The following is a 123,874-nucleotide window of genomic DNA, read 5'->3' on the forward strand; positions in this document are numbered from 1 at the left end:
TTTACATTGTGAACATCTGAAAGTCAGCCTGCAGGCATCCTTTTAGTTTCCCTACTGCAGTTGTTTTTTAAATCATGCTTCCCAAGTTCAGATAAGTCCTTTCTATTACAGAGTAAACTCTTTTGTCAGTTCGCTCTGCTTAGCTATGTGTGAGAGAAGAGTAGAAGTGCTCCTACCAGTGTTTTGCTGCAGGAGTTGTGGAACACGTGCCACCTTGCCTTGCTGTCCAAAGTTCTGTTGTGTTTTCACACCAGAGGGAGGATTAGTGGATGTTGGCCAGGTTTTCTCACCCACAGCTTCTGAATATCCACGTTTCCCACCTCAGTCACATGGGAGACTGCTGGTGGTTGGAGCATCTGAGGAGGAAGGCCTGAAGTGTCTGTCAGTACGTGTTCAGAATAAGTCATGTTTCAGAATAAATAAATTTCTCTGAAATGAGGTCCTACAAGACAAAATGAAGACAGAAGGTTAGTGGATATAAATATACACGTGGTATTGCTGTATCATGCACTGAAACGTCTGCTGTAGTTTAACACACTTTAATGTGTTGGATAGATGTTAATGATAGATGTATTTACAGATTTCCTTTTAAGATCAAGTTCTGATCATGGGTGTTTCTTTCTTGTCATAATAGTTTGCTGCTTGGTAATGTTTAAGATCGTGTTTTCAGCATGCCTCCAAAAATGGGTCAGTGATAATCACAGATGTATTGAAAACCCCCAGGCAGAGCCACCTGCAAAATCCAGTGCAACAAAGTGTTAACGTTAAAAATCTTCTCTTTTGTTTATTCAGTTAATATCCTTGTAAGAGGGAGCCTGAAATTAAGCTCTGTAATGTTATCGTATAAAAATGTACTTTGCAACTTTGTAAATACCAAGTATGATGGGGAAGTAGTTCTGGTCTGGAGTAAAGCATAGAGCTGAGAAGGTTTTGCACTGTACAAATGAAACCTGGATTAACAAGAAGATGTAAGTTCTAGCTTATTTGTTTTTTTTCTTTTTTTACATTAAGGGGCTTTTTTATTCATGCCTTTAAAATCTGTGATTGTGCCTCCTTGAACATTAAACATGGCAACTCAGGCAGCTGAACTATTTATTTAATTACCTGGGATGCCATGGGAATTTCAGCCTACTGCTGTGGACCTCCTGCCCCTACAGAGAGCCGTGTGTGAGAAAACGTGAGTGAGTGGTGGAGCTGCTTCAGAACTGCCAAACTGTTTCTGCATCAGGATGATTTGGACAGACAGGAATTGTCAGCCTGAGTCTCAAGCATAAAAGATTACCAAAAGAAGAAAAGATTTCAAATTAAAAACAATTCCCTTGTTTGATACCATACGCATCTTTGAGAGCAATGCAGTTTTCATTACTGTTGCATGGTTAAGTCAGATGAATAATGAAAGCAAGGTTTGTGTGTACAGATGCTGCTGCAGGCCCTTAATGAGAGAGAGATGCCAACAAATGCAGAGGAACTTGGAGACTGGAAGCAGCTGTACTGTGAAGGAATCCTAAATGAATTTCAGAGCTGATTAAGAGAACTGGAGATCAGAGAAAGAGTGAGTAGAAAGTATTTTTTTTAACTCAAGGGGAGATTCAAGGGAGAAGATTTTGTGAAGTTGTGGCTTATTAGAACTAACATCAGCCTCATTAAATAGAGAAAGTGATTAGAAGATATTGAAAAGTCCAATTAATCTGTTAGGTTTTCATGATATGATATCCAACAGTTGTACAATACAGGGAAAACTGAGCCTTCAGGTAACTAGTCTTTGTAACCCTGCTGATCAGCTGTTTTGTTCCCAGCAAGTGGGGTGACATTGGTTAAGACAATGCAGTGCACTGCATCTTCTGTTTATTTTATGAAGATTCATGTGTTCCCAGGGAACATGAAGGCCAGGCTGGACCAGACGGAGCAGCCTGATCTAGCTGTAGATGTCCCTGTTCATTGCAGGGAAGTAAGACTAGATGATTGTTAAATGTCACTTCCAAATGGAACAATTCTGTGATTCTATGAACAGTGTTCTACTAAATCTTTTTCAGAGCTAGGAGGTCAGAGGTTTCTGGAGCATCCATCGTGTCCTTTGACAGTAAAAGTGACTGTGAAATGACAAGATGTGACCTTGCTTGAAAGCAGAACTTGCAGTAAGCTTATTGGTGGCAAAAGAAGGTGAGTCAGAAGCTGATCTAAAGTCAGTTGTTTTAAGAAAGCAAAATTCTTGAAGGGTAGAAGGAGCCATACAGCATCTGTGTCTGCAAAAAATTAATGCAATATGTTACACTGATGCCTTATAAAATTACATTATGCTGTTGTACAGTCGGCCAGCTAAATTAAAATTTAACTAGAATAGGAAAGCCAGACAGTACTTTGTTGTGAAATTGTGTTTTGTCCATGATGCTAACAGGAAGAAAACTGATAATATAGCAAAGATACAGATGATGGCTTAATCGTACACTGCCATAAGATGCTCTTGGAAATTTCCCTCACACTCGTGTACTGTGCTAATTAATGGTAATCCAACTGGAGGATCCCAGAGCGATGCTTCTGCATATTTTTTCAGCTTATGCTGGTGCTCCTGTGTTCTTTTCTTAAATAATTAATTATCATTACTGCCTGCTGTGCTGTGGGTATGTGCTAGTGATCTCAGATCCCAGCGTATTTGCACCATTTCTGTTCCTGTCAGCAGCTTGGGTTTGCTCTTTGCATAGGCTTTCATGTTAAGACCTTCATTAACTGGCAGTGGGGTATGGATTTCAGTGGCATCGAGCTTTGATGTCATTAAGTAGCAAGCTGCTAAAGGAAGTGCCACCTATTTCATTGCTGTGACTGTTTTTATGCAATTAAGTTAAATACCAAGCATAAAACAGATGCCTTTTAGTAAATAACACTTAGATAAAAAGGCTTTGTGTGCTTGCGGAGGAATTAGAGGGACGCAGCATTGCTGTTTGGCTCAGCAGGGAATGGAGATGCAGCTGGGTGACAGAACAGAGCCACACTTGTGGTTTGTCTTCAGTTACTCCTATTTCCTCCCTGGTCACTGTGCTGTTATTCTGCTTTGATCTGCGTGAGGGAAGGGTTACTTTGCCAAGACTTAAGATAGGGCCTCCGGTAGTGCTGGAACAAGCAGCAGGTGGGTGTTTGTCCTAGCTGGAGGGTCTTGGAAGATAGCAGGTTCTGTGTTTGCTTGAGTTTGAATTTTGCAGTGTCTTTACAGTCTTAGTGGAGCGCTCTAGGAAAGCAGCCACTCACCTGGCCTAACATGAACGCGATTTGTCTGATTCAGCACAACCGGAGCGGTGCTCCTCAGCCCTGCCGCGCTGCCCGGGACAGCTAGAGGGAAGGATGGAGCTCGCGGGGACATCCGGCACTGCAGGGACGGCTGCACACAGGTAAGCGCCCGGCCGCAGCCGGCGTCTACAGTTGCGGGAGGCCCCGCCCCTTTCCACCAGGTCCCGCCCCCTTCCCTTCTGACCACGCCCCCGCTGCGGTCCCGCCCCTTCCAGCCTGGCCCCGCCCCTTCCTCCCGGCCGGCTCTCGGGTGGTGCCTGCGGCGCCGCCGCTGCCCAGGGCGCGGGGACGCGGCGGGTCCCTCCCCCGGAGCCGCCCAGGCGCCTCCCTCCGTCCCTCCCTGCCTCGTCGGGCCGCCGCGGTGAGTCACGACGGAGGAGGCGGCCGCTCCTCTCCGCTCCGCACGGCTCCGCTCGCCCGCGCTCACCGCCGCCCGCACCGCAGCACGCCGGGGCCGGCCCGGCCCCGCACGCAGGTGAGCGCGGCCGCCCTTTGTGCGCGGCGCCCGGCCGGGAACAAAGGCTCTCGCCCGGGCCGCCCGCCGCCCCAGGCCTCCGCGCCGGCTCCCGAGCCCCCTCCTGTCCCCGGCCCGGTGCGGAGCCGCAGCCCCGGGACTCCCCGTACCCCGGGGCCCGGCCACGGCCACCTGCGGAGCGGGCGGACGCTGCGAGGCCGTGGCCCCGGCGCACAGGTACGGGAGGTGCCCTACTCGTTTTCTGGCATCATCCCTTACGTCATGTGGCACCCTGGCTCAGGGCGGCTGGGTCCCAGCCCAGAAATGGCTGCGTAAAGCAATTCCCTCGTCAGTGTGTGTTGGGGGTGGTGGGACCGCTGGTGTCACCTCCGTGGGGCTCCTGCAGCCCTCCGTGCCTGACCGTCACCTCGGGGCCAGCACCCGCCGCGGTCTGTGTTGGATGGTGAACTTCTGTGGGTAATCTGCCATGACTCCAAGCTGTGTGTCTGCTCAGGGTCTTCTAGAGCATCTGAAGCAGCACTCTAACTTTCTACTGGGTGTAAAGATGGGCAGTAGCTGCAGGCTGGCTGTAGCTCTATCTTGGAAAGATGCATGAGCAGCGTCAATTTCCAAATCAGAATGGAATTGCATGCTAGAAAGCAGACAACGGATGAGAGTTTCTGCATAACATCCAGATGCCCTTCATCAGGGTATGTTTGACTTGTAGACTGATGTTTGTTTTCTCTCCCCTCAAGAGGAGGATGTTTTGTTCTGCTGTATATCATCTTTTATTTGACCATTCCTCATCTTGGTACATTTAACAAAGTAAGCTTTGATGCTCTGTGGGATGAGAGGAAGACATTCTGCAGATGCGATGCTTAATAAAAGCCACCAGGCCAGACGCAGGGGGGATGTTAGGTGTGCTTACTTAGATTTCTCCTCCAGCTTGACTGCTATGGTGATTAACACATCTTTGGAGTATTTGGAGAACATCACCTTTATAAATATATATATATATATATATATATATATATATATATATATATATATATTACAAAATCCAGATTTCCTGTTTAATTGTTGTTGGTCTATGAACTTGCAAGCTCAACTCCTTTTGCCCTTGATATTTTCAGAGCTTGTGTGTGATACAAGGTATCCTGTTGAAGGAGAAACATGTAAAATGATGGTAATGAGGCTGTGTGCTTCAAAGAACTGTATTTTGGAAGTAGGAGACTTTTAAGTTGACAAAGCTCAGGTTAGTATCTTTTGTAAACCCAGGCTTCTCTCTCTTATTTCAAAGATTGTAAATAGAATCAGCTGGAAGATATGACCAGTGTACTTCAGGTACACTGGAGGTGCTTTGTTTTGGCATTAGCTGAGAAAGCATCGTCCATTATACTGTAGTTCTGGTGTCTTGGTTGAAATTGGAATCTTCTTCTATACAACTTAGAATTGTTGGTGAGGTGGTTTGAATGCTCTTTTAGTTGATGTGGTGCAGTGTATGAGTGAAAAAGCTACAAGGAAGCCAGCAGGCCTGGGTGAGTGATGGAGTAAAGGCCACTTCCAAAAAGTTAACTGGTAGCGATTGGATGAAGTTTTATGACTTACCCACAACTGCTTCAGTTAGCATAGCGTTGGTGTAGTTCATTTGAAGCATTGCCAGAGGAGTTATGAGAAGTTAACACAAGTGCTTTCAGTGTTCCATGGCATCCAACTGGGAGGGCACTGTAATCCTCAGGAAATGGTCCTGCAGCCTGATAGGAGTCTGGGCAGTGTGTGCACATCAGGTGGAGCGCTGCTGTCCCTCACCTAAGTGCCTGTTTGCAGTTGTGTGTAGGAGCTCCATGTGCTGCACAGACAGTAGAGATCGGTGAGCAGAGGGGTTATTTCTTTGCTTACAATACTAATTGGAGCTTTTATCATCTGAACAAGTATCAGTTAGTACTGGTAGGTTCCAAAACCAAACAATGGTGTGTATTGGATGAGGTGAGACCACTGCTAAGGGCTGATGACTTGCTTTGAGAACTGCTAATTTGGAGATATCTATTTGTAATAGCTTAATAGGAGTGATATTTTTTTTTCTCTACAGCACATTTATCACCTGTGTCTGATATATACCTTCAGGTTTTTTAGTAGATATTTTGATTCTTGAGCTTGTTGCTGGCTATGAAGCTTCCCTCCTGAGTGTCTGGCCTCGTTTCAGGTGTCAAAGATGCTCCAAAGTGGGGTGCACACAGAGGCTTTGGTAAGCTTCTCTTGAGTATGAATGGAGAAACTTCCCATGGAGGCTTTGTAAGAAAGGAGGGATTCCTTCTTTTGTTGACCCAAGAGAATAGCTACAAGGTGCTTATGCTTGGCTTTTCAGATAGTGAGAGTAAACGACTTTGTAGTAGGCTTCCAAATATCTTAACAGTGATGATAAAACTAGTCAGCCGTGTTCTGTGTTTCGCCTGTTACTGCTCAGAACAGTGCTTCTCAAATGGTATGGTAGGATATTCAGCCCAAAATAAACTTTCAGTTTGTAAAAACAAAGATATAAAGAACAAGAAAGAAATCATAGCACTTAATAGTTTTCACTGAGCCCTCTTTAAAACCAGTTAGTCCTGTATATTTTTCTAGTAGATGAACCAAAGTCCATCCTGTCTTGTAAGATTCTTTCTGAAAGTATCAGTCTACAAGTTGTTTCCAGTTTGAGTGATGGGATTTGCTGGAAAAGTATTAATTTCATTTGCAAGTATGCCAGTATGTGATTAGCCCTGGAATATGGTCATGTTTTGATGCTGATATGCAGTGAAGATGTGAATTAGTGTAACAGCAATGTTTTGTTACCTACCACACCCTCAGAAATGGTGATGGTCTGATAGCCTTGGTTGTACATATGTGAGAGAAACATTATTCTCATAAGCTTTACATTTAATAAAAATCTTGGTGCTGACAAACTTAAATTCATGTGGGAAAACAAAAACCAAACAATGTTTTGTTACTGTTCTCGGTGCTATTCTGTCTCTTAAGAATGGATGAAGCTTACAGCTCTTTCTCCCATGTCTTCAATTGGCCAAAACCAGAAAGCAGCGAGACAGCACTGTTGGTTTTGCTCATTTTGCTCTGGTGGGTGAAAAAAAATCAAAGATTGGACAAATGAGGAACTTCAGCTGGTAATTGAATGAGTGGAATACTCCTCTGAGGTCTGTTTGGAGACACAGCACTGGGAGAAAGGTAGGTAACAAATGTTCCTAAAAAGGGGGAAAGGGAATTAATGGTTTCTGCTCACTAGTGTTGATCTGATGGAATGTAACAGTGTTTATATATAGCTGAAATGCCAGTTTGAATTTAAGAAGAGTAATCATCCTTCTGCTTCTCAGTGACCCAACATCACATCTGAACCTGTGTTTCAGAAGCAAACCCAAATGCCCAAAAACCTCATCTGGAGTTGAATTGATATAGAAAGAGCTCTAAAAACTTTGGTTTGGACTGGCAGAATTCCATTGACTGGGGAGCAGAACTGTAGCCAGTGGATTCTGTTGCACTGTAATCATTCTGTTTCCTGTATTTAGACCTAGAGCATATTTGATTTTTAGAAACTTTCTCAATATGTGATGAGCATAAGTAACAAAAATAGAAGCAACTTAGGCAATCAGCTCTGTGTGACCATGGGCAAACTCTGAGACTTTGACTCAATTTATCCTTCTATAAAAATGAGTTGACTAATTCACAAGGATGTTGTGATGTTTAATTAAGTGTAATTGTTTTGTGTTTGAACTCACCTAGGTCTTGATTCAGTCCACACAGAAGTCAGTGAGGAGCTTTTAATTAATTTCTTGGAGTTTTAACAAAGTGTACACACACCCATGCACACTTGAAGGAAATGTGACCTAAATCTTTGCAGCATAGTTTCTGTAGGGTGTAAAGGCTGAAGCAACTTGAAGTAAATTACCAATGGAGGCCTTTTGTACAACTGGGAGGGGATTGGTGCAGTTCCATTGCTCTCTGACATCTGCTGCTGTAATGATTGAATTGAGATTGTTTGTGCTGTGTCTTACATGGGATGTCGATGATTTCATTGTGTCTTGGTGGCTTGCTCAGTTGGCCCAGGAGGGTAATATCAGGCTTGAAGATAAATGTGGAAAGTGGATGTTGATGCAGAAATGATCAGCAATAATGCACTTAAAATATAATTAACTATAGGAATTGATGCCAAGTGGAGAAAAGTAGGAGCATTCACATCAGCTTAGCTGCTTTTTTGGCAGGAATGCATGTAGATGCCAAATAATACTCACTGGTTTATGTGGAATTTGGGAAAGTGTTTGCTTAACTCCACAGGTCAGAAGTGCCTTTTTTTTTAAGAGAACTTTTTTCACTGCATGTTGGTCAGCAGCTACAGATGGCTGCAGAATGAATCTTTCACAAATCACATACAGCTTTTTGCAGAACTTTTCTCACGTTCTACTGCCGTGATTCTTACTTCACTGGCTTCTACAAAAGATACTTTAATCCTTAAATAAAAGCCTTTGTGTAATAATGCATATGTGTAAAGAAATGGTTTTGGCACTTTGCTTTTAATACATCCACTTCGTTTTCTAAGCAGCTGCAATTTTTGACATGACTGCCACAAGCTCCTTGCTTCTGTTGATGCTAATAAGGATGTACTGTAGAAAGGGCAGAAATCTGTCTTGACCTGCAGTGGTTCCTTTTGCCCCATTCTGTCATCTTCTGCCTGTTGCATACGGTGTGCTCCTCAGGAAGCTCTGGCAAGTGTGAAATCTCACAGTTTTTAACTTGGAGAAGAATCTATGTGGTCTGTAGTGTTATTTTTAATGGTCCCTGAGCTAACACCTTCTGTTAGTATTCATATAATCGGAGTTGGATTAGTCACAATAAGTTTTATTGCGTGTGTGATGCCCGTATTCTTGCTAGAATGGAACTTCTGTGTCTCCTTACATATATGATACTGTGAAACCATCAGTTTTAGGTGCTGAATTTGGTAATCTCTGAATAAGTGGCACTTGCCAGGCAGTTGTACCTTCAGCTTTCCATGATGCTCAGGTTGGGTGCCTTTAGCAAGAGTGCTTTCAGCCTGTGGTTCATGGTTACTGTGGTTCTGCTCCAGTCCTGAGTGGAGCTTCGCAATCACAACCCTTAGAGAACCTGCAGTCGGTGCGTGCTTCTCTGTGTGCATGTTAGTGGGGGAGTGCTGTCAGACAGTGACCTCATACAGGATTATTTCACAGTTCAGGGCTAATATAATTAACTGTAGGTACAAAATTGTGACTAGGGAGGAAGGAAATTGCATCCCTGTTCCTGAGAAATAGGAAGTCCCTCGGAGGCATGAGTTCCTTCCTTGTAATCTCGCTTTACCAAAAACTAGAGGTAGGAAAATGTCAGCGGTAAAATTGCTTTGTAACTAAGAATTCATGTTAAGTTTACAAACATTATGTCCACTCTTAAAATGGACAACTGTTTTTCTTCCTTTGTGCTCTCTTCATCTTTGGTGGCCTAAAGGAGGCAACCAAATCCCTTTTTATGTTGTCAGTCAGTCCCTCAGAGAAGAGGTGAGCTGGCATGCTTCTGCACAAGGGGTTAGAAGAGCTCTATAGACCAAGCTAGTAAACGTGACCAAGGAAAGCTCTCACTGGCATTCTTTTGTGAAGGTCCTAGGAGTGGAGATCTCATGCCCATATTGTCCAATAATATTAGTGATGTTACCATATGATTGAGGAGACAAAAGGTTCAGTGCTCTGGATATTGAAAAACAGGTGATCGGGGAACGTATTTGTGTTAGGCAAATGGTCATTAATTCTTGACTTTAAACAGGATGTATTAATGAAATAGGTCTTCAAATGGCTTAAAAACCTAAGCTGTATAGGTTCAAAACTGAAAGCACTTTGGTTGTGGGTTTTTTTATTATTATTATTATGCAGAAAGTAGCACAGGATTGTGATATTCTTTTTTCTTTGCCTTTGAAGGGCAAGGTGAGTAGGTGTTGGAAGGGATGTATTCATCAGTGTTTTACAGCCAGTATTGATGTATGAAGCCAGAATGGTTAGACAGTGCTGGTAGTCAGCAGCTATTAATCTCAAAGTGTCCTTGGTTCTGACACTGTATTTTGCTGCAGTATTGCAAAACATTAAAATGCTAGTCACCAGCCTAATAACAGCTCACGTTTTAATTGCTTTACCAAAAGAAATCCAGTTAGCCATAATCTCTGCTATAAAAGAGTTGTAGTTCTTGTCAGTGTGAAATGCACGTGATCCGTCATTAATGGTGTTCAGATGTCCATACAAATTACAGGGCAACACAAGTCATGTTTTGGATTGAAAGCTATCTCAAATATGCTGGGCGTCTGTAGAAAGTTACTATGCTGATGAGTACCAAAGAACTGCCTGTAAATATGATGGTGCTTCAGCAGGTGGAATAGTGCAGAGAAACACGTGCAGTAGGCACTGCTCACCATCTCTGCCATTTCTGGTTAAACAGAACAATGCAGCGTGCTGAAAACTTGGTCACTGACCACAGAAGCTTGGCTCCAAATATGGCATTCTGGATTTAGGGGGCTGTTACTGCAGGCTCATAAATTGAAGTTGCATATGATTGTTATTTTAACTGCTTACAGATACTTAGTGGAGTTCTGTATGTTCTGGTTTCAGACCACTCCATATGGGTTTGTGATTGTTAGTAATGTCACTTGCCTTTTTGTTAGGTTGAAACATGAATTTTTTGCGCTATCCAGAGGTTAACAGCGGTTTAATTTCCTAAATCTGAATGCAGTTACAGTATGGAAATGCTGGAAACAGATACTGAAGTGTTTCTCCATTAGTGCTGCCTGGTAATTCTGAATGTACAATTGTTCATGCGTGTTTGTGCTCTGTGTTCCATTTCAAGCCACTTGAGAGTTACTGAGGAATGCAGAAAAACCATCGTACACCTTGGGCATCCACAGATGCTTGTATCCATTTTGACACTGTACTCTATTGGGTAGGAGGATTATGGAGGCTTATTTTAGGTTTATTAGGAAGACTGAATAGATTTATTGCTTCTATGGTCACCTAATCCTTTCAGTTTATGGTGTAGGATGTTTGCGTCCCATGAGTTAAGTTGCATTATAGCCTATTGAGTTTGGTTTCTGTAACATTAATGGCAGTCTTCAGGAAAACCCACTTATAATGCCAATGGTCTGTAAGTCTTCAGAAGATGGCAAGTTTGATGTTGGGACTTCTTGCAGAGCTTTGAAAACACGACTTCAGTCCTAATGCTGAGTTCACAAGAAGGTGATATGACTGCAGTTGTTGGTCTGGATGCTCCTTGTACTCCGTGTGTGTGATTGTGCATTCCCTTGGGGCTGTTCCTGAAATGAACACAGGGCAGACATGTGCTGCAGGAGTCTGACCTTGGTGTCTGTAACCCAAAAGTACAATGCTTTATTGATGGAGTTGTTAGATGGGGATATATATTTCTCTTACTTGATGCAGTTTTTAAATGGAAAATATTTTGATTCTAGTAAGATATTGATAAAATTGTTACTTATTTCTGGTGCTTGTTGTTTTCACTAGTTTGATTCAAATTAAGTTCAAACTATGGAAATGAAACCAGTGTCTTCAGGCATCTCAAGTTGTCTGGCACATTGTAAACTCAGTTTTCTCTTTCTGAAAAGCTAGAATATTTATAAAGAGTTCAGTGGGAAGCATTGTTTTGTCTTGATGATGGGTGCGTAACGCTTTTTTACAGCCGTGATTCTGTTGTTTGGGATACCCAGTAGTTATAGTCATTAGCTATCTATCATCATGGCCTAGTTTCCTGTTTAGAAGGTTTGTAGCTTTGTTATAAATGAGGGAAGAGATGCAGTGAGCCTCTGAGAGAGGTGCTGGTGATCAGGACAAGAGCAACACTTCATTTCAGCTGTCGAAGATCATCTTGGCTGAAGTAAAGTATTGCAGTGCTTCTTAAAAGTTGTTTCTTTGGCTTGGGATAAAATTTGAGGATTAACTGCTGTTGCTACGTTTTGTAACTTTTTGAAGCATTTTTGGCAAATTCCTTTTTTGAAGCATGAATCCCTTGGAGATGGAAATCTTCAAAGGTTTTGTTGCTGTTAATGCATTTAATTTCAGAGGCTTCAAGTTGACTGCCAAAAAACCTGTACCACCTCTTTTAACTGCACGAGGTGTGAGAGATGTCTTCAAGTTTGCTGCTCTGCTAAGGCAGACGGCATGAATCTGGTTTGTGTGTGCCTGAAGGTCAGGACACGAGCTGTAATTCCATGAACATGGTGACTGTAAAAGTAGGATGGCAGCTTGAGCATTGATGTAAGAGTAACTTTATTGAACTGTGGCAGTGGTTTGGGCTGTTACCTTCTTGAAGATGGAGGACTGCAGGTTTGTTTGTTTTTTTTTTTAATCAAATTCTTACATTGAAGAGATGTGAATCTATCATTGGAGTTCCAGCTGGAAATGGACTGAAATCTGACTCCGGGGTTCAGGCTCTGTGATAAAGTAGAAGATAATGCTGGATTTAAAACAATAAGACAAAAATAGACAAATACTTCAGCTCTTATTGTTCACCTATAAATAGGGAGCTGTTATGAATTCTTCCTTGCCATATCCCTCTGGAGATGGAAATTAATCCAGCCTCCAGCTGCCTGCAACTGAAGGTCATGAGTCAGATAGAATTAGAGGAAAATTGGTAGCAGGATTTTGCAGACTCTGCTTCCTGACTTGAGGTTTTGGGCTCCAGCTTGGAGAGCTCTCAGTGCTCAGGCTGCTGTCTCTAAAACAGCATTTGAGAACTGACAAGGCTTCAAGGTGCTGCATCCCTTCACACTTGGAATCTGCTAGCATGACTGTGTTTCAAGCACTGAGCGCTCAGTGGTGTGGTGGTGGGAGCTGGCAGCTTCACCTCGGTAACGATATCAGAGTGAAGGGGACCTCTTCATCTCAGCTGTTTTAACTCCATTTGTGCAGCGCAAATGAAACCTCTGGTGGTTGGGTTGTTCACCATAACTCCTTATCTGAGCCTTTATAATCCTATCCCAATAACTGAGGTTTTTTGCTGCCTCCAACAGAACAGGTTGGAGAAAAAGCTGTTTCTGGTTTTTTTGGGTTGTTTTGTTTTCTTTTGTTTTTTTCTGTTAGGATATGAAATGTCCTTTGGTTCATTTGGGGGGATGGGGGGGGAAGAGGCAGGGGTGTCAGGAGTTGAGAAATTGTTTATAATAAACTTTTCTGTGGCGGTGCCCAGAAAAAAAAAAGCCCTTCCAGGTTTTGAGTTGGTAGGAGAGGAGGTGGAAGCGAAGGAAATGGTTATAAATCTGTCCTTGTTGGTTGCTGTGTGCTGGAATCCTCCTTAACTGAAAGAGCTCAGTCAGAGCAGCTCTGGCCGGCGAGCCCAAGTTTCCTTAGGAGCTGTTTCCATCTGCTCGTCAAACAGAGCTGCTCAGCTGGGTTTGTGTCCAAAGTTCTCCCATCTCTATTTTTTTTAAATGTGTGAACAGTGCCACTGATGTTGTAAATCTGGTTAGGAAAAGGATGGGAGGTGGCGAGCTGGAAAGGTAATATTTTAATCTGTGTATTACTGTACGGTGTGTGCACAGTTAGTGGTTGAAGGGAGCCCTGTGTGGTTCTTCTGTTTGCTTTTGAGAGGGATTTTTTCTTTTCATGATGAAGTTTTCATGGCCATGAGCAATGCAGACATGCGAGGGAGCATCCTTTCCACTAGCAGAAAAGTTAATACTTAGTCCTCTTGTCAACATAACCACAAACTTCTCAGATGCACATACATCTGTTGGTTCCAAAATAAGCCCATTTTTACCCTTATCCCAATTTATTGTCTTGCTAGGAAGTACAACTTCAGTCCTTCAGTAGAAGAGGTGGTGTTTGAAGTCTTCCTTTTGTAAAGGGACAGGCTTGTGTCTGCTGCTTCTGCTGCAGGACGGATGGGCTGGGTAGGCAGAGGGCTGGGAGCAGGGATGTCAGGCATGCAGGGCTCTGCCCCATCCACATGTTGGGCCTGGCCAAGCAGAGAACATTCCTGCAATGCTCACCCAGCCCTTCTGCAGGCAGAGTGATGGATGGGGCAGCTTTTTCAAAGGTTTGCTGCTTGGGAAAGGGAGACCATGGGTTTCAAACCCGAATTTGTCACTTTGGCAAAGCTGGGCTGGCAGCTTTGGATGTAATATGTGGGGCTTCCTCATTCATTATTCTGTCTTGTGAATCATATTAAATATAAATGAGAACCAAGATTCATTCCCTGTGTGTGCCAAGCAGGGAAAAATGAGGTGACCCAGTTATGTCCATTTCACAGCATGTTGGATGCAGAGGACCAACATAAAGAGTTTAGTCATTTAACACAGTTTAGTGAGAGGTAAAATTGTTGCAGCCTAAAGGACAGCTTTTGAGATGCACAGCCTGGTCTTTTTCAGAAGAGAGGAAGTTGTTCTTATCTGCCAAGTGGATGAGATGCTGAGCTTCACAGTTCACCTTGCTGAACAGTCAGTCATACCCGGAGAGACCAGTTCCAGGCCGGCAGAACAGCGCGTACTGATGGCTTCATCACCTTGTGGCATCTCTTCCTTTAGCAGTAGTAATTCAGGGTATGACTGCCAAGAATTGAGCTGAAACCCCTGTATTTCTTGGCTTAGGCCAATAAGTACCAATGGAAGTGCAGTGGGCTTCTGGATGGTTTTGTGTTCTGCTTACTGAGCGTGAAAGGCACTGCTCCAGAAAATGTAGGTTGAAATTGTTGTTCATCCAGCTGAATCTTTTTTTTTAACTGAAAAGGAGGTGTGGCTGACAACCTACATTTGTTTCTAGATTCCCTTTTTCCTAGGCCCGTACCTTGTTCATTCTCTTGAATGGGCAGCATTCATACTCAATTAACGCTGTGGAAATTCTTTCAGTCTGGTGTGACAGTTTATGTTATTCCATCTCCCTGTTTGGAATCACACAGATCAATATCTCGTCTTTCAGAGATTTTCTCATTCTTTCTCTTCACCACTTGTGGAGAACAGAGGGACAGCAAGTCAGAGCTGGGCACTGGCTGAATGAGCAGCAGCTGGGCAGGAGCAAAATGTGGGTTTGAGTGAGCACAGAGGGTAATTGTAACTGAAAGGAAGAACTAACCAGAGCTGAGGAGTGCTCTGGGTGGATTGCTGTGCAGCAGACAGGTCTGTTGGGGTTCGAGATATTGTGAGTGTAACTCATTCTGGTGATGATTCAGCTGCTCCTCAGCTGTCTTGCTGAACTTTCTCATATTTTGCACTTCTTCCCTCCCACCCCTAAAACACACAATTACAAAATATTTTTAGATCTTATTTTTTAGGATTTGTTAGAGATGAACAGGGAAGTGTTGGTGCATAATTGAAAATGTTGGATGTGTGAGCTGATGTACCCTAACCCTAATTCCTAGCTATCAGAAACAGCGAGGTCACCAGGTCTTGCAGTTATGTTTTGCCCTTGTGCATTTAAGGAAAAGTAATGATGTGATTTATTTGGCTTTCTTCAGTCATCTTGGACCTTTAGCAGTGAAGGTGCATGCAGAACACTCACACAGGGTTAGCAGGAGCTCTCAAGATACAGCATGCAGGCGTGGTGGTCTGCCCATTGATTTGCTGAATTCCTCTGAATTTACAGGGCTGGGAAAACATTTCATCTTCCAGTTCTAATTTGTGTTTGGTGTTAAATACAACAAATGCATAACATTAGTGATTTAGGGGAGGATTGGGGGTTTTAATGGTAGCCATAAATACTGTGTTACTGTGAGTAGGATGTAACACATCTCAGAAGTGGTTTGCTCCCGTGTGCTCGGCTTTTCCTTTAGGAAGGAGCTCTCACAGGTGTGCAGAAATATCTGCACGCTGCGTGGGGTTACTTTGAGGTGTGTAGGAATGAGAACGGCAATTAGTTACTGCAAATGGTCCTGTTGTCAGTGCTGCAGATGATATTCCTTGGGACTGCATATTTAGAGGGCAAGAACAGTGAGAGCTAATTAACAGGGTATGGTTTAGATAGCTCAGGCGATTTCTCTCCTCTGGAGAGGTGAAATGATTCTTTTAAATGATAAAAATGCTAAAGCTCAGCTGCCTCCAGCACTTGTCAGTTAGAGCTGCTGCAGAGAACATCTGGGTGAAGCCAGCAGTGTTTTGAATGCAGCCTTTTTCTCTGATGAATCTGGTGTACAGAATATTGAGTGGTAGGAGCTACCCCTTCCTTGTTTCTCTGCTCACCTCATGACACCTGCATGGGGGGTGAACAGCCCTAAAGGACATTTAATTAGTCTAGCTCTGCTTTTACATAATGACATTTAAAGAGGGGGGAAAAAAAGATAAAAAAGGAGAATATGTTTAATAATTGTAAACTGGAGTTTGTTAACAAATGATGTGGATATGTGCATCTTCTCTAATCAGATACTTAAGTACAGCAGCTTACGGTAATTAAAACACAGCTCTTGCTGTGACGCTGTCCTGAGCAGCAGGCTCTTGCTATTTCATAGCACATAACCCTGCCTGTGGCTGAGGGGTCAGAGTGTGATTCCCTGAGGTCCCTTCCAACCCAAGCCATTCTGTGGTTACTGAAGACTTGAACCACCGCTCCATTGGTGAGCTTGAATCATTTGTCTTACATGCTAACGTGATGGACAGGAAGAGTTGTAAACTCTTTTTGAGCCCTGGTACCCAGAGTCAGATGTGAAATGTGCCACAGATACCTGTCACAAGTCCAAAAGAAAGAAATAAGAACACGTAACTGTTAGCTGTTGTTGGCTGAACACTGAGGTTGGTCTGAAAAATTTTGTGCAGGAGACTTTCTGGCCCAACATTCAAATGCCAGTCTTGCAATTACTATTTTCACATAACATATGCATAGTTGAAAGCAGTAATTTTGGTCTAAGTCACTATGCTCTCCATTTCTCCATAGTTTTCCTCAAACCTTTGGTAAGCTACGCCTGTTTTTTTTTTTTTAATCTAGAAGAAGTTACATGTCACTACTTCTGTTGGCTTTTGTGCTTAAAGCTTCTCAAGGGCTGCAAAGCTTGAATGCCTCCCATTCTCTAGTGATGGGGAGTGTCACTGGTATGTACAGAGTATGAATCTTGGAGATGTAGAATGAGTTTACCTTTGAAAAAAACGTACTCTTTAAATATAAGAAAGGATCTACAAACTCCAGGCAAAGCTTTGCTGTTATGAATTTTGGCTACACCTTGATATAAACCAAACTGTGCTGCCGAAGGTATTGGGGAAATTTTCTGCTTTTTTTTCTTATTCTAGGTCTCAGCTTTTTATGTTCCTGTAATGTTTTGCTTCTTTGTTTTCGCAGGGCTGTTTTCTCATACTTCTTTCTCCAAATCTGGCAGTTGGGAGTGAGCACGTGGATTATCTGATCTTCTGTGGTTTTTAGAAGCAGGTATGTTGGCAGGGAAAGTTCTTAACGTTGGACTCACTTGGGAGGGGGCAGGGTGGGGATGAGGGAGCTTTCCTGATCTGTGTACCAGAAGAAGGATTGCAGGGTGAGGGAAATTCTGCTGGGTTGCACTGCATGATGTATGGCAAATAAATTTAACTTTCTTGGGAAAGCCAAGTGGGTAAGGGCTTCAATAAGGCTTTCCAATCCTTCTTTTCTAAAGATGGATCATATTGTTTTAGAGCATAGACCGGTTTTGCAAGTGGTTGTGGAAATATCCTGATGTAATTGCACAACATATATGGCGGGCAGCCTTTGTCATCCTAAAGGGCATCTGCACGTAGCAGCAATGGAGAGGTGTTTTTCAGTCTCAATATTGTTTTAAGACTGTTATCCTACTTTTTTAACTGTCAAATAGGAAAAGCTGTGGTTGCTGAGACTTTGACCAAATCTGTGCAGTAAATGAAGAGCAAAGCACTGTTGTTCTGTAATCTTACTGTATACATGTGTTGCAGTAGCTTTTGACTTGTCTGAGCACATTTTTCCCCCATGTTGCTACTGCCTTTGTAAGGTATTCCCTGAATGGGAAGGTTTAATACTTTTTTTTATTCTTCCTGTTAAACACGTAGGTCATGATGAATCCATCACAGTTAAAACTCGCTTTGGAAGAACCAGATTTAAATAGGGACATTACATCACCTCTTTTAAAGTATTTGATAAATTGATAAACGACTTGAAGGCTGTCATGCAGGAAAAACATGAATAACTAAATGTATTTAGTGCAGATCTTTGTAGTGCCCAGTGTGTTGTGGGATACTGAGTGTGGATCTCCTGAGCTGGCATGCAGTGGCATTTTCTTGATGCTTGTATGTAGTGCCACCTATTGGTAGATATTCCATATAACATTCTTAAACCGTAGGTGTGTTGTGGTTGTTGGCTTTGTTAATTAAAAACAGAAGACTTCAGGCTTAAGAGTTAACATTTCATCTACTTTTATTTATCCAGTGTGCTTCGTGGCTGTGCGTTCTGCATCCTGTTTTCATGTTGGCTGTTGTTATTTATGGAGAGGAGAAACAAAAACACCAGCTCCTCTGTCAGTAATTCTTTCATCTAGGATTCACGTTGCTCTTTCTCTACTCCTGCAGTAATGTAACAACAGATAATGAGCCAGTAATGTCTGAACATCAGCCTCTTTCAGTCTCTGAGTTGAGCAAGGCCCAATTCAATTATTCAGGTTTTTTTCAAGGGTTTCTCTGATGAAGCTTATGATTCCTCACACTTGTAGTCAGTAAGTGTTCTGCCTGCTGCTGAAAAATAGTTCAGGAATTAAACTTGCCTTTGTTCCTATTATATCCCATTATCTGTTTTGATTTGTCTTTTTCTGATCTTATCACATCTCCAGGAAATCCAGGAGCTGGCAGGAGGGGAATGAACCGTGAGGGCGTCCCCGGAAAGAGTCCGGAGGAGATGTACATTCAGCAGAAAGTGAGAGTCCTGCTCATGCTGAGGAAGATGGGATCAAACGTAAGACACTCTGTCACAGCCTGTGCTTTGTGGCTTTCCAGATGTAATTTTGTAATAACTGGGGTAGTGCTCACTGAGGTGGGTAGATGATGGTCTGGCTTTATTACTGAGTTGTTTCAGCTATCACTGATTTAGCCATTATCCTGTGATTAAATACAATTGAGGGTTGGTTTTTTTTTTGTTTTTTTTTTGTTTTTTTTGCATAAATATGAGGGTTGTGGTGCTTGAATCTAAATCTGAACATCTGATTATGTCTCTATTTCCAGTAAAATTTTTCATTATTGTGAAAGCAGGAAAATAAGGTGACTGTTTTAAAGTGACTTTGAGTCTTTCAATGAACGTGGGATGTACCAGTTTGCAGCTGCAGCCTTGCTGGTATTACAATTTATCTGAGTAATAGCTCAAATGGTTGAAGATTAAAGTAGAGGTAACTGATGTTTCCTATTGGAAAGTCATAGGTGATGTCTTGAGTTTTTCTTCGTTTTCCTTTCTGCTGACCAACTCTTTGTACGATTTCAGCTGACTGCCAGTGAAGAGGAGTTCTTGCGCACGTATGCAGGTGTAGTGAATAGCCAGCTTAGCCAGCTGCCTCAACACTCAATTGATCAGGGTGAGTGCTGGATTTGTTTGCCTTGTGTTCATTTCATTTCTGAGAAGAGTTTCAGAAAATACTGAATTGAGGTTCCTATCTTTGTGTAATAATATACTTCTATTTAAACTCATCCTGCAATTTGAGGTGTGTAATTCATTTTTTGCTCTAGTCTTTGGAGAAGAATTGGAGTGTAATGTTCAACAGAACTCAAACTTTTGAGATATGGTGCAGACAGAGATAATTGCTGCTGTGAAACTTCCATACTTGTTCTGGTAAACTGTGATCTGTTTAATATAAACTATTTTTGTTAGTTGCCATACGGTGTTATTTTAATTGGATTTGTTTGGGTTCCTATTAAGGAGATGAAGTAGGTGTTGCTTTTGTGAGTTCTTTACAAAAGTCTTGGTAAATAATTCCGTGGTGTGATTCTGAAGCTGCAGATCTGTTCTGAACTGAATGCAGCTTTCTGCATGGCTTTTTTTTTCCTCTTCATGTAGGCCCTATGCCAGATCACATTCATAATGTGGGATTTGCTTTGAGAGGAAATTTTTTCTTGTGCTGGAAATAACTGAGTTGAGGAGAAATTTAATATAGATCTGAGACATTTAGAAAACCATTAGAAAACCTGTATAGACTTGCACTTCTAAGTGTGTATTCATTCCTCACATAGCTGGGGGATTGATGCAGGTAGATATGCTTGTGTAGTTTGGCTCAGAATTCCTAAAGTTTTCTGCCAGTTTCAAATGAAAATTTGCCACTTTCTTCTCAAAAACTGAGGAACGCATTGAGATAAGAACAACTGCATTTGTTACCAGAGAGCTGTGATGCTGCCTCCAGCAGTTGGCTTTTGTCAACTTCGTTCCTAAAACAGTTACGTTTCACACAGTTAAAACAAAAAAAAAAAGTATGCTGAATGGTCTCAACTTTGGCAATGAAGAGATGCTAAGAACAGGAGTCCAGCCAGAGGACAGAGATGCTTGTACAGCTGTGTTCCAATACATCTTCATCTAACTCCCTTGTCTAAGCTGTCTGGTTTTATTATCTGTAAAATTAGCCAACTATTGTCTTTTCAGAGGGCTTTGGAGACTTCATACTAATTTTGTTGGAGTGCTTTAGAATTGCTGATGCGGTGTTGTAGAGAAAGCTCAAAGTATTGTGCTTCTGGTTGCTTTCAATCTCTTAAGATAACATTAAGAAGAACCCCCAAAGGATGCTCTTTCTGATACAGGCCATAAACTGGCAGCTGAAAAAATGAGTATTGGCATAAATTTTAAATTGAATCAAAAGAGAGATCAACAGATCAACAGTTAGTTGTTTTTCTAGACTCCCTAATCAAGCAATGCAGGAAATGTAAGATCTTTATACTTTGTTCAAAAAGTTGTCTTTGTTCCAGACTTGTACAGACGCCAAATGATTTCTCTGTCATCATTTTCTATAAGTCCTTGAGAATTCTTCAGACTTCTTCCCTAGGGAAGTGAAATCCTCCATGTTAATGCTCACTTTGATCTGATCTGTGATGCTGCTGTCTTTCTTGTGTGATTTGACCCTGCGATCCACCTTCAATCCTCCCAAGTTATAATTAAATTGTTGGCCTCACCATAAAGGTTTTTCTTGGTGTAAGAAAACAGAACAAAGAATATATTTAACTCTTCAGAGAGCTGGAAAATCAGTCCTTTCCGTAACCAGATATGCCATCTTTCCAAATTAATTGGAACTTAGCACGAGGAAAAATTGTAATGAGGAAACCAGCCAGATAGCATTTCCTTTAGAGGAAGGTGAAGCTGCAGCATGCTGTAAAGGCGTAAGCAACTGTAATTTACTGCTCAGGACTTTGATCCCCAGAAAATTTCTGCAGGTTTATAATAGTCAACTATGCTAACACTGCTCTTTGCTCTTTTTCCTTCCATGATTTTTCTTTATTGAGAATCAGCACCAGTGTCCAGGACCCTTTGGCTGTAACTTCCTGTATGTGAACCATTGCTTAGATTCATCATGAAGTTATCAAAAATAGACTGGAAAAAGTCTGTAGGTGTCCAATTTGCTATCTAAAGGGAGATTTCATCTCCACTAGATGGCATTATCTTGCACTGAAAAATGCTATCCCAGGTCCCAGTACTTTAATGCTTTATTTTCTTCAAGGTTGCTTAAAGGAGTTTTCTTCCCTACTTTTCTAATGTTTGTTTCCTCTGAAGGATTTTTTAGTCTTTATGCAGTTTGCCACATGCACACTACGAGCTGTTGTTGTTAAGGAGTTACTTACAAAGACTTTCTAGGTTAGTGGATTTCACAGTCTTCCTTCCAATAAAAGGACCAGTTGCTTCCAGCTCCACCAATCTTTAGAGGCCTTTTTCTCCAGCAGGCACACATGGGGCAGAAAGCTACTTCCTACTCTTTTCTTTCCCCAAAAAGGAAGGACCTTCTTGACCCCAAAAGCTTTGGTACAGATCTGCACATTTTAGTGCATCAAACGTGCCATAGTCTGGACCTACATATTCAGAAAGTTCTGTTTTGTTTTTGTTAAGAATGTAGGTGGATGGTCTTGAGTTTTGTAAGTGCATCATAGTCTCATTAATTTTTTCCTTGTTGTGTATCCATGAAATACTGTCTTAGAGAAGCTGTCTTCCTGTGGTCCCTCACAGAAGTTACTCAAGGTGAGACTGCTGAGCTGCTCTCTGTGTGGTGCTCCCTGCTGGCTTTTGATAAAGATCTGTCAGCTCCTTAAGTTGAGTCTGGTTGCGGAATGACTTCCTGTGGTCAGTGTGTCCATGCATAGTTGCAGCTATGTGACAGTGAGTGGGGGAGTGGACTTTCCACTCTGAGTTGAGCTGATTGCATTGCTGGATGTGTTTGTGTAGATCACAGGGCAATCACTGGTGGCTGGGGCTTTCCACAGTATTCCAGCAGATAGAACTGCACCTATTTCCTTTTGCTATCTAGTATGTGTTCCCAACTTCACTTTTGCAGAGCAACATATACTAGGGCAGCATATTGTAGTCATTCAAGATTCACAGGTGAATATTTCAGTCTTAAAATAATTCTTTCTATTCCAGCTCCCCTGAAGCATTTCATATGTGAATTTAACATTAATCAAGAGCCTAAACCTTCGTATCATGTTGTTGATTTAACATCCTAACCATTTTGGTTTTGGATCATTCCTGTAATATTGTTAACACGTATATGGAAGTGCAAAATATATGGCATTTTTCTTTGCTGAAAGACTTTTTAGCTGACACCTGTGGCTTTTGTTGTTGTTTTGTTTTCATGGCTCCAGGAATAACTGAGGAACCTGAAGCCATCCCTCTGCAAACAGTCTGTGCTGGAGGGGAGGATCTGATCAGGAGCTGTTTCAAGATACAGCTTGTTAGTCTTCTTCCCTGCACTGCAGCATCAACTAGAGCAGCTCAGCCTCATTAAGTTTCTTGAGCTTGAAATGATGAAACTAAAGCTTTCTTGCATGTTTTTAACACAAGCAAAACACTTCTCAGGAAGTGAAGTACACAGAAGCACCTGGAAGGGGGAAAAAAATCCTGCTTCTCAGTTGCTTAAATTGCTAAATGGTAGGCTAGCATTTGGCTGCCTTAAGTCACTGCTCTGTGGTGTATCTGAAAATGGAAGCTATGCAGCTAGTAAGCCCAATATGTGAATTATACGAAGACCTTGGTGATTACAGCTCTGTTGTTCCTATAGCAACAGGAGTGTCATGCTGGTTCTTGAAGAAAGGCAGTCCCTTAGGGAGGGCAGTGCTGAGATGCAGGCACATGCCTTGGCTGGGTTAGACACGTTCTCTGGATGGTGGGGTATTAAAAATGGATCTAGGCTGCTCACAGAGTTAACAGGAGGACTGCAGAAATACCGGATAGCGGTGGAGAAATCGAGATATTAGAGCTGCTCTTAGCACAGAGCGTTTCTTTCCCTCTGAACACCATGCATGTCTGACTGCGTTCCTCCTCTCAGCAGCACATGTTGTATTTTTAGAATGCCAGACTAGCAGGATATTAATACTGAGAGGTTCACAGAAGAGTTAATGCTTAGCACGCAATCGCTGGATGGTGATTAAAGGAATGTATATTTAAAGATCTTGGGGAAAGCAAAGAGATAGAGATATAGATAGATTTATTTTCCATTTGGCATCCTTCTGACATTCATAGCACATTTACCTTTCTGATCTCTGAAAGCTGTTCAGGTTTATTAATTTTGCAGGTGGCTGCAAACAAAACAGTTCTATGTATTTGTACATCGTTTCAAGAACACTTGGACCTAGCAGCAGAAGGTAACATCTTGCCTGGGGTCAAGGCAGTGTGTTTTTAATCCAACTTGTACCCTACTGGCTTGATGCTGGTGCCAGTGTGTCCTTGCTCTGGAAAGGTACAAGTTAAATGTTAACTGTAGGAGGGATAGGGGTGTGAAAGTGTAAGGCAGAAGTGGGAAAAGCATTTTCATGTTCAAAATTTTGAGGCAATGAATGTTTTGCTCATTAAGGAGGATGACAGGTATTCTGTTGGGTATCTGCAAGTCCCTTTTTCAGTGTGGAAATGCGTGCCCAGAAAAGGAGAGGTTTGTGCAGAGAGGAGTTGTGTGTATAGAGTGCAGGGTACACGTCAGGTATACATGCACCTTCATTGTTCTATACATTAATTAGTGGAAGTGCAAAGCTCAGTGGAGGATGTGCAAAAAGTAAACATGGCCCACAGTCCTATTGTTTTAGTTGCAGATTTCTGGCAATGTGCAGCTTAACTTTATAACCTGTGCTCTGGTTTTTCAATTTTTCACTTGATTAGAAAGAAAACATCCGCTGTGGGAGCTGAGTGAGACTGTTGCAGAGGCCTTATTAATTAGTACTTTAATCCCTGCTTTCCTTTCACTGCATAGAAACCCCTACTCCATTCTCTGGATGTGTTTGTATTTGTACGTGAGCACAAGTGGCTATAGAAGTGCTTAATGAGCAGCCTTACTCCATGGGTTTCATTTAGCTCTGTCTAGCTTGGGTTTCAGGACTGGATGTGAACAAAACCTGCTTTTGTGCTGAGATACATGGACGGAGTGTTTCTAGAGAAATGTCTCTAGGTTTTGTTTTTTGGCTACAAGGTATCTTCAGAAATACTGTCTTACCAAGTGGCTCCTGGAACAGTATCCCTTTCAATAGCAGAGTGCACTTTTGCCCTTACTCAAGCAAGATGGATATTATTCAGCAGAGAAGCTTTTCATTCTGCTTTCAGATCACTGAAATACCACTAGATATGCTTCTCAATCACACAGTGCCTTCTCTTTGAGGAACTCAAAATGCTTGACAAACTCATTTGCTGGAACCTTTCTGTTTGTATTGGAGATGACATGGGGTGAAGCGAGCTGGCAGATTGGCACTGCTCTGAGGCACATGAGGTGGGTGCTGTTCTGCTGGGTGCTGTGCCTTGGGATTACCTAGCTGCTCATTGGTCTGCCTTGAAGGTATTAGCTTTTATTTGATGCATCAAATGGTCCTTTATAATGCGATTGCCTGAGGCTCCTGCAAATGGTACTTTGCATGTATTTCCTGCAGATGAAACCATTGGTTCTTCTGCTACAATAGAGAAAGGATCTGAGGAGGGAGCTGGAAGTAATACTGCTCAGAGTTATGCATAAAGTTCATTCTTTACAGATCTTGTATGGGGCAAAAAACCCTCCAAGGTGTTTTCTTCATGAGTTCATGCAACTTTAAAACTACAGTTATTGTAATTACATCAGTGACAAGGCAGGAATGCTGTAGCAGCTTCTGTGCTGTTAGCTTTGGTTATGAAAGACTGCAGCCTTGAATTCCAGACTAATTCTCCATCCCACTGACCTCCATTGTCATCTAGGATGCATACATACATAGTAGTAATGCAGTAACGCTACGGGTATGTAAGCATTTTCCACATTTTTATGCTGTATTCTTTAGTCTTGCTTTATTCTTCCAAATAGAACACCATTTTATAATTTGACTTTTTCTGCTTTCTGATTGTATTGGCAAGCTGTGCTGCTTCTGTTCTCTTCTCCTGTTGAGTCCAGGCAAATGGCACATTGCCATCTCATGCTGACAGTGTCACTGGCATTGAGGCTGTGCCACATGGGCCCAGAATATGAGAACAGGAACCGGTGAAGTGAGAACCTGCACTTTGGTGAGAGCTATTTTGATTGTAAAGCCAGAATGAACTGCACAATTCCCAGCGTCCTTTGCCGAAAGCTATTTCTGCTCATCATGTGTTTCCAACTGCTGTTTGGTCACCACAGCAAGCTGTGCAGAGAGCAGCACCAAGAGCTGGGCTTGCTCAGGGCAGGCAGGAGTGCTGCCCAGTGGGTTTGTGGGGCTGTGCAGCTGGTAGGGAATGATATTTCTATGTGAAATTCACGAGAGTGCCTGTAAGAATGATTTTGTTCATATTTAGCCTGTAGAGAGGGGAGATGTCAGGAAAACAATCAACATCTGTTAGATAATCCAGCTCATCTCTGTGCCCGTGCGACGTCACCACTGATGTTGCTGTTGCTAGGCTGCTCCAGCTGCTCTGGGCTCACATAGCAAAGCCTCTGCGGCTTGAAAGGGGATGCATACAAAATGCAGAGGCATAGGCTGTGCTTCATGTGAACTTGCTTTGCTAATGATTTCAATATCGTTACTGCCTGTCTGTTTTTGGCACAGGTTTGTTTTTTCAGAATCTTTAGAAGTAAAATCCTTTTCCTGTAGAGGCCAATGGCTGCTGTATTTATGGTCTTGGGAAAAAAATATCATGGCAACTTGTGAATTCAGAGCTGGATTCTGGTGATGTGTGCCATTAGTGTTTTGATCAAGGGAAAAACAGTTTGTGGAAGAGATGAAAAGGGAGAAGGCCATAGGGCTTTTATGTGTTGGCAAGAGGGAGCGCAGCAGCAGTTTTTGATGTAGTTGTAGAAAATGTGGGTCCTGTATATGAAAAACAAATTACTGCTCAGTATTTAATATTTCTTCCTTTGAATACATGAAGCAAATAAACTGTGAAGTGAGTAAAAATAAATGTAGTCACATTTCATAAGCATTTATTTTTATAATAAAAAATTTTTATTATATTATATATAATATTATATTATATATAATATTATATATTTTTATTATAAAAAATTTTTTTAATTTATTTCATAAGCATTTGATTTAGTTTTTAAGGGTATTAGCAGGGGGGAATTAATCACCTTCACTTTCTCTCTTTTTAAGTCCTTTCTTCCTTCTGTGTCACAACTGAAGAGCAAACTAGAGAACTGGGAAGTGACATTTTGGCTGGCATTCATACAGCTCTAACAGATGAGGACTTCTTGTTAGCCCTCTGTCACCTTGTGTGCAGGTGTACAGGGCAAGTTGCTTGGGGCACAGAGCTGAAATCTGCTGCTGGATGTGCTGCAGGTGGAAGGCTCTGGAGAGCTTCATGTGCTGATGCTCCATCCATGCTGAATCTGAGCTTTCCAAACCCTGGTAAAAGCTGATCAGTGATCTGAATGGCACAGGCAGGCAGCGTTGCTCATAGCATTTCCTACTTGGTTGTCTAATCCTTTAATAGAGGCTTTGAGGAAAACCTTATTAAGCAAAATTATCCCAGGCAGACCAAATTAATTAATGAAGGCTAAAATGGTCATTTTGAGTCATCTGTTGCGCTTAAGTGTCTCAGATCATTTGATTTTTAGAAATTATACAGACAGTGACTGGTGGTTTCATCATATTTTCTAATTGATTAAATAAATGCTGTTAGAGAATCTACAGATGAAAGAGAGCATTTACTTTTATCTGACTTTGTTGAGGATCAAATTTTTACCAGAAATGAAAAACGTTGCATTCAGCCCTGCAGGGTTCTTTCCCAGTTCTTGTCTAGACAAGAGATATTGATTTAAATTGCTGATTTGACACTACCACGTGATGTGCTTTTATTTCCCCATTGTCCTGAGGAAGTTTCTCCTTAAGTGCCTGTTAGACCATGCTATATTCAGGATGTCTAGAAAGCTGCTTTTTTTTCCTAAGTATCTTGTGTTATCTTTTTTGAAGAATGAGAGCTTAGCATGGAATGCTCTTTACAGGCCTTTATCAGACGTGATTCTCCAGCTGTTTAGGGCTTCCTGCTATAAGTGCCCACTTGAAAGATGATGGAAGACTTGGAGATGGTTCACAGGAAGGTAATAGCACGTTAGAGGACATGAGTTTTGATGGCAGTAACCTAGCTGATGGCCTCAATTGAGGAAAAGAATTGAGGAACTGAGTCCACGCGTTGAACTCTTCTGGAAAAGATTTCTTTAGGTTAGGGGAAAAAAAACTGCTTAGCAAAGGTAAGTCCCAGTTCAAAAATAAGAAAACACAGCCTTCTGTTCATTTTGTGCTCTTTCCTTTCCTGTTGATTTTATCGATGTACAGGATTACAGTTTATCTGCATTTTTCTACTGTTCTTTAACAGAAGTAATCATGGCACACATTCTTTGTCTCTGTTACAGGTGCTGAGGATGTTGTGATGGCATTTTCCAGGTCAGAGACAGAAGATAGAAGACAGTAATTACAGGACACCTGAATGACACAGAGCTGGAGAGAACAGTGTGATTCCTGAAGATAGAGGAGGATGGCTGAGCATTAATAAGTTCCTTTGCCCACCCTAAGTTTTCCATGGTTGTTCTCCTCCTTTGTAATTTTGCTTCCCTTTGCCCAACCCTCAGAATACATCTCACAGCCACCTGTTCCTATAAGTTTTTGCTACTCAACTGGGCTGTGTTAAGTAAGGACAAACCTAAAGGTGTATTTTTGATTGGCTCAAAGGGACAGACTGTGATTGGCTAAAGGAAGACAATTTTTAAACTTGACCAATGAAAACCTTTTCTCTTACTTTATTTTCTATTCTAAAGTCTCTTGACATCCTACTTCTAAAGAAGCTTTTCATGCTGTGGTGCTTATGTAGGTCAAGGTTGTGAATTTGAAGAGGTTTTGATTTGGCGGCGTAGAACTGGAAGCAAGTTGTGGTTGGTGACAATGCAAATGCTTTATCTTCAGTTGGCTTGCAGGTGTTTTGCTGACATCAACATTTTCATTGCAGAAGGCTGATGTTTTGGTGCGTTGGCTGTTACTTTATCCTTACTGACTTGGGGAAAAAGACAAATGTGCTTTGCAATATTTATTACATCTAGACATGTATACATGCTTGCTTGTTTGTTTTTGTTTGTTTTTGATCGGCTTTGAAATCATGTTTTTCCTTCCCTCTTGTCTGCAGTGTTTCTGATGCCATCAGTTTTTCCATACTCATCTGCTCTGTGGCCTCGAGCTCTTTTGGGAGCATGTGTTGAAAGTGTGTTTAGTTCAGTAAGCCTACCTGTTTCAGCTGGAACATGGAGATCACCAGCCATTCTGTGCTTCTGTGTGGGCTGTGCTGTGAACTCCTGGTTAATCTGGTTGTTCAGGTGGCTTCACTCTTTGCTTCTGACAGAGGAGCTGTGGGTATTTTGCAGGAATTGCAAGAATGAGATCTATGGCTGTGACGTGAATTTGCCAAATTTGTATAGAGAATATGTGAACTTGTTTAAAATACAGCAGATAGTTCCACTTTAACTTTTTAATTGCTGCACGAGACTAGCTCTCATACAAGGGAAAATTAATGATCGTTAACTTATAGCCAACTTTCACTGGGCTTTAATAAACTAAGTTCCTAGTCACTTGAAAAATTATATGTGGTTTGGCTCCCTGAGACAGTTTGGTGAGATGGAAATTATCTGGATCCTGGATAATAGCATTTTTCTCTAGGCACTGGTGCAAGAGGCAGCAGCACTGCATTAAGCTGTCCAATGGTGAGTGACAAGTGACACTCAGGTTTACTATTTAGTAGTTGCAGGGCCTTCAGACACACACAGATGCATTTACAAACTTAAAAACCTGCAGTGAAATTAGTGCATTGACTGTTCAGGAATCTGCACATAGACTATCAGAAGCCTAAAATTCCAAGCACTGCTGCCTAAAACCTAGCACTTCATTTCCTCTGGTGTGTGCAGGTCATTTGTACAATACTTCCAGATTTTCCCATGGGTTGCACTGATTTTAAGATGTTTGAAAACCTATTAAAGCAGAAATCCATTCATTCACCTGTTGCTGGCTCTTTTCATGTGGTGGTTAATTATTTGGAGTAACAGCTCTGGAATCTGTGACAACGTGACTCTTTTTCATGGCAAGAAATTCTGACAACAGGATGCTGTTGTGGTCTCACAGTGGGGGGAAGAGCTTGAAAGAAACCATAGAATGCGTGCAAAAGGAAGAATGGACTTGTGAGCATGAGGAGGGAATTCATTTGAGCAAATAAATATGTAATGAGAACAAGTGTACATCTATTTATGAAAGAAGATCCTTCTGATTCTGTTACAGCTTCATAAGGTTCAATGTGGAAGTTTCTCTTTACCCCTTGTTTGCTGGGGCTGAATAAGAAATGATTTCATTAAAGTAAACCAGGAACAAGTCCAAATGATTCTTTACATCTTGACTTGATTGCCTAAGAGGTACTTTAATCTCAATTTTATTGTAACCTGGGCAGGCCATAAAGGGTTAATGTAAGGGGCTGTGATTAGTTCTGATCTGGGTGGTAGGAGTGGGCTGGGTTGTGGTGGCCTGTCACTGTCAAGCTAACTGCTTCCTCCCTGTGTATCTGTGTCACTTCTGAGCTGTTGAATCTTTTCAAGGAGAAAGGTGAAGTGTTTCTGTGGTTTAATCTTTTCACTGAAGGTGTATCTGCTGGGGGGAAAAAATACAGATTTTAATAGCTTCTCTTGTTTCTTACCCATTTCTTATACTGCTGACCAATTAAATGGTGAATGTTTGCTTCACCTCTGTGGAGGACTTCTGTGTAGACTCCAGTCTTGGATTATGAGTAACGTGTTGAGAAATGTCAGCATGTTGTGTAACAGTGTGCTTTGGCATCCAGAACCTGGAAGAAATCTGGTCTCTTGAGAATATTTGTGCTGCCTTTGTTACCTGTGTGCTCTTTGGCTCCTGACAAATGATTTCTTACCTTGAAATCAGTTCCAGAATGTTTATAATAAAGGATTGCTACATAAATCAGGGAGAAAGTAGTGGAAAAAAAACGGCTTCCTGATATTCCCCTTGAAATATATGTCTAATTATTTATCTTCCTGCTATGAAAGCTATACGCCTATTAACGCTGCAGAGCCTGGATTAATTGGAAGGGAGAGGAACCTGCACAGAGTACAGCAGCTCAGCTGACTTGTTTATTGCACATACAAATTTCTCCATCTTTACCTTTTGCTTCTGCCTTCCTAGGCCAACTGTTATTGATAGAGGGCAGAAATGCAGCGCTGTACAGGTCAGAGGTTAGCACAGACCTACAGAGAAAGGTATCTATAAATACAAAAGTCTGTGCAGTTCAGCTTCCAACCAAATTGTGCTTAAAGCATTCAGCTCAAAAAGCACACGTCCTTTTGGATGTCTTCTTGGGATGACTTGTTCCTTCAGATGTTCCAAATGTGCTGTTCGACTTATCTTAACAGGCTTATAATCTGCCTTTCCACACACTGTGTTTTCCAAAACTTGAGGGAAAGATTTAGAGCTGAATCGGATTCCCCTCTCATCGCTCTCCAGATGGGCAGCAATTGCTGTAATTGTCAGTAAAGGTCACCGTGTCTGTGAGCACTGCTCATTGTAAAGGAAAATGAGGCTCCTTGCCATTCACACAAGCCTTTAGATTGATTCTCCCAGGTCCTGCAATAAACCCGGGAGTAGCAGGACATGAGCTGGTGGCGTAGCAACACTTGGGAAGGAGCTGTTGTCTGAAAGAGTCTGGACCATGAATTAATTAAGATTTAGATGTTTCCATCAGGTAAGTAGTCAATGTAAGTTGTTACCTTCTCTTGCCTGTGTGAAAGTTTTGAATGCTTAACCCTTAAATCTGTTTCAGTTTCATAAGGTCAGTATTTCTAATTCACCAGCAGCCTAAATAGTTCTGGTGAAGGCTAAAGATTAAATGGCCCATGAAATTCAAAGACCCCCGTCACACATAGCCAAGATCATCCTCAATAAGGCTTCAGGGTCATATGTAGGATAAATTTCTGTAGCTCTTGAGAATTCTGTTATAAGAACAGAGCAGTGTTATGTTTGGAGTTATCAGTGTTCTTGTAATATACTGGGAAAATGGGGGGAAGGGAAAGGGCAAAAGTTGAAAGCTTTGATTCCAATGAATTTGTATTAGAAATTATTTTATAGAAGATGTACTGAATGCCTGAGCAAGGAGGGCAATCTGTGGTGTAGGTTATTTTAAGATCAGTCCTTGGGCTTTTTTGGTCTCTTGCCCCTGAAGGACTGTGTGGCAGAGCTGGCAGCAGCAGAAACCAGCAGTGCACTAAGAGCAATCTCTGAAAGTTTAATAAATCTTCAATTATATTCAGTTTCTACAGAAGGAAACACCTTTATCTCACTGTTCTTGATCAGTAACAAAGTATTCCAAAGCTCAGTTGTTAATACAAATCTTTTAAGAAGCTTTTTAAAAACTGCAGTTATTTTAGCTAGGAGAGTACCAGGACCACTGCAGAATTGCATAGTTGCTGCCTTGGTGGAACTTTTGCTTCATGTTGTTGATTTTCAGATCAACTGACAGCAATGTGATCTGCACCTTGCCCGAGCATCAGCCTGTTCAACATCACAATTCAATTGGACACATTTGTTGTTCAGTGCTGTAGCCAGAGGTGTGTGTTGTGTGCAGGGGAAGTTCTTCCCTGTTCAAAGTATAAACAGGAAATACAAAATTATTGTAAAACGTATTTTTCAAGTCAGTGTTTTAAGTTCACCTTCCTTCTGCTGCAGAGAAGTATTAAGGATCCTGTCAGCATGCCAGGCTCCATTATTTGGTAAACTCTTACAGTGTAAATGGTCTCATGTGAAACCAGCTTTTAAATCATAGACTCACAGAATGGCCAGGGTTGAAAAGGACCTCAGCGATCTTCTCGTTTCAACCCCCCTGCCATGTGCATGGTCACCAACCACCAGACCAGGCTGCCCAGAGCCACATCCAGCATAAATACATCATAATGAGTCAAATTTTGGTAACCATGAGTCACACAGACACAGTGCTGGCAAGTATTTGCTGGACAGTTTTTTTTTTCCTTGCAATCTGTGGTGCAACAAAATCAGTTTAGTGCTGCATCCTGCAAATCTTTATCCTACGTATCTGTAACTTTCAAGCTGTAGTGAATAGGTCACTGCATTGTTGAGGTTCTTCCAGGCCTGCTTTAGACTTGCTGTATAAGTATGGTGTGTCCAAGCAGACATCTTGCAGCTCAATTTTCCTTCACCTTCCTTTTGTTGCTGATGCTTTTCACATTTACAAATGTGGATGTGCTGCATACAGCGAGCGCTGTTATTGCTCACCGTGGTAAGAGAGGAGCTTGGATCTGTTTGCTGTCAGACTATAGCAGGTGCATACAAAGACAGAAAAGATATCACCTACTCTGTCTTCTGAGCTCTGCTTTCATTTAGTTAGCAGCTGACTTGCCCTAAGCAGAATTCCTGCAGAATGTTATAAACAACCTGGCTAGCTTCCTTTGTAGCCTGAAGCACTTCAATTCGGGGATTTGTTTACTTTGGAAGAAAGTTGGTTTTGTTGGCTTTTTTTTGTTGGTTTTTTGAATCTTTTTAGCTTGGCTTGCTCACAAATTGCCTCGTGTATCAGCATGAGATAGTTACGTGCACCGAGCTTTTTGCTGTCTTATTCCAGGTTGATTCTCCTTGCTACTAAATGCTCACCTGTAAAATGCAGAAAGCCAACTCTGAGGCTGTGTTTTACAACTTCACTACCAACTCCAACCCTGAACTAATGCATCTCCACTTCTGTAATTTTTTTACCTTGGTTACTCTGGTGGAGTTAAAAATGCAGCAGGCCCAACAGGGTCAGAAAAAGACAATTCAGTCCTCAGTACTGTAGAGATGCCCCAGAATTAAAATGCGACTCTACAGCTGTGCTCACCAGTTGCTTTTGTTTGCATGTTATTGTATGCTTACATTTATCCCATAAGACAGGAGAATGCATGAAGTTATTTGATCATGCAGTGACATAGAAGCTTGTCTGGCTATGAACTATGCACTGTAATCCATTTTCAGCTTCATGTGTGACCTCCTAATTGAGGGCACAATGGAAATCGCATCGGACGTGATTGGAATGGACAGTGGTGGCCAAGCATCGTCCTGCAGTCTTTTGTCGTGTACCTCAAGTGGCTGGAGCAGGCTGACATAACTACATTTTTCCTAATCCATGTCCGGAGTTCATGCTGGAAGCGGGTGCCTGATCACAGCTAGTCAAGTAAAACAGTTCACAAAATCATCTGTGCTCTGTTTGATGTCTTTTCTATTGGCAAGATTCTACTAAATCTCTGATGTGTGCGAGGAGGAAGATAGAGGCAGGTCAGGAATGGATGAATTTCTGTAGGTGGAAGCATAAAAGGAGGATTCTCTGTCACTGTTGTCTTCTCATAAGCTGCTTTGAGCCTGGAGAAAGATGGTAATTAAAGTGGACAGAATCTTAAGCTTTTGACTTGCCTCCCCAGCAGCTCCAGGTTTCCCAGTCCTCTAAAATATCCGTGCTGCATGCTGGTTCTGCAGCACGCTCAGCTGCTGGTACCGGATGGGTACAGAGCCTTTTGTTCTGTTCTGGCCCCGACCTTGAAGTCACGATCATTTGAAGCTGAAGGGGGCATTTGGACATTATCATCCTGGCTGGTACAGCTACCTGATCATTGTCAGAAGAGGGCAAGATTTAACTAGCTGAGAAGTGTTTGGATGGGGACTGCATGCTGGTAACAAGCAGGAAAGGCTGTCTGAACGTTTACAGACACCAACGTGAGCAGAGCTCACACACCTGCTCTAGTAAATAATCCAGTTAGCAGGGTAGCACTGCTATGTATGTGGAGATTCATAGTGTGTGTCCTTCCACGTCCTTTCTTGTGTCCTTAGAGATTTAAATAGAGAATTTGTCAGCAAAAGCGCCTCAGCTTAAGTAGCGGTGAAATGGATCACAGAGAAGGAGGTCTTTGACATAGCATGGTCCTCGACCTGGTAGAGCTTACAGCTTAAAGTCAACACCTTGAATTCAGCTTGGGCAGATGGAGCATTAAATTCAACTGTGTCTGGTTGCTGTAGAGCAAAGCCACGAAGCTATCTCAAATGCAAGTATGATTAGATAGATATCACTTAGGGATGTTCTAAAATGAAATGACACGTTCTGACATTCTTGCAGGAGATGCTATGCTGCCTTTGTGATCTGATGAATAATGTTTTCTGCCACCTGGGTAGAAAAAAGAGATCATGTGTTTTCTTTCTTTAGTCTCCTATCTCAACAGAGTGCAGACTTGGTTCCTGTCTGGACCTGAATTAATCTTTATGAAGATTGTTAATACCATTCTTTCTCCAAGCTACTGAAAAGAGAAGGGGAGCAGCAAGGGGAAAAAGAGAGAGATTAAAGGGAAAAAAACAGTAGGTTATACATGCATTTTCCTCTGTGCTGCAGGTTAAATAATACCCTATGCATGTGAAAGAGATACTGTGATTAAGGAGCTGTCAGGCAGAACGAGAGTTGGGCAGCAAAGGGAGCAGAGATGCTTGAGGGAAAAGGGTATGAAAATGTTCTAATGCTGAGCTCTTTTGTGCATATCTAGCGTATGATGTGTGGCTTTGTGTGCCTTTCATTGAAAAAATAGCTATTCTACAGATATTCCGTTTTTCTTTTCCCTTCATTGCTCAAGTATCTTTTCCCTCTGGGATGTCTCACTGGTTACTAGTGACATTATTTTAGAAAATGACCCAAATCTCTAATCTGAGCTGCTCCATCAGGGTTAGGATGCCATCTGATAATCTTGTACATAAATCATGGCTTTGGTGAGTAGAGAAGATGCTACCTCCTTTTTTTTTATTTTTACTGTTTACTCAGGCAGAAAGAGTAGATCCATGCATGCTGCTTCATGAGAGAACTTGTGAGAACTCTTCAGCTGTTGCAGAGCCTCTGGAAGTGTAGCTGCCATCATATACCTCCTACTGAAATTGGTGAACAGCAGGCACTCACTTTTTAGCCAGGTCAGTATATATATTTGACCTATCCTGAGTTGCATTTTCATGCTGCGCAGACTCCAGCCATTCCCAGAGGCTGCTCCTCACACTGCAGGAAGGTGCCTGTGTAAGCTGAGCTTCAGACAGGATGATATGCCTGTCTCCTCTCATAAGCTTTTTACTTGCATTCGGTGGGTAATGTATCACAGAACTGGCAGTAAACGTGGCAGAACTTGTGTTGTTAAAATGCAATGCAAAGCTCTGTATTGCTGTGGCTTCCCACAGCAGGGGGTTTAAAGCTCCCCCCCCCCCCCCCCAGCTTCCTTGGCAGAATACAATGCACTGCTCTGCTTGTTCAGCTTCTGACTGGTACAGAATAGTGGCTAAACCAGAAGAGGAAAAGATAAGAAGGCTCATTGTCCATAATGAAAACAAGGAAAATCCTAAAATGTGGAAAACTACAGGTGGAATGGAAATGAATGACTGCTGAATGGAGGTCTAGGTGATAGGAAGAATGGCCCTTCCGACTGGGTTGGGTCCAGCAGAAATGGGTTCTGCAGAAGTGCACAGGTAACCAGGACAACAGAGCTTTCTAGGAAAGTTTTCTACCACTGATGTGAGGAAAACATGGAGTTAACAGTCTGACAGATACATTAAAGCAGAGCATGTTGGGATGGGGTAATTATTGTAAATCACTCAGATTCGCTTACGTTTATTAGGTTGGATGGGGGCGGGGGGACATCCTTACCTTAGTGCTGAGTACAGACCGCAGTGATGTTGGCTCTGCTGGCTCTTAGCTCTCTATGTTTGTTTTGTGCTTTGCTAAAACAATACAGCTCCTTGCTGGCTCCCTTTTAAGGTGAGGCAGTGCCTTGGTGATTCATGTTCAGCCTGTGGAAAAGCCACTGAGCAGAATTCAGTGAAGTCTTCCTGCTGGTGGAGGGCTGACTCAGTAATAGATACAAACCTGTGCTGATCTTCAGTTGTTCCCAGAACAGTATTCCACTGCTTTCAAAAGCCTTTCCACCCCAGGACAGTTTGCCACTTAGAGAGACAGGGTCAGCGCTTAACCTCCTTTCTGTTGCAGAGCACAGCGAGCATTAAAACCAGCAGACAGACGTGTCCTTGCAGGGAGACTGTCTGCCTGGGAGCTCCCCACGGGGAGGCAATCAGCCCCTGCCATTGGCAAAGAGCTCTCACCCACTCAGCAGCATTAATCAGGGTTGACTGTTCCTCTTAATCCTCTGATCCCTTCCATAAGGACGACAACACAAGCATGGCGTTTATGTGTTATGCTCTTCTTCGCTGACAGTGGGCCTGGCTCTGTGGTTAGTGATTAGAGGGGTGGGTGATCAAAACGTGATTAGCAAATCTGCAATTAGAGTGAAGGCCAGGAGGGCAGGGGCTTACTGCGAGGAAGGGTCACAAGTGGTATGTGTCAGAATCAAAGTAAATATGTGAAAGGACAAAGGATTTAGCTGCACTCTTATCTGATGAGACTGTAAATAGCCAAGGCTGCTGGGAAGATGCTTTGGGCACTGGAATTTTAGAAAAAAAGTAGCAAGCAAGAGGAGGTTTTCCTCCTGGACCAGGTAGTTTTGAAAAGCACTTTTTAAAGCAACAGAGGTCGTTCATGTGGCTTAAAACATGAGCTCAGAAATTGGGATATCAATTCTTAATTGTAGTCCAGTTGCTTTTTCTGACTGATGCACAGGAACTTAATGAATTATTTTCTTCAGCAACTAGACAGTGAAGGTACTCACGGTGCCCTGCAGAGGTTCGTGAGCCTTTAATATATCAGTGTGTGAAATGCTCTGGGACTTTGGAAGACTCAGACCCATAGACTGGTTTTGCCAGATAAGATGAATTTGAACGGGGAGTTCATGTCATGAGCAACAGTTTGCTTGAAACCAACTGCAAGACAAATAATGGCACATTTTGGCTGGGTTTTTTTTTTTTGTTTATAAAAAGCAAATGTGATGTGGAAAAGATGGCAACTAGAACTCTGTCTCAGAAGACCTCCTCAGTAACATCGATCTTGCATAATATTCTTAATTCTGAATACCTGTACAGAGTAGCGTGTTTAAAATATCAGTTCTTGTGCATCCCAAGATTGCTTTGGAAATGGGACTGGTGGTTTGAGATATGTACGGTCATTTAATGGCAGAGAGTTGATAAATGCTGCCTTAATGAAAATAACACACAATTTCTAGAGAGGCTTTTGTCCTAGGATCTTAAAGTACTTTACAAACGTTTGTTAATGAAGTCTTGCTACATCCATGTGGAATAGGCAACTGGCATTAAATTGAGAGGATAAATGAGGCATAGGGAGATTAAAGGACTTGTCTGTGGGTAGAATCAGTCAGTGGTACTGTAAGGAACAGCACAGCAGCCCTGTCTCCCTTCTCAAACCTTCCTTCTGTGCATATATACAGCAAGAGCTGTCTGAATGGGGTTGGTACAGTTGGGTACTGAAATCAGCTTGGGGTGGTTCTGGTGGTGCTGGGTTCTTTTTTGGTCTGTATAGGAGATAATGATGACAGCAGTCCTTCAGAGAGCCCTTGTAGATAATTTTGGTCTACTAGTCAACCTTCAAAATAAAAAGTATTCCAGATGGTGTTTTCAGGAAAGGCAGAGCAAGCTTTTTCGACACTGATGCTTGCCTACTGAGGTTTTATTTCTCTTCTTCCCCAAGGGACTCGAAGGCAATGCAGTACAATCGGGGAGGGAAAAGAAAAGGAAAAAAAAAAAAAAGAAAAAAAAAAAAGATGAAATAAAAACAGTAGTGGAAGCAGGCACGGTTTGAGGCATTTTGCCATTATAAACAATCCTCAGATTTCCTTTTTGGTAAGACTTGCCCCAGATAACAGTAAATAGTGAATGTCCGCTGCTGTCTCTGGGAATGAATGAGTGACATTCATTCTGCTGGGTGACACCTCTGCTTCCTGCACTGGAGATCTGGACCCGGGGGACCTGGGGAGGAGGGATGATGCCAGACAGTATGCTATTAATTTTCTGCCTGTTGCAGGAATACAGAATATTTTGATCGTCCTTTTCCTCCTTCTCCAAACAAGCACATGCAGAAAGGAATTAGTCTTAATGGAAAGAAATCTCTTGTAGGTGTTTGTGGAGTACACCTGTAACTATTTAATTTAGTCAAAGGAAGCTACTCACTCTGTTGTCCTACGGTGGTAAGCGAGCATTTTTTGTTCCTGAATGCTTCCTGGGAACATCCTCCCTGCTGAGTGTTCATTTGTAAATTGTAAACCATCTTGGCTGACTCTTTGTGTTAACTTTTCTCTCTTGTTCTGAAATGTCATTGATTTTAATGGCTGTCAGTGGGAGATGAGAGATCTTGCTAACAGTGGGCCATGATAACACTGCAGATAGAGCAGTGTGTGGAAGTGCTGGTCCCATCCGCACAGCCCTGCTGCTGCAGCAGTGATTATAGTGCTGCTTGTACAACTGGAGGCTTGTAATTTGGTTTCCCTTTAGAAGCCTTTGAGACTGCAGCCCAACAGGAGAGCATCTGCTTTTCTTCTTGCTGAAGAGCACTGCTGAACCTTCTCTGTAAAGCTCTCTTAAAAACCTATTGCTAGATTTCACTAATATGTAGTAATTTGGCTCCTTTTACCTACATAAAATTACTTATCTAAATAAAATGCAAGAATATTGTCTAACCGAAGGGGAAAATAAAGAGCATAAATGTGTTAATTACCAAAATACCAGACATGTAATTAATATGCCAAAGGAACAAAGAGCAAATGTACTAATAGCACATAATTGGACCTAAACTATACCCTTGGTAGAAGTCTCTGCAATGGAACTCTTGTGTTTGTGCTCCTTTTCAAATTAGCAGTGAGGAATAAATTAACATCCATTTTCTTGCTCTCACAAAGACAGAATCATATTGTGGGGCACAGTAATGAATTCAGAGAATGCCTTTACATTCCTGTATGGCTCTCAGGGATGGCAGTGCTAATGCTCGTAGCTCTGCTCTTCCTCACAGCAAAGCAAGCAGAGAGAAGAGGAAACGTCATTGTGTGACCACAAGTCCAATGAGTACCATGATCCTAAATATGAAATTAAATTGCATGCTGAATGTTTTAAACGTTGTCACCCTATTTGGTGCAAACATTGGAAGTATTTCTACAGATGTAAGTTTATCTATCCATTATTTTATGTGCTGTATGTGACTCCATTATGTTTTCAGATAAATATGTAAGGAAAGGATCAGTCCATGACCCAATGGGAGAATTTAGGACAGAACTTGAAAGGCAACCCAAGGCTGCTTTTTCTGTTGTTTTTTTTAACACAACATAAGTCACTTGTTCAGTTCCATGCATAAAAGAGGAAGTTAAAGCAGTTGTTAACATGGCCAAGGCTTGCTGTGCTGCTCTTCAGAACAGGTTTGCACAGTATGGCAGCACAGAGCCACAGGAGTCTTTGTTTTCCATGGACATGCATTCTGGAATGGCTTGTCTGGAGTATACCTGACTTTAATTCTTCTTTTATTGTGTTAGTGGGTGATTAGCACAATCACTTTTCTGCTGCCCGTTTCTCTTGCTGTACTCTCTCCCTCTTTGTCTTCAGCAGTGTCTTACTGAGCTTTATAAATAATTGATTGAATGCTGTTTGGAGGCTGCAGTGATTTCGGGGATTTAGGAGGCCCCAGTGCTCCTTGGAATAAGGAAATCAATCTTATAAGGAATCAGTCCCATTTCATTCAGGCTCCACTCTGATTCATCTCCTCCAGCTTACGATAGCTATTGTGGTACCAGATGGAATGACAAACCTTTTTTTATTACACCTCAATTTTCCTGAGGTCCCTAAGTCTGTTTGTTTTTTTATCTAAAGTCTTGTTTGTGCACATGGTTCAAGGTGTTTCAGGGTGTTACAGCCTTTCTGCTTTCCTAAAAATGCAAATGGAAAAGCTAGAAATGGCCTTACTCTGCTGCAACGCACCTGTCATCACAGACACCTGCCTTTCTGCTCCTCAGAAGCCTCATGAGAGTGCATTAATTAACGCTTATAAAATGCTTGGAGATCCTAGGATGGTAGGTGCTAATGAGTTGCAAAATATTATCATCCTGTTGCAGAATATGCAGCCTATCTCTTACAGCAGAAAGACTTGCATCTTCATTGCTTTCATGCTTCTGGAAGCATATTTTGCAGGAGGAGGTAATTCTGAATGGGAAAAAAGTAATGAACAAGGTGGAAGGATTACTAATGCCGGTGCTTTTGTTGAGGAAGCAGTGCTTCTTTGCTTATTCCATTTTCTTTTTGTCTCTCTGATAAACCCATACTTCAGTGGCTTGTTGAGAATGCTCTGAATGTTCAGAAATGTCAGGGGAGAAGATTTGCTGCTTCAGATTGCCAGGGCCTTCATTTGCATCGCCTAAATCAATTCTCACACATGATCAAAGCACTTCTGGAAACGCTCAAGTGCAGGGAAACCAGTCCCCTAATTCTTTCCCCTCTAATACATACACTCAGGTTCCAAAGCATTAAAAAAGACAAAATTATCATCCACCAAATTTAAAAATGCTTTAATGCCTCTTTATGTTGAGAAGATTGCAACTCTGTGTATTTAGGGATAGCAAGGCTAGAAAAGATGTAGGTGGGAGTGGAGGAACCTGGAGTGGAGCTGAAATACAGCTTCTCAGAAACTGCTCTGTTGTCTTCATGTAATATTTTGCTTGGCTGTGCATGCAACTCTATCATGAGCTTAATTACTTTACAGCATAGTCTCTATGGCAATTGGTCTCCTTTCAGCACTGGTTTCAGGGCAGCTGTGATAAAGCAAATGCTCTGTAGATGAGATGCAGCTGGATTCTGGGTTTGACTTCTCTTTAAAAGCAATCACATTTGGGAGGTAAGCTAATATGCATACATTAATTGATGGACTGAGACAAATATCAAAACCAAGGCCAGTTGTATTCTCTTTAAATAAAGACCAGACCATTTTCTCAACCCACTTCCAGACTATTTGAAGCCTGAACCCTTTCCCCTCAGCTCTCCTTTGGAACAAGGGTCCAGAGTTGCTATCTAGATACAGCGCACATTCTGAGTGCATTCAAAATCAATTATGAGCCTGAGATGTAACAATCAGACACAGATTTGCTGGTTACTTCATTCAATGTGCCTCACATCCCTTTCTATGTATAACATGCACTGTCTTCCTTTGAGCAGCAAGCAGGCTACCACATTCATCTTTACCTATCACCTTATCTTTTCATTTCTGGCTGCTCAGCTCCATTCTGAAAAGTGCAATAAATGTGTCCCCCTGGGTCCTTGCAAGCTGGGCATTAGTCACACTGTGCATTTCAAGGGCATCAGTCTGATAGTTTTTCAGCTGTAACAGAAAGCATGTTCTGCCAGGAGCCATTTGTTCCAGTTTTGTTGCTTACTAATAAAATCAAAATCAATGTGTTTTTTGAGCTCGAGAAACAGGTCGGAGAGTAGGAGGGAGATAAATGGTAAAAATGAAGGTGCTGAAGTTGGTGCTGCGAGTTTCTTTGAAATAATGGCATGTGGCATTTCAGAGCAAGTGAGAATCTCTGGCAGCTTGTGGAAGGCAGCTACCTCTGGCAAGCAGCATAGTGGCTGTTTAACAGCAAATAGGACTGGTGCATAGCTTCACGTTGGGCAATTTAAATCCAGTTCTGTTATATGAAAGGCATTGAGAGCATATTTTATTTGCTGCGCTTCTGGATTAAGTGCCAGTGGAACATCCATGGTGACACGGATCGCTTTTAATTTCTCTTCTCTGCTGCGGATGCAGTGCTCCCATATCACCAGTTCCACAACCACTGACGTGCCAGTTCAAACCAGTTAGTCATCTAGCCAAGCAAAATCATCTAGCTGAGCTTAAAATATGGCCTGTTGGCTTTACTGAATCAGTGCCTTAGTCACAGCTGCTTCGGAGGAGTTTTGCTCAGAGGAAGATGCAATCAATGCCTTCTCCTGCCTTGGAATTTGCCCAGTTTCGTCATGACTGATTCAGCTGATGAATTTCTCTGAGCTGACAGTGTCACCGTGCGATAAATGAAGCTTAACCTGGACACAGCATTTCTTGTCTTAACAATGCCTCTTTTCTTTGGAATCATTCAGATGACTCAGGATGGTAACACCGAAGTCCCTTCTCACTGTGGTCAGAGGTCCCTGGAGGTTTTCAGAAGGGTAACTGCATGGTGCTGAGGGATGGAGGGGATGGAGATGGGCTGGGGTTGTGCTGGATGCTCTTGATAATCTTTCCCAACCTTTGTGATTCTAAATGTGGAGCGTTCTTCCCTATGTTAATGTGTTATACTGAGTGGACTATGGGACAAATTCTGTTCTTTCCCTGCCAAGATGAATGAACTTGGGCTGATCTGCAGTTTAAAGGTAAAAATGTATTATTTTGCAGAAACTGTGTTCAATTATGGGTTTGTATATACTTGCATGCCAGTTGGCCACTGATTTCCAAGCCCTCTTCAGATACCTTTTTATTGGTATTCAAACTCCATTATACTCCTAACTCAAAGTGAATACTTATGCAAAAGATTGTTTAGATCATGCTTACACCAATGGCAATCACCTTAACCTCTCGCTTTGCAGATCCGTACTCATGGGGTGGCTTTCCATGCATTAAGTCAGTGAGAGAGTCGTGCTGAGCTGGACAGCCCTTCTACTCTTCATACAAAAGAAAATTAGATGATGTAGCATGCTGTCAGCTGAAGCTGCGTTGGCAGAATGTAAGGACTCAGCTATCTGGCAACAGATGGGCTACAGGCTTCTTCTGACACGATCTGCCATCCAGCATATGTTAGGCTGAGAAACCAAGGGGGTTTAGACTGAGGCTTTACCTTCAAAAAAAGAAAATGTCTTAGCTGCTGCTGAGCAGGTGGCCTTACAGCATGCAGTCAATGGAACGAACGTGACTGCTTGGTTGCTTGGTGAGGGAATGGTTCCATAGCACAGGATGGAAACTGGAGCACCATTTGTTGTAGTGGACCATGATGTATTTCTCTTGAAATTCCTCTTCTCTGCACATCATCGTGCTGGCAAATTTACGTAAGGTTGGCTGGTTTATGGATGGAAAAGCCTTGGTGGGAGCAGAGCAGCCTCTGGAATATCCAAAAGTATCATCTTGCCAGTTTGACCTCTTGCTGCAAACAGTGTCTTGATATTGAAGTTACAGTGCTTTAGAATACACACCTCATCTCTGGGATCTTGAATGTTCTGGATTTTATTTTTATTTCCCTGTGGGAGTGGAATGGCTAATAGGTACGAAACACGAGCAGCCCTATCTAAGTATAAAACGCCTTGGGTGCATTTTCTCCCTCAAAACTCTGACTATGGCATTTCTTCTTCTCATTAAGCACCTTCTAATTGCAACCCTTGACCGGAACGCCAAGAGCTTTTCTATTACAGCACGGGTTTGATGTGATTTATTCCTCTTCACTGATATTTTTTGGTTGCACTTGCAGATTTTCCCAGTCAGAACTTTGCAGCCCTTGGCAGAAGTGTGGCATGGAGGGTTTCCCACAGTGCGGAGCGTTCAGGCGGAGCTGCTGCCGGTGGTAGCTGTGCATCCCAGCAGGGTGCGGGACTGGGTCCAGCAGGTGCCTGCAGGTTGCTCCGTGCCCCTCTGCTGCCCTCGCTGGTTTGGGTTAGTGAAACCTCAGCTTTTTTTTTTTTTTTTTTTTTAATTTTTTTTGGTGCAAGAAGAGCACTAACAGCATAGTTAAATGGCTCCATCGGGGCTTTAACTCTTGCCGCAGCGGTGTTCTTCTCGCCAGTCCGTGCTCAGCTCGGCTGCGGACAACCAGCCACCTCCTCAGCTGCGCAAAAAACCCATCGCCTCGCCCCCAGCTGCGCCCGCGTCCCCGTCGCGCCCGGCGGGGCTCCTCCCGCCCCTCCCCCGCCCTCACATGGCTTCTCCCGCGCCCCCCGCCCGCGCCGTTGGTTCGCTCCCTCCGCTTGGTAACGGCGCGCGGCGCGGGGGGGGGGAGCGGCCGCCATTTTAGGTGCCGCTCGCGGGGCGCCGCGCAGCAGCGAGGGCGGGCGGGAGGGGAGGGGAGGAGAGAAAAGCCGAGCGGAGCGGGGTAGCGCAGCGCTTCTCCTCCCTCCCCTTCCTCCTCCTCCTCCTCCTCGGGGCCGAGCGGAGCCCTCCGCCCGGCGCACGCAGAGCGGAGCCCGGACCAGCGGGGGCGCCGCAGCCTCCCCGCAGCCGGGGCTGCGCGCTGCCCCTCACCTCTCCGCGCTGCCATGCCGCTCCCCGCCCGCCGCCTGCTGCTGCTGGCCGCGCTGCTCTGCGGAGGAGCCGCGGCCGCTCGAGGTAAACAGAGCCGCTGGCGGGCGAGGCTGCGCCGCACCGCGGGGAAGGGGAGGGCGAAGGGTGCGGGCTGCGGGGCTGAGGGAGGCGGGGGGAGCGCAGTGTCCTTCGCGCCCTTCGCGTGGGACGAGCCCCGCTGGGGGGGGCCGCACCTGCGGCGCCGTGACGGAGGGGCGGCGGCGGGGTTCACCTGCGCGCCCGCAGCCCGGAGGTCGTTCGGTGCTGGCGGGCCGGGCCCTTACGTAACGCCGCCTCAGCAGCAGCCCGGGCTGAGATCGGCACTTGTTGCGGGGAAGGTGAAGCGGCGCGCCCGTCCCGTGCCGGGGTCGTGCCTTGCTGCGAGCATCGCTCGCTCTCTCTCTCTCTCAGAGCTTTTGGAAGGCGTCGGTTTGAAGCCGTGCCGGGGTTCTGGCTTGAGCCCCCGCGGAGCCCAACCTTGAGGCTTACGTAAAGCACGCTGCGCGGCGGTGGGCAATAGCGGCCGGCCCGAGGTCGTTGGCGGTGGCCTCGCGGCCATCGATCGGCGCGGCGAAGCGGAGCCGCAGATACGCATTGCAGGGCTGCGCGCCGCTCGCGCACCTGAAGGTTATCCCGGGACCGCCCGATCGTGTGGCGGAGCTGAGAGCCGGCGTTTGGTTTGAATGCAGATTAGGAGCGTGGCTGGCTTTAAAATGGCTTGCGAGTGGATGGAGGGGAAGTTCTTGGTGTTAAAGACAAGTCGCTAGGGATGCATCTTGCTGCAGTTTCCCCGCGGAGGATCGAGAAGCTGTTCCTGTAATGAAGGAGGCTGCCAGCTGTGTAAATGTGGCCATAATTAACCCGCACAACATCTCTTTAAGTACAGCCTGTTTATTCGCCGCTCTTCTTAGAGACAGATCGTTATTTATTTATTTATTTATTACCACCCCGTTGTGGAAACATGGCATTGCATTAATGGGCTTTGCCACCATTTGAAAAACCAAGCTCAGAAACTGCTCCGAAGAAATCTCGATGTACCTAAAGGTGAAGGATGAGTTAAGGGAGCAGTGCTGGGCATTGGCCCTTCTGCAGTTCACCCAGGGCTGCTCTGCGTGTCTTGTATTGTTAAACTCCATCACACAAACCTGAGTTACCCAATGAGCCCAGATTTGGCCCGGTGCACACCATTGCCTTCATTCTGTGATGTTTTGGTAGGTCTGTAAGAAGTGTTATGTGAAGCTCTGTCTAATGGCAACAGAACTCTGGAGAATACTTACGTGAGGGAGAGCTGCTAGGGCTTCTTGCTTTCGTTTCCCTGTTGTTAGGAGAAATGTTTGTTTGGAAGCATTTATAGTAAGCTTCCAGTTTTGTGCTGTATTGTCAGTTCCATTTCCTTCAAGCAGAGCTCCCTCTATTTATAATCTTAAAAGTCCTTGGAAATGAGAGAATTCAGATTTATTTTGCATGGTAGAAAGAGAGTTGTGCTTGGCCTGGTAACAAGCAGAAATGGAGTAGAAATACTGGATCAGAGTGGTGGGTTTCATTCTCGAGTCCTGTGTATTCCTGTGGGTAGAGCAAAGCGATGAAAACCATTTCCTTTTGTGATAAAGGAAAGGAACAGAAACAGCTTTTGGTGGATTGTGATCTTGCACAAAAGTTAGGTGTGAGCTTTAAGTGGTGTGAACCAATTTTAAAGCATATTTCTTTCTAGTTGATGTAAAACGTTTAATTCAGCTGAATTCATCTGGTAATTGATCTGGTAGACCCAAATATTTCAGTGTAGTTTGAAGCAGTAGTTAGCAGGACATTGAGGTATTTTCTATCAAAGTGGAGTAATTTATCAACAGAACTGAATAAGAATTGGCGTGGTGTGGCTGTGCAGAGGAGAAGGCAGTGCCTCTGATGTGTCTGCTTCTTCCATAGCTAGAGATCAGTTCGAGTATTATTCCTCTGTGCTGCTTGGACCCCATCTGCCTTACGGTCATTTAGGCAGAGTATTTATTAATCAAAGTAACAGTATCTCAAGGAAGCTTTGCTATGTTATGACTTTTTTTTTTTTTTCAGGAAGTTACTTGGTGCTATGAAAGTCTTAAATCCAAACCACAAACCACATTGTTGCTACCGCTGCTTTACTGCAGATGTTTCTTTGGCACGGTAACAGCCTGTGTAATGTGGGGCTGGTGGGGAGGTTTCCTTCTCCATTTTAGAGGGAGGGAAAGGTAAGAATACACAAAAGCATAATGAAGAGACAGCTGGGGAGGATGTTGGTTTTTTCCCCCCCTAAGCTTTTTTTAAGTCAAAAAAACACTGAGAAGAGGCAGAAGTAACCAATGCTAAACCTTCATATGATGCATGGTTCTTAGAAGGGCATGGCAGATAATCATCTGTTTGGATCAAGTAACGAGCAGGAAAATTCATCTGTTTCTTTGCTCATATTATGTATAAAACATAACTCTGCTATGGAAATTGGAATGGAGGAGATGTGGTGTTCTGAGCTAGCGTAATGTACTGCGTGTTTGGAATGCTGGTGTGCCAGTTGTCTTCTCCCAGATCGTTGGGCTGCAAGCTGTGCTGTCTGCCAAGTTATCAGGAAAATTTATCAATAGAAACCTGGCCAGACTCTTAGTTATGGCTTTGCTTTGAGATCTCCATGTTTTTGTAGACTTTAAACCACCTTTTTCAGATCACTGGAAAGATCCATCTGTCTATTTAGAGAAGGACAGAAGCTAGGCTCCAGGTCTTCTGTTTCTCATGGAAGTTAGCAGGCCTGACGTTAAACCCAGGCCAGGCCTCAGGACAGCATAATGTGATCACCTCATCCCAAAAAGATTGTTAGAATTCTGGTATTTGGGTTAAAACAGCCCTTTGTACTGTGGAGATGTAAATATCTAATAGCTCGGTGGCTTGTAGCTCTGAAGCTGTTTTGCAGGGTAGGAAAAAAGCTTAAGTAGTCATTGACTTTTCTGAACAAAAGCACTTACATAGTTTTTCTGACCCTTATCTCTCATTCTATTAAGTTGTATTCAGAGACGTCTGTATGAAATATTGTTTGTGATATTAAGGAGCATCCATCTTGTTGCATTATCATTATTGTCAAAGACAGAAGTGATATCTTGAAACACGAGTGAGTTCAGTAAGTGGGAAGCCTGGTCTTGCATCTTGTTTTGCACTCCTGGTTCCTTTGACTCATGCTGCTTGACTCCCATTGGCTTCGATAGGAACTAAACCTCCTTAGGAGCCTTAAGAATGGATTATTGGAAGCCTCAGTGCCTTGGAAGATCTGTCCTTCTGTCCTTTGTTTGGAGTATTAGGCCTCATCTCGCTCGCTTTGTATTCAGATTGAAAACAAGTTGCTGCTAAAAGGAGTGGACAAGTAGAGCCAGAAGTGCAGGCTGTACTGAGGTGATGTTTATTATTGGTAAATAAGATTACCTTTCAAGGAGTGAAGTTGGAAAATACGACCACAGAAAGTGCTTTCTGTTCCTGCACTGTAACTGGCAACATTTAAGAGAACATGGCATTAAAGTAACGGTTATGGTTAGAGGCTAATGTTTTCTGTTCTTAGAGCCCTTGGTTATGAATGTAGTGCTTGGAGGATTATTGTTAATTGTGTGGATTTCAGCCATAAGCACTGATAATTTATAAAGGTTAGTTACCTCATGCACCCAATGTGTGACAGTTCAGCCCCCAGAGCATAAATCACAAGGGCTCCTTGTAAGGAGCTGAGACAGAGATCTGGAATTGTGGGATGAATTCCCACCCCTTGCTTTTCCTTCAGCTGAGAATCTTAGAGGTTAATGTCAGTGAGTGCCCATCCCTGCCCTTTCCCAACCACAGTGCATCCCGCAGTTATAGCCTACAGCTTTTATGTCCCAGGAACAGAAATTGTAGTTTGTCTTTCAAACCCATGCTATAGATTTGTGGTTTAGCTGCACTCGTGTTCAGTTTTATCCCATTGTTTATATGTGACTGCGAGATGAGTTTTGGTAAAATTCTAGCTGTGATAAGACCTACTTAAAGAAAGAAATCTTTTCATTATCACTGATGTATTTCAAGTTGTTTATATGCAAGGTTAATCCTCATCCTTTTCTGATAGAAAATGGAGGCACAGCTGTGACTTGCAGGCTGGTGACACTAGGCAGGAACAGAACACACCGCAATCAGACCATGCTACACCCTTTAAACTTTGCTTTCAGGGTGGAGAAAGTATGTTTTCCTTTCTACATCCCTTTCTCCCTGGCAGAGCTGTTTTTTCCTCTGGTTACCTACTATACAACCCTGTTCTCTTACTGATGTTACTTGCAGTTTCATCAGAGCAGTACTGACTGATGCATATTCAAGGTAAGGCCTGTGGAGGTTTCATTGTCTCTGAAAGGCATGCTTGTATTCTCTTGCACCAGGAGGCAGGCAGTTGTGCAGAAGATGCTCAGTAATCAAGATTTTTGTCAGCCCTTCAGGGCAGGAATCAAGGACTGCTTACTCAGTTCACTGAGGGCAATTCATCTGAATTGACAGAATATCTTTCTCTTCTTATGCGCTTCTGGAATTTTCATGAAGTGAGCTGGATTTTAAAAGCAAATGTTTTAAGTTTATCCACTGTCACCAGATGATGAGAGTGGATGTAGATGTCGCTGTCTAACTCTAATAGTTATTACTGAGTTTGTTCAAACGTGTTTTATCAGTTAATTCACACAAATTTGTTTTGACATCATCTTGATCTGATTCTGAAGTTATATAGCATGCCTAAGCAGCACCATATACTTGAAATAATTATCCAGTAGAAAAAACAAGGACTGTCAGCTGCAGTTCTTTTTGGTTGAGGTGCCTCTAAATCTGCAGTTACGTAGATGCCAGATCCCACTTACGTCAAATGAGCTTTTGACCACTTATAAGGAGATAACTGAAGGCCTCTGAAGAGACTTGGAGAAGTACATTGAATATGTTTGCATTCAAATAGTAGAACTGAATTCATTTGGTTAGTTTAAGACAGGAACTTTTGCCTGAAATTTCCAGGCTAGCCCTGAACTCCATTGTCTTATCAACACATAAATTTGCGTTCGTTAATTATAAGCAGCAGGAGAAAATGCTGCTAATTGATCTGATGGATTGAGTTCTGTAGCATCAGCCAGCTGCTGGGGGAGCATCCTTCCTTTAAGAAACATCTCCTTTGTGAGAACAGCCAGGAGTTGTTGATATTAGTTGATAGTTGATATTGGTGGAAGTTGGTCTCTTTGGTATCATGAGAAACCGAGTGCATTCCCTTGGAGTGAATGGTATTTAAAAACACCAGGTTCAAGAATGGTATTCTTTCTCTTTCCTCCTCTAGCTTAACAGCAAATTATCTTCAGGTCTAAGTTGGCCGTGCTGCTCGTGCTCACCTTGCAGATGCAGGTTCTGCCTTTGTCTGGCAGCAATAAAAGCTCTAACGTGAGATGTGCTGCTCAATTTGCTGCTGGGGAAAAGGAGGTAGGCTGTCTGTTCTGAAAGAGATTTGGTCACTGACCGCTAAGTAGAAGGCAGCTTGCCGTGATGTGCCAGGAGGCTTCCTCCACTTGACTGCATTCAGTGCTGGTTGGGATTTACAGCAGATTCCAATGGAGGCACTCACAAATAGTGTGAATATTGTATTTCAAGGGAAGCAGCGTAGTTTATCCCACTTACATGGCAGGAGATTAACAGCTCAGGGCACTAAGTGTCAAGCTTGGAACAGACTGAGTGTTTCAGTTTGAGGTTAACAGTGTGGCTGTGGACAACTTTCTCTGCAGATTTCAGGAGTTTTGTAATGTTTTCAGAGGAAAAAAAAAAAGTGAGAGGGTAGTTGTCAGTCCAGCATTTAACACTGTTGAAGCCAACTGACTTCAGAATCGTTCTTGCTTCAATTCTGCAGTTGTTTCAAGAGAAGCATTAATGAATTACTCATAAGCTTGGCCTCATCTTTCAAATGCTAGCTTGAGAATTTCTTACACTGTGTGGTTGTGCTGGAGTCAGGAGATCACAAGTGCAGATAAGGGGCCTTTCCTGGATATTCAGCAATTAGTTCAGTGTGTGATTTAAAATCCTGTGATGTTTAGCCTTCATAAACACAGAGGGATTTAAGCTTTATGCTTTAAAATCCAGCGACGTTTTAGCCTTCCTAAACACAAAGGGGTTTAAGCTTTATGATTTGATTGTCTGCAGCACAATAAAATGACATGACTTTGCTTTTAACTGGGCCTGTTTGAAGGTTCACTAGGCTTTGCAGATGCTTAGCATACTCATCATAATTGTGTTCATATGTGGTTATGGTACTTTAAGCTTTTGTAGAACTCCCTATCCGACCGTAATGGGATTTATGGTCGCTTGCTAAATTAGGAGAAGTTTTGTCAAGGCTTTAAAAAATGTATATTATCTATCTTTAGAAGCATTAGAATGGAGATGCCTTTTTTTTTTTTTTTTTTTTTTTTTTTTTCCTGACAGAGATCTGTGCTGGTATTTTTGTGCTAGGTCTTGAGAAGGTGAAGATGAGCAGAAGAGAACTCAGTCATATGAGATGTTCAGCTAGGTAATAACAGCCAGAGCTACGCCAACAACAGAAATACACAGCTGCATCCTCGTCGTGTTTCTGACTGCCAGAGCTGTATGAGCAAAGCACTTTTGTTTTAGAGCAGGTTTGGATGAGGAGGTGTGCTTCAGTGAGAGACTTACACTGTAACAGACATGGGTGCCTTCCCACCCAGGGCAGAATGATGTGTTGGACCCTTTGAATGGGAAGAAGTTTGGTTTAAAACACCACGTTCCTTGGAGGGTGCTGCAGTGTGCTTCTGGGTGAGCTGACTTTGAGCTGGATGTGTGCTGTGCTGAATCTTGAAATCGTGCCCGTGTGAGCGCGTAGAGGCAATAAAGATAGTGCTGCCATATTGAGTAAAACCACAAGGCAGTAATTAAACACTCTTTGTGTTAAAGTAGTTCACTGCAAATTCTCTCTTGCTGCATCGTTGTGTATGAAGAGGTTTTACTCTCCATCAGTTTGTAGCTGCTAACCAGAAAAAGATGGCAGATGAAAGTGGATCGAGAGAACGTTATGGTTTCCTGCATGAGTTCCCTGCATCTATGTTTAATCATCTCAGCGTCCTTTTATCTCTCTTTCTTTAAATTTCTCAGGGTAAGTGCATGACAGGCATCTTGAATGCACTGCGGTGTCTAGGTTAGCATTGTGTCTCTGCCACTTTGACAGTCCACTTGTGTAATTCTGCAGGGTGAGGCAGCAGGGCTGAACTGCACAGCAGTGTACTTTCTGTCATGCAGACTTGGTTGTGATTGCACAGGCTCTTATTTTAGAGGTTGTAAGTATTGTATCTCATAAAGACCAAAATCTGGATGATATCAGTAATGACATGTTAGATGTTCTAACATACAAAAAACAAGGCTTTTCTTATCTATTCTCATCTGCTGATGCTGGCATGGTTTTGGCCTCCAAGTGAGTGTTTTCTAGAGCCTTCCAGAATTAGATCTGGGGGGAAATAGTATTAAGTCAGTAAGCAAGAAGAGTGCATGATAGCCTGAGAGGTTTTATGAAGTGACAAATACGCATTGCCCAAAACAGAACTGGTAGAACTGGTGCATGTGGGAACTCAGCATGAAGAGAACCAGACCAAAAAGAATATATTCAGATGTCAGGAGAAGGTAGTTGATAACCACATGCCCTGTTTCTATGCGCTGTATTTAGCAAGTGTTTTGTAAAGATAATTAATAACAAAGGCTTTCTCTCATGGGTTGTTGCATAGGAGCTGCGGACCTGGTAGGTAACGTATGATTTTGTCTCATATCTTTCACGATGTTCTGCAAAAACATTTTACAAGCTGATAAAGAAGGCTAACAGCAGAGGAAGACCTGTTGTCTTAAACACACTCTGGCCATTGCTTTACAGATTGTTGTGTGCAGATCTGAAGAATGCTTCTATAGGCAGCGCTTGGGAGGAGCTTCACTGTCTCCTCAAGCTAAATAGGTGATACAGCAGGTTGGGTGCTGCTCAGATTTCAGGGCATCCTTTAAGATATCAAAATGGGCCTGAGGTTATGGTCCCATGCAGATGTTTGCAATCTGCATTAATTGTATGCTAGATTAAAGAAAACTAAGGTGCAAGTCCTGCAAAAGCAGAGGGGCACGGATCATCTGCTTTGCACCTCTGCAGCACAGATATGGAAGTGCTGTAATTCCGCCTTGCCCTTTTCTGTAGCCTCTCCTGTAGTTTCCTTGCACTGACATAGCTCCACAGCTTCAGCAGAGTTCCTGCAGCTCTCCTTTTGATCTCTGTCTGCTCTCTTAGTAATAATAGTAATAAACACACACTCAAAAAAATGCTGAAACCATGCAAAGTGTTGACTATTAGTTCCTGTTCTCTGAAGAATAATCCACCAACCAGATGCCAAGTTTTCCAGGCTGGAGGGAAGCAGAGTTTCAGCAGCCCCCTGGTGTCTCCTGTTGGCCAGTCTTGTCTTGTCTGCTGCTGAATATGGCTTTTTCTGGTGTGATGTTTGGCACTGCTGAGAGCAGCTCCCCATCGCTGTTAAAAGGGTTTTGAATTGCACTTCAGGGCCATCTTAAATCCCAGCATATTTAAAAGGAACTAATTTAGATCTGAGTTACTTTTGGGAAGCCTACAGGGACTGTGGGCTCTTCTGAAGGTACCTGGCCAGGATTTTGTCTCAGATGTTTGAATTTAGTAAAATACTGCTTCAGATTCAGAAAACAGAAATGAAGGCAGTGTTATAAGGAGTTTGTTTTAGAAGTCCTTGGTTTCAAAAATGCTAACGTGGATTATTTTTTTCCCCCTTTCAGTTAACAAGCATAAGCCATGGATTGAAACGACGTATCATGGGATAATCACAGAAAATGACAACACAGTTCTCTTGGACCCCCCTTTAATAGCCCTGGACAAAGATGCACCTCTGCGTTTTGCAGGTAAATAAATTATCTAGTTTTATTTTTTAAGAAGTGGGAATGCTGTCTTGATGGCAAATACTGCGTATTTTCCCTAACAGCAGTGTCATGTTTGTAGCTTATAGATCCTAGGAAACACCCATGCATGGACCATGGTTTTATTTGATATTTACAGCCATATTCATATACCCAAGTGGAGAATAGTGCATATTGCAGATACTCTTTCAATTGCATGTGTGTTACTTTTTCTGAATTCCTTTGCATAGCATCTAACCTTTTCTTCAGTCCTCCAGATTCCACATTTCGCAGCATTGTTTGGAGTTGTGAAATGCACATTTCCTTCTCATTCCAAACAGTTTTGAGTTCTCCTAGAGCATTCGTCTTAATAGACTGAGAAGACATTAGTAGAATTAAGATTGCATTTCCTTTCTGCAGCATTTGAACTTTTTTGGAAGTTTCTGTTAAAATTCAGGCCTTCTGTGATAAGTTTGTGTAGCATTTTGGAATTTTAGAAAATGTGAAGAAGAGGAAAACCTCTTCTACTCAAAGAATCACTGATATTTCACAGCTTGGTCAGTGTCAGAGAGCAGAGGTGACACAAGAGAACATTATTCTCAGCACTTTTTTTTTTTTAATTTCAGAAATGTGGAGCTTGAGACTTATTTAATGATGTAATGTGTCTTATGGCTGAGGTTCCTTTAGCTATGAGACAGTGCTGGAAATCTGACCTCTGTTTAATTCTGGGAGGAATTGTGGAGGGAAGCTCGGCTCTTTTGAAGTTTTCCTAAATGGAAGCAGGTTCCTGCATCTGGGAAGAGCCTGAATGTTGTGTAAGTGGGTTTGAGCTCGTCTTGCTGCTCTGCGCAGTATCTTCAGTATCTTCTCTGGTAATGGAGTTTTTCACTGGTACTGGCTTAATACTGCCTGAGGAGATGTAGAAGTAAGCTGACTGTTCATAATCTTACAATCTCTTGTTAGATTAGTGGAGTAGAGTTGAAGAGGTCTTTTCTTGTAGGTGCTGTTCAGCTACATGAGCAGAGCATCTCTGGACTGAGATTTGCAGCTTGAATGATGCAGATGAAACATCATTCCTTTTGCTTTGTTTTTTTCTGATTCAGATCAGAGCACTGAAGCACAGATAGTGTTGTTTGCTTGAAAATGATGAATCCAGGTCTTCTATCTCCTGTATACCTCAGTGGTTTAGAGCTGTTTGGAGGCTTTCTTCTCCTCAAACAAAGCATATAGGAGATGATGCAAAAGCCATTTGCCAAACGTATGCTAACTTTTCACTTTTGACATAGGGCTGACAGCCAGCAGTTCTCTTACAAAATTCTGCTGTAGTGTTTGTTGTTTATTGGTGGGGTTTTTTTTTCTGGAATCTACCATGCAAGAATATTCATTAACTGGATTCATTGTTATGGAAAGGTGTTCCCATGGTTTGACAAAATATTAGAAAACCATGTTTGAGAAGCTCTATCCAGCATCTGCAGGTATTTAAGTTAATTGTAGTGGTCAACACAGGCTTAAACTCTATACTTGCAGATTAGTTGGTTAAATAAATGTTTTTTGTGTCTACCATGAAATGGAACAATACTTGAATCTGTCTTTGAGGAGCCAGATGTGGGAGTGGTGTTGAATCAGCATTACCAATTTTAGTTGGTGGTGTGGTAGCCATGTCCTAGGATGGAGAATAGTGTTGTTATTGTCCAGCAGCATCCATGTGGGTGTTTACGTGTGAGAAACCCATTAGGTTAGTGACAGCATGTTCTCACAGCAAAACAAAGCATTTTCAGGATTAAATGCCTATTTCAGCCCTAAGTAGTATATGGGTGTTGCAAATCAGATTTGTTCACGCTTCAGAAGGTTGGATATTTTAATTAACTGTGCCTCCTAATTGAGCTCTCAACCCTTCTGAACTGTCTGTAGCTTTAAAATATTTGAAATAATCTTTTGCTTCACTTTAAATTTGAGCATGTCAAAACATCTTGAAAACAGTTCATCAAATGCTCTGTAGTACATGAACTGTGGGGCAAGAAGGAGGAATATCTTATTGCTTCACTCTGCTGTGGGTAGGATCCTTACACCTAGGTATGCAAAAACACTGTTGTTTAGACATCTACTTCTAGAATAACTTGGTAAGCTCTTGCATCTGAAACAATACACTTGAAGGCAGAATTTGAATTTAGATGTGCTGGATCTGTGCAATTCACAGAGACCCTCTGGCATCAGTCTTTTGTATTTGTTATGGATCTGCTTGGGAAGATGATGACCTTTCTAGCTCTTCACTGAAACTTCTCTGTGTTACAAATTGAGTCATGCTGGAATTTGATCATAAAACAAAGGGCAACAACATTTTTTATTGTATGTTAACATAATTCGTGTCTAAAGTCAGTTGTATGTTAGAAACTCTTAGTATGGATTTTCCATTCACCGCGCAAAATGGAACTGACTTTGTATTGCATTTGAAGCAAGCTGTTGCATCTGAATGTCTTCACGTAGCTGAGTGTGTATTGCTGAGGGGCTTACTTACTAGCCAAAGGTTTGAAGTGTTTCCTTTGGGGAAGGAAAAGTTTCTTGAGTTGTTGGTGCATCTATCATAAGGTTCTGATTCCCCTGCCTTCCAAAACCTGCAGAAAAACACGGTTACAATACACAGTTTGCTCTTACTGTTCTGGGATGCAAGAATTATTTTTGTGGGGGTTAGGAGTTGGTAACTTAGAGCATGAATACGAATAGAGCTTTGAAAATGGTTTTGCAGAATCCGAATTTGCTCTTTTAAAATCAAATGAAATCCACCAAACCTTTTGTCTGCCTTTCCCTGGTGATGTGCAGTGCAGTGGGCTGGTGGGTGAGCACCACATTTCCATGCCGTGCTGCCAGCCCTTGTTTGGTTAGGGCAGGGAGCTGTGCTGACATCCTGTCTGCAGCAGGCCGGCGTGAATGCAGTGCTCAGCTGGATGGTGGCTGTAAGGAAACAATATGTGGAGAAGATAAATGCCACTGTGTAATCTGTGGATTTGATCTTGTCACATCCAAGGAGTAATTCACCAAACGCACATCAAATGCAGTGTGCAGCCATATCTGTGAAGTGAGATAGATAATTTTTCAACTGTAAGTACAGCTGAGTCAGAACACTGTGAAAGTTCTATCCCACTGACATGGCGTTCAGCTGAACAGTTCCCAACGTATCAAATAAAAATCCAATTACAGGACTATCTTTATTCTTTTTACGAATGAGGAGAGAGAGAGAAATTCATTTCAGCAGTGAATCTCAACTTCAGGGTGAAACCAGAACAAGTGACGTGTGTATGTGACATAGCATGGAACCTTAGGGAGCACATTTGCCACCAAATACCTTGCATGGGACTGAGCTTGTTCAATGGAAAAAAAAATCACTGCAAAAAATTCTATGATCATAAAAAATCTTCACCTCTACCACATAAATATATGCATTTCATAACTGAGATGAAAAGAAATATCATCCATGTATGGGAGTATTCATCTGTAAGTTGTCTTATTTGTCTTGAAACAGTTCTAAATCAGTGTGTGACATTTTGGAGAAAAGAGATGGGAGCTGTGCATTTGCTTCTTTAGTGCACTTTTACCATAGGTAACCCTGTAGTTGTTAGGCACTGTAACTTGTACAGTTTGAAGTACTTTGCCCATGTAGTAATAAAAGGGATTTTTGTTAATCTCATTAGCATGAAGTAGAAAATACAATTATGTTGGGTCAATTGTTGTTCTGGGAAATACCTGGAAGGCATTGATCTCTAGTACACCTTGAACAAAAGCTTTGTGCCCTAAAAAGCACCTGGAGACACATGGATATTAACTGAAAAGCTTATTTATGTCTTTGCTTGGAAGCCTGGATGCCTGAATGTCTTAACAGCCAAAACTGGAGTTGGTGCCTGAGCTGAAGGCCGCTACAGGTTGTTATGAAGTGACCAGTAGTTAACCAGCCTCCCTTTGTCCCAGATGGGTAACTGCTACATTAACACGCTTCTCCCTCTTCCTCCCATACCAGGCTTTCTGCTTTCGTGTTCCCTTCATATATTTTTTCAGTAACCTTCATGTTTCACACCCAATGTGAGCTTCTCGAGGTTAGAAGTCCTGGAATGCACAGGAGATTTCTTGCAGGTAGATTGGCAGTTATCATTAACCAGTGGTGCCAGCCACACATTGAAGCAGCGTAAGATGTTCATGAATGACCCTATTGCCATATTAAAATCCAGGGTTGTATTTATATCCTATGTAGAAATAGACAAAACTAAACTGTGAGGATGTCTCAGAGAGGCACTATATGTGTGCATTAAAATAAAGAGCTGATTATAAATCCAGGGGTTACCTGATGTGGACTTCAGGGAGGGCTTAACGAGAGCTGCTTCAGAAACTGGCTCCTTTGGAAAAGAAGGGCTACCAATCAGGATTCATTGTATTTTTTCTTAATGGTATTTTTGCTAGAAAGTTGCCTTTCAAGAAAAAACACTTCTGTGCAGTTCTAGTGCTCCATCTCTTTCTGAGGACGCTCTGGGACAGAGAAGTGGAAAACTGCAAGTTGTTGGAAAGATGTGAGAATTAAAAGGACCTTTGCCCAAGGTGATTTTATGGGTACCAATTTGCTGTGCTATATTGCAATTCAGGTAGTCAGGAAAAAAATAATTAGTATGTTAGATGATCTGTAAAAGGTGGTAGTATGGGGTTTGAACAAAATCATAACTGACGATGGAGTGAAGAACGTGGTTAATTATATCTTCATTAAAATTGTGAAGCCCTTCAAGGGGCCTCGTGCAGTCATCTTACAGCAGTCAAATGGTAGAAAGTGTTGGTTGGTTGTTGAACCTGGAAAAGAAATGCACTGCTAAGAAAATGTACAAACTCCTCCTACTTGCCCAAATGTCTTCAGTGAAAGCTTTTACCGTCATTAGGGTCAAACTTGAGTGTGTCCATGTTTAATTCAGCACTATTGCAGCTCCTTCACGTTGAGTTCATGCAGTACTTAAACTTTGCAAATGCTGCAGCCTGTACTGATAAAATATGGTTTGGAAGCACAAACATCCAATGACTGTTTATTCTTATTTTTTAATTACTGGAGATCAAAACAGGAATACGAAGTGGTTTTACTTTCAGCGACATGGAGGTTTCAGTAGAATAGCTAAAAGTTTGTTTAAAGTATCGACCCTGTCTTTAAATAGAAGAGTAGTGATCAATTTTGATGGAAATTCAACTTTATGGATAATTTCTCAACGTGAAATTTGGAACCTTTCTTGTTAGCAGCTGAGTTCTTTAAAAAACAAGAAGCTTGTAGATAAGCCTGCAATTTAAACCTCTAACTTGAGAATTCTATGAATGATAATCTGGAGATAAAAGGTTAAATCATATTTAACAGAACTAAAACTTTAAAATGGTAACAGTTACAACAAATCACCACTGCAATTGTAAAAGACTTTTTTTTTTTCCAAAGTTTTTCTGTGTAATGTGTGCATCTTTGCCTTTTCCTTATTTGTTCCCTTTTCAGCCTCTCCTGTATTACTGACTTGGGTTTATCTTTTCTCCCTTTAGAGAGTTTTGAGGTGACAGTCACCAAAGAAGGTGATAAAGGGTTCTTTCTATCCCTTTTATGAATATTAACCCACTAACTTTGGTTATGAAATGGGGAATCAGCACTTAAACAGAAGATCCTGTCATGCTCTTTGTCCCATTTATTCTCCCAGTTCTTTTCTATTTTAAAATATATCGATAAAAATTGTTATGTAACCAAACCCTCGGTTAGAAATATCTGTACATCAGACATCCATTTGAACCATTGGGGTACATTATGTGGGCACTGATGATTTGGGAAAATGAACATTTTCTGATGTTTTCACTGATAAGTTTACTTTCTTTGGACATTGTTTTTTCATATGCTTGGTAAAATATATTGCTGCCAAAGCATTATTACCACCTTGTATGCAGTATGCTTCTTCTAGTATGTATTTCAGTAGCTTAAAATCTGAATTGAGTGCATTTTTAAAATGATTGTAGGTGTCTCTATGGTAGGAATGTCTTCTTGGTACTGTGATACCACTGCAGTTATAATAAACTAGTATTTTATGTTGGTATAAGAGAATCCCTTTTGTAACAAGTTATACAGGTAAAAACACAGCACAGCTGATCAAAGGTTGAGTGGATTTGTCAGTGCAGCTGGATCAGCAAGGGCTCAGTCCTCATTACCTGCTGACAGATTGACCCATCTGCGCCAGCAAGGTGACTTGTAACGTAATCTCAAGCTCAGACATGTTTTAGAATGATGGACAAGGAGCTTCACTTCAAGTGCATTAGGATGAAGAGATTGAATGGAAAGGAAAGCCTACCGAATTGTCCCTTGTGAGAGCTTTCTCGATTAAGAAGTTTGGTCTGTTAGTAGATAGCTGTTGAAATGGATGCCTGAGAAGTTGGTATTTCTACCTTTCTCATTCAGTAGTTTATTTTGATTCCCTAATTTTAGTCAGGTACATTGCACAGGAAGACTTTGTTCATTGATCTGTTGACAGAATTTCTGTAATTAAGGTGCTGAACCTGTCCTTGAAGCTTTCTCATCCCTTGACTTGTAACTGTGCATTTTAACCTTTTGCTCTGGTCAAAATAAACAAGCTGCCCAGCTATTCCCAGTAGCTTGGCATAGAAGAGATTACAAGTGGCCTTGGCTGTGTGCTCTCATAAGTTCTACTCTTACCCTAGAGCTATCTCAAGTACTCCTGTGAAATGCCTGTCTACATTTCTCTTTTTCTCTTTTGTACTCCTGCATGAATGGATGCAAGTAAACGAGTTGCTTGGAAGGCAGACATATGCTTCTTTTTACTAAAGTTTCCCAGAAATCACCCATTTTAAAGCACAGTGCTCTTGCTTTGTCCACAGACCCTCACAAACCCTTGGCTGCAAACTATTTGGTCATTCATTTAAAAAAAGAAAAAAAGCGTAGTGGTTTTGACCAGTTCTAACCTCTGTTGCTTTGAATCTGTAGGTGAGATTTGTGGATTTAAAATTCATGGGCAAAATGTCCCCTTTGAAGCAGTGGTAGTGGATAAATCCACTGGTGAGGGAATAATACGCTCCAAAGAAAAACTCGACTGTGAACTGCAGAAGGACTACACGTTCACCATACAGGCGTATGACTGTGGGAAGGGACCAGATGGAGCAAATGCAAAAAAATCCCACAAGTAAGTGAATCTGTGGTTGGCTGAGGGGAAGTTTGGTTTCAACTGGTCTCCTGTTCCCGGTGATTTATGTCCTGTGCGTTCGGAGTAATGCAAACCAAGTGTTCGTAGTGGAAGACTTTCATATTATGGCAATAGAAATAGTAGCAAAATGGAAATGAACTGTTTTGATATCTCTGACTGTATTCTCAATGATACTGCCTTACCCTCCACATCTCTGAAGGCTCTTCAGAGCTCTTGAAATATTTAATATCTGACTTGAGTTGATATAAAGACTCCACATGGGATACCAGCTATGGACATTGTTTCAGAATTCAGTTTTTAAGACAACAAATCTCGTTCAATAAGCCATGACAAAGTGGAAGAGAATACATACTGCTATTGTTTCCAGCTGGCCTCACCCTAAAAAGCAAGATCAATAGCATAAGGTTCTTCTCTGCCTAGATTAAAGGATGGGAACAAAGCAATCTTCATCCAAAGAATAAACCACAATTTAATTGCTCTCTAGAAATTGACTTGCAAGTAACTGTATAACAACACCCTGGTGTCAACATCTGCCAGGCATGTGGAAGATTACTGTCAGTGCAAAGCAAGGAGGACACAAACAGGATGAGGGCTGGTTTACCAGCAGTCATCTTGCTGACAAATACAGTTGTTATTCTATAGCTGTATAGATAAAGCTACTTCAAATACACAGCAGAAAGTTATCTTGTTAAGGGTTATACTGGTGGAAAATAGGTATTCCTGTTGAATTCCTATTTGACTCCATTTTACTTTTGAAGAAAGATCTGAAACAAAAAGATGGCAGTTATCATTTTGTTTAGTTGGCTGGAATTGCTCACTTCAGTGTTGTAGTACAGTTCCTTCTCACTGTACAGCTGGAATGTATTTTTGTGCCTGTGCATAGGTTGGTTGAGATGTAAACTTCCATCTTGATAGATCCAGAACAATGTGTATAAATCTAAAATACGAGTTTTATCAAAATATATAGGCTAGAGAAAAGGTAACAAAAGTAGAATTGGGAAAGTTCCTAATAAAAAGGCAGCCATTCAATCTCTTTGGTATATATTCAGAAATACCTTATCTTAGGCATCTCATGTAAGTGCATGAATGATAAATAAATAGTTGAACTGTCTGGCACACAAGTGGCCAATCTTCTGCCTTTCTGAGCAGGTAAAACACAGCTTCCTTGGTAGAGATGTGATGTGCGTGGTTGCCAGGTGATGCAGTGTTATGGCTGTGCAGATTTCTCTCTGCAGTGAGCTAAGACAGCTGAGGTTGGTGAAGCTGTCATCACAGCGTTGCTCTGTGATCCAGGACTGTGTTCTGCAGTTTTTCTTTTGCCATGGAAGAATAATGGGTTCCTAAAACCTGTACCTGTAAACCACTGTTGCTGTTTCCTGCCTTGTGGCTGCTCCTTTAGTCAGGAATACAAGCAGTGTTTGCTACAGAAAGCCTTCTGTTGGTGCAATTGTTGGGTATACAGGATAAAAGAAAACCTTAAAGATACTTTTTTAACATAAGCATTTTAAGTCTTTTGCTTTTACACAAGGACTGTGAGATTGGGCTCTTTATTTACATTTCAGATACTTGTCACTCTTCACCTTTTCTTGACCCAACCTGGTTAGGTTTATTTAGCTTGCTGTATATGTGTTACAGTGCATCTCGCTACTGCAGTTTTTTTTCATTTAAATTGTCTCATCTATCAGTCCTATATCCAGGGAATAAATCAGTTTTCACTGACATGAGCACCCAGTGCCTCATTATGAAAAGAAAGCTAATCAAAGGCACTTGACTGAGCTCTTAGTCTAAGACTAGTCATGTCTGTCATTTTTACTCACATGAAATAGAAATTAGGTGTTTATATCACATACTCTGACAGCAGAAGAGAGCTGAAAGAATTGTACTGCTATCAGAACTAAATGCCTGTTTTGTCACAGCTGCACTTTGTTATATTTCTGGAAAGTGGCAGCAGCTTAGCAGTTGCAATATTGGTTATCTAATTTTAAACAGCAATAGTAAACAACAACTTGGAACTAAACAGAATGACATAGCAACACATGGGGAAAATAGTCACTGCTTTTCCAGTTAGATTTTTAGTCTTGTTAGTAATTGGTGACATCCCTCAGGGAGCTTAAATTTTAGAGTAGTTTCATCTGTAAATGAGAGTTCTTTCAGACTCCACACAACAATGGGAGATCTGCACTGTAAAGAAAACTGACTTTGGTGTTTTGTTTCCAGAGCAACAGTACACATTCAGGTGAATGATGTTAATGAGTATTCTCCAGTGTTCAAAGAGAAATCGTACAAGGCAACAGTTATTGAAGGGAAGAGGTATGATAACATCCTGAAAGTGGAAGCAGTGGATGCAGATTGCTCACCTCAGTTCAGCCAGATCTGCAACTATGAAATTGTAACTCCGGATGTTCCTTTTGCTATTGACAAAGATGGTAAGAATGTGATGCAAGACAGAGGGGGAATTACTGTCATTCACTGCCTTAGGCAGAGGGCTTCAAATTGATCAGCACAAAACTGCAGCAACCCTGCTTTAACCCTTTCCTATGATGCAGTTAAATGGACATGTTTATAATAAAAAGTGAGATGTCTTTCAGTGCATAGTATAGTCACTGTCTACTGATGAAAGGAGCAGGTAGTTTGCACCTTTTGTTTCCTATAAAATACTTTTCAAAACAAACAAAGAGAGCTGTATTACGTTTTAAACCAGCTCTTAGTAAGCTTTTTTTTTTTTTTTTTTTTTTGGCTGTAATTTTCTTTTGCTAAACAGCTTTCAAAAATAGGAGTCTGTTAGCATGCTTTTTCCATGTGAGATGCTTATTTGTGGCTCTGAAGTTTACAGTGTTGTGGGTATTGGGTTTGAAGTGTAGTGTTTTGTTTAGGTCATTTCCATTCAGTCTGTGATCTGTGGACTATTTCCAGGGGTCCAAGGAGCCTGACTAAGCAAAGCAAGACAGTTTTTATTGGGCTTTAGTTTGAATTTTTGGGGGTATTCACATTTCTAAAGCTTTGCAGATGAAACAGATAATCTGATAAAGTTTATTTACCAGTTTCCACTTGTGAATAGTTTGTTTTGGAGTAATACAATATTATGAATTATTATACATATATACATGTATTATATAATGCAGTGTAATATACTGTGATGAGCCTGATCAGTATATACTTGTTGTTCTGTGTATTTGTACTTATCTTCTGGATGTGTGTAATTTTAAAATATCTGGACCTTATGCCTAGCATTGAAAGCACAGGTAGTGAAAGTCTAATTCATTTGTCTGTTTGGCTTCTAAAGTCTTGTTACCAGTCTGAAGTACACAGATGGTACCTGTATGGATTTAACACAGCAGTGACCCTGAAATATTCATTTCTGGAATATCACTTTTTTTTTTTGCCAGGTTATATAAAAAACACAGAAAAGTTGAGCTATGGCAAAGAGCATCAGTATAAACTGACAGTAACTGCGTATGACTGTGGGAAGAAGAGAGCTGCTGAGGATGTATTGGTTAAAATTAGCATTAAGCCTACATGCAAGCCTGGCTGGCAAGGTTAGTTTGAGCTCCTTCCTATCTGCTTTGCCAGTGCCTTCAGTTAAACAGGAGGTGGGTTTTTTTAATGTTGTTTCTTTGAATATTTATACAGGTTGGAGCAAAAGAATAGAATATGAGCCTGGTACTGGTTCTTTAGCACTCTTCCCAAGTATGCGTTTGGAGACATGTGATGAACCAATAACCTCGATTCAGGCAACAGTTGAACTAGAAACCAATCATATTGGGAAAGGCTGCGATAGAGACACCTATTCTGAGAAATCCATTCACAGACTCTGTGGTAAGAATGCTTCTGTTACGATTAAGTGCTTATTATAGGCTGAACATTATGTTAAAAGGCGTGCAGTCTTATTAGTCGGTGATCTGAGAGGGGATGCTTGGCTTCAGCGTGGTGTTCTTATGCAGACCTCTTCAGCTGGGTGGATATTAATCTTACAGTTACCATAGTGACAAGAAAAAGGCATTATTTTCATGGGTGTGAGGGACAAATGATATTAGTGTAATGGTTCCTGAGATAAAGGCAAAGTAAAGTTCTGCATTTTCAGTGAGATCAGTAAGCTACCCAGAAATTAAGCATATGGAAGACACTGTAATATTAGATATGTCTAATGTTAGTGCCATGTTATTCAATAGGAGAATTGCCTGATATGTGATGGTAATGCATAATACTGACAGTTGGCACTGCAAAACTAGTGCTCATTAGAAGCTGTTTGATATGAAGCTAGCTGTGATCTTTCTAGTCACTACCTTGTTTTCATGTGAGCATTTTTACTGCAGGTGCTGCTTCTGGCACAGCTGAACTGCTTCCTTCTCCAAGTAGTGCTGCAAACTGGACGATAGGACTTCCTACTGATAATGGTCACGACAGCGACCAAGTCTTTGAGTTTAATGGCACACAGGCTGTGAAGATTCCAGATGGTGTTGTCACAGTCAATCTGAAAGAACCCTTCATGATTTCAGTGTGGATGAGGCATGGGCCTGGAACCAAAGAGAAAGAGACAATTCTTTGCAATTCAGACAAGACAGGTTTGTCAGTACATCAAGTATGAACAGTCTAATTGGTTGAGTTTTGTTTTTATGTACTGTGGTAGCATATGTGGAAACCTGAAGTGGATTTCTCTAGGTTTTTCTTGGAAGTGAAAGGAAGTGGGCTGCAAAGCTGTTCTTCACTGTACTTACCTGTAGAGATGTGCACGTAAATTATCTAGCTTCAGCTGAAATGAGTCAGGCTTGTTTTTCTAACTTTATTTATGTTATGCGTTTCATTTCGTCATGGTAGGTGTATTACTCCAGCAATCCACAAATAGCCTTATTCTTGATACTGCCAAAAATCCTTAAGATACACATATCAGCTTTAGTGACAGCATTGGCTGCAGTATGTATTTTTTCTAGGTGGAGATGCTGTCTCTCTTAACATGTCTGATTTGCTTGTGCATTTGTTTATCAATTACTGGCGCATTTACAAAGGAATATTCAGAACTGGTGAGTTATTTCTTGAGTGCCTAATACTTAAAGGAGACAATGACAATACTTGAAACTCTTGTGCAGATATGAATCGACACCACTACACCCTGTACCTGCACAACTGCCGCCTGGTTTTCCTCTTCCGACAAGATCCTTCAGAGGGAAAGACATACAAGCCTGCAGAATTCCATTGGAAGCTAAATCAAGTAAGTTTGGAATGCCTGGTAAAATGATAGAATGCAGTGAAAAAACATGGGAGCCTAAACTCTCTAATAACATAATTATTAACAAGTATTTTTTACAACTCCAGACTCCTGATACCGAGTTCTGTAGCACCCAGTGGTGTTTACTTTGTGATGAGTGTCAGGGATAGATGCAGCTATACCTGTTCAACTTAATTTTGACTTGCTACTCTAGTGCTTTCATTCAGTCCAGTGGGATGCTCATGAAATAAAGTCCAAGCCATTGTCCTGAAAGGCAGTGAAGTGTGGATTTATGCATGAAAATAAAATGCCCAACTTCAGCTGTCTTGTCAGTTATCTTCACTAAATACACAATAACACAGTGCGTATGGAAACAGGGGACATGAGCATTCCAGTTTGTAACAATTACTTCTGAGCTTGCAGCACTGTTGCAGATCAAAGTGTTTAAAGGCATCACAGAAGAACTTCTTAATACTTCTTCACACTGGCATAAAGTCTGTAACGTGTTACACATTGCCAGCAGTAGATACACGTGTTGTAAATAGCTATGGGTCAATCTGCATAATTAGGCATTTACTTCACAGAAATAGAGTAATACTCATCTTAGGGATGCAGGTACTTTCTTCCTGTTTGGGATAAGAGTTGTCTGTGTTCTTTCTGTTCATCTAGTCTTAATTATTTTACATTTGAAAGCAGGTGCTATAATACCAAGTCTTTTCTTTGGTATTATTACCATTTGCAGAGTTTATTTCTGTGAATTAAGGATATTGTGATCATGAAGAATGATACAAAAGAGACTGGATATTTTATGTCCTTTTTCAGCCTGCTGGGTCTCATCAGCTACCTGACATGGGTTGCATTGTAAGATAGCATGAAATATCGTACTGTGGTCTGTACAGGGCAATGTGTGTTGTTTTAATGGTAAATGTCCACATGTGGACATTTGCAAAATGTGCATCAGATCTGGTTATTCAACTGCAATCCTTCTTTTTTTTTTGACATTAAAAGAATTTTTAATACTTTCTTTATTTAGGTTTGTGACAAAGAATGGCACCATTATGTCCTCAATGTTGAATTTCCTGCAGTGACTCTGTATGTAGATGGTGTTTCATATGATCCTTTCCCAGTGACTGAAGATTATCCGCTTCATCCTTCGAAAATAGAAACTCAGCTAGTAGTTGGGGCATGCTGGCAAGGTAACTGCTCACAATTGTTAATACATTTAATTAGCTTTTTTTTTTAAAATGAGATCTTTGTGGTTAGCCTAGCAATACATAGCTAATCTTTCTGTTGCATGAAAGATAACTTCTGATGTTTCTTGCTGAATATTTTTGGATATGATTTTTGTTATCTGATAGTTCTTCTTAGTCATTTTTTCCACAAGCTGGTTTGTTTGTTTACTGGCTGAGTGTGTGTATGAATGACAAAGCTGCTCACCAGGTAACATTACACTGAAGAAGTTCCTCTGGCATGTGTGAGGATGCAGATAGGTAACTTCTCCTTAAGAACAGTTGTCAGGTCTTTTTATGGAGAATGCTAATTTCATGCAGGTTGAATGGCACGTTTTAGAAGAAGTGGTCTCATAAATCGAAGTGGAGCCAGTAGACAATTCAGCTAAAAGCAACACAGTGGTGCTGTCTCTTGAGTATTTTATCAGTTGCTTATAGAAATATAAGAAGCATCTGCTTTATTACGTACAGACTCTGGTTAAATGGCAAAATTCTGCAAGCTGTAAAATGCTGATTCATATTCTCTAGTTTTTGTGAAATCTAATCTGCAACCCTTGAGGAAAAAAGGTAGCAGGCATCTGACTGTGGAGCACTGATAGCTGATTGCTGGAGAGCCCTGTAACAAAGCTCTTATTTTGCAGTCCTGAACTGAAATGTTTGGCTTGCTGACTAAATTACATCCTCAGTGCTATGAATTCATCTTCTGGGTCAGAGCAGTGCTGAGTCATTCCTGTTTTATTGTAGTTCAGAGTGTAGACTGTAGTTGCAGTCTGCCATAGTGCAGAGAAATAGCTTGTGAGTGACTGACAAATGGAAAACTTGGGACATTTGTATTAAATGAATGGTCTCAGGTTTTATAATATCTTTTTTTTTTTTTAATATTAAAGGTTTGAAGTGTGAATGGAGGTTAAATTATCAAAATATTTTCTCCATTGAACAATATTTGTGGGAAGTTCTCTATCTTCCAGCATTGATGTCACTTTAGTGTTAAATTCATTTTGTGGTCACTTTGAGTCAGTTATTTTCCCCATCATTCATCTCATATTCTGTTTGTAACTTTCCAACTATCTGTTCTAGCTCCTGGGGAAATTAGAGTGACTGGTTTTCATGAGACTGGGAACCAAGTTCTAGCTGAGTGTATAGATTGTGTAATGGCTTCTATATACTCTGCATCATAACAAAAGCATTTAATTTACAAACTTCTGTGCTTTCATACTGGCAACATGATATGATTCTTTAATTTCTTCTGACTTCACTCTACTTTTTAATAACAACAGATTGAAACAGGAGCACTAAAAGTCTGGAAGACAAGAATTCTTTGGTCTGCCTTTTTAAAGGTTCCACCAAAGGTCTGATTTGTAGGGAATTAAACGCAAAAAGAAAAAGAGATTTGACAAAAGAGTGAAGTTAGAGCCCAAGGCCATGAACTTTGCCTTACAAACATTGTTAAATAAGTCAGGCTGCCCAAACTTATCTATACAGCACACCTCTAGGCGGGGAGAAATTGTGTGCTTTTAACATTTATTTAAGAAGGTTGAAAGCTGTTTTGGGGGTGGGGTTTTTTCTGTTTCGGTTTGTTGGTGTTTGGTTGTTGGTTTTTTTTTTTTTTTTGCTTTTTTTTTTTGCACACTTCCATCTGATAAATTGACTGGTCAGTACATAGGATAATATTGGTATTATTGGAGGAAAGCTGTGTCAGTTGTTAGACCTGCATCTCGTTGGTGATCAGTAGTAAATTGTCTTGTCATGAATGCTGCTTCTGAGGAGCAGTGGTGGTGTGTATTTTCTGTGACCCAACAGAGAATTTGCCAAACCGTAACGACCTGGTCACTTCCCTCTTGTCCTATTCTTTGTCTTGCTCTTCTACAGAATATACAGGAAATGAAAATGACAATGAAACCCTGCCTGAGACCTCTGCAGGTTGCTGGAGTTTTTTCCCTACTGTTTTATTTCATTTTTAAGCCAAGACATTGCTTCATCTCACACACAGCATGAAATGCAGGCATTGCGTTTGGGCCATTGACCTTCACATAATCCTCTCCTAGGCTTGTTTCTTCATTGTGCCTTTATTTCCAGAGCTTTACCAGCTGATTTTTTTTTTTCATTGTTTCTTTTTTTTTTTTCCCCAACCAGTTGCACACCCATGTACAAATTTGCCACCATTTGATTGCAGTGAAGTGGTGTAAAATAAGTTGCTGATGCAAAATTTATCTAGCTACAATTTATTTAATCCAGTTTTGTTAAAATAGAAATACACCTCATCCTATATGTGTGTACATATATGCATGAAGGTATGTTTGTGCATAGAGTCATTCTGTAGTTTGGGAAGGAATCTTTGAAATTGGATAGTCCTGCTTCCTACTCAAACAATTTCATATTTACATCAGATTGCTGATATATAAACAATTCCCTCTCATAATTGACAGTGGATTGGGTACTCATTTGATGAGAAAAACCTTCTGCTCCCAGTTAGGTCTGGTTGGCTTCAGGGTTTTATTTTCTTAGACATTTATAGTTCAGTGGATTTTTTTGTCTTGAGTCGAGGCAAGTTTGTTCTGTACAGTTTAAATATCTGAAATGGTCTAAAGAAAACTGAGATGAGATTTCTAGCTGTGCATCATGTTTTTGGCAAGGATGCAATTGAATCCAGGAGCTAGATTCTGGAGCTGTGCAAGTCTTAACTGGAACTAAGATTTGTAACACAGCAATTAACTACTGAAAACTTCTGAGTTACGTCAGGGATCTTTCATCGCCCAGAATCTTGAAAACAAGCTCAGACGCCTTTATAAAAATCTCTTAGCTTACCAAGTGATGACTCTGAAGTACAAATTTCCAGGTGGAGTCCAATGGCTGCCAGTTACCAGTTCACTTGGTGATCATTTGTTGTAATCAAAAAAATCAAATATGTCAGATGCTTAGAAGACTGCAATTAATGTAGATGTGTAAAACGAAGTGACTTGAGTTCAAACTCCTTGCTTTAATTCCATGCAGAGAAGAAGGCTTGGTTAGAGAGGATTCATTAACTCTTAGATATCTCCTACAGCATGAGCTGAATCATAGAATTGTTTGAGTTGGAAGGGACCCTTAGAGGCCATCTGGTTCAACTGCAATGAAGAGGGATACCTGCAGCTCAGTCAGGTGCTCGGAGCCAAGTCCAGCCTGACCCTGGGTGTTTCCAAGAGCAGGGCACCCACTGCCTCTCTGGGCAGCCTGTACCACTGCCTCACACCCTGAGTGATGCTATGAAGTTTATTTCTCTCCTTTGAGTGTAAATAGAGCCTGAAATGATTGGCTTAGTCTAGAGAGTTAACAGCTAGAGGACTGATGCTGTTGGCTCCTACATGGTAGGCACTGCTGCTTTTATAAGGAAAACTCTGGTTGGAGTTGGTACCTCATTGTGAGAATTCAGGATTCGGTTCATTTATTTGGTTCTGAACACCACCTCGCTGTATGAGCAAAAGAAATTTTTGTTATGGAAATAACAGTTCAAGATGGTCACACCGTCATGTTTTGAAGGCCATGTGCATGGTGAACTGTTTAATTCTTTCTTTCTGCTTGAACGTAATGACAAGGTTAACACCCGGAATGGATGAAAAACTAACATGCATGTCTATAATGTGCTGTAGAGCACAAAGCAAATTTGTTATTTTACAAAAGAAAAATGGAAAAGAAAAAAAAAAAATCAACATCTTTAAAGATTCTTCCTTTCTTTCTTTCTGAAGGTGGGGAGCTTCGCATGGCTCAGTTCTTCCGAGGCAATCTGGCAGGTTTGATGATTCGTTCTGGTAAACTGGAGAACAAGAAAGTGATAGATTGCCTGTATACCTGCAAGGAGGGACTGGATTTGCAAATTGCTGATGGTGTTGGCAAAGGCGTGAAGGTAAAGTCACCTGTTAGTGAAGGGGACTATGCATGTTACTCTGCTGATAATAGATGCACATTTTGCAAGTAGTTAATTGGGGGCATTCTAACTAAAATAGGCTTGTTTAATTGTGGGAAGTTGCTTTAAAATTACATGAAAACTAGCAAATCTTTCTAGTATAGATATGATCATAGCAGAGTTTAAAAGCAGAAGTTATGGTGTCCTCTGGAACTTGAGGAAAGAAATTGGGTATTTGAAAGCCTCTGTTTCACCAGCTACACCAGATAGAGATTCTTACCAAGCAGCTTAGTAGAATTAATCTGACTTAGATATCTTTTATTTTAAATTGTTATTATTTTTCATAGTAAGGTTTCATGAACAACTACTTCACATCAGAACTGATACAAGTGCCTAGATTTTCCTTCCTGAAGGAGAAAATACCCAGTATATTTGACTGGAAGAAGGAAGTGAAGCCCATCAATAATGTCCTCACTGCTTTGAATACAGACGTAACTATCCCAGTGCTTACCTGAGTAAACAGGGCTGAACTTCTGTTTTAATTACCTGATCGTTTTTCTGTTTCCCTTTTTTTCCTCTCTTCTATAATTTCAGATCCACATGAACCCTAGTCAGTCAGCAGTGACCATAGAAGGGGATGACATTGACAGAGTTGATAAGGCCATGCAGCACATTTCCTACCTGAATTCTCGCCAGTTCCCCACACCTGGAATCCGGAGGCTTAAAATCACCAGTACTGTCAAGTATGTTCTAGTGCTGAAATAATGCTTCTCTGCATGGTGATATTGAGGCCTGAAAAAATGTTGACATATCTCAGTTCTGCTACATGAAAGACTTTTACTGTATCTACTGTCACATTTCAATATGGCAGCTATTCCCAGTACTACTCTTTTCTTCCTCAGAATGTAGTAAGGAAGATGTAAGAGATGATTTTATCAGTGAGAGGACATAAGTGTCACAAGCTTCAGTAGAGTTGTTATCTGTACTGTTAGTCGTAGCATAAAAAATGGGGCGAAATGTTAAATGTAAGTAAAAATTAATTGTAAGATTGTTCCCTTGCTGGGGAATTCTTCCAACACGTTGATGAATTTATCTGAGACTCCTGGGTCTGAGATAGAGCTTTTTTAATTTGTTAAGTAATTACTGTGCGTAATTGTGCCTCCCTTTCAAATAGCTGCCTTGGATGTGTGTCTGTATCTCATAGGTGTTTCAATGAAGAGGCCTGCGTCTCTATTCCTTCTGTGGAGGGATATGTAATGGTCTTGCAACCAGAGGAACCAAAAATCAGCCTGAGTGGCATCAACCATTTTGCCCGATCTGCTTCAGAGTTTGAGAGTTCTGAGGGCATTTCTCTCTTCCCTGAGCTTCGCATAATAAGCACCATTACACGGGAGGTGGAGCCAGATGGAGATGGGGATGAGGATCCTACAGGTAACATCATTTCTGCTCTTAGCTCTTGCTTACCCTTATTCTATTCTGTGATCGTGTTGGAGGATCTTCCTCTTGCAAAGCAACATGGATTTCTCCTGCAGTAAGAACCTAGTAGGGGAAACAAGATGTGTATTGCTTGGGAAAAAGTACAGGTATTCTGCTCTGAGCTAACAGAAATTTTCCTGGAAATGGTAGTAAGTCCAGGCCATGCAAATAATCCCTTATTTATCATTAGACCTTGAATACTTGGTCTCTTTACTTCAGGCCCAGATCTTAATGTTTGATTTGAAGAGTTCTGTTTGCATGGGGTATTTTATAGTGTGTGGACTCTTATCTTTGTTTCTGCTCATCTCCTTGGTGGTTCCTCTACTTTTTAGTACAAGAGTCTTTGGTTTCTGAAGAAATCATGCATAACCTGGATACGTGTGAGGTGACAGTGGTGGGAGAAGAACTAAATCAAGATCAAGAAAGCCTGGAGGTTGACATGACACGATTACAGCAGAAAGGCATTGAGATGAGTAGTTCCAACCTTGGCATGATCATCACAGGTGAGACTTGGTTCTTTTGCTCATGCAGGAAAGGTCTGAAATCAGTGTGCTCAATAGATGGCTTGTCACACCTTACTCCAAATAGCTCATTTTTTTACTGGAATTTCAGGCTCAGAGGTGTTTGCACTGTTCTGTGGAAAACTGATTCTACAACATAGGCTATTCTAGAATCTCCTTTCTTTGGACGCTTGTTGTCCTATAAATTGCAGGTTACTTCTTAGCTGTGGAAATGAAGTATACTTTGCCCCCTAGAAAAGGCTTTCTTCTTGCACAAATAATCCAGTGATGTGGAGTGTGCATCATTCCTTTCTTTGTTTTCAGAGTCTGTTCTATATTCAAAAGAAAAGAGATTACAGGCTATGTGAATCTCAGATTTTACCACAAAGTAAAACCACAAATTTCAGTAAAGCCACGTGTGTCCATCTGCCATAACAGTGTTACTTTTGATTCTGCTGAATGAAAATTGATCTGCCAAGAAAACTTCTTCAAAGAAAGGAAGCGTGATGTAGAGTATGTGGAGTTGCAGCAGGCTTTTGCAAAGTAATTGTTTTTCTTGTTTCTCTCTCTGCAGGAGTTGATACTATGGCTAGCTACGAGGAAGTTTTGCATTTGATACGCTACAGAAACTGGCACACGGTTTCTCTTTTTGACAGAAAGTTCAAATTGGTTTGTTCTGAGCTTAACGGGCGCTATGTCAGCAATGAGTTTAAAGTAGAGGTATGTGAGCTCTTCTGATTGCTCTGGGAGGTGTAGAGTCTGGAGGGATGGGTGGGTGGTAGTTGTAGCCTCAACTGATGGATTATTGATGAATAAATTATTAATTTTTGTCCTGTAGATATTAATAAACTTGTGCGTCTCAAGCAGTATTTTATGTTATATATATGTGTCTCTTAATCCTACATTTCATCTTTAAGTGAGGCAGCCTAAGCAGAGCTGAAGCAATTGTGGAAACTGTTGTGTTGTAGCAGAAGTAATATGGCTGATGGAAGCGTGAGGGCAGAAACATTGAATTTGAAAGACAGCATATAAATTTTGGGGGAAAAGAAATGTGAAGGAACTATTAGAAATGCTGTGCTGACCAGAGACTCGAGTGGCTTTCATGTGTAACTCCCAGGTTTCTGTAAATGGATTTATTTACTTTTTAGATTGTGTGTTCCCTCAAACACTGATAGTAAGCACTTATGTAAAAGCATAGGCTAGAATTGCATTTCTTCTGCAGGTAGAATAGAAGCTAATTATTTCAGCTTCTGGAACGTGAAATTATGTTGAGTGGAACTGTCATGTACCTCTGCATCTTTCAGCTCTGAGCTTGAATTCCTGTTTTTTAAAGGTGACCAAAAGGGTGACAGTGAAACTGAACAGCTGTGTTTACCATTAGTTGAGTGGATATGGTGGGCTGGGAAGTTAGGTTGCAGAGCCTAACTAATTAATGTGGCTTGGTTTCCTGAGGAAATTCTCTGAGCTTGAGTTGGGATCTTCCCAAACTATTGAACTGCAAATGCTTTCCTTTTTCTGTACTGAACTTGCTCTCTTCCTGTAGTGCAGCTGGTCAGGTACCCTGTATCACAACAGTCTCCCAAAGCCGAGGTATATTTAGCTCTGTGTGTTTGCCAAGGAAACATGAAATATGCTGTGTGACAATGAGTTTGTAATTGTCAAAATCCAGCTATGCTAAGCATGGGTTAAACTGTAGAGAGAAGTTTTACCTTAATCCTTGGTCTGTAATACAGATTTTCTCTTTGCTGTTAGCTGAAGATGAACGACAGAATAAGAAAAGATGGGAAGGAAGAGAGTGTAATTAATGTGTCATACATTTTTGTATACTGTTATTTCAGAATTAAAATGTCTGGCTACTGAATTGGATGATGAGCTGGCTTTACCTGGGTTATTCTCAAATACTGATGTCTCTGCAAAAACTTTGCCAGACCAGCTAAAACAGACTTGAAAGCTCAGAACTGCAGAATTATATGACATGAAGCTAACATAGGAGGAACTACTGGATGGAATGCTTGTTCTCAGTGACAAATCATAGCTGTAGTCATTGAGAATTAGATGATTACTCAGGCAAATTAAGAAATCTTTCTTCTCTGCCCACCCCTCCCCCCCTTTTTTTTTGTCTCTTGAATGGTCAACTTGTATTTCTGGAGTTTAACTGTTTCCTTTTGTACTCAGGTGAATGTTATCCACACAGCTAACCCCATTGAACACGCTAATCACATAGCTGCACAACCACAGTTTGTACATCCGGTGCACCACACATTCGTTGATCTGTCTGGTCACAACCTAGCTAACCCTCATCCATTTTCAGGTAAGAATTCTCAGTCATAGAAGTTCTTTTGCTGACTTTTTTTTTCCTGGTGTTAAACTAATGTGGAGGCTTCTTGTTGCAGGGAGACTTCCCTCCCCCCTCTCCCCCCCCAGAGTTAAATCAGTGTGTTGGACTAATAAATGTAAGCAGCTTCTTAATCCTGTTCTGCTGTTGCCCAAACAAAGAGCAGCAGATTGCTAGAGATCTATGAAATATCTCCCTGCTAGGAGGGCAGCTCTGCTGGTGCACACGTTGGAAAACAGGAGGTGTGCTGTTCTTAACAGAGTCTGTAAGACCTAAATAAAGAACTGTGAGGAACACGGACGTTATTTCTTACAAACAGCACAAGGAGAGAATTGCAGTTATTTCCTCAGTGAGTTCTACAGACTTTTCAGTGGCCTTATGCAAACTGCCTCTGTGAAGCTACCTATAATATTTTCATGATGCCATTTCCCTCTTGTAGGTGATGGGAACGCAGAATTAATTATTGTCATTATGTAAAAATTGTGCATCAGTATCATCTAAGGAACTCCTTTTCTGTTGTTGCAGTTGTTCCAAGTACAGCCACTGTTGTGATTGTAGTTTGTGTGAGTTTCCTGGTCTTTATGATCATTCTGGGAGTGTTCAGAATCCGAGCCGCACATCAGCGAACAATGCGTGACCAGGACACTGGAAAGGAAAATGAGATGGACTGGGATGACTCTGCATTGACCATCACTGTGAATCCTATGGAAGTAAGACTGGTGTCTCAGCAAAAAGAGTTCACAAAAAATAACCTCTTCCAGTTTTAACTGGTATGACTGTACGTGGACAGAAAGTAGAGCAAAAGCAACCATAGAACACAGAGAGGACAGACGTTAGCACTGTGAGTTTTTAACTGGTGCTCCAAAGTGACAAATAACAGGAGCAGTTATGTTTGGGGCATGCCTTGTAGCTTTGTGATACAGAATGGGGCAGGAATCACTGGACTCCAGCATCAGGTGTTACAGGTCGGTGACTAACACTGATCTCTCCGTGCTGTATGCAGCCTTCATCACCATCAGCTTTTTTCCCAAAGTGCAGAAGTGTTGAAGCACCATCTGTACTTATGGTATTGATGTTTCTGTCTGCCATGGTTGACATCTGGATTTTTAGAAAATCACAAGAAAAACGTGCAACCTTAATGTTACTCACGTAGCATACTGAAAGATCCTTTTCTGGTAGAGTTTGAAGTACTGGTTTGTACTTAAGAGTGAGTCAGAATCAGAACTATTTTAATGAGCTTATTCAACTTTTTATTTTCTAGTTGCCTAATTACTGCTGAACTTTTCAAACAATAAGAAATTAATAGTTCTTTTTCAGTAGGAGTGCCTTGTGCTCAAATTCAAAAGAATTAAAGGAATTTTGGCCAGAATGGTATCAGCAGCTGATTTCTGTCTTAACAGACTTATGAAGATCAGCACAGCAGTGAAGAAGAGGAGGAGGAAGAGGAAGAGGAAAGCGAAGATGGAGAAGAGGATGACATCACTAGTGCAGAGTCTGAAAGCAGTGAGGAAGAAGAAGGCGAGCAGGAGGAGGACCAACAGAATGTTAATAGACAGCAACAGCTGGAATGGGATGACTCTACCCTCAGTTATTGATTCTAGCTGTTCCCTTTGTCTCTGTTTCTGCTCTAGAAGACTCCACTGTAATGCACTCCATTGTTCCCAAGGATTCATGGTGTTTAAAAAAAAAAATCATTCTGGCCAGTAGATTCAACCAACACACATCCCAATGTTTGTGTTCTGTCAGCTAGTTCCTGATGCTGTTTCTAGAGTTGTAGTTAGCACCTCTTTTCCTTCAGCCATGCCTCAGTGACTGGATTTTTTTACACTATGTGAGGAACCACCCTGCACTTTTTCTTCATGTCATCTCAGCTAAGTGACTGCAGAGCTGTAGCCATTGCACATGAATTTCTGAACTTTTTTTTTTTTTTTGCTCTGTGAAACAATTCCAGCTTTGTTCCTTTTTGTCTTTCTGAAAGATGCAAAGATTGCTTGTTGACAAAGGGTAAAGCTGCTCATTTCAGCCTGTTGATTTCTTTTAATTTTTTTTCCCAAGTTAGTGCATGTGTAAAGTGGCAGAATGAGGTTAATACGTAGAAGATTAACAGACTTTTTAATATTTTGTAAATATATTGGAATTATGTAATTATGTCATTTGTGGTAGTGAAAACAGGGATTGGGGTTTAAAACATGCTAAAGTAAAAAATCATGAAGCATGAAATAATACAAGTCTCATACTGCTGCAGCAGGAGCACGGGCACAGTTATCTAGTGTAGATGTGTCAGTAATGCAGTGTCCTTGGCCTTGACTGCCATGTTCACTCATGCCCCGCTCTGGTTTTTCTTCTTTTTGTTGGTCTCTGATTTCCTTTATATTTGCAGAGGGAACAGACAAGCTTATGAGAAACTGTAAAGGCTTTTAGGAACTTCTGCAGAGGTTCAACTGCCCTGCCTAACAGTTTGTTGGTTCGTTTTCTTGTCGTTTTGTCATTTTTTTTAAGAAATTTTCCAGTGAAGTTTTAGCATAAGCACTGTTTAAGTTATTGGGAGAAGAACACTACGTGGATGGTGGGCAAATCAGGCTGTGGAGTGCTGTCACAGCACCTGCTTACAGCAGGGCTGCCTGTGGTGCAGCAATGGTCTGTTGGAGCTGCTGGTTGAGTGCATTTTGTTCAGTTGGTTGGTTGTCCCACTGGTGACTGAAGCTGGGAAGCCTGTGACCTGTGTACCTGCACACCTTGGCTACCAGTCTACATAGATAGGTATGAGGGTTTTTTTGACTGTTCAGTTTGTCTCATTTGGGAATGGGAGGGTTTGGGGCATAGCTGATACCATTTCTATTAACGCACTCCTGCTCATTCCCTGTAGCTCCTTGTACAGTAACTTGGACTGTTGGTGTATTAAGCCTTTGTTTACACTTAGTAATTGTGTTTTCCTGCTGGTGAAACTATAGAATAAATTATCCAACCAGAAAACCTTGGGAATCACATTAATACTATTCCAAGTCATGGCTGATTTTGGTTGTTTCTGATGAAAGTTTGAACTTGGAATTGCAAAGGACTTTTTAAAAAATGACTGAAAGGTACGAAAAGTGAGTTATGACCCCATGGTGGAGAGTGCTAGTGTTTTGAAAGGCAGGACTTGTCCATTTAACTTTATTTGTCCTATGCAGAGCCTCGAATAATGGATACCTGCTTACTTGATTTGTTTTTTTTATGTTTGGAGGTGGATTAAAGAGTAACTTGTTTTGCTTGTAACAGGAAACTAGGACTCCATTCACTCCTCAGCACGGTAAGCAAAGTTGCATTTGTTTTTTCCTATATGTAATCTGCCCAAGTTCCAGGTGCACACAGCCCATGTCACAGCAGGCTCCTTAGTGGCCAGCAGTACCCAGCAGGGAAACGTTGCACTGGATAAGCCTGCTAGAGGAGCAAGCCAAATGGTGGGAAAGGAGTGGGAGGAAAAGGGTCATAACTCAAAAAGATAAAGGTTGGTCCAGATGTTTGCAGTTTTGGTTTTCAGAGCAGACCTCTTCTCTAGCACACATCTTGCCTCCTGATGGATGTAATGGGATCTAATGGTGGGTTTTAGCTGGGGTAACAGATTTGACTCTGTGGAGTGCCTTTTACAATACTAGATGGACCTGGAAGCAGGAGGGAGAACCCACCCAACGAGCTTACTGGTTTTTTTTGTGTTGTTTTTTTTTTTTTTTAATGTAAAATTTTAGATTTCTAAAATGGGGAAATGGTTTTGACTACTTACGTGGTAATATAACTGCTAGTTTTAAGTTAACTGGGAAACTTTTAACTTATGTCTGACAGTTGTCTTGTGTTAATGTGTAGAAGACTTATCCTTCCATATACTGTCACTGTAGCTGCTGTATTTTAGACTAAAGCTGATCATGAGTTAATGGTAACACTGAGAGGTTGTGAACGTCCTGATGCAGTTAGTAGCCACTGTGGGTATAACTCTTCAGATGCATATATTGGTAAAGGTCAGTTTGGAAAGTCTGTAAGCTACAATAAATTTCTGGTTCTAAAGGTTGCTTGCATTTATTTCTTCCTGAATGGAATAGAGTTGTATTTGTTGGCCTAGAAGTAGAGTTTGGTTTTATTTTTGTTGATCTGTGACATGTAGGAGCGCTGGGTCTATTGGAGCATCCATTGGTGTGCAATTTAATCCTTTTTTATTTATTTACAAAACATGTACCTAGAGCAACCAAAAAGTTAAACGTGTGAGCACATCTTGTTACAGAACCGTGGTTTGTCTTAAAAAAATACTTTTCTTTTTCAAAGGCAACAAAATACGAACAATCAGTTTATACAGAGTTAAAATCACAAATAAATAGAAAGGAGGATCACGGAGCATATTTATAAAGCAGAAGATACTTATTTACAGTGAAACATCATATCTTTGAAAATGATTTAAGTTTTCATCTTTAATACAGTTCAACTCTCTGGAAAGCATCAGGTGAGCTATTGTGTAAAGCTGGGGACAGCAGCTCTTTGCTGCCCAGTGCAGCCATCAGAGCTCCATCAAGATGCTGTCCCAGGGTACAAGGGAGGAAATCCACTCAATGACTCATCAACATTTTTACTGCTTGTAGGAAAGTCAGCTTTGTTGATGTTGTCACCTAGCTGTAAAACTGTGCTGGATTGAGACGCCTTTGGAATGGCTCAGCTCTAGCAGTTGATGCTGATACAGCTTTGTTTTATTGCACTTTTACAATGGAAGGACAGACGACAGGAGCCACTGCTGCTTTGTACTTCTGTAAGCAGGTAGGAGCTGCTGTGAGCTGTGATCAAAGTACCTGAGCACACCCAAGGAACCTGCTGGGTCAGACTGCCTTGCTGCAGTATGACACGGGATCCTGGCTTCCCTGCTTACAGCAGTGTAAGATAATTGTGTTTATATTTACAGTTTTGTAGCATGTTTCTTCCCTCCCATAAGATTACTGTGGTTGCACTGCCTCTCAGCTTGCTTGTGGCCTAATATTTCTGCATGCTGTCTGCACCATGAGTTAATTTAATAAGGAAACAGCAATACTTACCTAGTTTCTTTAGATACAGCAAAGTTGTGTGGCCACAGGCACTGCTGCAAGGAGAGTCCATGCACACCACCCCAAAGGAGGGAGCACAGAATGTAAACGTGTGTGTCGTGGTTTTATAACTTTCCTCCCTACTGAGGAAGCAGTAATTTAAGTGCATGCAATATTGTTTTCTCATTGTCAGATTAGTATTCAAAGAGCTCTAAATTCTACAGTATTTGTTTCTAGTAGCAAAGCACCTGAAAGAGATTGCTTTTGCATTTCCTATGTAGTCATTAATTAGGATCTCTTCCTACCTTACTGTATGCTGTGACTGTGGCATGTTTTCTGTATTATTCCAGTCAGATGAAGTGCAGAATGCCCAGTCTCACAAATCTGAGTCTCAGCAAAATAAAAAGCACTAAAGAATTAGAGTAGTTGGCATCAACTGGCACTGCAAATAAGTTATCCTTATAATACTTAAGACAGTGGCTAAAAGAACATCTCAGGTGGATTGCTCTCATAATTTGTACGAACAAATTTATGATTTGCAATTGTAGTTACAAATATGGGTTTGAAACTTGAGATCACTCACTGACTGCTGTTCAATTCAAGTGAACCATGAATTATATCATAGACATAGGAAACAAACATATCAGAGAAAGTGATTATGCTGTGCTGCTCCATTCACTGACAAATACAATGTCTACTGTTACTTTCTACAGAGGTAGGAGTTACTTTGAGGCAGTATTAACTTAGCTGCACAGCTGATGAAGAACAAATCTATTTGAACTCGTGCTTTGGTAAAAAGCACTGGGCTTACCCTGCAGTATAGGGATGCTGTTTTTTCATTTGTTTTCTCTGAAGTACAGGGCACCTCATTTTAATGGAATAAAGAGAGCTAAAAATCAAGAATGAGTTATACTTAAGCCCTGGTTGCAAAAACAAATGAAATTTACCCCATAACAGGGAAGATGTATTGGGGAAAAAATAGGCAAGTTCAGCATCTGCCCTAAACTAGCTATTTTTGAGGAAATTTTGGCAAAATTAACCCAAACCAGGCACAAAAGCTTAAATTTACATGAGAGTAGTCCACCATTTGACATGTTTCTTGTTGCTTGGAAAAAAGGATAGGAAGTGCCTTTGTTTTTTTTTAGAGTCTTGTAAATTCAACCCAGGTCGGGCCATACAAACTTCAACTAATTCAACTTCAGGGATGTCAGGAAAATCTGACGGTCATTCTTTAGAAGACAGAAATGGTAGCACCTCTTGAGGAACACGATGGTGTGAAGAACACAGGGAATGGAAGGGAAGCACCCCAGGGAACTGCTAAAGGAAGCAGATACTAACCAGACTGCTTATCTTCCAGCATGACCCATAGGCTGCAGCCTGTTTGATGCACCTCAGTTTGCTCATGGGAGGCACTGAGGGACAGCAGTGGCTCCTGTTCATCTGTCCCTGTACAACACCAGTGCTCAGAACTGCCCACCAGGTGAGGACATTAGCTGGAGACAAAAATACAACACAGGAGTAGAAATACATGATTAACAGCACCTTGTGGGACAGGGGACAGATTTCCTTGGTAAAGAGACAAAGGCAGCTGTGGCAACAGAAGGCTGGAACAGTTTGTCCAGTGTAGGTACCAGCACAGATGACTGCACCTTGTTCTTTGGCTGACCTCCCCACTCACAGTCTATGCACCCCAGCTGTACTAACAAACAGAGCTGCGTGCCTCAGCTGAGAGCATATGGCTGAAGAGAGCAGCGAACAAACTTTTCAGATGAACTGAGATGCAATTTTTCAGTACTAAACCCACTCATCTGGCACTCCTCTATCTTTACACAGGAAAGCAGACTGGCCAAATAACTTAAGCACAGAGTGGTACCATATGTCCCATGTGACACTGGGTTACAGTGGTGTATCGCAGTAAGTACGTAAGTGCAGGCCAGTGCCCTCCATGTATGCTTTAGAGGGAAAGCAGGTGGCAAACTAGCTGTAACGCCCCACGAGGAGGTACATTCAGCAACCAATGGCACATGCCCATTGGCACAATGCAATTTTAATGTTTCCAGGCTTAAAAACAGAACAAATGCAGAAAACAAGAAGCTGGCTGAGTTTAACCTAAGGTCTGCTGTAAAAAAGCAAACAAACATACCTAACTCAAGTTAGGCCAACCCAAGCACCTCTTCTTGAGATGTGAGATTTTAGGCAGCATCTCAGAGCTCTCTGGCCTCTGCAGCAGAGACAGTAATGTGATAGTATGGATTTACTTTTTAATTGCCACAGTGCAGAATAAAAAGTTTGTACAAGTTGGTTTCAGAGGAGATTTAGGCTGACATACCTTGGTGTACACCGAAACAGGGTAGGACGTAGTGAGTTAAAGCCTGAGCTGTAATGGTAGAGGCCTACAACAGCTATGCTATAAGAGCTACAGCTGTGTAGCTGTTCAGTGTTTAGCTGAATTGTCCAGAAAATAATAATAGACATGTTAGCACACTTACTGACTTCAAAGTATATTGAAACTGCCTGAACTCTTCCATTAGAAGATGTATTTGAAACTTAACGAGTTGTTAAGGATACAGTACATCTACCTACCTTTCACTGTTTGCAGTAATTTTATTGCCTTGTGCCTCTCCCTTGCCACCCAAAGATCTGCTGAAGGCATGATTATGCAGTTGATGACAGTCCAACTTTCAGTTAGGCAGAAAGATGTGATCTCTGGAACCACAGGTGAGGGATCTTAAACACGGCAACATTCATCAGTCTTCTAAAACCAGTCTACAGTCATTGGATTCAGTGCAAGTGGTTGTACATTCTCTTGGAGCAAGTGTGCACGCTGACTGACTCCATCCCTCTACTGTCTGTTATCTTTGGATACATTGTGTGCCAGCCAGTTCACTTTGGTTTTCCAGCTCTCTCGCAGGGCTTCATTAAACTTGAGTCTGAAGTGTTTCAGTGCCTCTTCATCCGTTTTACCAAGAGCCAGGGAATCCTGAGGGTAAGAGGCAGAATTCAGTATAGCCTCACTTGAAGTACACCTGAACAAGTCACTGCTAAACTACCAAAATATTGACTTGAAATTATGTATTGAAAAGGATACTAAATAGGAGACAAATAGCGGTTAATTGTTTTAAACAGTTACTGAAGTTGCACAAGATTTTTCATTGCAATACATCTGTCCTACTTGTCATTTAGGAGTAAGGAAGCATTAGGTTTCCTGGTGCCCTTGTTCAAAGCTACTCTCTTTCAGATGGACAGAGCTAGGTTATTAAATTTAAGGATGCAAGCTGGGAAAAGGAGTCCGTGCTCAACCAAAGAGCTGCATCCTTTCCTGCAAGGTGGTTCTACAACATGCTTTATTACCTCTGCAATGAAGAATCTGATGGATTTCTTCCCTAAGCACCAGTACCTGCCATTTCTGACATCCTACATGGGAGCCATGCACATTACTCGTCTTTCACTGTTCAGAAAGTTGAAGAACTTTCCACCTTCTTCTCCCTGCACTACACAACCAGGTAGTAAGTTTCAGCCACTTGGTTCTGCTTTTCTTACCTTCAGGTACTGGATGTCCTTAGAGCAGCTGAGCTCTGGCAGGCCAGCAGCTTTCATCAGTGCAAACAGGTGCAGGAAGAGAGGACCATGGCGCCTCAGAATCATGTAGGCCTTTTCACAATAACCCCTGAATCTGTTGAGAAAGGAAGATGAGGCAAATAACTGAAGGCTGCAACACTGACTAATATCTTGCTTTATAAAATAGTGAGGCTTTTCACTTGCTCCAAAACACAATCATTTATTTGTTTTACTTTGTATATGTTGAAATGGACTAACTAATGTTTTTAAGTTATCCAGTTATTCCATTTCACAAGAGCTAATGGAATACATGACAATTGGACTGTCGAGTCTAGGGATCTCCACAGCCACTAATTTGAAGCTGTAGTTCCAAGAATGTGGACAAGGGACACTACAAGAGGCACAGGCACAAGTGCTGCATTCTCTCTCTTTTGGCTTTCTGCTGCATAACGAGTTCTGACAACTCCAGCATAAGGAGTTGGACTCCACACAGCATCAGTCCTTTGTAAAAGCCTTCTATACCCCAAATATTGAGCATCAGAAGGCAATAGTATACAGAATTATGGAAGACTACAGAGGGGTTTTGTTACCACAAGCAAGAGTATAACAAATGCTTCCAAAATGAATAAGGAGCACTTTATGTTCATTTTATACTAACTTCTGTATTCCAGAATTGTTGTTATGCTGCTTTGTAGGCAGCTCTAATGGTGGAAATAGTGGAATTAACTTCAGAGAACTCAGACCTTAAAAATCTTACATCAGATTGAACTGCTAACCCTTACCTTTCAAACTTCTCACTGTTGTTTGTTTTTCCTTGCTGGATGACGTGCACAAAATCATAGGTTAAGATGAAAGGAACTCGTTCTCTATTAATACCAAATTTGGTCTTGAAGTTCCCCAGAAAGTGACCAAAATCAATATGGAACAACTGGAAAAAAGGAAGAAGAAATTGGTTTCAGAATAGTACTGCTCCTCCCAGTTACTGCATTCAAAAGATACGGACCATAGCATTTTGGGAGGGAGAAAACTGTCCTGTCCCCTGGCACTCGTTGGGAGGAGTGGCAATGTTTACTTGCCAAAATATTCTCTACTGTAATTGAGAGGTACCTGCCTCTTCAGGACTTGGTATAGCTGAAAAAAAAAAGTGTTTTTTTTAATGCTGTCTTATCCTACCAGTGCAGTCTGGAGTCCCAGACAGCACGTGAAAATAAGATCTGTTTTGAAGTTGCTACCAAACGTTACTTCTTCAGGTAGAGCTTCCCCCCCCAAAAAACAAGCAAACAACTATAAAGCAAGTGAAGCATTCTCATCGCCAGGACAATGATGGGAAGGAAGGTCACAGCACAGTCATGTACCTTTTGCAGAGCTGCTGTAAAATCCAAAACATACAAACCCCGAGCCTGCATACAGCAGAGCACCAGCTCCCCCAGGTGGACAAATCACTGAGCATCCCTGCTCTGAAGAAAGCTGCAGAGGCTTCTTCTCCAGCACTGTTTTTTATGTTGTCAGAAGAGGCAATCCTCCATAAGGGCTGCTGCTAACCGTAGCCCAGGAAGGGAGGTTACTGTCTTGTTAGTGAATGACACAGTGGCTCTGCAGTCCTTGCAGTACCAGTGTGAAATTATAGCCATACTGATCACATGCAATCATTTTTAAGTCTTTTTCCTAGGAAAGCTATAAAAATCTTGGACAAGTAACTGAGGTTCTTACCTTGCAACTACAAGCAATCTAATTCTGCTGAAGCCAAGTAAGTCTTCAGCCTGTTAAGTATAGTGCTCAGGTTTGTACCTGCAAGTGATTTTAGGTCTGAGGCTGTAATTTCAAAATTAACAGCAGCCAGACAAGAGATTACTTTGACAGTTGGTAGCAGTGACATTCAGAGAAGAATATTCAAATTCTGAAGCTGTATTTACCCTCTCCATGATGGAAGCTATTAAGAATATTTGTCCAAGTCTGCCTCTGCTGGAAGCTGCATCCCTTAGCAGTAGAATTGCACTGGGATATTTCCAACTATTGCTGAGCAGCTTTCATGCACCTCTCCCAGTATTCAACAGCAGCACTCCAGCCCCATACCTGGCCAGTTTCACGGATCATGATGTTATCGCTGTGCCGGTCGCCGATCCCCAGCACATAGGTTGCCACGCAGTACCCCGCACAGGAAAGAGTGAACTCCTCTATAGCTTGTTCTAAAGCATCACTAAAGAAAAAAGGATGAAAAGGGAGTTTTGCTTTGAACACCAGTGCTTCACAGCTGGGAAGGCTGTTTTTAAAGATCTCTCCCACCCTTGAGACCTGCAGAAGGTAAGAATTACATGCCTGAATCACTTTCTATAGCATTTTCCAGTCATCTGCTATACAAGAAGCAGCTGGAGTAAAAACTATCCATAATTAGAGAGGTCATGGTTATAATTCTGCCCCCAATCTCAACTCAACTAGCTCAGTATTAACTCAGAGCCCTCTTACTCTGCTAGGTTGCAGAGCTGCCAGAGATCTCACAGGACAGGTTGGAAACATGCATTACTGAAGGAAAAGATTGAGGAAAGCAGAAAAGAAGTTTGTCTTTCACTGGAAGGAAGTAGCAAAGCAGCACTGAGTAAAAGCTAAATCCACATACCCTGGGTTCTTGGATTTCAGCCAGTTTAGCAGTGCATCCTTGTTGAAGGCTGCAGTGGCAGCCATGTTGCTCTTGTTCAGCTGGATGTTAGCGATGGTATCAGAATGCATGACTACTTCTATCAGCCCAGTCTTGTCTCCTGTGGAGAGGCAGCCATAAGGAGTCATCCTGCAGAGACGAAAGAAACCCTTCTGCTGAAATAGTGCCTGTAAGTGAGCTGTCTCGATTTTCCCTTGTCTGCCACATCAAGAGCAAATTGGTAGAGAAGAACTGTCCTTTTGGCCTAAGCTTCAAATGGGAACCAAGGAAAATCCTGCAGTTCAGTTCTTCAGTGTTTTGAGACAGAAGATGGAACCGCATCACTGAACACCCAACCACCTTCACCTCCTGCGCTTCAGAAGCATGAAGGGCAGTTGGGATGCACAGGAGACAGAGGATCTTCCATCTGGCAGCTTGTCTAAGCCAGCTATCAAGCACCGATTTATTCTTCACATGGACAAAAATGCAGCATAACTATGGCTTAACAGGAAATCAGTGAAAGAGTCAGAGAGAGTGGTGAGGTGCTGGAACAGCTGCCCAGAGAGGCCATGGATGCTCTGTCCCTGGAAATGTTCAAGGCCAGCTGGGCAGCCTGGTCTGGTATTAAATGTGGAGGTTGGTGGCTCTGCATGTGGCAAGGGGGGGGGTGGGAGATTCATGATCCTTGAGGTCCCTTCCAACCCTGGCCATTCTGTGATTCTGTGAGTCTGATTTAAGCCCAATACAACTTATATCCCAACTTAACAGTTGTGCAGCCCTGGCTCTAGTACCAGCCATGTAACAGTACACATCACCAACTTCTGCTTGCTGCCAGTGAATTTCCACAGCCTCTGCTGCTGGACTGTATTTTAGTTTTGTCCTCCATACTTCATCCTTCCCTAAACCATGCTGTGTGGAAGCAGCTGCAGAGTTCTATCTTAAACTGCCTGCATCCCTTCTCCCTCACAGTGCATTTAGTTGGGAATTTCCAGTGTCCCAACTCTTCCTCCTCCCTTCTTCACTGCATTTCTACCCCTCAGCACCTTCAAACCTGACTATCTCAGAATACTGGACGGACCTGGCAGAGACAAAAGCAGCTTGCAAGCAAAACAGCTGTACTCACATGATCTATCACTGCAGCCAGACATCTGTAGGCACATTACTCACCTCAGGTCCAGGCCCTCCTGCTTCCACAGGACATCCATCAGCTGGATCATCTGCAGAGTCAGCATGTCCTGACGAAGATCTGTGCAGTGTTACAAAGGAAGAAAGGTTCTTTAAGTACCTCCCTATTTTCCCCTCCTGTTCTCTTGCATGCTAAACTTGTTCTGCCCTTGCAGCACGATGCTAGAAGGGCCTTTGCCACCTCTGTCTTGCAAGCAAAGAATGTTTTCACAGCTGAATAGTTCAGCACCAGTGTAAAGTCACTGCTACTCCTGTCTGAGTTGATCTATCTAATGGAGATAAATGCTGCTTCACTTTGCCACAGCTCTTACCACAGCAGGCAGTGTAGCATTTCCCTAGAAATAATCTCTGGCCACAACAGGAGCAGTACCAACAGCAGCCCTACAAGGCCCTCACAGTGGGTTCCTTTTCACTGTGTGTGGGAGTATCCAGTTCTCAGTAACTGGTACAGCTGTGTTAAAATATTTTACTGAAGGTGGCAGCAAGTAAAATGCAGACCAGTATTTACTACACCTCCAGCTTTCTGTCAAACATCTCCAACACACTGACAGTGCTTGCTGACACGACATCTTAAAGGTCCATGCTTAGGCCCATTCATCAGAATAAATACTTGAGATTACTCCTAGAAAGTGTATCATTAAAGACTTACCATCTCCATTTTTAAAAATGATACCCACTCCACCTCCACCTGTCTCTTCATTATTAAAAACAATCCATAAGGGCTTCATTTTGGAATCCATAAATGTGCACTGATCCACACTACGGGAAACAAAAATACTATCAGTGTTTCTACCTATTAGAAATGTTTGCATCTAAGCTACAATTTCAACAGCATCCAGAATTGCTAACGGACAGAGAAAACATTAAATTGGGAAGTCTAAGAGCTGAGAACCAACTGCCATGAGAAAAGAGGGCCTCAGAGTAACCAGAAACCTGGCTCTACTGCTGAGCAAAACCTGCAGCACAGAAGGAGGAAGAGATGCAGCTGTATTACTTACCAAACTTCAGTGAGGATAATGCTGGGGTTCAGAGGGGACTGGAGGTGGGAAAGTGCTTCGAGGTAAGTTTCCTGCTTCATGCACACATGCATCATCTCCTTGGCTTGAGGCTTGGTGGCCTTCGGAGAACTCAATTTAACAAACTCATTCAGAGCTTTCATCTTGCTGAGTGCTTCTCCCTGCAAAGAAATGGATGAATAGAGTAGGGTTAACAAATAGGAAATGCCTGAAGAAAATGCAAGAATTAGAAAAATCCACTGTGAAATGCAGGAATTGCTTGTATCTCTTATTTACTCCTCAACGTGTGGCAATTTCATGAATTGCAACAGAACAAATTTAAACTTCCTGCTTTAGAGAGGTTCATAATCAGTTGTGGGTATTTTGCTGGACACAAATGCACTGCAAGGTAATGATTACAGTCCTAAAGACCAGGAATAATGAACAGTGTCAAGCACCAGAGGGAGATGTGAGTTGCACTGGCTACAAGCGTAAGGATGAGTTCTATAGCCCCTGCCCTATGGAGTTCTGGTTATCCCAAAGCACCACTCTGTCCTAAAAACAGGCACAGCATTAGTTTGTGGGCACATCTTAGCTCTGACTTCGCATATGCAGTCCCCCACGTCTGAAATAGCTACTGTGATCCTGACAAATAAAGGGTTAGTCAGTAATGAACAAGATTACCTCCACATGGCAACTGAAAGAAAGAATGCACTGCTCCAAATCAGGCAGTGAATTGTAATGATATCCTACTAAATGGCAATTCGTTCAACTCATCTAATAACAGCAGTCTGAGCATTTCAAGCCATCCTAGACAAATCTGGCAGTTTGGGACATGTGGGGGTGAGTAAGAGATGAGCGAAGTCACACATGATGGGGAACTCCAGGCTCTTAATAGGATATGCCAAAAACAATATAGCAGCTGCAAGGCTCCTTCCGTATTACTGATAACATGAAATAGAAAAATCAAAGAGCTGAGAACCAGCTCCAAGCAACAGGGATGACAACTTATAGATAAAAGCAATTCTTACCTGTTTCATCAAAACCTTCATATGGTGGGTGCTGCCTCTGCAGTATGCTTCCAGGATCAAGCCAAACCTCAAGGCAACTGCAGGGACGTGCATTTCTGACCTAGAGGAAGGAGGGAGGTTGAAGCAAACCTGAGTACCACAGCAAGTGCCTAACTCTCCCATTCACGCCAGCACAAAGCATGTATGTGTGTGTGGGGGGGGGGCTGTAGGAGATGTTAGCTGCTGTTTAGATTCTATGCATCTAGAAGAGAGGGGAAAAAAAAAGAAAAAAAAACAACACCCACCCCAGAAGGTGCTATAGGAAAAAGACTTCTTGAAGTTGTGAGACATCTTTGTCATTAAAATGCTAACCACTTAATTGAGAAGATTAAGGAGTAAGGATGATTCTGAGCCTGTGGCTTGGAACTGGCAAGTGGCTAGGGATGTCCAAAGTAATTTTCTACTCTGGGTATATAGATAAAAGTTCCAAAAACAACCTAAATCCAACCAACACAACTCCCCTCTCTGCCACCTCTCTGTTCTGGGAAGAACAAAAACAAACAAACAATCAAAAACCAATCAACCAAAACAATGCTGTGTTATTCAGTCTTTCAAATAGCAAACAGCAGCTCCTGGGGTTTGGTAACCATGTCAGCAAAGTCCCATCAATGCTCTGGTGAAAGATGCCAGCCAACTGCCCTTAGATAAATACCTTGGCATCCACGTGTGCCAAAGTGCTTGCTATCTCATTTCACAGTGCAGTGAGGAATCCAGTGAACCCTGGTCTCATTTGACTATTAAGCATTAGCCCAAAACATCTGCTCTTACCTGAGGTGCCAGAACAAGAAGTGGCCGATCTTACGGTTGGATAGAGCCCTGTCCAGCAGGAACTTGGTTAATTCACAGTCTAAGTAGGATTCATACTTGAGCACCTGGACAAGCTGCAGCAGATATTGGAACAATTCATGATCTCTGTGGACAGAGGGGAAAAATAAAAAGATAACCTCATCTGCACTGCAAGGACTGTGCTTACAAGAACAGCACAGAGAAGGCTGTCAGCCTCATTCACAGTCCTCCTCCGCAGCCCTGAGCATACACAGAAAGGGGCTTCTGCAAATCCCTTGTGATGAACACTTACGTCAGCTTCTTTAATGAGTTGATAGCAAAGGAGCCAACATAACGGTCAGGGAAGCTAAAATCCAACAGCTCCAAGGCATTCAGGACAGGCAACTCTGGCCAGGTCTGAAGCAGGGAAATCATCTGTAATTAAGAAGAAAAAGGAAAAATTAAGACTGATCAAAAGTTCTACCGCTGGAAGAACAGATCCTTTGCATGGTGAGAAACTATCCTGTCACTACAGGTGCCTCAGAGTCAGTTTGCAGACATCATGTCAAACACCAGTCTGTGGAAAAAGCACTGTTCTGTAGCATAACAGTGTAGACTGGAAGGGGACTTTCAGAGGTTCCTGTTAAAGCTCTGGCAGTGAGTACAGATGGACACTGCCCCTAACTGACAAGCAGTGGGGCTGAGACAGCACACAGAGCCAAACCTCAGCTTGACTGGGTGCCACTCAGCATACAAAGGTGTTCAACAGCAACTGGGAGAGAATGGAAAATTTTGCTAAGCCCAATGATGCCAAACCCACCTGCACAGGGGCACTGCCAACCATCTCTGGTTAGGCTGGCCTTTCAGACATAACAGGGGTATAAACACAGAAAAATTCATTAAAGATGTGCCCTGCTGCCAACTCCAGCATCCTCACCTGGGCCACATCTTCATGCTTGTTCCATTTGGTGATGGTAAGGAGCTTTGCCAAAGCTTGTGGGTATTGGTCACGGATATCATATCTCATCTTCCACACCAGATCTTTCTCATGCTCATAGAGCTCAGTGTGGCTCCTCCGCTCCAATATTTCCTTCAGTTGCAGCTTCTGCTCATGGGAATCACAGCAAAGAGCATACAGAGGGCTCAGCCTCAACCCAAAGGCCTTGCTCAGCCCAGAGAGATGCAGTAAGACTGGGGTATAGTGAAAAATGCTGGCTGGGGGTAAGATGGAGATATGACTTAATCTAGGAAGCCAGGCTTGCACACAGCCTGCACACAGCAGCAAAGCTGATGCCAAAGACTCACCTCCTCTGGATCTTCTGGTGCAGAGCGGGGTTGTTCTCCATTCCTCCCCAACTCCAGCAGCTGGAACACAAATATAGACTCTGAGAAAGGCTCCTCATTTCCTGTGTACTTCCAGCCTGCTATCATTTCAGGCATTCACGCTGCACTAGAGACTCGCCACATCTGAAGATGGGAACTGCACCTCTCACAGCCCTGATGTAGGAAGTAAAGGGAAAACCCAACTGCACATGATGCCCCTTTCCCCAGCAGTGATGAGAATCAAAGTCCTTCCTCCCAAGAAAAGCACATCTGCACACCCACATGGACCATGCACGGAGTGCTGGCTCTCTAAGCTGCAGGTTAACAGGAACCACTCCAGGTTCCTACAACCAGCGTGTGCTTTCCAAACAGCCAGCACTGCCCAAGGAACCTTGCATGCTAGCAATCTGTTATAGCTGCTAAGCCAGAAGATGCATCATGGATGAGTCCCTGGCAGAGCACATCTCCTTCCTTTCCTGCAATGGGTTCATTTCTTCTTCCACTTCAGAAGTGTGGCCAGCTGTAGTGACAGATGGAAAATTCTCATACCACACAGCACGTTATCATCCTGTGCTGAAAGGCAGGGAGCTCTCTCTTTTCACTCATCTTCCCCTTATTTCCTTTCCATTCTATAGAGCCCAGTGCTGCCTGCAGTTTAAAGGCAGCTCAGTTAAATCCATTTGCAAACAAATGCCCATGGATGAGAGCAGTCTTACTTTAGGAATTCAGAGCATGCAAAACCATTCATTCAAAGATCCATTACTAGTTAACAGAAAAGGCCATTTTTTCTATTTTCTATCCATTAATCAAGTTTGTTTGTATCTGGTCTCTGCAGACAGTTGCCCAAAAGTGTGTGCTCCTGCACTAAAAAGCTCATGTTTGAGTCTCAAGAAAACATCTGTGTTCCCTACCTGCTCAAATGATGGATAATACACAGGATGCGATGCAATGTTGGGGAAGCAGATGACTAAAGCTGCTGCACTTTCTGTGTTGGGGTTGCACTGCACCGTGCCCATGGGGTTCAGAAGTTCACCTTTCTCATCTGAAAAGCAAAGCACATAAATCCATCAATCCTATCTGTTGAGGCTTTGGTCCAGAAAGCAGAGCATAAGACTGCTTCCAGCTCTGTCACTGGTCAGAACAGGAAGCAGATCACTTCATTTTCCCAATCTCTCAAAGCACTGAAGTATACATGGCATCTTTGGGACTGCAGCAGCCTCTTGAGTCACGTGTGCAATGCCAAGTAAAACAAGGCCTTCACCTTGGCATGGCTATAATACAGAGCTGTAAAGGTACTGGGACTGCTAGCACAGAGTTAATGCAGCACCAGCATGCCACTCCTGCAACCTACTGGACAGCAATGGAGAATGCAGGGCAGATCCCATCTTTGTGGCAGAAGCTAGAGACAGAAACACAGCAGCATTAGCTCCTGACATACCTGGGAAGGATGACCACATGTGCAAGCAGCACTCCCCTGTTTTCAGCTGGTCCTTGTAATCAAAGAGCATGACATTCACCCAGGCAATGGGGCAATCCTGGAAAGCAGAGAGAAAAGCTTCTGTGAGTGCTGTATTTGGAACATTGAGGGAAGGAAAGAGCAGCAAAAGAATAGGAGACATCCCTATACAAAGCAAATCCCTCACAATAGCCATGACTAAAAAGTTATATTATCTCCTTAATTTCTTCCAAGTCTGCAAATTGCTATACAGAGCACAGCAGGTGGGTAACTTTCCATTCGAGAGCATCTAGGCACCCCCTCAAAGAGATGCTGGAAAGAACTCACCCCCCCAAGCAGCCATGCCTGCTGCCAACCTCTGACATTCTAAAACATATCCTGAGTACAGGATAGCACCGAATTCAGATACTTACTAAATTCTAGTGGTTGAATGGCACCAAACACTCCCTACAAACGTCTGAAGCTTCATCACCCAATATTTTGCAAGCTGAAGATTCTCTAAGTTTCCAATATAGCTTTAAATTTTATATTCAATGATATTTGAAGGAGCCACATCTTATATCCTTTATGTATTTCAAGGCTTGAGGGGAGAGAGAAGAGCCTCAATTTTGAAATAGGAAAGTGAGTTAACATGTCCTCAGAACACCAGATAGAGAATGCAGACTATATCTGATAACAGGAAGAGAAAATGTTGGCTCCTTTTGTGCAATAATGAACTCTACCTACCTACAGATGACAAACTTTATGCTGTCAATCCCAACCCAACCCTTTCACCCTCCTCCCAACAAGAAGAAACAAAACAACACCACCAGCACCCCACCAAAATCACCCAACTGAACAAACAAAAAAAGCAACACCCAAAAGCCCAACCCAGTCACACAAGCCTCATTTGGGAGGTGCAGGACTCCAGCAAGTAAAGTGACTGGGACATGGCCAAGAAAGAGAAACCATCTCCCTGCCACCAGAGCAAACAGACCAGAGCAAACAGACGTGTTCCACAAGTGACCTAAGATTTCCTGTGCTCAGGTTCCTCAAATGGAACAGTTTACTTCATGCAACAGTTCAGCAAAACCAGCATTTCACTTGGCTGCTCAGAAAACAAGGCTTGAGTGTACATCAGCACAGAAACTGACTTGCAAAGAGACTGCGAGACCAAACTGTAGTGAGACACACACAAACTGTGTAACATTTGAAGGGATTCACATGGAGGCATCTTGTTCCACTGAGATATGCTAGAGAATACATCAGGCTTTCCCAGAAGGTGCACCAACCTTGGTGGAGTTATGCTGTGTCAGCATTTCTCCCTAATGAAACAAAATGAATCGCTTCCAAGCGGCCTCTCACAAACCTCTGGTGTTGACTTGATTAAACTAATCATCTTCTGTAAAATCTTATTTGAGACATCAGCTTTCAGACTGCAGGGAAAAGCTACACACACCACCACCAGCAATAACCTTGTCTAACAGACTCTGTATGACATCAAACCACAGCACAAAGCCTGCCAGAGAGCAAGGCGAGATTTTGGGTGGATAAAGTCCAGCAAAGAAACGATTCAGCATCATAAGGACAGAAATATCTCCTGCATGACTTACAGAAACACTGAAAGCCAAGCAGTGACATTAAAGCTCTGACTCATCCCAGCCAGTCGGCAGGCTCGCCTGTTTTTGTGATAATAAATGTCTTAGTCCCACCTATCTGCCCTGCACAGTCCAAACAGACCAACAACATGCATGCATTTAACCTCCGAGTACTTTAAGCAAAGCAAGCAAAAAAATGATCTAACAAAAATCAGGGCATGCTTTGACTGGAACCTCCAGTCACCAATGGTTCTAAATGAGATCTGGGCGCCCCACTCAGAGCTGCAGCCCAAACATGTGATCAGCTCCACTTCTGCAAAGCTCAGCTCCAGGAAATACCATGACTTTACAATAAAAGCTCAGCAGAAGGCACCACTTTTCCCCGTTACAGAACACATACGAACTACTCCTCTTAACAACCCAGCTAACTGAGCTGGTCTTGTTTTACCAATCAGAGCAGTAAAATTTCCTTCTGACTGCCTCAAAACTGAGAATTGCTTCTATGTGACCACAAAAATGCAGCCTGTGGATGAATGAGACATCCTGTTCAAGGCAAGCCTCCAGCAGGAACTGGAGATCTGCTATTCTTCAGTTGTTGTTTTTTTAAAAAGCAAACAAACACACAAAAAGAAAACAATAATGAAGTGAAAAGGTTGGTTCTGATCTTAGCCTCGAGATGTTACCAGTCTGAAGCCTCCAACCTGGAAACTGGTCCATGCAAATAGGACTCGTGGGTCACCTGTTGCTCCCCAGACAGTAAAGCACCGTAACCCTGAGAGCCTTTCTGATGTCAACACAGCGAGGGCTCAGCAAACTGCCAGCAGTGGAGCTGGGAGAACCAAGGCTTCATAAAATCTTCTGTTGCATTTATCAGTCCCTCATTTCTCTGCACTCTAGTAAAGTTACAATGACTAAATCCTCCATTTAAAGCATGGCAACTGTGTTTTTATGGCTGCAGAAACACTCGTTTACAGAAGAATAGACACATCTGTTGCTCACAAAGAAAACTCACATACAAAGAGCTAGAGGTATCATGCTTACTTAAGGTATAATGCTGGAAAACCAGCAATTCCATTCCACTTAGATCTTCTCTTATTGAATTACTGTTATTAATGGGTTAGACGTTTTGAAACAGAGGCAAAGTGAGAAATATCACTGCCTCTCTAATTCAGAAACTCAGCACGGGAGCAGCCAAAGTGACGGGACACTTTCCATCTGCAGTCTGCAGCACCTGAACAACAGCCTTCAAAGTCCTACATTTTTCTTTTACCTCACCTAGAGCTCTGCTGCAGCCAGTGCTTACATTACTCATGTTCTTCCCCATTCTTAGCTGTTAACTTGCTCCACAGACTTGCATAAAAGACCTTTCTAATAAAAGAGGATGTAGCATAGAGTAAAGCTTTAACCTCGACTGCAAAACAAGGAAGTTGTGGAACAGCAAAACTAACAAATGATTCCTCTTTGTGTGCGTTCTGATGTCGAGTATATTTCTTAATAGCTTTTCTGAAGAAGAAATTACAGTTAAAGCATCCTTCCCCATGGGCAGCCACTCCTCAGCTTTCTGTTCCTGCTGAGGAAGCTACTGGTGATCATTCTGTAAGCTCTTTTATTCGCAGTCATCTGAAAGCAATGGGTACTAGGCTCAGAATGGTGTCCTGTGCCCTGCAGCTCTGGCTCAACCTCACACTGGCTTTACTTACAGCTTTCTTGGACTTCTTCTTGGTGGATCGTGCTTTCTTTGCCTTCTCGATGACAGCATAGAGTGCAAAGCAGAGCCGTGCCATACGAGGGAGATCACAGATATTAATATCAAAATCCAGCCTCTGCTTCCACACTGGCTCTGAGCACACGTTCACTTCAGAGCTTGACACCATTTTGCACAGCATCTCATTGCCATGAAAGAGACCTGCCTGCACCACCAGCTGAGGGGAGAAGAAATGAGAGAATACCATGAATCCACAGGGATTTGACCTGTCTGCAAAAAACCCATGACTTAGAAGCAGAATGGGACAGAGAGTCCACTCCTGAAAACAGGATGCCCTACTCCTGTTTCTTTCCTCTGATTTACCAAGACACTAAGCCCCTCAACACCCAGTTTTACTCCACTTCAGTAAGAGTGCTGTTATCTTTTCACTTTATGTAAACTTGCAAAAGCATTGCAAAATGCTTGGGTAATTAATTGGTAATAATAATACGTGTTTCATCCTGTGAAGCCAAGCAATATAACTATTCAGAAAACCTCATCCTCTGAGCTGCTGCAAAACCTCATGAACCTGTCATGCTGCAAAAGCAAGGCAGGCACCAGGAGCTGGCCAGTGCATAAACCAAAGAGAAAAATTAGCAGCACAGGGCACCCAAACACTGGTTTGTCAGAGCAGGCCTGCAGTGCGATGCCAGCACATTTGTGTCTGCAACCTGCACTGCTCCTGCAGCCTGCCAGACTATGGTACAGCTGACAGGCCAGGCTCATCCCCAGCAGGACCTCCTCTTGCAGCACTGCTAGCTAACCCAAATCACAGGACACTCCCCAGGAAAAGCTCTCTGCATTGTGCACTGTGCTTTAACTCTAGCAGTCACAACATCTCCCATCATTCTCTTCTTAGAGCTGGATTTCCCCTCCTCCATTTTTGCAAACTTCCCTGCATCTCCACACCTCCGTCAAGCAGCATCACTGCAGAGGAGCAGCTGTTTGTTACTCACGAACTCTTGCAAGGGAATGTGTTTCTCTGCTGCTGAGCTGCTGCCTAGCAATTTCCCTTCCCCTTCTTGTTGCATTGCATCTTAGGAACTACCCACGGGCTGAATGAAGCATAATGGAGGCTCACGTGAGATCAAGCTGTCAGCCTCTGCTTTCCTCACCACAAACAGATGCAACTGGGAAAGCAAAAAAGCCAAAACACAAAACAAAAACCCAGAACTGCTGTACCTACCTTCATTCTCTCATCCGCATTGACCTTGCTGCCTTGCACTAGTTCAATGTAGAAAGACTGCTCCAAGGACCAGAGAGAACCGTAGTTTGGCTAGAAGGAGGAAAGGGTTCTGATTAGAAATAGATGCAAAGGCTTCTCAAGCCAGCAGCAGTTCTCATCACTCATCATCACATGCTTCCGATCCCAACACAAAAGAGCACTGCACTGCAGGTGAGCAGTATTCTGTCACAACTAAGGCAGGTATGTGGGGATCTGGAAGGCTGACTGGAGCCCTCAGCCCTTAAACCCTGGAGAATAACCTGCCCCGAGAGCAGTGGGGAGAACCAGCTGCCATTCCAAGACCAATGTTAGCATCTCCATCAATAAACCAGTTAACAGGCACCTGGCTCACTCACTGAGCCCTTTTACCTTTTTCTTAGGGAGTGGGGGAGGCTTCACTGCCATCTTTGGGGGGTTGGCAATACTGTTGACCTGCTCATCTCTCATAGCAATAATAGTGGATGAGTGTACCATAGTCAGGTGGGGTGTTAAGCCTCGGTGCAGGCAGCTACGAATGTACTGCAAAGAGAGGAGAGAGTCAGCGTGGATGAAACAGAGCCAGGCAGGCATGAAAAGCCGAGCAAATCAGAACTGTTGAAGCAGAAATAGGTGACAAGAAATTATGGAAAAGACACAGCAACAACCAAAATTCCATTTTAATGTACTTCCTCTTGTTTTTTTTTTTAAACCAGCATCTCCCTGGTCTCACATTGCCATAGCCAAGAATGTGACATGCCTTGCACCTGGCATTTCATCAACTGACTCAAAAGGCTGCAGTGGGGAAAACTGCTGGGGATTCAGCACCCACAGCCACACTTTGCCCTGCCAGGGGAATGCAGAGTAGGGAATTACTTGTTCAACTTTCAGAGGGCAAACCTCTAGTCCACCATGAAAACAAGAACTATAAGCTATAAAGATATTTACACCACTCTTGGCAACCCGTGACAGGCTTAGATCACTAGCTTCCAAAACCATAAGGACTTGTCAGTTGCTAGAAGTACCCCTTGCCCTAAGCAGCACCATCAGTGTGCTGCATTCCTGTAAACAGCAATGTCTCCTTGATGGAGGACATGTCTCAACCCAACCTCCCACTAAAAAGAGGTACAGACAAAGGGGAACAGACTTTCTTTTATCAGAGCAAGACAAAAGGCTCACCTGGAACTGGTACAGGGGGTAGTTCCCATAGAGATATTCATACTTCCCATTCACCTGCAGGGTGTAGTCCTCTGGGTTCTCCATTGTCTCATGGCGGAAGACAGTAGCTTGCTTCTTGACAGCGTAGCTCATTAATGTGATGGGGAACTCATTTGGGGAGATCTGGAAAGTGAAGCTCTCCTACAACCCCAACAACACAGCATGGACTGTCAAATACCAGCAAAGGGCTGAAATCAGCACAAGAAGCAGCAATAGCTCAGCTGGGAGGTAACAAGATTCCCGTTACTGACAATAAAGGGAAGGACAGTGAGGCCAAAGTATTCCTCCTCCCACCCCCGAAGCAAATAAGTAGGGATGTTTGCCAAACTTTGCTGGAATATGTTTCAGCAGTGCAAGCACAGTGCTGCAAATTAATAACTTTAAGTCCAGTATAAGCACAGCCACCAGTACATGTGGCTGGTAGTTACCGAACAATAAAATAAAATCTTCCCACTGCTATTCCACCAGCAAAACAGACAGTGGCTGAGGTCATTGTGCTCAAGCTATTCTCTCCTAGAGGTGGCTCTTGCTTCATGCCCAGGCACAACATGCAAAACTCACATTAACCAAGGGCAGCAGGCAAGAACAGGGCCCCATAGGCACCACAGATCAACGCCTGCAAGCAGTCTATGCTGAGCTGGCTTCTGGGTTTCTCTCTGATCCATAAGCAAAAAGCTTTCCATCATGTGTGCATACAGCAACTTCAGTCACCAGCTAATTGGTACCCGAGGGGAAACACAAACAAGTCAAACAATGCCACAGAAAAATTGGTGCTTTACCCCGCCAGACTGAAACTTGACGTTGACAAAAATGTTCTTGGTGGGTGTATGCATGAGTCCAGCTCCAAGGCCTTTGGCCATGGGTTCAAGCTGCAAGGGAAAGTTGTATTCCATCCAAGCTGCCCAGCTGAGCTGCTGCCGCTTTGCTGCTCTCTCCTCACAGAATTGGCACATTTTGGTGCGGAAATCATTCACCTCTGGATCCTGCACAGAGTCAAATTCGTGCAAACCTGTGTGGAGGTTAAGAAAAAAAGATGAAATAAGCACTTGTACCCCTTGGAGGATTAAGCTGGTGATAAATGACTGTGAAACAACCTTCCTAAACACATACTTAATATTTGTTAAAAAAAAAAAGTCAAGTCAGCCAAGCTGCTAGTAATTGCTCCTTTACTCTGCACAATTGCAGGGAGTAAATAACAACTGCTGTTGTGGAGTAAAGACACAATACTATGTCACCCTGTCAGAAGGAAAAACTGCCCTTCTTGCATTTCCATACACACCATTCCCTTACTACAAGCACTACAGAGAAGTCCTGCTTAAAGTCTTGCTTATTTCATCTACCGTGTCAGTGAGATTCATTGCTATTCCATAAATAATAATGCCATCTGGGACAGAGGTGCATATCACCCACGGCCAGCAGCCCTGCCACGCTCCTGGTGAGACCTGTGATGAGGGAACTGACCTTTCCCAATAAGCAGGCTGATTTGGGAGTTAATAAGCTTCTTGACTCTGTCACCTTCTCGAGCCACGAGCCGCAGGACGGGCAGGAAGGGTTGGATGTCACAAAGGCGCCGCTGCTCATCCTCCAGCTCTTGCTGTTCAGCTGTCTGGTTGATGCACGTGAAGACGTAGGCCTCGGGATCACTGAGCATATGGTAGAGTGGCTCATACTGAGCGTGCTTCCACACCACCTGGGACAGACCAACAGCACAGTGAAACTACTGCTGCGCTGCCAGAACCTCGTCTTCCTCCTGCCACCCCACAGCCTCACTCTCCACCTTCTCTCAACGTCCCTGCACCTGCAATCACAGGCAGTATTTTCAGCCAAGTCTGGCAACTCCAGCTTCTGCTGAAGATTTGGGTAATAAATCTGGCTAGATTTATTTGCAAGTGCTTTTAACCGACTTGCTTTTCTCTTCTGTGCTTGCCATTTGTTCCAAGCCCAAAAATCTCTTGACCTCCGTATTTAAATAACTCTCACCTGAATACCTGGCACTAAGCGCCTGCTGACTGAGAGCCTTGTGAAATGGAGGGAAAAGCAGGTTAAGTAATTCACCTCCAGTAACACGAAATCTGTGACAGGGCCAAGAACTTTTCCCAAGTCTTCTGAACTCCATCAAGTGCTCCCAGTGGGTGACACTTCCACACGACTACTGATATTCCACTCCTTTGTTCCCTTCCTAAGCACACGCTGTAGGAGAAGCAGCCCTGCAGCTGATGGGCCTCCAGCTGACCCAAAAAACACAGACCTGCAACTTAACAGCTGGAACCAATCAGCTCCACTTGCCTTTTTTTTATTTATTTATTTACTTATTTTTGGGCCTGAAAACTGCAGTATGAGAAAACCGGGAATAATCTGGCACTGTGCTTCTGTCCCTTGTGATCTGTGACTCATCTAGGCCAGGTTGCTGCTGCAGAAAAAACCTTCTCCAATTCTAATTGCCTTCACTCTCCCCTAACCACACTTTCTTCCCAGGGAAATAAGAAAGTATCATTTCTTTAACGCATGGTTTCGCAACAGCATTTCATTCCTCAAATTAAATTCTCTCTGTCACTTCTCAGTTTTCACTGTTCAGTTTCTGTGATGCAAGAGATGGCAGGGCTGACACACTGAACAGCCCAGCACCTTAATTTGTCTATTTGGAGCGACCTCTCTTCCTTGAGTCTGCATAGACAAGAGCACTGCTAACAAAAGATCCAGTGTTGGTGACTGGCTGGCTCAGGGAAGCAGCATCAAAAATGCTACCCAAGCCCTGTGTTGCCAGCTTGTGTCTGCACTCATCCTGCAGCCACTCAAAAACCAATTCACACCTCAGTGCCCAGTGAATAAAGCCCAACACATTGGCAGCACCATCAGAAGCCTGTTGCTGGCAGCCTCAGCAGCTAGATGTGCATTTGGTGGGTTGCAGAGGCTCTCACAAGAAGCTGTCTCAGAGCAATGTATCAGAAACCCAGCTTGCATTAAGACCCAACACAGCAGCTCACAGCTCCCAAGAACAGATTCGTTGTTGCAAGAACCTGCAGATGAGAGTGACCAAAGCTGTTACCTGTTTGATGGTGCCCAAGCTGGCATTGCAGGGCACAGAGAGATTCAAGTATATGCCTGTTGGCAGCAGAAAGTCCACCTGGATGTTTTGGTTTTCCCCCTTGGACCAGAATTCCATAGGGCAGTAAATGCCCGGGGGCATCCTGCTCACTGCTTAGCTACAACCTGCAAGAGAAGGGGAAAAAAAAGACTGCAGCTTCCAACTATGTAACACCTCCTCAGGGCACAGTGCAAACCTGCACTGGGCTTTGCACAAATACCCAAAAGGACCCAAAGAAAGGAAGGTTATCAGATCTTCCACAGCTCAGGAAAATTGGCACCTTAGTTAAACTTCCAGTCCAGCGCCTTTAAGCCACAGGAATATTCTTGCTGCTGGTTCTGAGTCTGCACGCATCATCCTTAAAACAAAACCAAATAATATTCCACTGCATAACCCACCTCTGAAAGTATAGGAAAAGTGAAATCTAAGGCCAAGGCAACCACAGCAAGTTTGTTAATTCCATCTGCATCCATTCATTTTCCACTTTCAGGTACAAACACGGATAAATGCACACATGAATGACTAAAACAGAAGGTGTTCAGCAGAAGCCCATCATATGGTTTCTCTCTTAAAGGCACATAATGTCAAAGTCAGAGGAACCCCCAGGCTCCATCCATTGTCCATGCACAAAATACTATAGCAATACAGAACCCTGTTTCCTCCAACTCTTTGCTAGTTCTACATTCATCCCTGCACATGTCCTGAGCAATTCTGTCACTTATCTTCAGCCTATGAAAGCAGTACAAAAACTGCTAACTTCACAACTTAAAACATGGCTTTGCAGCTGTCAGCTGGTGCACAAACTTAGACACCAAGCAACATGCTGCTGAGGATTTGGGTCTCCCAAATCATGAAGTTCTGCTGGCAGCTCCTCGTGAGCCAGCCCCGTGCTTCAGCATGACAAGGAGCCCAGCATCTTATCTACAGCGCCTGGGAGAACAACACTTCCCCACCAGCAGTGAGGTAAGGATTCCCAGAAATAAGAGCTATGTTTTATCTGTCCTGCTTCCTCAGCACACATGCTGTATCACACAGAGACCGGATACAGAGACCACAAAACCACCCATGTGCCTTAAAAGGGAGGGAAGTAGAAGGGGGAGGAGGCAAAGTCTACAAGTTTGAATAAAGCAAAACAAGCTTGCCTAGTCCTCTGCTCATTAACAATAAAACCAGCACATTTGTACAATATCTGCTGCCTCAGCCCAATAGTAACAAAAGCAGCAAACTGCCATCACCCTGCTGACAACCAGAGACAGAAGGCACAATAACAGCCAAAGCTGCTTCGTCCTGCTGAGGATTTCAGCCTGATGCAACATCCCATCAGACATGAAGCACCGTGCCTGAGGCTGTGGCATTACGAGGCCAAGTTCCAATCCCTCAGGACCTTGTCTTTCCAAAGAATCACACATATCTTGGGATGTAATGAGATTGGCCAACAGAAGATGAGGTGGATATTCCAAAGGAAGGCAGAGTTGCAATGAAAATCAAATCTGTGCAGAGTGTAACAGACACATGTGAAATTACCTGGTCGGCATTTAACAAGGCAGCAGCCACCATAAAACACTCTAACACATCTCCTGTAAAAAATGTATGAAGTACAACTCTGGTGTTTACAAAGTAGAACTGCTATTGAAAGAGGGAAAAAAAAAAGCAACAGGCGATCAGATCACAAAGGGAGCAGTGTTCCACAAACCTCTGTGAGGCTGCTGCCTTACACAGCCACGGAAGCTCCAACGCCTACAAGCAGATGACAGAATTACTAAACCTTGGGACTACAAAAAATACCTTTCAAGTTTATAAGAAATGAGCGGTGTGGAGCTTACAGGTGATGGGTGCAGTGTGGGAGACAGCAGGAAACTGCTTTCATTGCAGGCATCATCAACTGCAGGGGGAAGAGACCATGGGAAATTCTACGTACACACGTGTATGGCAGGTTTTTAGCACACAGTCAACACATGTAGCAGAGGTGAATCAACCCTATGTTCTCACAGATGCAGTCAATGAACCTTCTGAAGGTGTCCAAGCTCAGGCTTGGTTTTTTTGGTGGTGGTCACAGGGTAAAATACTGCACACTGTGGGGAAAGGCAAGTTATTCGAGCACTGATGGACTTACAAAAGTAAGCCACAAGTTTCCCTTAAAGAACAGACTGGGAAAATTCTCAGAGCATGTCAGCATGGCCCCAGGTGTGCAAGCAAGTCCCACCATGATGGGAGGAAGGAGCACTAGGGGTCAGAGCTAGCTGGATACCTGCACCCAAGTATCAGTCACCCAGATTAATGAGAAAAAACGTGCTGAATCTGCTTAACCTCATGGCCTAATGTAATCATTCCCAGGATGTGGATGCAACCAATAGATGCTCACGGTGGGACTGGCCTTAGCAGCCCTGCTTGCTGATAAGTATTGACAACCTGTTTATCCACCTGAGAACAAACACACATGTGGTAAAAGGTGCTAAAACACCTGCTTGTTTGCAGAGTGTAAGAGCCTGCTGTGCTGCCCCATTCAAGGCAGCAGCTCAGAGCAGAGCCAGCAGGACAGAGGACTCCCAGTCACCTTCTGCCACATCCAACTGGCTGCAGCCCTTTCCACTACAAGAACAGCTTTGCTGCCTTGCAATCATGATCCATTCCAGAGAAAGCATTCATAGAACAGATTTGACACAAAAACTCCTGTGCTCTCACATGTCAAAAAAGTGTTTCCTTTACAATTTCCATTTAGTACACTCTGAAATACACATCAGCATCCCAGCTGAGACATCTCTGCCTTCTTTCAGTTCCTGGGACAGAGCTGCACCTTCAACACAGACTTGAGTTGCAACGCAGCTCTGCCCCTGCTTCCTCCAACACACACACAAGCTAACACTTGGACCACAAACTCAGCAGGAAAAATACCAGGAGCCCTTGAGAAGGTGGAGAGAAGCATGCAAGCACTTCGTACCACCTGACGTTGAAGCTTTTCTATGCTCAGGGTTCAATTCCTCAAACCATAATGTAGACTATCATAACCTCTATTTGGTTTACCACAATAAAACTTCTACCTCTGCCCAATATAAAAATCAAATAAAGAGTTTTCATATTATCAGTTTTTGCTTAACAGATTGGTCCTGCCACACAATTCCACACACTGATTCATGATCTCTCAGTGGTCCTTTGCTGTTCCTCCAGTTCCACAGTTGCGCTGTTTCTACGATGCCTTTTATTAGAGAATTCTAAGCCCCTGATTAATCCCATCTACTCATTATTGTGCTTACACAAACATTAGGCTGAATCAGACCTATAATGGAATCTGTTCAGGATAACCGGGCAAGGGATGAAATCACACAGCCCAACGTTTCAGGCCTCCGAACCACTGCAGAGCATCCCCTTCCTACCCGAGACCAAACAAACCACCATTTAGAGCACAGTCAGCACCTTCAGCATACAGAGATGTCAGCAGAGAACAATGACCTTTCCATAGCGCACAGCTACTCTATCTACACAAAACACACAGGGAGCAGGCCTTGAACAACCACTGTATCCAAAGATTCTCTTGGCTTGTGCCCTTCCCTTTCTGAAATAAACACACCCACGTTTTGAGCATTTACTGTGCTCAGTGCCTGCCTTTCACATACACATGCCCAACAAACAGGCTCACAAAGAAAAGCAACAGGAAGCAGAATTACACTAATGCAATCCAAACTGGAGCTAACCTCATTTGTGTGCAGGACCGATGATGAAAGCGGTTGTCAGCAAGGAGAGAGATAGGAAAGCAGAATGTACACACGGTGATAACAACAGGCCGCAGTTCTGGGGGGCTCCCAGCTGCAGAGCAACTCAGCAAAGAGCATCAGAGCAATATACATCACTCAAGCTTAGCAGGACCTCCAGCCCAACTGCAAGGAATAGCCAGAGGGGGGAGAGAGCAGCGCTGATAAAGCAGCTCAAGAGAAACAGAAATGTAAAGCCATACCTCGTCTGGGAGGAAACCAGCACTGCTAGAGAGAGGCAGAGAACGGCAGGGAGCACGGAAAGCACCTGAAGGGAGGGCTCCAGAGCCGTGCCCTGCTGGAAACTTTAAGCAGCCTTTCAGGCAAGTCAGAGTCAACCCGCTATGTTTTCGGTTGTTGTCTGAGGAAGCATCTAGTGGAAAACGGCACATTTAGCGGTTAAAGCAAGAGCTCAAAACCCAACAGCTTGCAAAGTTCCATTCCCAAGCCCGGCAGTCGTTTGATGCGTGACTTTGAACAACCGACTCCTCTGCGTTTCGGTTCCCTCACGTGCACAGGCGGACCATGCAAAGGATGCTGCCGAGCGGCGGGCTGTGCTGCAGGGCCGTGCTGCAGGGCTGCTGCCACTGCTATTGCTACTGCCAGCACGGGCACAGTCCGGGAGATGGAGGAAGTAGTGATAACGAGAGCAGCTCGCTGAAATTAGCCTTTTTGCAGCTGACAACACCAGACACCCAGATGCATCTCGCAGACACAAACAAGCCGTATGTGCCTACTGACCCTTGAGCTCCACACATCCAACCTCACACTGCTGGGCTCCCGTCCGAGATACGAACGGCACAGAGGTGCCAAGGGAGCGGAGAGCCGCTGGCGGGCACGGTATTGCACAGCATGGCACGGCGGGCACCGACGGACCGAATCCGCAGGGCTGCAGGACGAGGCCAGGCTCAGCACCGCCGCCCGAGGTGCCGGCTGTGTGAGCTCACTCCGCACATCCCGAACCCGCAGCCCAGAAATATCACATCCTCGTACAACAGAACCGATTTTCCTCAGGATCTGCTACGGGATGCCGAGCAGCACGCGCAGCGCTGAGCGGGGCTTTATTCCCCGCGGAGAACGCCAAACACCCCGCGCTGAGGCGCCCCTGGGGGGATGGCTGAGGTGACCCCCCCTGCACCCCCACCCCGCTCACCTGCTCCGCACTCCCGTGCCCGCCGGGCTCCCGGCCCGGCCCCGCTGCCGGCCCCGCCCCGCCCCGCGCTCGGGCACCGGCTGCAAAGCGCCGCCCCGTCGGGCACCGGCTGCAAACGGCGCGCGCAGCTCGCGTGCACAAAAGGCGCGACGGAGACGCGATGCCCGCAGCGGCGGCCGCTCCCGCCGGCCCGGAGTTGCCGCCATCGCCAGCACGGCTGCAGCCCGAAGGGTTTAAGCACGTCACGCGTGCAGCCCCGAGGCCTCAGCCGCGTCTCAGCGCTCCGCGGGCCGCTCTGTGCCTCCTTACGCTTTTAGCAGCGGTTCGGTACCGGAAGGGGATCTGCTCGTTTCAGAGATGTCAGCTCGTGCTGCGGGGCAGAGAGCGGATCTGTGAGCGCCGAGCTGTGCTCGGATCGCCTCAGCCCCACGCATGGAAACAAGCGTTTTTACAAGCCCCGAAATGACCATTTTCCCTAAAGCTTGCATGGCACACCATTAAGGTATAAGCTCAGGTTTTTTCCATGTTACAATCCAAGGAAAGCTCGTTATTTTCACGATCTGACTCATTTGGTTCCCTGAACATTACCAGTTGGCAATGTGGGATAGCTCAGCATCAGTACAAACTGTGACTGTCAAAATGTTCGTTCTCAGCTCTGTTTGAATCCACTACGTCTTAATGTGACCTTTCAAAGCTCAGAAACTGCCTATTTTAAATTGTTGCCCCTGACATGTGCTGCGGATATTTTTAACAGACTGTTTACTGGAATTCTGGTTTCTGTTCCGCTCTTTTTTTTTTTTTTCTTCTCTTTCAACAGCTTTTCTGCTCAGCAGCTCCCAGACCCACACGCGGCACAGCACTGCAGGACATCTGCCTGCAAGGCATTGGACAACACGCTGCAGGGAGGGGGAAAGGGAACCGAAAGTCAGAAAGCAGTTGCACCAGGGTAAGGATGGGAGATGCCCAGGAAGGGAAGGCGGGTTCCTGCTTTCCTCCGAGTTATTGAGAGAAAAGAGCTATGGAGTTCGAAGGAAAAAAAGCAGACAGAGGTATCCGTGTGGCATTGCCAATGCGTCCAACATGAGGCATGCACTGGTGTTAAACCAGCACACCATCTCCATGCCCTTAGTTACCAGTCTTGCATAGCTCCTTCGCTTGGCGTTTATCCGCACATCACTTTGCAGGTTGTTTCTTCTCTGCTCCAGGTGCATCCCTTGGCACAGGGGACTCGGCTGGAAACATCAAGTGCAAGGCTCCTAAACATCTCCCTTCCTAATCCTGCTCTTTGGTGCACAAGAACATTGCTGCTGGCTGTTGCCTGGATGGAGCAGCTGGCTGGCTTCTACAGGGGAAGGGAACAGAGGGAGGAAGAGGATGGCAACAAGCAAATCACATCACCATGGCACCTTGTGTTTACAGCACTGCCTGTGGGCACTTGGAGAGAAAAGCACTGTGCCAGCCTGCAGCTCCTGAACCACCTGGATGTTGGCAACTAACAGCACATAGGTATTCACTGCTTCTGCAGGCAGAGAAGCGAGGATTTCTAGCCTCTTACCCTCCACTTACTCAAAATAAATAAATGAGAAAGAAAGAAAGAAGCCACATTTAATTACACCACAAAGCAAACAGGAAGCCAGAGCAGTTTTAGGAGAGTTGAAACTATTTGCTCCATGTGGTTAACACTACCAAACAGGCGGGCAACCGCGTTTTTGCATCAGCTATGCAGTTGGTCTGTAAATATGGCAGGTAACTTGCTCTTATTTAAAAGTCAAAAGAAGTTTTCTTGGCCACAGGATACAAAATAAGTTCACGGCCACAAGAAGTGCACAGCAGCGATCCCCGCCGGCTGCAGGAGGAGAGCAGCAGCCTCACCAATAAGAGCGAAGAGAAGCCCATGGTCACACCAAGAGCACACACTGAGGACCACCGTTTCTTTTTGCTTCTCACACAAAGCTCAATGCTGGCTTCTCGTTCTCTGTGGGGGTTTCTTGGAACCCATGTATGTCAGGCCCTGGGCTCTCTTGAAGCTAGCAGTGTGCACACCGAGTGGAAGGGAGGAGAGCTGAAGGCTTCACTAATTATAATGAACTTCATAAACACTGCAATACCTCTGTATCTTACAGATGTTGGCCCAAGCAGGCCAAAAGAGGAAGAACAGACCTTTCTCGCTTTGAAAATCAGTGCCAGTGCTCTCAGGAAAGCATTGACTAATCCAAACCAATTGCAGATCCAACACTTAACTTTGTTGGTGAAATTCAGATGTGAATCCACCATTTTAATGTCAAGTTCTGTATGATTCATACAGCAATCCCTGCTGTGGTATGACATTGGAGGTAGTGTGCACAGCTTGCTCATCAGCATTATGGAGCAAACATCCATCCCAGGAAAGCAGGCTCCCAACTAGCACTGGAAGCACAGCAGCACCAGCTCTGACAAATTGCTATTTGAAGGCAATACAGCACTGCTAACCACCTCTGCTTTTTATTATTAATGCATTCAGAATACATTCAACTCGTTTGTACTGCTTAACAAGGCTCTAGGTGGAATGGTACCATAACCTCTGCACACCCAGGCTTTTCCTCCTTTGTCCTTGACGTTTGAAAAAACTGAGTTGCAGAAATGAATTGCCTAAAATTACATAGGAAGATAGTGTAAAAAAAAATAAAAATAAAAATCAGATTAGATCTCTAGTGTCCTTACCAAAAGACTTGTTCTATTAGGATAATGTACGTTTACTTGTAATTTTTATCCCCCCCCAGACAGGAGAAGAAAAGTGGATGAAATAGTTACTGAAGCTAATGGTTTGGTACAGGATAATTCAGGCAGGTTGGGAGGTGATGTGCATTGGAACCCTGATGGGTGGGAGTTCAGGGAGATGATTAGAAAGGAGAGGACATGGAAGATTTCCCTGTGGAAGAGCAGAGATTAGGAAACAGATTCACCACAAGGACCATGCGCTGGTAACCCCTCACAATGGTCTCCAGAGAGAACAGAAACCAGCAAAAGGCTGTGTTGAATAAAACAGAGAGGAGAAATTCACCAGCACACCTTCTTAAAATGAGGGCTAAAACCACCACCACCTCTCTCAAGGTCATTATCACACGTCTCATTTTCCACATTCCCACAGCTCAAATCCCACCAAAACAGCACATCCTCAGCTCGGCACAAGGCAGAGAACGAAACAAGGGGTCACAAGCACATTTGCTATCCTTTACTAAGTATGGGCTGGGGAATCCCACTAACAGAGCTGAAGGGCTTGCTGAACGCCCAGCTCCTCGGATCATGAACCCCAACATCCTGACCCATGCATCCTAAACCAACCCTGGAACAGCTGCTGCTTTTTTCCCAGTCCTCACCTTCACTGAAGGAACCCTCCCAGCACAGGGATCTCTCTGATATCTCTTTCGAGAAAAACACAGCAGTTATTTCATTGCTTGGGCTTTGGGGCAGCTGACCACATGGTGGTTTTAATATGAATTGTTTTTCTTTCAAAAACAAGGCCATAGTTTGCTTGTAGTTATTGACACAAGAGAATTATTTTGGAGCGGAAAACCACAACAAAGCCTCTGCACGTTTTTCTCTTCATTTGATGGACATCAAACAAATAATCCATGAAGTAAGGTTTTCCCATGAGCCGTACAGAAGCTGGATGGTGAATTATTAGGGATAGGATTTGAGGAATTGAGCAGCCTGTTTGTTCAAGCAGCGTTAAAGCCTGGGTCTGCCTGAGTGACAGAGGGAACTCGCGTTGCAGCCCTCAGCAGGAATGTGCTGGCATCCTTGCCCAGGTGAAAACAATGTTTGGTTTGCGTGACTATGCATTTCAATGAAGGGCATCGTGGTCTTGAAAACAATGCACATTTCCTCATATGCAGAGGAAATAACTGACCTAAACCTGAGTTTAGTTGCAACAAGCAGCTAAGCTTCCTATCTTGATCATCAGCAAAAGTTCAGGACTTCTGAAGGAGAAAAATACCTGGAGGCACTCTCCTTAGGAGGCCATAAAGTGAACCAGGAGACCAGGCTCGATACCTCCTTGGTTGTAACTTTGAAAATCTAATGAAGAAACAACTTCAACGCATGCTGAAGCACTGCATGCAGGAAAAAGTGAGTTCACATAATTGGTGGTGGTGCAAGAAGCACAACATCCCAGAGAACACAGGGGAAGGTATTAGTCAAATGCTAGTCTGGGGGAGATGCTGCTGACCCAGTTCTGTGAGACGCCGGGGACACAGTTTGGGTTTCTGACTGCAGAGATGCATGAAAACAGTTTGGGGAAAAAACAAAACAACATGACACAAAAGCAAATCAACACCACCAAAGAAATCACCCCAGAATTACACACGCTGCTTCAAAACCCCAAGACTTACTGCTTTCAAGCGCAGGACCTGGCATCAGGTGCCCACATCCTAACTCTTACTGGCACTGGTGCTGTGGTGTTTAATAAGTTGTTTCACCTGTTCCTCTGCATGCAGAATACAGATAACACAACTTCCGCCCCTCACGGGGCATTTTGCAAAGCTTTGTTGTTGTACAACTCATCTGAGGTCTTTAACTGGTGGTGCTACGGAGGTTCAAAGCATCTGTGTCAACACAAGATATTTATTTCTTTACTGCTTTGAAATAGAATTGCATCTGCACGCACATTTCTCCCCTACGCAAGGAATGCCTTTTACTGCTGCTGGAAATACAGAAACAAAGCGAGTCCAACAGAAGTGCAGTACATCTCTTTTCTCACTATCAGTCCTTCACAAGGGACAAACAACTTTCCTCTTTTTGTTTTGCAACTCATTTTCTCGGGAGCATTTCTTGTAGCAGCAAATAAGCGACCTATAAAACCACAAATTTCCATTCTGAGCTGTAACTGCCTGCTTAACTAAACCACACTACTTCATCTCGAGATTACTGCTGGGGGATTCTGGATCCTTTGCTGTCAAAAGAAAGGCAGCACCCACTCTCCCTACACTCAGAAGTCCACTTTAAGTTCACAACAGTGCCAGGTGTCCAAAAAACACAGAATTGCTCTTCAGTGATCAACTCAGAACATTAAAAATAAGTCCATCACCTTCCGAGTTTTGGGATCTTGGGGGTCCTTAACAACTGTTTCCAGTCAGACCGGATCTCACAGGCCCTGTGTGGGTGGCTGTCTGCACACTGAAGGCAGATGCAGGTGCCTGCACCCAATATTTTGCACAAGCTCATGGGTTTGCTATGTTTGGGTGGTTTTTGTTTGTGTAGTTTTATTTGATGCGTGGGGCGTATATTCAAAATTAAGCAGTATTCACAACCCAAATACACTCTCTCTCCACAATAAACAGTGTGTGTATCACATTACAAAACGAGGCAGATGCCAGTGACAAATGCTGCAAGAATTTTAACAGCCACCTGAAAAATCACTTAAGAGTCAGAACTGAGTGGCAAAGGCCGTTGCGTGAGTCACCATCAGCAGCAAGGAGAGAAGGAATGTCCAGGGAGAATTCTATTTTCTCTTTTTCCTCCAAAAGTGACAGCTTGGCTTTGGCTGAAAGAAAATTCTTTCTCTCTCTTTTTTTTTTTTTTTTTTTTTTAAACCATAAACAGAGTAAAATTTCCATTTGTGAAAAGGGGAATTTCCACCTGAAGCAAACTAATGAAGCATCATTTACACAGCTGGAGGTGAAGCTACAACTTTCACCCTGGGAAAGGCTCTGAAGGAAAAATGATATCTTTTGGTAGCAGGAAGGTGCAACATTTTTCTGTCCTCCAATTCTGGTCCAAAAATAGATCATGTTTGTTTTTATTAAGTCTTAAAAATACTTACAAAGAAAAGATGTGTTTCACAGAAGCCAACAGTCCAGCCAGCCTAAACAGAACTGGGAAACCGTACTGGACAGCCATTAATTACATTAAGCACTTACACTCTGTGCTACAAGGGTGAGTGGCTCTCAAAATAAAATAAAGTGCTTCACTGTTTATTCTGACGGGGATTTGAGGCAAGCTGGGGTCCCCTCACATCACCAGGCTGCACTTCTGCAGCTCAGTTTGCTGCCTCCGAGGACTTGTGCACACCTCACCCTGCCTTTTTCCATACCATGGCCATGCTACAGCCTTGGTTTCACTCCCAGAAAAGAGAAGGAGCAGCGATGCTGAGCATCAAGTCAGTTAAGAGATTAGCATTTCTGATACACAAATTATAACATCTGATGCCCCACCTGTCTGTTTTATATGATACTCACAGATCACCTGCCCAGTGACGCAGAGACTGATACTATGAGCTTGGGCCAGTAAAAAAACAGTCATGGTAAAGTTTCCATAGAGTTAAAGCTGAATTCCACATTTTTCTGCCAGGGTCCCTCAGCACATGGTTGGCAGCTCCCCCCATTTCTCCCTACCCAGATCCACAAGACAACAGTTGGCTGCACACTGCTGTGCTGGGTGGAAAGGTGCTGCCCAAGAGCATGCATGTGGCACTTTGCACGCACAGAGAGATGAACAGCATGCAAAGCAGCACAGCGAGACACACGAAGTGAGTTTTAGATAAGTGTTGCATCTGCATTATTGACAAAAAACCCAACTCACTCCCACTCTTATACCACATCCTTTTGGGTTGTCTGGAATTTTTTTTATCATCAATAGTTGCAGAGTTTGCTTCTTTTCTCTGGGACTTCATTGATTACAATAAAAGGAAACAAAAAAAGGCAGATTTGTTCCACAAAAATTGTGCGTCACTGGGTTTTTCTTCTCTCTGAGCATAGGTTGTGCATGGCCTCATCCCAAGTGCTGACTTTCAAAGCCAAAACACCTCACTCTGGGAACTCAACCTCCTTCAACACCCAAAACACCATTTCCTTCAGGTTTCAGGATCACGCTGCAAAGATGTCAAGGTCTAATTTGACGTAAATTAAGAACTTAATTGAAAATTAAGAAGAGAAGAAAATCTCACAGTCTAGCAGGTAATCTACTCCTAAACTAACAAGAAAACCTTCCATACTGGTCAGTGACATTGATTGTCAATTCATTTATTAAATCAATTGAATGATCATAGTGATACCCAAGTGATGGTAGTTTCCACAAGCAGACAGTCTTAATTTCTTACTAAGGAGGGTTTGCAGTCTACCTTCGTATTCATATTTCGTGTAGTTCTGAGAAACAAAGCACCGAAGCAACTTCTCCATTTTCCCAGGTGAAATACAACAGATCACAAATTACCTCAGCCTATACACCTTCACATAGCCAACGACTCATTATTTGGTTAGAGAACTGTTAAGATATCAGTCTGAATTTGATAGTTTTCACTTTCACATGGTCCTCGACAGCCAGCTTCTGCGTTAGCATGACAAGGGCACAGCAACTCACACCCCCCTACACTCATCTTTTTTCAACAGGAAAGATAAAACGTTTGTCTTATCTAGGCTGCCTGGAAGTTCCTCTTCTAACCCATCTCTGCACTACCACCAAGACCATAAGCTTTGCCCTGACGCCAAGAGGAACCGATCATCAGATGGAAGCTGCAGAACAGCACCTGCAGCCCGTGGTGCCAGTGGGGCTCCGTGGGATGGTAACGTTGCATTGAATTTCCTATTTTATTTCCTGGTTACTTGCAACAGGAAAAAACTCAACCTCTCATTTCCTTCCTCCTGCCCACTTGCTGGGTGATGTTTTGAGCAGCTGCGATAAATGGTTACAGTAAGGAGCCAGATTTTCAATTTGTAAGGCCACAGGTGGAAAGACACAGACAAATCCGCCCTGACAAAATGAGGGCATGTCAGGGGTAAGAGGACAGTGACAGGAATGTACGGTTAGCAGAGCTCCCAAGCAGCAAGAGGCATGTTGCCTGGCTGCCCAGAAGGAGATGGACGGTTCCATGAGATCATTGGCAACTGGGGCAAGATGAGGCTTAAGCTTTCAAAATCAGACTTGGAAATTCAATGGTTAAATTAAAAAATAATAATAAAAAAAAGGATTAATTTGTGCAGCCTCTTCCCTACCAACCTCGTAGGCACATACCATGTGCAGCACTGAAATATTGCCATAGCGTGCTGCCACACCACATTGCTTAGTGTGACTCTAAGAATGAAATGGAGTTTCAATTGAAGATATTGGTGGTGGAAATCACTTGAAAACGTGGACCAAACACAGTCATTTGCTAGAGTACTGCACTAGAGGATGTAGCTTGTTTCTAATGCCCTGTCAATGAAAACCTAGGAAGCAGAGTTTTGAAAGAATTAGCAGGAACAAAGCACCAGAAAAGAGAACTATTCTGTTTATATTAGTGTCAGAGATGAGCTTCTCTCCACCATCTCGGACTGTTGTATTCTCAGCCAAAGAGCAGCTCTCATGTGAACAGCAGGGAGCTCTGCTTGTTTTGCTCTGAAGAGCCAGAGATGCCAGGACTTGAGAGGTTTCTCTGGGAAGCACTGGCTTCCACGCAGTCCAACAAGCTCAGTGGTGCTGACTTGCCTGTAGTACAAAGACTGTCTCCTACAGTTCAGATGCCTGTGACTTGCAATACTGCACCAGCAATTGCTGAACAAAGCAGGCTGCAGAAGAGAGGACAGAAGGTAACCACAACAAAAGGCATCACTGGCTCTGTGTTGTCTACTTGCTAGAAGCGTGGCTCACCAGCCAGATGCCCAGCAGGTCACCAAGCCCCAAGGAATCCCTGATGGTGGCATTTCCCACCTACCTCTGCCATGACCACATGCCACTGTTTGCTGACCAGGTTCCTTTGGGATGCTCTGGGGAGCCAAGATGCTCCCTCAATTCTCTAGAGAAAACTTGCAAAGAAAACAGGCCTTTAAAGACATCTCCTCCCCAACCCCAAAAGCCCCCAGCAAAAATGTACCTTAGCTACTACACACGTGATTTCTTTTGTGGCAAAAGCAAAATAAATTCACAAGCCCTATGGCACTAAAAATACCTCCTTCCTCCTCCTCAGACTTCTCCTTTTACAGAAGCATTTCTCTTTCTGAGCCATTTCCCAGCCTGTCACACTCACACCAGCTCTCACACTGGACGTGTCCTAACACTGAGCTCCTGATGATGCCATGCAGGCTTTTACTGCTGTGCCATTACAACCTTTCACCAGAGCACCCACTTACAGACCACTCCATGCTGGCAGCACCAGGAGAAGACACAGAGGATAAGCTGCCCAGCTATACTCCCTGCTTACTGCCTTGGGATCAGTCTTTAAGAAAATTAAAACCAGTCACATTGATTCTCATGTCACAGAAAAATAGAGAAAGGTGACAAAAAGGGGGGGAAAAAAGCACAGCAGAACTGACTCTGAGCATGTGTTTCTTTGCTGTGAGTAAGGAGCCAGCAGCTCGGATTGCATGTGTCCAAATTCCCCCAAAGTTTCCCTGAAACTTCCCATTGCAGAGAGGCTACAGAGCTGTAGTAAAGACAGCCATTACTTTTCTGCTGATACTTGTTTATTTACTTTGGTGAAGATACATCTGTTAGATCTTATCACGGGTGACTGAATCACCCTCTGCTGCCTATGTGCAGTTGACTCTCCCTGAAGGAAGGGAGCACATCAGTAGTTCTCCAGATTACAAGGGCTCATAAGTCACCTGGCTGCAATGGGCCTTGACCCTAAAATGCCCTTCTACCCTTTCTGGTTGATCACCCCAAGTCAAGAGCAATGTTCTGCCGGGAGAATTGGGAATAGCCAACTGATGGGCTGCTTCCTTTAAAGCTGTAGTTTTTATGCTATCTGCAAGCATTGCACACATTTACAAAACAAAACAACTGCTTAGGTAAGGTAGAAAAGAGATTGCAGAGAGGCAGGTAGGAGGCCAATCAGATGCAGCTTTCCAGGAGGACAAAGAGAGCATCTGCTAAATCCTAGACAGATGTGCCTGGAAGACAAGTATCAAGAAATAAATCGAGGAACACAGTGACTCTAGGAATTGATCTGGAGGATCTGAATGAGCATCACCATGAAATCAGCAGTGGCAAAGTCACATTCAGCACACAGCAGAGTCATTGCTAAATCTTACTGACTGCATGCTTGTGTCACCATAAACAGCCCTGCCCACAAAGCAGAGACCACAGCATTACAGTGCAAAAATCATTCATATGTCGCTGGTGCCTCTGGGGGAGCTGTAGAAAGAAGAAGGTAATTAAATCCTAATGGAAGCTCGCTCCTGTCAGTTGGTAACCAGCACCAAGCAGCAGTCTGTCCAGTTCATTTACAGTTCTGGTGACAGACTAGCTACCAAAAAAACAGGCAACCCCTCTGCGACTTAGCAAACCTTTGCCTGAGCTGTTCCTGCCTCTCCTGATACCACTGATCAGATCAGGTACCACCAGTAACATCAGCTGAGAACAAGCAATGAAAATGGCTTGATCTGCAGGAGTCTGACGACAGCAAAGAGAGGACAATTCAAAGGCAATGTCCCCTCTGTCCTTGCCCTGTTCTAATCCATGTGCAAAGCTCATACATTAATTTCCCACGTCTCTCCCCAGTGGCTGATTAAAGGAGCATCTTATCCAATTCCCCTTCCTTTTCTATCTCCAACCCAGTCCTATCTTTCCATGCTTTGGCAGCTGCTTCTCTCCTCCTCCCTGCCCATTTGCCTGCTGTTGTCTCACTAATTATTTTTTACAAGGCTCAATAATTGATGCAATCTTTCCCATTTTTCATCTTCTTCCTGCAGCACTGTCTGGCAAATGAGGAACTCCAAGAGCAGCTGTGCTCTGCCGGCTGCCCATCTGCCTCTTGCAGAGAGGAGCCATTGCCAGAACCAGCCTTTGCAACTCAATCCTCTATTTACCTTCCTCTGGACCCTGCAGTCGAGAAGAGGTGCTTTTCAAGTCACTTAGCAACATGTTAGCAAACCAATAAATGAGTAAAAGTAGTGTCTGGGAAACATGTCAAATTGGAACAAATCTATCTGCAGCCATCACTCCTCAAGATCTTTTTGCTTCAAAATAATTTATCTTTTGACTCACTGCCAGACAAAGCAGCAATACTGATTTCATAAGAAAATCAATCTCTCGTTCTGCACCAGTCATACTGACCTTAAGCACAGGCCTTCTTGTGCCTTTCTCCAAAGCACACAGGGCTGAGCAAGAACACAGTTCTGATACCAAAGTGAATATGGTATTAGTAGACCTGTATGGTAGAACAGCTCCCTCAACCTGCAGGTTATCCGTCTAATGGAGGTGAATTTTGGATTTAACCAAAGGGAGCAGAGTGTTACAGATGATAGATCCGTGAGAAATGGGAATAAATGTTTTCAAACAACATTGCTCACAAAATTCTGTTCGGGTTGATTCAAGCAAGACATCCCATAGTGCAGCTCCTTCGTCCAAGTGATGTCCTAGAGATATCTTTCTTCACATTCTGCCTTCAATGATGATTCAACATACCATTTCCCCCTCTCACAATAAAGAGGAAAGCAAACAGAGGAACTACACTGACAGCAAAGTTCCTAGTGCTTCTTGGTTTTCTATGAATGCTACCAGGCACCTGGAAACCAGAAGTCAGGGCTTGTCAGAATTGTCAGTAATATTTGCAAAATGCTAGCAATTGCTGCCTGGCTCACAGTTTGGGAATGACTTCTCTGAGAAAATCACTGTTGTCCAGCCTCTGTATAAGTTGCTAACTGCCCAAGGTCATGGTAAGGTAAGGTAAGGCAACACATAAATGTTCCCCTTTGGCCAAGATGGTTGCTCACTTTACAGAAATGCTGCAGGAACCAGAAGCGGCAATTTGTTTTTCAGCTCTATCCTGACACGGACTACATCTGACTCCTATAGCTGCATGCCTAAGCTTAGGGCAAATTCTAATTTTGTCCATTCAAGAGCAGCCCAGGAAGACAATTGCCAAGTGGGAAAGTGACGAGTAGTTCTGTTGCAATCTCACAGCATTGAGCAACACACATTTGAGCCCACGCGCATACCACAGCATCACCTCTCAGAGAGCCACTTCTCTGATGCACAGCAGCAGGATCTCACCCAGAGAAACACATGAACACGTGCTACCTCTTCCAGAGCCAGCACCAACGTTTCTCAAGCCTTGCCAGAGGCTTCTTCCAGCCTTCTAACCTCCACCCCTGTCCTCCCTTGCAGCTTGTTGTTTCAAAGAGCAGTGGTGTGAAAAAACAGGAAGCCATGCAGAAAAGAGAAAGAATACAGATAGAGGCATGAAACTGCAGCAGCAACAGCTCCCCCGGCACGCACCCCACCTCCTCCTCCCTTCCCACCCCCTTACCACAGGCCACGTTTTTGGTGAGAAACACTGTACTTTTGCTCTTGACGGGAAACTGGTTACGGAGCTGCATGGCCAGAGAGCCACTGCAGGAGGGGAAATCCAGCAGCGTGAAGGAAGTGCTTCTCACTTGATTCTGCAGGTTTGGGGAAGGAGATGGGAGCGTGGCTGATATCGAGACAGGCAGAATAAACCCACAGGTTGTGGAGTATCAGAGACCCCCAGTAAGACTGCTACACTTTGCTGTCAGCTCAAGTCCTGGCATCTACTGTCGTGGCAGAAAAGGCAGGACTGCATGCAATCTGCTATTGCAGAGGAGCAGTGGGTCAGTTTGTTAGTGGCTCTGCATTCATGGCTTCCCCAGTCCACCCTCTGTTGGCAGCTTCTATCAACGGGTTCCTCTTTTATTGGAGCCTTCATTGCCCGCACCTGTATCGTTTCAGGCTGAGAGATGAAAATGGTGGGGATGAGAAAACATCAGTGAGAGGCAAAAATACAGCAGCAGGGGAGAGAAATGCCAAGCAAACCCCTGACGAACAAGTAAATGCTGTGGCTTCCACATCATACAAGGTATTTTCAATGTTATCTCTGCACATAACGCCTTCTATTTTTATGCCAATCAATTTAGTGGATAAAAGGAAAAGAAGCAATGTCACAAGAATCCTGCTGCTGCAAAGATGGGAAAGTAAACAAATATAGCCAAGAACCACCTGGACCAGCATTTCTGAAGACTAACGCTCAGCATTTCAGTAAATGCAGGTGGGATAAACACGCACAATCTGAGCCATAGCAGGTAACAGTTCACAATAAGAAGCCATGAAATAACCCAACAATCCCATACTGAATGACAGCTCAGGGTCAGATATGGCACTTAATATTGGGATACTGGCACAGCATCTTTCCACTCTGCACTTGGCTTGGATTCTGACAATTAATTCTCCTACACGTGCACTAATTCAGCACAGTGCATGGACGAACTTCCTTTCTTTTCCACTGCTGGTGACATATAGAACTATTATTTCAGTCGCTCAAAATCAATAAGGGAAAGAAGCGAAAACAGATGTGAGATGATATAATGGAAAGGAATGTAACAGTCTGATACCCACTGGTGGGAAAGGGGAATGTAGTATTTTCATAGCCATTCTCAAAGACTATGTATTGCTTGCAAAGGGATATGCTGTGCTGTGGTTTATTTATAAAACCAATAAGAATGTTGACCGAAGAGGAAACTTGAAGAAAAATAAGCAGAGGTTGAGTTTTCTAAACACAGTCACAAACTCAAGAGAAAGGAGCTCACCAGTAATATCCTTCACTACAAGTGGGATACAAAACACAGGAGAGGCCCCAGTACTTCAGAGCTGCTAGAAAAGCCATGCAAACCATGAACAATCTCCCTGATTTAAATGCAGTCAGAGCTGTAGCTTTCTATTCCAACCACAGAAGCAAGAAGGCTGTGCACAAGTGCCTGAACAAGACTGAGGGAGATTCCCAGCACCTCACTGTGCTGGCACCAACTCTTCCTGTGCTCTTAGACTGTTTGTTCTGAATTTTCAAATTACTAACGAGAAGAGGAGCTCCTGCAAAGAATGATTCAGAGCAGGGACTTCATCTAAACGATGTGAATCATCCCTTGGAAGAGACCATCCCTGCTTACAGTTGAAGGATCTCTGGAGAAAGGAGCCTGCTAGAACAGATGATTCACTCTGTGGCAATCACACCAACACATTCCTGCAAGAGACCTAACTTTGCCAGTGGAAATGTGCCTCTTTTATTCACAGTTGCCTTAAGTGACAAAACAGGAGAAATAAGGAGCGTGAAAGGGGGAAAGCACAAAGTCCCTACCAATGCAGTCTGCAATCGTAATAATTGGTCCATAGATATCTTTCCCACTGTGTGCCCTACTGTTCTCACAAGGAATGCAGTACGTTCTGCCTACATCTGTTCGAATTCATCCATAAGGGCCATCACTTTAAGAAAAATGAACCAAGCCCAAGATAACAGGGAATGCTGCTGGGAACGAACCACTGCAGCTGAACATCCATTCCTATCTCCCTTTCACACCCCTCCTACACATCCTCCCCGTTTCATTTTCTAGAAGAGAAGGAGATGCGGTTATCATCACTGAAGACCATTGCAGCCTCGCTGACAGCAGCCCCCAGCCTTGGTGTGCTGGTACAAACGCACCATCTAGTGGCAAACACAAACGGGAAAGCTGTAGAACCAATAAAGCACGAACGTAACTCCTAGCAACGTGAACAGGTTGCTAGAAGTCCGATCCCTTTAAGAGCCCCAGGCCCTAGCAGCAGGCACGAGGGCAGAAGATCACTCCGAATCCACCATCCTGACACAGCATGCCATATACTGCAGCAGATGTGTGACTCCATCTCTCACACTTGAGATTTGAGAGCTGCTGAGCACCTCATGAGTGGGCACAGAGCCTCCAAACAACCACCAGCACTGAGCCTATACAATCCACTTCATGCACTAACTATCTCTTGCTTCAAGAGGAGCAATGGGGAAAGAGGAAGCTTTACAAATTCAGCCTTATCCATGTGTTTGGTGGGCACACACAGGAGACAGCACCCGCAGCAGGGAAGGCAGAGAGCAGCCCCTGATGGAGAGGAGAAATAACCATCACTTACCCAATCCATGCCCTGCCAGGTAACCACTGGACCACGTAGAGCTGTACTCCAAAAGCAATCCCAAATCCAAAAGATAAATCCAAAAAGACAGGGGTAGACCTCCGTAAAGGGGAACAGAAAGCATAAAACACAAGAGCTCCTCCACCCACACCCCCATAGAAGCTTCTGGGCCTCGTTAGTGTGGATGGACTGCAGCTGCCAGGGCCTGAGCAGGGCTGCTGACACCTGTGCTTGGCAGCAGCGAGCTGGGGAAAACACGCACAGCCCCTCCAGAAATGCAATCAGCCCTTGTTCTCCTTTCTTGTGTGTGCAGGCACCCTGCTCAGGTCTCTCTTGGCAGTCCCAGCCCCACGGCTTCTGTGCACAATTGCACGACAGAGGTGGCTCAGCCCATGGCCCACAGGTGCCAGCAAGCAAGGAGCAGACAAAAGCCCTCAGGACAACTTAGGGGAGCCCTGACAAGGAGGGGGAAAGGGCTGCTCCTCCTTCTTTTCTCCCAGCATGTCAACCAGCGATGTGAAGTCATGCTAAGTAGCAAGGAAACACAACTCAGCTGGAAAAACAAGGTGAGAAGCACACACACAAACACCAACTTTCAGAAACTCTTCTTATTTTCGTAATCATTGTGCACAGTGGAATTAATGACTGTCCAGAGGTCAAACTTCATACCCCAAACGCAGCAGCGGTAGTTTCACAAACGTGCATTATTCATATAAGACTTAAACCACAACAGGGACCAAAACACTCCTCCAGAACAAAACTCTAGAGGTCTTTGTTGTCCTTACATACAGAATGACTGCCAGCTTCAACATGCAACAGTTGTTTCATTGCCTTCATTTAAAGGCAACGTCTGGAATAGTTTCTTAAGTACAAGAAAATGCAAAATACAAACTGCAAATCCAGGTTTAAACCCCAACTTCTCTAAGGATGAACAAAAAATCATTCCAAGTGCTTGCTGAAACCATGAGCTCCTACAAGGAGTATTGAACAGTTCATAAAACATCAGTATGACAAAGTGCTGGCTCTGCACAAACTGTATTTGAACTTTTCCTTAACAAACTGAAATACAACCCTTACTGGAAGCATACTTTATCCCTGAGCCTTATTTTTAGGGGGAAGCACAGAAATGACTCTGAAATTAGAAGGGGAAAACATCCTCATAAAATAGAGCATCACTTAGAAGGAAAATGTTAAGAACAAATGTGTGCAAGCATCTGTAAGAAGCAGCAATATAAAATAAACCCTGGCTGTATACAAAACCTCATATTTCTCTGCTTTAAATACAAAGCAATCACATTCCCAGCATTACTTCAAAGATCTTTGTGGGTTGGTTATTTTTTTTTCTCTATCAAACTGAAAAGTACATATACCATTTGTATAATATATATATAAAAGCTTGAAATGAAAGCTCAAGAATGACTTAATGAGTTTAAGGACACTTGCAAAAATATTGTGGCTGTAGCAAAGCCAAATTTCACTTGCACAAGGACTGGCATCCCTTGGCTTCTGTATACTTCCAGATTCAAGAAGACAACACACAGGTGAGCCTGCCAAAGCTCTGCAGCCCCCTTTAGGGTCCTAAGGCTCAAACACCAATAAATCAGAACTGACAAATGGCTGTAGTGCAGATATCTCACAGAACAGCTCCGTGAAACACGGCAGCACGTCTCAGCCACTGCAACGCAACGGGGCTCTGCTCAACCAACAAGGATCTTCCAGACCAATCTTCTGACGGATGGGGCGTCTACAAGTCGCATCACCACGAAAATGGGCAGGACGGAACCTGGAAGCCTCAGGGCAGCACCGGGGCCCTGCTGGCAGCCAGAGGGCGGTGGGAGCCCGGCTCGGGCGGGCACTGGACAGCAGCAGAGGCGACGCCGGACAGCGGCCAGGCGGGCTGCAGCGGGGACGAAGCCGAGCTACTGGCCGGCAGCTCTGGGCTCGGCCCCGGGATCCAGGCGGGCAGCGCTTGCGGGGACTCCGGGC

At 43.1% G+C, this 123,874-nt stretch overlaps 3 protein-coding genes across 3 annotated transcripts; 2 read left to right on the plus strand and 1 right to left on the minus strand.

Annotated features, from left to right (window-relative positions):
• Nucleotides 1-18,543: 18,543 nt before the first annotated feature.
• Nucleotides 18,544-27,747, plus strand: CTNNBIP1 (catenin beta interacting protein 1; the record flags this gene model as incomplete). The annotated part of the gene is made up of 3 exons (XM_079545584.1): nt 18,544-18,639; nt 19,159-19,249; nt 27,689-27,747. The coding sequence occupies 3 exons, from the start codon at nt 18,544-18,546 to the stop codon at nt 27,745-27,747; spliced, it is 246 nt and encodes an 81-aa protein (XP_079401710.1).
• Nucleotides 27,748-44,268: 16,521 nt separating this feature from the next.
• On the plus strand, nt 44,269-76,898 carry CLSTN1 (calsyntenin 1; the record flags this gene model as incomplete). Its single annotated transcript, XM_079545365.1, has 19 exons — nt 44,269-44,589; nt 53,362-53,484; nt 59,023-59,052; nt 60,464-60,659; nt 62,898-63,106; nt 64,067-64,216; nt 64,311-64,496; nt 64,994-65,242; nt 65,765-65,886; nt 66,917-67,079; nt 68,982-69,032; nt 70,835-70,992; nt 71,587-71,735; nt 72,197-72,423; nt 72,801-72,971; nt 73,543-73,688; nt 75,144-75,279; nt 75,829-76,013; nt 76,704-76,898. Exons 1-19 carry the CDS (start codon nt 44,520-44,522, stop codon nt 76,896-76,898), a joined length of 2,916 nt encoding a protein of 971 aa, XP_079401491.1. The 5' UTR covers nt 44,269-44,519.
• Nucleotides 76,899-83,181: 6,283 nt separating this feature from the next.
• Nucleotides 83,182-102,250, minus strand: PIK3CD (phosphatidylinositol-4,5-bisphosphate 3-kinase catalytic subunit delta; the record flags this gene model as incomplete). Its single annotated transcript, XM_079545625.1, has 22 exons — nt 83,182-83,319; nt 83,880-84,012; nt 84,680-84,825; nt 85,971-86,094; nt 86,512-86,679; nt 87,697-87,775; nt 88,364-88,473; nt 88,713-88,891; nt 89,741-89,840; nt 90,548-90,691; nt 90,858-90,979; nt 91,482-91,649; nt 91,850-91,909; nt 92,779-92,909; nt 93,306-93,402; nt 96,601-96,822; nt 97,831-97,920; nt 98,239-98,388; nt 99,025-99,204; nt 99,843-100,072; nt 100,525-100,753; nt 102,110-102,250. 22 exons carry the CDS (start codon nt 102,248-102,250, stop codon nt 83,182-83,184), a joined length of 3,141 nt encoding a protein of 1,046 aa, XP_079401751.1.
• Nucleotides 102,251-123,874: the final 21,624 nt, after the last annotated feature.

Source organism: Tetrao urogallus (assembly GCF_951394365.1).
Source record: "Tetrao urogallus genome assembly, chromosome: 21".
In the NCBI taxonomy this organism is placed as follows: domain Eukaryota; kingdom Metazoa; phylum Chordata; class Aves; order Galliformes; family Phasianidae; genus Tetrao; species Tetrao urogallus.